Source organism: Atractosteus spatula, chromosome 9, assembly GCF_055471065.1.
Source record: "Atractosteus spatula isolate fAtrSpa1 chromosome 9, fAtrSpa1.hap1, whole genome shotgun sequence".
Classification (NCBI taxonomy): domain Eukaryota; kingdom Metazoa; phylum Chordata; class Actinopteri; order Semionotiformes; family Lepisosteidae; genus Atractosteus; species Atractosteus spatula.
In genome coordinates, this window is record NC_142714.1 from 22,798,405 (window position 1) to 22,908,108 (window position 109,704).

Genomic DNA, 109,704 nt, shown 5'->3' on the forward strand with positions numbered 1-109,704 from the left:
GATACTCACAAGACTTTGAGTTACAGTAGGTATGAACTGAGAGAGGTATTTAAAGGTTTGTGTTAAACCTTACCTGCTGAACACACAAGCAAATTGGCTTAAACAGCAGTATATACAATGCAATATACAGTATGCAGTGTATATATTACGGGTCCCAGAAAATACAAAAGTGGGATCACCATAACTGTAATAAAGAATATTAAGAGGAGACGGCTAGTCTTAGTGCTTTCATTATCTTTATTTATTTAAAATGAGAACGCGACCTGCCAAAATATACACAGTGTATAGTTAAAATAAACTGAAAAAGATCCTTTCAACAGAATAATGCGAAGGCCATCAGATCAACTTTTTTTTGTTTTTTTCCAGATTTCATTTTTGTGACTCTTTCATATGACATGCAGGATTGGTTCCTGCCCATGCTCACATGACTGATATTGTGCCAGACCCTGTGTCCTAACAGTGTATATCCCATGATCAGTGGAAAACCATGCCTGTGATGCTGGAGGATATGTTGTTCACTGCAATCATAAACTGAGCTGGCTGTACGGGACAATTCTGATCAAGCCCCTCGTGACATTGCATCGCAGTGGTTTCTTCATTTTTAACCCCTATCTGTGCTTCATTTCCATTTCTGGCATTGTTACATACCAGTGTGTGGTCTGTGTGTTTTTGTTGTTATGTTCCACACTGCTGACCCTTGATTGTTCTCCCTCCCCCATTGGTCCACCATTACACCACTGATCAGAGTGCATCTTATTCAGCATATAACATGGAGGTTTTCTGAAGGAAGAGGCCTTTCGTTTGACTTCGGTCCTGTTTGGTTTTGCTTTGCTTCATTGCGCTTTGGTTATCGCTTTGTTTCGCTTTTGCTTCAGCTTTGTTGGTTTGTTGTTTTGCTTTGTGTGTGTGTATTTTCGAAAAGCTTCAGCTTTGTTGTTTTGTTGGTTTCTGTTAGTTTCTTTGTACTTTCGTTTGTTTGTGTGTTTATCCTTGTTTTGCCATTACCTTGCCCTAACGTATTACATGTTCAACCTTTGTGTTCTTTTGTACCCTGTTCCTTTTGATTACTCTTGTTTTCCCTTATTTGTATTCCTAGTTTACTTGTGTTTTTGTGTGAACTTTTCTGTCTAAGGTTAGTTTAGGTTGTTGGGTACATTCTACACACTTAGTTGACTTTGTATTAGTACACTAGTTTAGTAAGGGTGAGTGCCGTTTGTCTTGTATGGTTTTGGGTAGTCAGTGGAGGTTAGCTAGGGTGTTGAAGACGCCGAAGACCGTGTGTTTCGGGTTTTCTTTTGTAGTCAGGTTAGCTTTCCCTCACTTTCTTAGCCAGCTCCATTTTGTTTATTTTCTTTTCTTTGGCACCACTCTAGTTCCTTACCCCTGTGTGTTATCGTGTCTTACCAGACACTTGTTCAACTTAAAATCATCACTCTTGCATCCACCTTTGTTATCACGCTTCCTAGTCCCTCACCAGAACCCACCTGCTTCCAAAAGAATTATCCTAAATGTTACACCCCTGTACCCCTAGACACTTGGGGTCGTAACATGCATAAATACAAGCTTTGGAAGATCTTTTGTCTCCATGCTAGACCTAGCACAGTAGAGAGATTTGGCTTTTCAATACCACATACTGGATCACAACCAGAGCTCCTTAAAAGGAAATTTAAATATACATCTGCAAGTCTCATAGGTCCTCTACAAGACAACCACTAACTTCCAATTTGCTTCCCAAATACTTGTTTCTCACAAATGCATTAAACAATAATTTATTAAAGCATTAAAACAACATCAGAACAGGTAACTTCTGTGATTAATTCTGCCACAGCTATATTAATCTCTCTGGAGGCAGTTCAGTCATGTGAACAAATGCCATGGGTGCATTTTGACCTCTGTTGCTGTTGCAGGCAATCAGCTGCTGAGGAAGTATATAACACTAATTTCTCCCCCTCTGTTTGAGGTCCTTTGGTGAACTGTGAGACATCCCGCTGTCATCTTGCTTCCAGCGCCGCCAGCATTGCTCTCTTCACAGCTTGTCTCATCATCCTTCACATTTTCAGTAGATTTTCATGTTCTAAACTAAGCATGTCTCTTGGACGTGCTTTTTTGTTGCATGAAAGGTTATTAACAATTCAAAGTTCATTTGTCAGCTCAAAGGTTGTTTCAGCCTAAATATGCACCAAAACAGCTAGTTTACTCCTTTTTTGTACTTTATGGATGTGCCAGCATAACAGTATTATTGTTAAGATCTAAATTATGTTTTTGATGAATCAGCATTATTAATGCTGTTGCTGGTAAACAAGCAGATGTTTAGTATAATTGGCGATAACAGGAACTTCGTATAACAGATTTCCAACATAATTTCTTGCAAGCCTAAGTAAACAGTTACTTTAGATGTTTTTCAGAACTGGCTTACTTTTCTATTTCTGAATTCAGTACATGTCCGTGCACTGCAAAGGACATCTCTTTTACTTCAGGAATTTTAGTTTTATTTTTAGTATTTTGCAGCTGCATAATGTTCCCTGTCTACGAGCTATTTTTTTAGCTTTGATATGAGAAGTCCCATCTGCTTTGAGATCTGAGGCTTAAAATCCCCAAGGAACTATGTATCTGATGCTCAAATGCTCCTGTCTTTGCCATGCATGAATATTTCTCTCCTGTACCCTGGAACAGGTGTGTCAAAATCAGCCCTCGATGGATGTGCAGTCTTATAGTTTTAATCCAGAAAAGACTCATGTTATCACAGTTTGATTGTTGGATTGAGTGGGTAGGATTCTCGTTTATTTTCAGGACTCCAGATGTGGTAGAGATTTGCTACAAACAAATTAAGAGTACAGTAAGTATGCTTTATTAGGCAAAAAGTTAAAACTACAGCACGTGGCAACTGAAAGCAGGAAATGAAATGAAAGTGAGCCTACAACCTTTGAAATCCAGTTTCTGGGTAGAGATACTGTCATCTTTAGGCACCTCTGCTTCACTATATAACAAAGAAACGTATATGAGTACTTCATAAAATGAATGTGGCTTTTCCTCCTTATTTTTTGTATTGCTTATCTGTTCCTTATATATGCATCATTGTTACTCGGAGAGGAATCACAGGCACTCCTGCACATTTCAAAGTGCACTATCAAGTATTCTAAGTCTTCTTTGTTGATGACAATGTTTAATGTGGTTGGGTCCCATGCTCCTCATTTTTTATGCTTTTTACATTAAGTTTGTATGTTGTACATACATTTTGTACCACACAGAAGTCATCCTTGGAAATCAATCCTTTTTCCAGTTTTGCATCATAATGGATCATATCCTCCTCTTCAGATTGTAAAAACCATCCACAGTGCACAGGGCTTATCATTCCTCTACACACCCAGACTGCCTTGCCTCTTAACTGGTCTATTAATAAACCTATTCAGCGGCAGGAAAATACCAGTCTCCCCACCCACTGGACCTTTTATCTGCAGCTCTTACACTCCAGGCACCTGATAAAGTGGGACACAGTGTCTTTGCCTTACATGGCGCTCAGCTCTTCCTCAATCCCAGCAGAAGCACCAGCAGAAGCAGCAGCCTCTGAGTCCCGCCTCATGTACAGCTTAAAATGCAACACCGAGTAATACAACAAACAACAGGGAAAGCCATTCACGATCAGACACATCCCTTGATTGCTGGCTCTCAGTAAAGTGACATTGCTGTGGTCCACGCATTAATCTGTTTTCTAAGTGCTTTATCCAATACAGTGTCGAGGCCAGTTTTCCCAGAAGCCAATTAAAGGAGAACACATAGTAACTTGTAAAACCTCCACTTTACATCACAAAATAGACTAAATTTCAAGGTTAAAGAATTACCATGTTCTGCGATTCAGAACGAGGCAGCAAAACTTCCTGTGATGTGATGTGGCCCTGTGACATTGTAAAGGAGCAGGCTTGTGAATACATCTCGTTTAATCCAATGGAAATATTGCTCTCAACTTCAAGATGTTTTTGCCAACAAATAATACTAACTTGTTAACTCTGCATAAAGAACCTTGGAACGTTTTTTGCAGTGAAATGTTTGCTGCACAACCTATACCTATTCTCTCCTACATCACATTGCATTAGTCATTACAGTGACTAGTGAGCAGGAAGGGCTGCATCACATTGCAATTTGTGTGGAACTTGAACGCGAGTTTGTGACAACATGGCGTAACTTACAGTACTTTCACAAAGTTCATGATTTTGTGCTTAATTCAGAGTTTGTAAAGTTTTTCTATAATGTCAGTGATTTTATTTTGTTACTGAAATTAAATAACTGGTCTGAAAAAAATGGGACTGTAGTTCCCCCTTAACCTACTAGTACTGTAGGTCTTTGGACTGTGGGAAGAAACTGGAGCACCTGGAGGAAACCCGCACAAATGAAGGGAGAACATACAATTCCATCCAGAGTGCACCCCAGGAATTGAACTCAGGGCCCCAGCTCTGTGAACCACAGTGCCACCTCAGTGCTATAGTCACTATAATTAATGTCAAAACTAATTTGCAAATGAGCAGCCTGGGTATTGTTCACAATACCACAAGGATCCAAACAAAGCACTGTCCCAAAGCTTGGCTTTGTATATCATACAGGGCTTGATGCAGAAGGCAGATAATCTAAATCCATGCAATAATTGCTAAGGGAAAGTGACTTTGTGTTTTTGGAGGGGAGTCACTCAACAGGGAGCTGTGTTAGTGACATGATTGTTCTGATGTATGGCTGATGTCCAAACACTGAGAACATGATTGTGTATGCAATCGCACTCCCAAGCTCCATTAGGTAATGTTAAAAGAACTTTTTGAAGTTCTTCACATTTAAAATGTGTACTTGATGAAAGTGTAACACGCATATGGAGGAGTTATTCAGGATTTTCTTTCATTCAACTGTTTCCAGGCCCATTTTTTTCAGATGTTGTAGTATAGGTGAATGATGAAAGGCCTTCATAATACACAATGAAGGAATGACTTCACAGGTGTGAAGAATGAAAGACTAATTCAGCTCAGTTCTTTGGGGAGTTTCACAATGGCCCTCCTTATAGAAATGCAGGTTTGATTAAAGGTGTGAAGAAAAAGCACTCTATAATATTTGCTTTTGTAAACTTAATCATCTCAAAATATGGTTGAAGAAATGAAAGAAATTGAAGAAGGTTAAACATAATCCAAAACGTATAAGGTCAGTTTAAGTACAACCAGAATTCTAGTGTTTATGCAATGCATCTGTGGGTTGATATGAAATACGGCCGAACTTAGAGTAAACGAGGTTATCGAGAGCATATTCTGAGTACGGCTGTGGCCAGCTGTACTGTGAACTGCGAGGACCGTATCTTATCCTGAACTGGCTGTGCGAATACCGCCCTCTGCTGGCAGAAGGAATATATTACAACGGCACTGTATTGGCGATTAGTCCTATTGCTAGAATATTGAAACAACAAAGAGTCCGCGGAGTCAAGCAATGCTGACAAAACAAGTACCTGAAATTTAATATGATTTTTTGTATTGATTACAAATAGGCCAGACAGGTGTTAAATTCTCATGTACAGTGGTATTCATGGATTCTCTACACAAGCATAAATCTGTTATCTACTTAAAACTATAATTATTGAATAAATTCATGTCTTTGAAATGCTTCATTAACTGGGCAGTTTCCATGTTTGGAAATGTTTTTATTTTGATTGTTGATTGCTAGATACTGTATGTTTAATAGGCATGCTGTTAATATTTTCTACGAGAGCCAAATAAGACAGTTATACTGTAGTAAGTTATATATAAGTTATATAACATAAGTTATATTTTGTTCTGAGCTCAATTTGAATCTCATATTAAATTACTGGTGTCCTTTTATCTGAGAAACACTACAGTTCTCTCCTCACCTGATGCTTAGAAATTAGCATGCACAGTAGCGCAGCATTTAGCATTGCTAGCTCACAGTGCTGAGGCCCTGGGTACACTTCTGGACCTGGGGTGCTATCTGCATGAAGCTTGTATGTTCTCCCCATGTTTGCATGAGTTTGCTTTGAGTGCTCCAGTTTCCTCCCACAGTTCAAAGAACTACTGGTAGGTTAATTGGCTTCTGGGATAATTGGTGAATGTTTCTGTGTCTTCCCTGCAATGGACTGCCATCAAGTCCCGGGTATCTCCTGCTTATTGGTTTCTGAACCTCTGGCTCCCCCGTGACCCCCTGACCCTGAATTGGATGAAGCAGTTAGAAAATGGGTGGTTTCTGTTTTTAGTCATGCTCTGCCATATCTACAACTTAAAAAATGCAGATTCTAGGATTTAACTCAAAGAAGGAGCTCAGATCACTGTGTTGGCATCACTGTACTGGTGTCCGGTGTGTTATAGAATATATGTTAAAATCTTATTTCCTAACTTCTAGACTTTTTACCCCCATATCAGCCTGCAGGTGCACAGTGGTCTGTGGACACCCTCCTTGCTCTGTCGTAAAACAGGAAATAAAAACCAACTGGTTTTGACTTTAATGCACTGAGACTGTGGAACTCACAGAACTCTCTTGTCAGAAAGGCAGCTTCTAACAGCTTTTAAGTGAAGACTAAGGACACTTTTCTATTTTATTAAAATAGATTATATATGTTTTGTTTAAATATATGTTATACATGTTAAAATGACAGCTCGTATAAGCTTGTATTTTTACCTTTCGATCATTTTTATTATAATTGCTTTGAGTTGCTTTTACCATGATAAACAGTACAAAATATGAGGTGTTGAAGTCGTCTAAAGTTTAAAGCGCTTTATGACGTAAAGTGTGATGACAGTCCTTGGCGGTCTATGTAACAATTCTTCTTGAAGTAGGTCATCGGGCCAACAGTTTATAAACACTTAATGACAGTTTATAAACATTACAGCTCAAGTGCTTTTATATCTGAACGCTTTTAGGTAAGTAATTTAGCAGCTGCAGTATTAATAATGATTTTAATGGCAAATTCAATTGCAGGTAAAATAAAAATAGCGGATAACTTTCTTTCTAGCTTCGTGAAGCGGTCGCGCCATATTATACATATATACCATAATAGAAAACATAATATGTACAGTAGAATTTTTCACTTTAAGCTGGCATTATCCAGAACCGGGTCAGGGCCCGGACCCGGACCGTGCAGTGTGGTCCGTCGGCCTTCTAAAGATGTTTAGGAGATCGAAGCGCCCTTGGATTTGATTAGAAACTTGCATCATTTCTTAACTTAACCCCATTAGCTTAAAAAAAAAACGGCCAGGCCAAGACCAAAACATGAAGGCTGCGAGGATCGGGGGACTCTCATTTATGGTCACAGCTTACAGTAGTAGATTAGTAACCTCTGTTTATCGTAATAACCTTTAATTATTTTCCACTACTTTTTTAAATGATAAAACACATTGTCTCGTCAGTTTTGCTAAAGATACGGTTTTAGTGTTTACGCATAAATTTGTAAGCCGTAGGCTTAATTCTCGTGTTCTTATTTTCTGCATTTTCATCGTAAGGGAAGGCGCTCGTTAGCGATTTACGCGCTGAACATTGTAAGCAGTAGAGTCTTAAGGCACAGCCTCGCCTTAACACCATCGTTTGCGTTGGCATTGTCATCCAGAAAAGCAGTCGTAAGAAAGTGAGTCTGTGGAGGCTCCGAACACTAAAAAAACTACGTCTAGACTGCAAATACATCCCAATCTTACTATCAACACGTTTTAAGAGCCCTCTCCTTTCCACCGGTATACAAGCTGAGAGAGGAATATTGGAAATCCCATCTAAAGTAGCCCTCGTCTCACCTTGGGAGCCGTGAGCGATGGGGATAATAATCAAAAGGGGTACAGTTACTTTGAAAATGTGTATGTGATACTTCAATTTAAATAAAATAAAAAGAGAAATTATATAACACAGACTGTGGAACTCACAGTGCTATCTACGTCCATGTGTTTAAGACGTATGAATCGGTTTTAAAACAGGCACACCCCTTTACTTCTCACAAATCCAACTGGAGTCTCAGTCCGTCGCCGCGATGAAATAGGAGCTCAGATGTAGGCTAAGTGATTGCAATTTACTTATTTAAAAGAACCACTTCAAATCAAAAGGGAGACATGCTGTAATGGTAGTTATCGTATTATAGAGTGTATGTAATTGTAGATATACAGTACATAAAGAGTGTGAATAGGTGTGAGCTTATATATTTAATATTTTATCTGCCCCACTTGTAGATACCGCCTACTCAGATTTAGTTAAGTGGTCTGCCACCATAAGGACAGAAAAATATAATGACATCCTGTTACATTAACTGTAAAATAAACGCCGTAACTGCGGCCATATTAAATTTTGCATAAAGATTATACAAATATCCTAAGGAGCTCTATGACATATGAGCGTCGTAATAATGGTTGGTGACCTGACGTAACAGTGCTCCCTGAATTACGTGATCTGTATATACCCAAATACAGATATATCATATAGGGAGATGCAGTCAAACATTGCATGGCTATCGTCGTGGTGAACTATTTCTCCGCTGTTTAAAACTTTTTTGGTAAGTGTCAACAAATATGCTTGTCAATTCGTAGCGTAATCGATATATCATAATCCTTCAGCTATCTATAACGTAGTGAAACGGCTAATTAATATATTGATAAATTCCATAATTCACAGTGACTTTTGCTCAAACCCCTGTTGCAGAATGGGTTAATTATATATATAAAAAACATTTATATCATAGATATAATACAAGCTTTGAAATGAAATAGTACATTTCCAGGTTTCAGTTAAACATTTTAAAAAAAGCACATGACTTTAAGCATTCTGAACATTGAGAATGTTATTTGGGAAACAAGTGTTTATTATAATGTTTATGTTTAGGATCTGTCTCCTCCTGAGTCAGCATGCAGCATTCAACACCATTAGGTTTAATATTAAAAAGTTTTGTCTTTCCTGAATTGTTTTTTATTCATTTCTATTAGACCATACTAGACTGTGCAGGATATCATTTATTTGCCATTTTTGCCTTTTCCAGATACCTGGGAAACAAAGCTCACATCTCATTTGCCAATGGAGCCCAGTCCTAAGCCTGGTGCTCTGTCCCCCTCCCCGAAGGACACAGACTCTAATCGACCTGCGCCCTTAAGGCGACAGGATCTGATCTCCACGTACTGCCCGCCTCCCAAGATACAGCTTCTGAAGGACACCTTCCAAGAGAAACTGATGGAAGAAAAGGAGAAAAAAATGATCGCCATCTACAATCGGCAGCAGGAGGCAGCTCTACAGAAGATGAGAAACTCTTTCCAATATGCCAAATATGCCTCAGAGAAGAAGACGGGGAACAGCTATCGCTTCCAAGCCCAGCAGGGCTCCGAGAAGAACATTGTGGGGTATGATCGGTCTTACCCACTGAAGCCTATAGGTAATAGAAAAGTCTCCGGCCCTGGTGAGGTTCGGGCTGTGGAGCGCCCGGAAGTACAAAGAGATTCCTTGTTTGTCCCCACCCCGCCTCAGGATGGTTGTGAGAGGCCCTGCGAGAGGCCGGGCAGGAGGGGCTCAAGAGTACGCAAACCTAAGGACAGAACTGTCGTCCCCATGGTGGCGACCCCTCCAGGGGAATGCCCTTCTCATGCCAATGGGAAGGAGCACTTTCGGTTGCAAGAGGAGCAACGAAAAGTGGCCGAGGCGGAGGCCGCACTGAAGGAGGAGCATCGCCGGAGGGAGGCCAGCCTGCGGGATGAGATGCGCCGGAAGGAGGCCACGATGCAGGCGAAGCTCTTCAGAGCTCAGGAGGAGCTGAGGAGGGTTCAGAGAGAGATGGAAGACTCCAGAGAGGTGGCCAGAAGGGAAAATAGAGGACTCCTGACCCGAAGGAAGACACTCCAGGCGAGGCAGAGCGAGCTTCGCCCCAGAGGACTGTGGGCCAACCACCGCTCTAAGGCCGTGCCTCTTCTGACCTGCAAAATGGAGAAGCAAAAAGTCTTCGCTCAAAGGAAAGCCCTTCCTTCCAGAGAAGACAACCTTGATTATGCTTCTCCAATGGAAGACGGCAGATGCGCAGAATCGCACTTTCCTTCTGCGCTTTCCCATCAGGAGAGATGTCAAGTGAGCCCTTGCAGCCGTGGGCTAGAAGACGTCCCCTGTGGAAGGAAAAAGTATCTCAAGAAAGCAAGGCTCCCTGAAAGCGACGTGTCAGCGGCACAGGCCACGCAGGCCCACTTCAGAAATAACACCGCATGTCTGGATGAACAAACTCTGTCAGTGAAAAACGGATATTTGTCCCCTACAAGTCTGATGTGCCCTACCGCTAAGCAATTTCCATATGAGAATAGCCAGAGTGGAAACCCTCAGCTGGTGCCCTGTGAACTGTGTCACAGGAAGTTTGCTGTAGAGAGGTTGGAGAAACACAGCAAGATCTGCGAGAAGCTTCAGAATTCAAAGAGGAAGGTTTTTGACTCTTGCAAGCACAGGGCCAAGGGAACAGAACTGGAGACATACATCCATAAGAAGAAGGTTAAACCACCAATCGTGGTAAGGGCTATCCTTAAACTCTTTCCAAGCTTCCCTTGTTTTCTCCTAGAGTCAGACTCAGCTTATAAATCAATGTAAACAATAAATAAGTGTTTAATGAAGTACTCTTCTGAAAAACAAACTGCTGCAAAGGCACATTTGCCAGACAGAATAAATGGATCTTAGTGATTTCTGAATTCTGTTGTTAAAATCTACATGAGATATCAAGCAAATAGCACTCACAGGAAACAAAACCATAACTAAATTGTACTCTCTACCCAATGACCTGAAAGGTAGCCCCAGTAAGCTAAGTTATTGCTGTAATGATATTTTCTTGCCTTGTGAATGGTTTGTGACCAGACTGTGTACGCAGTGCTAGTCTGGACTTTTTCCGGAAGTTGTTTTATTGGTTTCATTTCCTGTTCCCAGCTGAGAAAGAACAACTGGAGGCAGAAGCACGAGGATTTCATTCGGAGCATCAAACAGGCCAGGGAGGTGCAGCAGGTGATCACGCAAGGAGGGAAGGTTGTGAACCTGCCCCAGCCCCCCGCGAATCCAAACCCAGACTACGTGCCCTGCCCTCACTGCGGCCGGCGCTTTGCCCCCAGGCCGGCACAGAGGCACATCCCCAAGTGTCAGCACATCAGGAGCCGCCCTCCTCCTCCTCCTCCTCCTCGCGGATGAAAACTGATGTGAAGAAGAGCAAAAGAGTCGTGATCGTGACTCAAAATAGTCCTGCCTTTTTCTTTTTAGAAATATATTTAGCACAGTTCATCCGTATGATGATAAAAAAAATGTTACCTTGTTTTAATAAAATGATTTTTTTTTTGGTGGACTGGTGTTTGCGTAACTGTGGTTATTTCAGTTTTTTTCCCTTGTGATAAATGTGTGTCAACCGTGAAAAGAAATTTCAAGCTGTTCTTATCATTCATACACCTTGACCTCCTAAAAATAATTTTTCAACCTGGAATGTACAATTAGCAGGCAATAGAACAGGTCACATTGGCCTTGGAACCATCAAAAAGTAGTAGTCACACATGCTCGGCATCAATTTTCCTTAAAAACAACTGCAAAAGCAAGGTAAAGAGTGATTGAATAATTTTTTTAATGAAAGTTATTTGATTTAATTTATTTAATTTTCATAATATTTGAGTCACATTAATTCCAACATATTTTTTTAAAATATTGGAGTCTTTTTTCACACAAACCTTGAAATAAACAGCTCTACTGTGTTCCCTTAAGTTCCCTTAAATCCTAATAAGAGCTCAACTGATCCTTGAATGAGTTGTTGACGATCAAATGAGCCAGAACAGTCATAGGGGCTCTTTAATTCTGCAGCTTTTCTTCTTGTTGGTATACTAGTTTATTGGTATACAACCTGCAGACAGCTGGTATGTAGTGTTGTAAAACTGTGGCTTTTGATAAATGGCCAAATGACAAATTGCACAAAAAGAATTAATTACTGACATTTGGAAACTTGTCAACACTTGTTGAGTAGAGATTCAGCAGTGGGCATTATACAAGAAGACCTGAATACTGCTCGTATCTGGGAAGTATTGTGGCTGACAAAGGGAGACAGTTCTTTATATGGGGAGCTGTGGAAATCTATAATACAATTTCATGCTTTACTGTTGGAGCTGACTCTGGAGGAACCTTTCATAAAGGACTTCCAGGGATGTAGTGAATCATTAAACCAGCAATAACCAAAAACAGCCAGAGGGGCTGGAGGACCTCCCTCCTTTGTGTCTTTTTTTATAATATGTTCAATATCCATCCATCCATTTTCTGACTGCTTCTTCCAACTCAATATCACGAGAGACCCAGACTCAAAGGCCCTGGACACAGGACACTTACAGACACCAGTGCCAATTTTCCCAGAAACCAATTAACCAACCAGTATATCTTTGAACTGTTGGAGGAAACCGGAGCACCTGGAAAGCCTGGAACGCCACACAAACACAGGGAGAACATACAAACTCCACACAAATAGCACCCCAGGTCCATAATTTAACACAGGATGCCAGCGGCACCAATGCTAACCTCTGTGCCACAGTACTGCCCTTTTATCTATGTTATGTTTATTGTAATCATGATAAAGTCTGTCTTTAGGACTTTCTCAGAGTTATCCGATGCTCTCGAAAAAAATATAAAGATCCCAGTTTATGCAATTGGAGGACCTTATGATGGAAAGCTGCACTACGTGTCAAAAGGCAGTGTAATGGATCATAATTATACTGAAAACTTGTACATAGATGTGGGAATCGTAAAATGTAATGATGATTGGAGTTTCATCATGGGATGATTACAGAAGATCTTCGGTGCCAACAATCTGCTGATGATCTAATTAGGATAATTACTCTGTTGGCTAACTTCAACTTGAACAGCTGGAATGATACAAATTGCAGCATTGCATTTGAGTGGGTTGGTCTAATCTGTACAGTAAGTGCAGTTTAGTCTTCATTCTGGGTGGGAAAGCTTGCAGTAGAACAGCTAATTGGAAAAAGGATGCTGTCTGGTGAATCTGAATTTCAGTTTACAAAAACTTTCTACCTCTCAATTACCAAAATCATGTGCTTGAAGTCCATTTTGGTATTTCACCTTTCTTTAAACACCAAGTCTGTGGCCCTAAATGAACCTTGTGATGCTCTGTAGTTTCATCATAGCCAAACGGTTTTTCCAGCTTACAATTTAACAGTGCTTGAGAGATGTGTTTTTTGTGACTGCAGCATTTGTTGTGACTGTGAGTATATAGGCATGCTTTAGGCTTTTCTTTCCCTCTGTTTAAACTATGTTGAAACACAAAACTCACTGCAAGAAAGCGAGTGGGCTGTTCTTAAAGATGCCTTCATGCATCTTCATGGAATGTTGAAAGGTAAAATAAATAATTTAAAGTGAAAACAAATGTAAAGATAGCTGTTAGCCATCAGAGGGAAAACAAATATCGGAAGTACTATCGAAAATATATACAGTATTCATTACAACACATAGCTTGTAATTCTGACTATACAGAAGTTATGTTTTCATGACTGATAAACCAGTCCTTTGCATTAAAGTGAGCGTGTCAATCTGAAACTTAATTCCTCATTTGACCAACAGATGGAAGTGCTGAGAAGACACTGCATATTGTACAAAGTGAAAGAAACGCCCTGTTCCTAGGGCGTAAGACATTCTGTTCAATAGCAATAATATAAAGAATTACAGTTTTAATTGTGAAAGATTCTGGGTTTTCTGTGTGAGAAAAATGATAGGTGATATGAAAACGTGGTACAGTATATAGTAATAACAGTTAAAAAAAATTATTAGGCTACCAAATGATAAATGTCCACATTGTTAAAGTGACAATAACACGTGGTGCCTTCAGAATAGTAATTAATGCTATTTGTTATGGCTTTTGGTTACCAAGGTGATGATTTAAGTGACCCAATTATTTTAACTCTGGAGAGTTAATGCAGCACAAACGTTAATAACCACTGCTGGAGCCATTGAGAGGTGTGACAAAATGAGACGTCAAAGTGTTTTACAGTTCAGAAAGCTTGATGAAAGAGGGGAAGGATGGGAGAATAAATAGACCCTTACAGTCCTCGTGGCCCCCAACTAGAGTAAAGATCTTAAACGTATACCACACAGGGGCCCTGTGGAGCTGGATGAAACGAGCTTCGCACAATACATACAGCCTGCTCTGCGTATGTTTTGTTCTGTGTCTGACTGAAAAAAATACACGTGACAGAAAACCGCACGTCCAAACAAAAATAACAGCTTCCCCATTTTCTGGTCTTTTCCATGTTTAAACATTTACACCAAAAATTACAAAGAGAATCAAATTTTTTTTCTTAACAGATGCAAAATACTCAACACCATGTTCATGTGGGTTTCATCCGGATGCTCTGGTTTCATCCCACAGCCCAGAGACCATACTGGCTTCTGGGAAAATTGCCTGTAGGTGTCTGTTTGTCAGCCCTGTGATAGACTGTGTATCCTGTGCTGGGTGTACAATGTCTTGTGCCCATTGCTAGCCAGGATGGGCTCTGGCTCCCTTGTAACTCTGAATTGGAAAACAGCGGATAGAAAATGGATGGAGGGATGTATTTTGAAATGGCATCATGGTGCATCTTAATATAAACTAGATAAAAAAAGCACATTTTTATTTTTGGTGCAATACAAACAGGCAAGCTTTTAACTATCCACATACAGTATATTCCTGTAATACGCCGGCCTTTTTGTTAGTTCCTTGAATAACTTCCAGTTGTCTGCAGTACAGAAACTTTCCTAATTTGAAAGGCATACAAGCAATTCCCAAACGTATGTTTGAAGTATCAAAAGATTGGAACAGTCCAGATGAAACCGTTTCTCTTGTTTGTTATGTTATGGTGACGTGTAGCTGTTGTGAACGATTCTTTAAATAATTGTTCGCAATTTATTACAGACCTCTTGATTCTCCACCAAACCAAACTGGGGCTGAACCCAGCAATGTGACAGAAGAGGGAGGGAAGACTGCAACAATAGCGCTATTGAGGGTGCCTGCACACAGAAGCTGGTTGTAATTATAAGAAGGAACACCAAGAGCTTGGAAGGGTGGCTGCAAAGCTCTAATTGATTTCTTCTGTTCTTACCAAGCTGGCCACTGCAGGGAGCAGGCACAGACGTCACAATCTGGGACACCACAGTCTTCGAGTCACCCAAATCGAGTTCTAGCAGTCACCCATCTTTCCTAGCGCACTGTGTACACACAGTAGTGTCTTAAAAAGGCAGCGTTAGTCTGTCGGTCACTGTCTTAGTAGAAAAAACAAGCGGGTTTCAAGAAAACAGTCAGCAAGTCGCTTTTAATGGTGACATGGAAAATACTTAACATATTCCAATATGAGTACGTCTCTTACCCCATGTTTTTAAATGAAGACAAAATAAAAGTAGGTGCAGTGGCTTTTCCGTTAGGCTATTAGGTTCTCTATAGCTTCAGTACAATACTCAATCTGCTGCTTTTATAACCTTCACATACATTACCAGAAAGTCCAAGGATAGCACACCAGGCTGATCCAATCATATTGTAAGACGCGGCACATTTTGAAGATATTTCTAATCAAAAGACATCAGAAATTATTTCCGAATGACATGTTCTCATTTTTTTCCACTTAAAAGCTCTCCTCGAGAACCTACAGAATTATCCATAGATCTTATCCCTCAAACAGAATATTAACCTTGAAAAAAGTTCTAACCCTTCCCTTAATCCCCACAGTAAAATTGCAGGAGTTGTGGAGACTCTTCTTCCAGACAACAGAGTAGATGCACATGGTATATTTGCTATTAGCTTGGGAAACCTTGCAACAGTGGAGCAATGCTGGAACCCTGTGACCTCAGTGAGCCTCTGAGGTGTTTCTCCTGCTTCCTGTGCCAGTAAGAGATGAATCAGAGAGCTGAGGTTTAGCAGGAAACACCACTCTGCAAATAACAAATTGTCATCATCAACAATAAAGCACAAACTGCAGCTGTATAGCCCAGTGATATTGAGTCATGGCATTGTAGAGGTACCTGATGACTGTAATCAGGTTTATGCATTTTCAAGGAAGCCTAGTTAGGTTAGATTGTAGTTGTTCCTGTGTGGAAATGATCTATCAGCCAGCCCTTGCAAATCTGATCCTTTTGATCAGATTTTGTGTCATTACGTTCAGTTAAACAGGTCTAGACATTGCTGGAGCATGACAGAGGAAGATGGAGAGACACTGAGTGCTTTAATCTCTTCATGTTATAACTTTCAACCAGGCAAAATTCCTAGATTTCGTTCCATTCCTGTTTTGATAAGCCTTTTCATTGATGCAACATGACTGAAATGGGAAAAATCTGTGCTTTTTATGTGCACAGTGCACGCATCACTTTTTCATTTGCATACTCACAAGTACATTTCCCATCATGCTCGTGCCACCTGACTCCATGTCATTTCATGGTCTGGGGGTAATGAGGATTGTAAAATGGAGATGTGAGCTCTAACATGTTGTGCAGCGAAATCCCTCAAACAGATCAGCTTGGAGGGAACAATCTGTATTTAAGGCTGAAAGAACCACATTTTGAAAGTGTATCTGTACTTATTTACATTCACTCACCAGGTTCAGTAAAGTGCTGCAGGATTCTGGCACCAGTACAGCTGCACAGTGTCACACTTGGGCTGCACGCAGTCTGTTGGCCACGTGACAACGCCAGGCAGGGAAGCACTGAGGTATTCTAGTGCTGCTGCGGGTGCTGTACGAACTCTCTCTCCACGTGAGCACATGCACTGTCACACTGGGCTTCATGCAGAGCCCAGGAAGGTATGAGAAAAAGACTTCATCATCACAGTCACAATATGAGAGGGGCAGGACTATTTACACATCTTCTTAAAAAAGAGAGGAGGAGGCAGAACATCACAGGATACCTACACTGCCTCCCTTCTCCCTGTCTGTTTAGGAATAGCAAAGTGGATTAACTAGAGCAGGGCATTTTCTTCCAACGCCTTTCCATTGGTGAAGATCCTGCTGATAACCCAGCACAGACCTCCTCTGGCCCCTTTTCTCATCACTCCGTTGTCATAGAGACCACCTTCCCACAACCACCAGGGGCACTGGGTACAGACAACCCATCAGTGAAAGTTTTCTTTAATCAGCTGTGTCAGGGTTACTATATTCCCTCCTATGGCTCTCCTGTTAATACAGTCATTTTAAAGTGCTTTGAAATGCAAAATCACTCTCCTTTCAGAGCCTAGTAAGTTCCATAGACCTAAATATGTACATTACTTACAGTCTTCTACATTTTAACTGTAACAATTTTGCAAATAGAATTGTGTTTTTGCCGTTTGAACTGTTATTTATTTTTATACTGGTACACACCAAAAATAAATGTTCAGCGGCATAAAAGCTTTTTGGGGGTCTGGAGCAATCGCCCTTTAACTGTGTTCCAAAATGATGATACCACACAACTGGAAAACAGTTACAATCTTAGTCGATTTCATAACCTTACATCTATCTTAAAATACAATAAATACAAATTCAAATCTTCATCTGAACATTATGTTATCACCTAACCACGATCATTGCATATTTAATACTGCTGCTTATTGCCAACTGTTTTGGATATTATAATACTTTTAATATTATTAACTCTGATTCTGAGAATGCATGTGTACAGTACATATGTCATTTGTATAGATACTGGATATACAGTACTTGGCAGGTTGCACAAAAGCATTGTACAAAACAGTGATGGACAAATCCCCCTGTGTCAGTGATTCTGTGATTCATCAGCCAGTTAATGATCTGATATTATTGCAGTGGCCTTCATGAAAAAGATGTAATTCAAAACAGGGAGACTAGTAATGGAGCAGACAAGAAGCCTCTTACCAGCCACCCCCAAACACTGAACACAGAACAGTTGTTCTGACACACTGCCTGCTGGGAAGGGAGCCTTTGACACAGTTAACAGAGGCAGTTCCAATGATGCGAGCAGCAGTTTTGTACACCACATAGATCACAACATGTAGCAGCATTTTGTAAGCGTGACCAGACAGGAAGTTACACATAATTATAAGGTAATCAAGCAGCTTATTAACTCTGAAGAAACTTTTTCAAAGAGATTTTCTAATTGAGTTAAAAGACATGCTCTGTGACAGCTTTTTTCCATAGGTTTCTTTAGAATTGCTGCATCACATTCCAAATTGAGTTCATTATTTTTTTCTATATTATGACAGGAAGCATTGCAATTCATTTCAGGTTACTTAGCTGGTACACAATTAGAAATACTCTCAAAATACAGATGGGAAGAATATAGTAGACTATATAAGAGACAATGATTTGAGTATATTGTGTAGCAAACATGATAGCGTATCTGTAAATTCACCAAAGCTTGTGCATTTCTTTTGGCAAAGGTTGGTGTTTTCACTTCATTACCTAGTGTGAAATTCAAAAACAGACTTTTCTGAGAATACTGATGGCTTATTTATGTATCCCATGAAATCTGCTCTTCTCAGACGTTTTGTTTTGCATAGGTTACAGTCTCAATAGATCTTAGAGTCAGCTGACTCTCAGTTATATGTCTCTTATGTCTAACACATCTCTGTTCTCAATAATGTGAAAATATGTGATTCTTTCTTGTTGTGTATTCAAACTGACTCAAACAAGGCAGTAAGTATAAAATATTTTGAATCTTCAAAGGCTTCAAAATGTCTCTTTTATTCCATGGAACAAACTTAAATAGTCTTTGGCAAAATATATACTCATCTGGAACACAAGGAATGAAATGTAATATTTTCTTACACAAGGTTATATGATCTTTTACTCTAAAATAAGAAATTGTATAGGACCTTTAGAGTCATTAAATGTTCATAAGTAATATAATCATAATTTCCTTGATAAAGCTTTTTCATTTTCTTATTTTTAATATTTTGAATTATTTCTCCTAAAGTAAAAACTATTCTGAGATTTTGAAATAAACAGCTTGGCAATATAACTTTTTTTTTGTGGGTGGAGGTGGGGTAAACTATTTTGACAGCTACATTTGATTATATGTAAAAACTCTAATTTTGACCTAGTCTGAACATTTGAAATGAAACTCCTCACATGGTGTGTGTATACCACCAGTGACCTGATGAATGAAAATTGCAGCAACTTTCTTTAACAGGAGGACTCATAGGTTACTCATTTTAAATGTCTAGTTAATGTAAGTCTATGTTGCTGTAAGGGCAAAATACTATGAATAGCTAAATCATACTCCATTATAGGTAGGAATACAGACTACCAACACTTTTGATATTGTAACTACTATAACAGATCATAACCAGGTACCATGGTCTAATTTCCCTACAATCAGATTGATTTATTTCATGTGTTACAAAAATTTAAAAAAAGATTTAATTGCAGTTAGTGGTTAACTAATGTCTCAGATGTTAAACAAGTAATGCTCTGAGCTGAACTACCAATGGCAGGTCTTACATATGAAAGCTTAGTTTGCATTCTTTTCCAATTTTGATAATTTCCTGAAAGCAAACATATTCCAGTGGGATGGAGGGATAAATTAAGAATGCGGAGGAGTGTTCCAGTTCAAGAGCACCAGTGACATTGAATGTTTCATTCTATTTTCACACATAAACAGAACTAAAAATACAGTAAAACCATTATCCACAGTACTCGACGCATCCCTTTTGAGAATACAAAATTGCTGTGCAATCACCACAAAAACAGGACACCCCAGATTCTGTGGAGGTTTTTAAGAGTGGATACAGTTTGTTTTTTTTTATTTGGCTTACTGTTGTCACCAAGGCTAGATAATTTTCAAACATTTTTCGGTGATTAATTTCATGTCAAATGTAGACCTAACTCTGAGGCATGCTAAAATGTCTTCAAATCTGTACAATGAGCTGATGGGTGTGTTTGTTCACGGGGTCCAGCTCACTTTTTGAAGTAGTGAAAAATGGCTTTAGGCACTGAGGGCCTATTAAATTGTTTTTCAGGATGAACAAGAGAGAAAAAAGGACTAATTTCATGGAGGGTCAGTGCTTTCCCAAAGAACCACAAAAGACAGTCTATCAGCACTGTGCTCTTTTTGTAATAATTAATAATGTCCAACGTTCAGGGAATTTCCTGGCTGTCAACACCCAGCCTAACTGGCAGAGATGAAAATCACAAAATATGGCTCAAGAAAAATACTCACTCTAGATGACCTTGATGCTTTGACATGCTGTTTTCATATTTTTGTATCACCCAAAAAATAGATGACTAATTTCCTTAAAAAAATATTTTGTCTGCAATTCAGTTTTCTTCACTTGTTGCACTGATGCTGTTTTGGCAAAATGATTCTACCTGTGGGGTAGATCGATCGGCTTCTGGGAAAATTTTCTCTAGGTATGAATGTGTATGTGTCTGTGTTTGCCCTGTGATGGACTGGCATCCCATCCAGGGTATTCCTTGGGCCTGCTGCTGGGATAGGCTCCGGCTCCACCATGGATGTGAAGGTGAAGAAGCAGTAAGAAAATGGATGGATTCTATGTTTGATTAACCAGACACACAGAGCAGAGTCAGGGCCTGGCTGAGTAAAAACTTCTGTAATACGTATCAAGCTACACAATACTAGTTTATTTTTGTATTATTGGTTTGTTCCATGTCTGACAGGCAACACTTACTGTACGTGACATTTCTTTGTGCAAAAAATGATACCTGATTGTTCAAGAGAGATGTGGTTTTCCAACTGATATTTTTCAGATGGTACTCCTTATGTGTGGAGTCTGTATGGTTTCCCATAAGTCTCAGAGTGATCCTTTTTCCTCCCAGTATCCAAAGGCATGTATGTTGGGAAAATTAGAGTTTCTAGATTTTCTGTGTCAGTATGTGCCCTGCAGTGGGTTTGCATCATGTCTATGATATGGTCCTGCCCTGTGCCCTGTGCTTGCACGGTGCTCTCCATCTTACTATGAGCCTTGCCAGGAATAGGCAGTTTTCTGATTATTAATGGATAAACGGGTTTCCCAGCATTCCGAGGGAATTTCCCAACCGCTAATGCATCTACGGTGACAAATTTGTACAGTAAATTTCACTAATCTAATGGTTTAGACAGTAAAACCAGAAGTGTAGCCTCTGTTGCATACTCCCTTTTGGTATCTTAACACTAGCTTACAGTTACAGACTGTTTTCAGAAGAATTGGGGATTTCTAAGATTTTAATGATGGGGCTCTGGATAAATCATCACTTGTTCATTGAAGAAGAGCTAATCTCCAGAGAATTTACCACCAATACATGTAGGGGGTGGAGGATTGTGAGGGGTCAAGAAACAACATTTTCTTGTGTAAATTAAGGTAGAACAAATTCAAATGGGTCTTAATCTTTAATGCCCTATTCTAGGCAGAAGAGAGTCACCAACTGATATCTTAAATTCTCATGGGAGTATAAACTAGACCACAGGTTACATAAAAAATACCCAAGAGTGGTTAAAATAATAGGAGGCCTTGTGACCACATCCAGCTTCAATGTGGCAAAGGTACTGGCATAACTGGCATGAAATGGGGACATCTATCGTTCTTGTGTGTAATACTGACATAATTTGAGAATTCTGCATTCGGAGAAGACAGCCTTTTCAGGCATAAAAAGTTCCTAAACTGTCTTTCAGACATTATTGGTAGATGTGAATGCTTATGCTTAATATTTTTACAGTAGTTTGGGGAAGGGGGGCAGGGGAGGTGAGAACATTCCAGATTTTTGTCATTCCAGATTATGCTAAACTGAATTGGACTCTGGGAATGAATTAATCATGACACATGATTATATGCTAAAATCACTGAATAAATGAATGAAAATTGTAGAGAAAAATAATGGTCAAAGCGGTTGTGTGAGCATAATTATTCATTAAGAAAAATTCATCTGTCCATCCATTTTCTAACCACTTTATCCAATTCAGGGTTGTAGGGCAACTGGAACCTATCCTGACAAGCAACAGGCACAAGACCGGGTACACCCTGAACAGCCATCGCAGGGCACACACAGAAACAGACTTGCACACACTCACAGCAGGGCCAATTTTCCCAGAAGCCAATGTACCTACTAGTATGTCTTTGGACTGTAAGAGGAAACCAGAGCACCCTGAGGAAACCCACTCAAACATGGGGAGAACATACAAACTCCCCTCAAAGAGCAGCCAAGGAACTGAACCCAGGGCCCCAGCGCAGCAAAGCACAATGCCATACCATTGCCATACCACCACCATTGAAAAATTTGTCCTCCTGAACACTACATACAGAGTATAACTCTGTGTAAGTACATCTGAAGGAAAAATAATGTATTGGTCGACCTGTAGGTGACACTCTTCCTTCTGGAAGAATTTTGTTGGTACACTCTTGCTACAAGGAGTGCTGCGCTTTGGATGAGATGTAAACTTAGGCCTGGACTCTTGGTCATTAAAAATCATATGGACCCTTGAAAAGACTTTGGGTTTAACACTGGCATCCTAGCTAAATTTCACTCTACCCTTTAACCATAGGGCTTGCCTCAAGTTTGTCCTTAGCTTAACTGCTGAAGTCATTACTCACTTTTCCACCTGTTTTGCCATGTTTGACCCAGGTGGAACTTCACTTTATAAGTGAACGGGTTTGGGACACTTCTGGATGACAAATGCTTTATAAATACGATGATAATGAACTAAGTAAAGGTAAATATGTCTATTTTTTTAATGGGTCCCCATATGTGTTTGGCATGCACAAACAGGTTAATACTCGGATACATTGCATGGGTATTGACACCCAGATCTGAAACTGAATAGGGTAGGCCACTGCATCAGCTTGCTGACACGAAAAGAACAACACTTGATGTTGCTTTTAAAATACCAATAGCCCAATAATGCTGTGCCCATGTTGTTTAAAGAACAACAGTAGTGGGATAATAATCTCAAGACCTTGGTAGGTTCAGCAGGAAAATCAGTGTTTTAGTGTTATGCACAAAGGCCAGTAATGGATTAAGTTAGTAAAGGTGATACAGTGTTGCAGTCTCCACTCATTGTTTCCACCCATGACAGAAACATTCCCAGATCACAGCAGGGCCTCATTTCAGTGCTGGAGCTCTGGTCAGGAAGGGGAGATATAGGCCTCAGCCAGGAAGACCAAGCAATAGAAACTGGGGGAGATCAGAGACCAGGGGGAGACTCTACAGAGAGCAGAGGAAGGCTCAGAAATCATCTTCCAGGGTTGCTGGAGCATAATGGGACATATTCTTTGGGATTGGCGGAGTTGAAGGAGTTCGTGGAGTTTCTCCGGTGTGATGGAAGGATGCGGCCCATGATACTGGATGACACTTATACATGAGAGTGGGGCTCTTGGACTTTCTTTTTCACTGCTGGGACTTTTCTTTGGGTTACTGGGGTCTATGAATCTCATTTGTATTGAGTGTGAATGTATATTTCTAGCAGACGCTTCTGTGTCCATGCATTCTGTCTCTGGTCAGACAGTGATGTATTGTAAATGTTAAAAAATAAAAGGGGAAATTATACAGTTATGTAGCACTAAAAACTTGTGCTGGACTGTGGGTACAGAAGTGGTTCTGGAAGATACAAAGAACCTGTTGCTGGGGAAAAAGTGTCATGGCACCCTTAAAAGTTTTAGGTTGTGTATTTGGCTATAAATTCAATTATCCTGCATGTTGGGGTCACTACCTGTGATAAATACTCCATGCTGTTCCTTCTAATAAGTGTAGTTCCACATGAAACGGAATTATCTTTTATATCTGTTCAGGAGATTGCTCAATTCAATACACTTATTTCAGTGGTCAGTGGTGAGCCAATTTCATTGAATGCGATACACTTTATATTCTGAAGTACAGTGAAAAAAATGGAAGTACAGTTCAACTGTTTGTACAACGGTGTCTGTAAGACAAGCTCATCCTTGGGCAAATATTAATGTTAATTGTGTTACCCAATACACAGAGGATGTTTTCAGGAAACATTGCTTTAAATTCAGAAAGAAATAAGGGGATGAAGATATCCTTTGAAGGCGTTTATATTGCTTTGGCGAAATAAAAACGGGCAGAAAGCCACTCAACGTTCACATGAGCTTGGCTCATGGAGGTCCCTAAGTGTACTTTAACAGGATAAGAGTGCCACTGGTGAAAATGCCAAAATAAAAAAAAAGTTTATTTTGCAAGTCGTTTTCGTAAAACGTACGCGAGTAAAAGGTTACATGTTGTACCACTAAATCAGTTAATCACGCTGAACCATATTCTAGCGAAATAGAAATTGGGGAAATACATGGAAAATACCCCATGCACCTCCAGGTACCTTTAATTTAACAAATAGGCCCCGTTTTAACAACCCCGACATGGAGCGTTAAAAGCAACGGTAGCCATATGTTATGTCCCCAGCTGGGGGCAACAACACGTACAACCGCATGCTCTCTGTTAGCATTTGTTAATGCCCACAAAATGCACCGTCCCCACCAACCCCCTCACAATAGTGCCGAAACGGGTACAGGGCTTTGAGGCGGACTGTGTATCCAAATTTATGCGGGTCCCCCGGGCTGCATTAATTCTCCGTGATACCCGGACTGATTTAGTAATATGTGTACTGTCGCTTTAAATACCCCTGCCTGGTGCGCTCTCCATTGATCAATCCACCATTTTCCAACACTAAACAGCAGCAGCAGAGACCGTAGCGACGGAGAGATACCCCTACCTGGAGACACCAGGACCCGGGGCAGACATGGCTGCGAATATGTACCGGGTCGGAGGTAGGAGAAGATAGTTTTTGTGTCGTACACGCATATACATGTATTCTGCACGGCGTGGACTGCTTCTGCACACTCGCAGTCTTCCTCTTTTATTTCTTGTGAAGTGTGCGGCTCCAGTGAGGATGATGAGGGTGACTGAGGAGGATGAGGATGGTGGTAACTGGGACCTCCGGGTTTCTCTATTGTGAAATGTTTCACGAACGATCGACCAAACCGGAGTCCGTGTAGGTTTTTGTAAAGGCACATTCACACTCTTCTTGCGTGTAAAGTTTAGTTTGATTGTTGTTTCACGGATATCTTCTTTTTAAGCGAGGCTTACTTGTGCCATCGCATGGTTTTTAATTTTTTTCAAAAGTGAATCTCCTGTCTCGTCTCTTAGCCTGTAAGGCTTTTCGGGTGGTGCTCTCTCTTCAACAAGAAAGTCGAAGGAGAGTCATACATGGTTGAGGTTCGTGTTTTGGGACTTACTTGTGAAGGACAACACACACTATTTACTGTATTTTAAAAGTTTTTTTTTCTGCCTTCCTCTCACTTCGCTCCCAACCCCCACCCACCGCCAATAGAAATGAATGGAGGGAGAAATTGAAACATAAATATTGAATCTTTGAAAATAATCCACATATATAACACTAATCATATTGTGAAGACTTTTATTTTAATCCCATCTGCATTTTTTTCTACCTGTTAGGAGCTTCCCCGTTATGAGCTCGAATTTGTCGTTTCGTTTTCTCTTCACTGGGGGGCTTAGACTTCGGAGTTCGGGGTACTTTTTAAAATTTTCCCTTGAAATGTTTTTCACATTATTATATAGTTACTCTGCTGCAGTGAGAACCATTTGTTGTCCCGCAGAACTATTTTCTTAATGCCCTAACATCGCTATTAAATCTCACGGTGTACTTAGTGTCATTTTATTTTTGACTGAAAGTGAATTTGATTATTTTTACTCAAGCTCTGACTTTGGAGGTGCAAAACGTTAGGGTGGTTTTCAGGCTTCGGCTGTATTTTTATTTTTTGGGGGAACAGGGGGGGTCTTTATAGTGGTCCTTAAAAGACTCTGCAACCTTTCGATTTTAAATTGTACCAAAGCGTGAAAATAAATACAGTGCTCCTGGCAAGATGTTTGGGAGTGCTGCCTTCTGAGTCTGTTTTGAACCGTGCAGAAGAACTGAAAAAACTGATCAGAGTTACAAACTGACTTATTAGATACGTTTATATACCCTCCCTCTTTTTTCAACATGAGGGACTATTGATGGCCATAAAGAGTGCAACTTTGCAATTCACTACAGTACTGTAATGCTGGGCCGTCCAGTCCTGATCGTGGGTGGGCCGGTGTGTCTGCTGCTGTGCATTCCAGCTCTACTCTTGATAAGCTGTACCATCTGGTAACTGGTTTAACTGGACCATTTAACAGCTTCTTCCAGCTAAGAGACATTGAAAAACACTATGGACTATGCAGGCTTTCTGGGACCAGGACTGGACAGTCCTGCTGTATCATGCTGAACAGTAGGTCCTTTTGACAGGCTTTAATTTGACCAAAAGAAGTAAGTAATAAGTTATGAGGGTTAGTTCTGTTGTGTTTTCCTGTCCTGAAGAACAGGATGCCATGGTGAAAGACAGCTTGCTCACTTGATACTCCATTTGCATGTTATTGATTGGTTAGACTTTTTCTAGAACTCCCCCCCACCCCCCAAATCCCTTGGTTCTGCAATCCCTGCAGAATTGAGCAGTTTCAGGGCATTGTTGGACAGGTCCTGAAAACCATAAGTGATTTCAAGAAGACCGAAGTGTGTCATCCTCCAGTTGCACAGAAGTGAAGGATCACCTCATTGTGAGATCATGGTGCTTTGCTTAGGATGCTGTTGAATTCTGAAGTCTAGAGAGACTTGTGCTTGACTTGGGTGATATTACATTGGCTTTGGTGGTGCCAGCTTCCTAAGGGATGCAGTAGCTTAAATTGTAGCATTGGCTTCTGTAGCATTTTTCCTCTTGTGCCAGCAGTTCTAGCAAAGTTAATAGAGTTATCCTGAGGTTGTCCCGGCTCCTGCATGCAATCAAAAGGCAAATATGCAATCTCTCCTTGAAGGAGAGTTATGCATAGGATTACTCCAGAGTTTTGAGTATCTGATGTAATATCTGTAGGAACAAAAACTTGCTGCATTGAATTTATTCTTTCATTTGAAGATTTTGAATAATATGGGGTCACCTCATGGTCCTCTCTCTCAAAGACTAAAAAGGTTCCATTTCTTGAGCCTGCCGGTGTAGGAAGTTCCCTTAAGCCTTGGAGCGTATCTAGTTGGTCTTTTCTAGGTTGATTCCAGCGTGTCAATAGCTTTTATTGTCTAAATCCATGGTAAGGAGGTTTAAAACCATTTAACTGACCACACATAATTAAATTAAAGATACCTATTGTTCAGCAGTTTAAGAGATTTCTGGGGATGTCTGGTAAGTGTGTTACTAGTATAGGTTCATACTGTCCTCCACTCAATTATAGGTTCTGGTTCTCCTTTGGAATTGCTCTGCCTTGCTCTTAAAAATGTAGTTTTTATGTAGCTGTCTGTATGATGACCATTTGGAGAGTAAATGCTTCACTCACTGGCAGGTTAATTGGCTTTTGGGAAATTTGGTGTGAGTTGTACCCTGGGATGGACTGGCGTCCTGTCCAGGGTGTATCCTAGCTTTTGCCTTTTGCTTGCTGGGATACGCTTTAACTTCCCTGCAACCTTTCACTGGAGGACATAGTTTAGAAGATAGGTGGATGAACTTGTGAAAAGGCTCTTAAAAACCCTAAAAGCCCTATTCCTGGGGTTATGGTTATTCAAGGCAAAGTTAATTTTGGGTGTTTCACCGAAATGGATGGTTTTTGGAAGTGTAGGTCAGGTTGCTTTTTTAAATGATGTATAATAAATTGTATGAAATATGGTCACATTTCTTAATAGACTAGAGCTCGGAGTCATATAGTGTTCAAACAGATCCTGAAGTTGGTTTATTTAAAAGTTGTTTTTTAGTATTTATTAGGAAAGTGATGCCTCTGTCTGAATGAAAAACCCAGTTTCAGTGCCTCTGGTGGTTGTTGGCATCCATGAAAGAGATCTTCTGATGAAGGTTTAGATTTTATTATTACTGCATTTTCTTGTCTGAAAGGCATTAATGACCAAATATCTTTTTTTTTTCCTCTGCCTGTCATACTGAATCCATCAATGGGAGCAGTATATGGGCTTCTTCTGGCCTCGCGGTATACCTTATATTTAAAATATAGTGTCTGAAACTGCTATGCTTTGCTGCTGATCATTCATGGTGTCCATCAAAACAGAAGCGATAGAGAATAGAGTGTGTACTGCAGCTGCTTCTGACACTTTATTCAGAATAGCATTTCTCAAGGATGAGTACCCAATGACATCCTTAATATGTATTATGAGCAACATATAATGGGAGTGTCAGTGCCCAACATGTTGGCCATAAATAAGCAAAAACCGACATTCATGCACCCAGTAACTCAGTGCAGGCAAAACAATTGCTGTGGTTTAGTACCTTATAGGAATCTAGATCATTAAAAGAGCACTTTAAGCTTATTGAGGAGGCTAAGTGATATGCCCGGAAAAAAAAACAACTCCTGCTCACTGATAGCTCGAAGTGGTGTGAGAAGCACGTTGGATTCTTCTTAGCAATGTACAGAGTTTTGAAGATGAGACAGGGTTTGGTTTGTACATATTGCTCCGTACAGAACGTACATAGGGCTGGACGATATATAGAAACTTTATCGATACCCATGTTGAGAATCTCTCACCGACCTTATTTTGCCTATGTCGGTATGTTCAGTAAAAGCTTTCCCCACCGTGCGTTTTCATGAGCGGTCCCCTTAAAAAAAACGACAACACCCAGTCGTCATATCCAGTCACATGCTTCTGCCTCGTCCAACCTTCGTTCATTCAAAACACAAAGAAGCGTGCCGGGCATTAGACAACACGAGCGCTTATGCTGAACCCCCGTCTCAAGTACAAATGAAGACGAGCTAGTATCTAAAAAAGATGCAGTGTTGATCATTGGGTCATATTTTGGCTTTAGCAAACCGGATGCTGAGGAAAGAGAAGTCAGATATAAACTCTGTCAGAAAACCATTTCTGCGCCCAAAAGTGACACGAGCAACTTGTTTCATCACTTGAAACACAACCATGTCATGGAATACGAAGAGTGCATGGCCAAAAGAGAGAGACTGACAAACAGCTGTCTCTAACACAAACATTTACTAATGCCACTAAATATGCAAAAGTTTTACGCAGATGTAACAAGACAACTAACGCCATTACATGCTACATAGCGAAGGACATGGTTCCCATAGCTACAGTGGAGCATAGTGGTTTCAAAAGACTCGTTCAAGCCCTTGACAAGAGGTACGTTGTGCCCTCAAGAAAATATTTTTCTCAAACTGTGGTGCCTGACATTTACCAGGTTTAATAGTTTTGCATATTTAAAACGTTCCATTTACTGGAGGCTCTTTAAGACGATGGCCAATGCCAACCAGGAATAACCCCAGGCTGGTTTTAGTCTGTCCCATGTTTTAGTAAGGAAGACCTATTGATATTGTTGTCTGATTTCTCTTATGGACCTCAACTGAGCATGGCTTAATAGTTTTGGATCAGGATAAGGTTTGATTTCTTTAGTATTCTGTCGCTGAACAATATCCCAATCTTGTTACAGTTTTGACTTGATGGTGTCATTATGACTTATGCCATTCATTGGTCTTCCTCAGTCTTTATGCCTGTTGTTTATTAACCTTCAATAGGTCTTTGCAAGTCTTGAATATGTACAGCTAATATATAGTATGTTCAAAATAAATCCTTCTTTTTATATTATTTTTCAGTTCAAATAAAAAAAACAACAGACTCGGCTTCTGTATTTGTAAAACAAAGATATCACATTTTTGAAGGATTAAACAATATCTAAAATGTGTAGGATCACTTTTTAATTTTTACATTGTTGGTTTTTAGTCCAGTGATGACAGTAAAATTGTTCATTTTCAGGCTTAACAGGCTACAGGCTCTAGTATAAATTTTACAAAGGAAGTAGATCTTTAATATTTTAAATCATCCCACCTATCTTTATAGATATACAGGAAATTAGGCACTAAGAGTGAAATACCTGGTGCCTGGTGCTGAATTGAAGGCAGACAAGATTTTGTCCAGGTCATGAAGAGGCTCAGGCTTGTCAGACTTGGGCTGCATCTTGTTCGAACCCGGATCGCAGACTTGGCTAATGAAGTCTCTTAATTTTTCTCCGTGGCTTTTCCCAAAAATGACATGACCCTTCCTAACTTCCTTGGGAGTTAACATTAGAAAGCTTTTGGGAAACCTTCTTGCTCATTTGTTTGCTGTTGATCTTGGTGTCTCGCATAAAGGATCCCAGGAAGGAAGTCATCCTCGACAACATCCAGTTGTTGCGACGCGGTATTGAGCTGGAAAGTGTAGCGTCTGTTTGACCGGCTGAAGGTCCTTATCCACTTGCTAGGTCCTGGTGAAGGCAAGTGGATAAGTAGAGCTTTGGATGCAATGTGCATGCAGACAGAAGATGGACAAAACGGGAAGTGCAGTTTGCAGGCGAGCTGAATATGACAGGGAAGGCACGGCACAGCTGAGCAGCTCTGGTGAACAGAGAATCCACACAGTAACAATCGAGAGACTTTCTGTAAGTAGGAGTTCCATTGTACCAGTACATGTACCGGTTACATATGGCAATAAAGTTCAAGTTCATGAAGGTCTGGTTGGTTGCTGTGGAGGCGTAGCTGTAATAAGGCAGACAGGGATTGGTCTTGAAATTGGGATCGTACAGTCAGACAGATTTGGGCAGATTCCTAGTCATACTGACAGGCAGGTTAGTGCAATGAGTATTTCCCTAAATCAGTAGGAAGCTCAATGACAGAGCGTCGGACTGTGGTCAGGGCATAGTTTGAGTATATTGGCGCTGATGAGCTAATTCAGGTGGGTAGCTGCGTCAGCATGCGTAGTTTGCAAAGGGACAAGTGATGGGTTTATTCCATGCTGAAAAGAGAAGAGAGAAAACACAACGTTTCAGCTGCGAAGCCTTCTTCAGGGCTTCTTCACACCTGAAGAAGGCTTCACAGCCGAAACGTTGTCTTTTCTCTCTTCTCTTTTCAGCATGGAATAAACCTATTACTTGTTCCTGATGAGATAATTACCTGTTAAGTGAGGGAAGGTGGCATGAGCAGCCACCCCGATCGAGCTCTCGGGGCACTTACAGGTGTTTGGCTCCGTGTGCAAACGTGCAAACGTGACCGGTTGCCGTAGAGACCAAGGACTGCGAGCTCTGGCTAGCCTGGGCGTAAAACCAGTAGAATCTGCATTGGAACTCCCAAGCTGGATGCTTTTTAACGGGACTGATGCTTTCTGACACTAAATTATATGCAGAATATGAATATGGTCTGTCCCAACTATCTCCCATTTCAATGTTCCTGCCTACCTGCCTTTCCTCCCACTGTTTCCGATGAAGCCCCACTTGCTTTGTTCCCCTCATTTCTGCAACAGAAGCTCTTCCTCATACCCCGTGCTGCCGCCACACAGTTCCTGTTTTATTCCTGAGATGCATCAGATACCATTAAGAGTGTTTTCCCTGTGGATTTACTGATTTGCTGTAGGCCTGGCATACCTGCCTTGTTGAATATATGTAAACAGGCTTCTTTGTAGATGGCGACCTGTTGCAGATTCCTCGACAAAGACTCGGCAGTGTCTCCTGAAACTGGCTGACTCTGTGTAATAAAGCATGGGATGCTACACTGACCAGCTCAAGTCCATGGACGCTGCATACTCTTTGGTCTAGCTCAAGGGCATTGCATGCATTTTCTCATAGCTACTTCTCTTTCTCCTTGTGATTGCTAGGTCGATGTGTTTCTGTAATTCAAGTCTTGTGAAATCCCTCTCTGGGGGAGGTGTATTGGTCTTAATTTGATAGCTCTTCCTGTTACGATTCAGGGAGGGTGAAGCCGAATCTCTTAAGATCTCAGGTGCCGAGGAAATCTGGTCGTTGCTTTTACTTTGAAGACGGGGAAACAAAAAACCATGTTGTTACTTGGAGTGGGATTGGTGGACATGACCTTTGGGGGGCGGGGGGGAAGCCCAGCGTATTACACCAGTGTGGCAGCAGGAGGTGCTGTTCCCTGGGACAGCATGGTGGTACAGGGGTCAGCATTGCTGCCTGACGGCTCTGGGGTCCTGGATTCAATTCTGGACCCGAGGTGCTCTTTGCCCATAGTCAAAAAACATATTGGTGGGTTAATTGGCCCTGGTGTGAGTGTGTGCATATCTGTGTGTACCCTACAATGCACTGCTGGTGAATCCTGCATTGTGTCCCTTGCTTGCAGAGCTGGGTTCTGGCTCACCTGAACTGGATGAAGTGGTTGGAAAATGGATGGATGATAGCACTCTGGCTCTGTCTGCCAATCAAAATGATTAGGAGTCCTGGCTGAACTCCAGCTTGAGCTTTCTCAATCCTGTCTACCTGAATTTCTGTCTGTCTGAGCTTTAACTGGATAAGGAGCTACTTACACAACCGAGGAGGAGAAGGAGTAGTGAGCTGCTGGTGCACAATGACAGCTCTGCACCACTGCAGGCTGAGTTCCTTTTCATCTCATGCACTTGGAGATGCTTTGGTGCTGGTCATTATCATTATTGATGCAAATGCAAAAATGCAGTTCATAGTGATCTTGAGCGAAACGGTTGGCGTCAGTTCATGGCCTCAGAGCTGCAGTCTTGCTGCAATGCAAAACGGGGAAGTGATGGGACGCCCCTGTGGTTGCTGGGATGCTGGATAGCAGTCTTCTTATCTAGGCTCCTTTCTCCAGCAGCTGTGCAGGACGTCAGTCAATCGGACACACCCTCTCCTGCACTGCACATGCTGCTCCATTCGACATGCAGAAAAACACATTACTTACGTTTTAGCCATGTGTAGGGTTAATGGATAATGGAAACGCACGTAAAAAAAAGCAAAGTGCATCAACTCAAGCCTGGCTGATGGAGGTGGCATTCCAGAATATCCTGTAAAAGAGTGACTGGGTTCAGATCTGATGACGGAGAAGGTAATCGAATATCAATTACATTAGTGTCATGCTCATGCAACCACATGCTCTGTAGACCGGGGGCATTGTCAATCCTGGAAGACAGTCCAGGCAAGAAAGAAATGTTGCATCATGAGATGAAGCTGATCACTTGGTACCACTAAGTAATGATTCACATTGACCTTGCCTTCTTAGGAAATAAGTGCGCCCAAACTACCAACATTATGGAACCACCAGAACCCTTCACTATTGGAACCAAGCACTCGAGGTTCTTAACATCTTTAGTTTAGTGCCACATGTGCACTTGTCTGCTTCGCCGAGAATATACTGAAGGTCGGTTCACCTGACCATATTGTATCTCTCCACTGCTGTCAATAGTCCATTGCTTGTTTGCATCTCTAGACTTGCAAATGTGCATTGCCAAGGATACTGAGCACCGCAACCATACTATAGTAGAGATCTTAGTGGACCAGTTTTTGATTAATCTGGCTGCCCATGCCCTAGGTCAAGTCAAGTTGATCTGCAGTTTATCACCTGTTTTGCCTCGCACTTCAAATGCATGAATATCGCGACCCTTGAGTATGTGTTTATGCCCACAGTTACTCTTTGCAGGTGAAGTCTTTCCCTCAGAGTTCCTTGCCCATATTGCCTTAAACACCGTTTCTCATAAAAAAAATTGCAAGTTGAGTTATCTTGATCGCTGAAGCCCCACTCAAAAGCGTTCGAGCAGTTTCCCCTTTTTTCCAAACTCAAATGGCTGAAGTCTCCTCTTGCAGCCATGGTAGACTTCTTATAGGCAAGGTGTTTCCAACTTTTTATTGTCCACTATATTAAGCAAAGCTGGGTCTGGTTAGTACTAGAATAGATGATCTCCAGGGTCAAACAAGTTGCAGCTAGAAATGGTGTCGGGTGATCTGAGATGGTGTTCTACCTCTGTGCTATCCTGACTTGATCCTAAAATCCCTTGGCTATTTTTGAAGGAAGCGAGGTGTTGACCCTGGTGTCCTGCTTTAATTCCTCTCTGGGGTTGCACAGTCTGACCTCCCCAAAGCTCCCCTTTGACTGTACTGCTGTAGCTCTTGCTTCAGTACCAAGCTGCTGGTGCAGAATGGCTGCTGCATGTCACCCAGTCGGGAGCTGTACCTATGTGGTAGATGAAAAGTATCTTTTGAAATCTTCTGGGATGACAAGTAATGTATAAATGCAAGGGATTCTCAGTAGTGCTGTGGTTTTTGACATACCGCTACTTTTAAGAAGCATGTAAATTAATTTCATGATTTTGAAATATGCAGTAACAAAACGCTCTTGAAGATGAACAGAGAGGAAAGGTAGGCCTCTGCCCTTTTAGGGGCTTTTGCTGTTCTTATTTGCTTGTACTTTTTCCTCTGTTTTTTTGCTAAATTTGATGGCGGTGTCAAACTTTAAGCGCTGTTACTGTATAAGGAACTCAACCATGGTAGTGGCCCTTAGTACTGGCTTTACAACTGAAGTGTACTGCAGCTCAGAACTGCACTGGGACTGAAGCGAACCCCTCATCTCTTCAGCAAAGCTGAGTGCTCAAATCATCCTCAAGCAGGCAGCTCAGCTTCAGCCGTCGCTACTGGGGAAATTCCAAGAATTAGCTCACATGCAGTGCCACGTGTCTTAAATGAGACCATGCTGCTACCACCATATAACCTATGTAAGTAAAAATAACACTTCTTCTGAGGAAATGACATCACATCTCTTTCTAGAAGAATTGTACACATTAGGTATCTCTTATTGTAATTAATGATAGAGCTGGCAGGAAGAAGAAAATCTGATGACCTTAAGGTTGTGGAGTGTTCTGTTAGCAGTTAATGACACGTTGCAGGCAGTGAAACCAGATTCTGTTGCAGTTAATTCAGAATACTACTGTACAGCACAGTATTTCTGATGTAACTGCACCTGAGGGATGTGTCACAAATGGCTTTCAAAGGGAGTTTGATTTTTTTGTGTGCAAAGATCCAGTGTTATTCCACTGACTTTCTTTATAACGGCACCCAGCTCATTTCCCATTTTAAAACTGTGAAAGACCTTCAGGGGGTGCCTTTAGGAAATCCACTTGCTTGAACTATGTTTTTCTCAGAGGGGAGCTGGAAACTTTGCCAAGACGTTGGCAAAGACCATATGGAGCTTGAGCTGTGTCAGTTAACACTTCCAATTACCTGTCGCTCTGATTTGATAAACGACGTTGGGTGTTTACTTGCAAATCGAATTGGATGGTTTGGATTGAAACGCATCATTTGGTGTCTTTTCTGCTTTTTTCAGCTTTATCAGGAATAGTTTTTGTATGCACTAATCTGTTTTCTGCTGTAAGGGTCTGCTGCTGATATGGTACAGTGATGCCTCTTGTTTACGTACCTAACAGTGCGTCAAAGAAAGTGCATCTCGCACCACACCGTAGCACAGGATATGTGCTACGTCCGTGCTACATAGTCTTATCAAACTCGCGGCCTCCCTAGATAAGCAACATTAAAATCTGCTTAAAATCTCTTGGAAACTGTGTATCTTGGTGCTGCTACAAGATCTAAGTCCCAGAGGCATTTGCACGCCTCATGGCTGTAAAGCTCCAGAAGTGTGCAGTCCCCATCTCAAATGGTCAGTTTGGTTCATGGACTGTGCTCTGTTTCTGATGAGAAACAGCTGACTCAATAATGTGGAGGTGGTCACAGCACCAGAGCAAAATGGCCATGAGTGGCCTGTCCTGCCCAGTTTCTAGAACACCCATTTTGTTCTAGTTATTCCTTTTTCACTGTTAGTACACGACTCTGCAGCGCAAGGCCATGAAGTATCAAATGGCTGTAACTTAAAGACGTGTAGCACTCAATGCAGTAGACTGACTGACGTGACCTTGATTTAACAATTCACTCTTGAAGTCTTATAGTAATGTGAAGTCTTAAAAAAACTGTACTGTACAGTACGGATTGTTGTGTTGCCCAGATTGTGTACTGCAGACAATGCTGGGGTGACGCAAATATTTGCCTATATCAGGGGTCAGCAACCTTTGCAGAAACCGTAGGTAGCCGTCAAGAGATGGCTCATGCACTTGTTTTTACAGATTTGTCTGCCATTTATACTTTATATGTCAACAATTGCCCTAGTTAAATTTGATTAATACAATTTGACATTGAACTATAATAATATCTAAATAAATTAATATGCAAGTATTACCATTTAATATGCTTGCTCTTGCTTTCCCTTGTTGAGTTCTCCAATCTCAGGCTTACAGCAGAATTTGAAACTTCACTCTTTTTCCCACTGTAAGTCATCGTATTATTAAGCTCATTTTAAATCTTCGCACAAACATTTTCCTGATGAGTAATACAATGAAAATTTACCATGCAATGTTTCAGTGAAATCCACAATAACCTCTATGAATCCCGTCTGTTTTCCTGATCATAGCAGCACCATCAGAAAACATTTTCTCAATTACCTTTTTCTCAGAATGATTTAGCCATATCTTTCCCTGTAGTGGTGCCGTGCATGGGTTTTAGGCAGCGCAACTCTTCTCAAAATCCATCTGAGTCATAGTATCTCACAAGGATTGCGGATTGTGGATATAAACAACATATCACCGACTCAGACCACACAGTACAATCTTGATGTTGACTAGCCATATTCATCTCACCAGAAGGACTGAAATAAGTAAACTTTTAACTTTCCTTACTTGGATGTTCGACTTTACACATAAGTTTGAAAAGTGTTATCAGTGGCAATGAAAGCAAGCTTTCCTGTGAAAACAATAGGCTAGCCCCACTAAAATTATGCTGTAAGTAAGCCAAATGAATAGTTTTTTTTTACGCCAAAGAGCGTTTCATTGGGTTGCATGTAGTAGAGAATCACAGAACAGTTGTGGATACCTCTGTCTTCTGTGCTGTTAACTATTTATGTATTCCTGTTCCTCATTATACCACCATCACCCGTTGTATCTAAAATTACTTGTAAACATCACTGTTCCCCATATTTTTGTGGTAGATCTGTACGCTGATTTTAAAGCTGAGATGGGGCTGGTGGTTCTCTGTGTTGTGATGTTCATTGAAGGACAGTGGCTTGTTGGTGCAGATACTGTGGCAGGGTGTTTCATGGAAGTTGGATCATCGGATATTATTTCATATTTTCATTACGTCTTACGGAAATTGATCTTCCTGCTTAATGCGCATTGTAGAACAGTGACTTCTTTTGTAATACTCATGTGGTGTCCAGAAAGGCATCCATCACCTTGAACTATGGGGGTGTGTGTGTGAACATGGCTCACTGTACCCCAAAGGGCTAATCCGCAGTGCCAGATGAATCCTTTCCAGAAAATAGTGGGTTCCATTCTACAGTACAGAAATCCTTTTTGCTGTCGTGATCTTCACATACAGAATTAGCTCTGAATCCTGATACATCTACTACAGACCACGATGAATAGTGTTCAAGAATGTAGATTGAATATTGTATTTTTTTTACATTAAAAATATTTGTACTCTATACCCACATGATTTGGAGTCATTGATCGATGCAAAGCTCAACGGTCTGGCAACAACTGAGAAAATGAGATCCTGGGGTGTGCTCCTCCGACATGCCCAACTGTAACTGCATTGGTTCCTTGACCCTTTCGAAGCCTCGCAGCTCCTGATGGCACAGTTCAGTGGCACGTCTCTCTCTGCTGCTGCTGCTGCTAACTAGAGAGGCCAGGTCAGTCAGTCCCAGCCTGCCATTCACGCTAGTGCAGTCTGGAGCCGACAGCTCAGCCCGCAGTCCCACCAGCCACCCTCCCCTGTGCATTCGACTTTTTGAACAAACAAATTCCATGTCCTGGTGTGGAGCGGTTTCATTCATCCCGAGAGCCATTTAAAATGATTTTGCAGCCTGGGCCGTGTTTTTTTTGCAGAGCGTAGATCCTGGCATCCCATTCCCCGGGATGGAAAACCAAAGAGAGGGAGTCTGGTTCCGCACGTTTTCTTGACCTGAAAATGCAAGGTTTTAAAATTTCAAAAATGTCAACAATGGAACGTTTTTCCATCTGAAGGTCCTACTTTAAAGTGTGATATAAATTTCTCTTGCAGTCCTTGAGGATTAACTGGGGTTAAGGTAAAATTTGTCACCCGATATTATGGGGACAGCAGAAGAAATTTGAGGCTTCTGCCTTGCCTCTGGCACCAGTTTTCAGTAGCGCAAGCACTGGTTATCACATTAATTGTTAAACTGTGTGTTCCTTTCGTTTTTGTAAACTGCACAGAAGTACCCTTTTGGTTCCTCTTGGATTCAAAACCACGTACAGGCCTGTGCCATAACATTTATCTCCCCCAGTTCATGATGGCATACTGTAATTGTGGGGCTTTTCATAGTGAGTGATGATTGTCAGTTTTTCCACAAGACAGCGAGTTTGTGTCTTTTCTGTTAGCATTTCATACAGAATAAGTGCCTGTCCCTGTTCACATACTGTACCATTTTCTCCGTATGGCTTTCATTTAAGGGGGGAAAACAGTCTATATTAAACATAACACAGAATGATTGGCTGTATAGGAGTGTGTTAGGCAAATGAACATCTTCAGTAAATACGAACGTAGCGATTGTAGTGCCAGTGAAGGTTCGGGATTGCTGTAGCGAATGGAAATATGCGTTATGGACCCAGAGTTTGAAACAAACACAGCCGCAGGTACAAAAGTTCAGAGCAACGGTCTTCAAGGTAATACTTCAGACAGATTTAGGCAGAAACTTTAGTATTAAATGTTGAATGGTGAATGAATGGCATATGGCCATTTAATTACGTGTACTGAACTACTTTGCGCAGAAGAAAATGCTGCTCGAGAGACAGACTTCAACAGGAAGTTGGTTTCCCTGACTAGAAAAGGTACCTCGCTCTGTCATCTGAATTTTGTTTTTGTATGGTTTCAGAATTAAGGTACAAAATGGAATAAATAAAGTGGATAGATAGTGGGCTGTGTAGTGTTCCTTTTAACAAACCACGTTTTTCTGTATATTACATTGTGAAACTCTCTAAAAGTCAAAATGTCTTTTTCCATAGCAGTTTCTTTGAATCTACAGTGTGTAATTTTTTAGCACAGGCCAAAAGAGATGGTGGGTTTTTTTTGTTAGAAAGTAGGCCTTGACGTATCTAATGTTTTTGTGAAATATTTTCTTAATGTGAATTTATTTATGCATAGTTCTGTTTCCCTGTTTCTGAAATATGTCGAAATTGACATCTGGACCCACATGTCTCAAAGAGTCTCAGAGTCTAAGTGAATACTGATGTCTTAGTGACTTTCACAAAGCTTCTGAAGGGAACCCATGTGTTTGGTCAATCAAGCGGTTGTAAGGTGAGTCTATACATAAGGTTGTGGCTGGGCGATGGGGGAAAGGTGGGACGATGGAGCACTGGGTTCAATTCTGGACCTGGGGTGCTGTCTGTGTGGAGTTTGCATGTTCTCCCTATGTTCAGTGCTCTGGGTGATCTGTTTTGTTTCTCACAGTCCAAAAACATACTTGTTGATTAACTGGCTTCTGGGAAAATCGGCCCTGTTGTGGGTGTGTGCGTGTCTGTGTGTCATTCGAATGACTGGTATCCTATCTAGGGTGTACCCCACCCATTGCGATCCCTCACAACTCTGTATTGGAAGAGGCGTTTAGAAAATGGATGGAAGGGATGGGGGAATGCAGGTCTTGCATTCAGTAAAGACTTGATTTCAAATGAATCCGAGAGTTGTTTCATTTTCCGATTTCTACTGTCATGTTTAGGGTCCCGTTTTTCACCCAAGCACCAGGTAATTACAAAGCTGCCTACAACTTCTTTGGAAGTAATGCAACATGTTTTTTTCCCATCTTCAATACTGTCTTGAGTTTGAAGAAGCACAATAACGGAAAGACAATGTGGAGAAGCAATAAAAATATTAAGCAACGCTACAGTTTATAGTCAGAAGTGTAGAGTTCAGATCACGTGTTTAAATTGTATCATGCACTAGTTAGGCTTCATTTAGAATATTGTATAGAAACATTATTTCAGCCCAAGAGGTGGCATCCGCTGCCTGTGTGTTGAAGTCTGGGATTAGCTGCCTCAGGGTCTTTCTCGACTTTCGGTGCAACGGTGACTTCTGCAACCAGTCCCCCTTCAGGCTGATGTAGGCGTTAGTGAGAGATGTGCTTCTTTTCCCATGGGAGCTGGGTCCTCTAAGCGACTGAGAAACTTGAGAAGAAGACAAGTCCCGACCTGCTCGAAGGATGTGTGTCTCGCCCACCACCCCCCCCCAGCACAGGCGCCATTGCTGCGACTGCAGACGTGAGGGAAGCGTTTGGCGATGCCCGCGTGAGTGGGTGTAAAATTGAGAACCCAGAAGAAGTCCTTCAGAGGTCATTTTGGCGCAAAGTGGAAAGCAGCTGAAGTCAGCCCCACGGGCCTTTGGGAATGCATCAGCTTGAGCTGGCCGTGGCTCGCTTGGCAGGACTTCTACGAGCAGTCAGTCTGCATGTGAAATGTGGGTCTTCTTAGTAAGTTCTTCATTAACGCAGTTTATTTAATTGAGTGGATAATTGCAAACTGCGAGGAAGCAGTACATCTACTATATATGTGTGTTTATATGACCATACCGCAGTATTGCGTGGTATGATGGAGGTGATTATATATATATTTTTTTTTTCATCCCTAGGATACTCACAGCACATTACATACAGGAGGGTGCCCGTTCACTGAAATGTAGGCCCTACCTGGGTGACACACAGCAAAACCCAATATAAAGCAGAACAGGTGGAACAGAGAACTTGCTTCACTAATTTGAATTAAAGAGATTCATTAGATGATGCTTAGTGATCGGAGTTCAGTGGTGCAGCAAAATAATTCGATAATTATAATTTGGCCTTTTCACATCAAAGAAGGCCGCTTTTCTACATTTTCAAGTGTTTATGTGCACAGTATTGTAAATGTCTGCCCATTGTTTAACTTTTAACAGGACTTGAAAGCTCTTGAGAATGTACAGTATAACTACATATGTTCAAAATCATGCATATGATTTTGTTTGAATACAGAATGGTCCCGGTGTTTTTAAAACGGGGATATGAAACTTTTCGAGCAATAATGTTCCTGAATTTTTCTTTTTATGCTTTTAAATCGGTGATCATCTAAACAGATTCTTTACATTGTTGGTTTTAAGTCCAGAGATTATTTTCTCCTCTAAGTTGATGCTTTTCAGCTCGAACAGGCTGCCGGATCTTGTATGGTTTGTACAAAGGATTTGGCGATTCCATGTACTGCTCAAACCCAGTTCAGTGCTGCCACACAATGAGCTTTTGGTCCAATTCCCAGAGGTTCTTTATTTTTCTCCACACCTTTTCCCAAAATGATCTAATGCTTGTTAAAGCAATGTCCTATGCCATAGTAGAAATTAGCCTGGAAATCTGATGTATGGTTTCTGTAAAATTTAACAATTTGCATTTTGTGTTTTAATATCTTTTCATCTTTGCATAGGTATGCATTTGACAGTGTTGCATTTGGAGTAGACATCGGCGATTGTGGTGACTGCTGAAATGGTGAACCCTTTGGGGGTACCTTCAGTTTGTGAGGTTAATCTCTCTCTTTTTTTTTTTGCACTGACATGTCATTATTAATGCTAATTAAGGTTTTGGCTGTCTTAAATATACTTGTAACAAAAAGGCACAAACATCCCATGCAAGGTTATATTCTTTTCTCCCCACACCCTGTGTTTAGACCTCTATCGCAATGCTGTTAGCAAATGCTGTTTTAAACCTCTTGCAAAAATCCAAAGCTTTGGGTTCTAGAATGTTTTGCTTTGTGTTGGTGTATCTCATCATCTATACAAAAATACAAAAAAAAACCTAAATCTTTTGTGTACCTGACCTTCCACTCCTCCACTTGAGTATTTTGGCCTAAGCTTGGTCAGTATAATAAAAAGGACCCTATTGAGAGAGACAAAATCTGAGACTGATCCCTAAAGTTCTTACAGCAACTCTTAACACTTAAATGCCTACATCCCCACAGGGTAAAGTGTTATGATGAGTTTTTTGGGGGGGACTATTAACCCCTTGTATTGTAACTTTTCAGAACTGTGTAGGTATAGGTAAAGCACTTTGGGATCATTGTGATAAGTAGCACAAACTAAAAGCAAGGTATCGTGCCTTTAGAGTCGTAGTTGATACCAGGCTGGTTTTATTTCTGGTCAAGTTCTGATACTTCAGACTGACGTGTGAGGTCACAGTTCAAAGGGAACTTTTTCTTTCAAACTTGAGGTCATCTACCCGAGTATCAGAATGCTCCCTTTCTGACCTGGTTGTTGTAGAAGGAGTCAGTATTAATGGTGGTCTTCGGTTCTGTGTGTACTTTAGTCTGCTTTTCTGTGAGGTTCCTGGGAATGACATGAAGTAGAAACTCCAAAGGTCTACTTTGGCCTGCGTATGACAGGTGAGATTCATAGCACTTGAAGAGTAAACATGTGAAGTTAAGCTTCTATTTTATGGAAAAGAACTGACCAATAATGCAAACTATTGCAGTTTTGTAACCACATGAATTCATAACTGTCACATTTAACCCATTTATAATGACTGAACAGACTTTCCATATAATTTGTAATATTGTGAGCTGCTGTTATTACCCATGAAAGCATAGATGTATTTTGCTGCTTTAGTTCTTGCAGTCAGTATTTCACTTGTGCTTGATTAGCTGTGGGAATAGAAGCCTCAGTGCAGTCTGGCAGCCCAGCTGAGCCTGTGGAAAGGAGATTGTACAGGGCCTGTGGAGTGAGCTGGATCATTCAACCGAATGTGTGGTGACAACTGTACGCTGTGGGGCAGTGAAGTTTGGAACACATTGAAATGGGACCGCAGGGAAGTCCAGAGGGCCTCTTGTTACTGGCATTCACCAGATCGTCGACTACAGCAGCATGCTGCATGCCTTCTGGTCAGTAATGGTGATGGTGCCCTCTGGTGTGATCTGGTCCTTGTCCTTGGGGTACATGTTTTCATGGTTGTACGCTTTAGTGACGGGAATAGTAAAGTCAGTTGGTTTACTATGACCATTACACAAACAAAGGTGTGTGTTTAGCAGCCCAGTTCTGTCAGAGACTGAAATCCACTGGTACTGACCAGGAGGCAGTGGACACGGACTGGTAGTACTGAGGCCACGGGGTGGTGAATCCATGCGTTCCAGGCCACTGAGGACTGGGTAAGACCTGGCTGCTCTTGGCCATTCATGGCTCTGAAGGGAGAGGCTGGATGGCAGCCAGTCCTTTATAAATAACTGTCAGGGGAACATTCGTCAAGCAATTTTTCAAAAGCAGATTGAAAGTGCTTCTTGCAGTACACCACCATGTCATGGTGAAGAAGTCATAAGTGTTTATGGAGCTGCATAAACTTAGTTGGATTGTTGTCACTGTTGTACATAATTCTAACATACTGTCAAAGCTATAGGTGACTAGGAAGTGTCTCTAAGAGTTTAGAGTATGTAACGCCTGGCAGTGTAAACACTACCAGCTGCAAAGCAGAGGGGATGTTTGCTGAGACATAGGGGATATCTGATCAAAAACAAACCAAAGTAAAGTTTACTTTGGTTTACCTAGTTAATTAAGTTTTGGGTCAATGGCTGTCAGTGAGCCCTCCAGAAACATATAATATAAGATCACTGAGAGGAAGAGAAGAGGGAAGGAGAAGAGAAGGAAGGGCAGACCACAAGAGAGCGGAGTGAGGAGGGGTTGGAGCTAGAAGCTTGCGCCAGGTAAGAGCCCCGACTTCATGATCATCCAGACCAAACCTGATTGGAGCTAAGCATCTGAACCTTGCTAGAGAGAGCTTGCTTTTCTGTGCTTTTAGGGAATATGGGTTTCCTAAGTAAAAGATACCTTGGTTAAAGACCGCCTTTCCTGCCTTGTGTGTGCATTTTTAGAACAGGAAGATATGCTCCCATTTATTTTGTGGCATCTGGGTTTGCAGAAAGCAAGACTTAACTGTAGGTTGTTTTGCATTTATTTTAGAGGACAGCTTATCTCTTATTTAGGCCTCTGTAGATAGAAGTTAGGAGTTGATAGCAGTCTGGGGTGTTGTGGATGATTAGAATGTTAGGCCTCTGAAACGCCTTGTCTGTATAGACTGTAAATACAGTAACTTGTGTGTTGTATGTTTTTGTTGTGTGTAGTGTTTAACCACATGTTTGTTTAGCCAAGTGTGTCTGGATTATTACTCTTCACCAAAGTTATGCCAAAGAACAAAGAAATCACCTGCCTCTAATTGTACCAACCACTTGGGTATATTCTGCAGAAATCACTTACAAGTTGTGTGTTATGAATATTGATTTTACTTATTGACTAAACCGCTGATATTTACCATTTTCATTTGTAACAATACCATGGTGTAAATGACTTTGTCAGTGTCCTGTAGCTAGAGTTTTAGTGGCAGCAGCTCTGCATGTGGGAACTGAATTGTGATCCATTTACTTTTCTGAAATATTTAATAGCTTGGCTCTGCCAAGAGTGCAGCACTGTGATTAGCATAACTGCCTTACAGCACTGGGGCCCTGGGTTCAATTCCCGGGATACTACCTGAGTCTAGTTTGTGTGTTCTCCCCGTGTCTCCCACAGTCCCAAGACACACTATTATACATAATATTGGCTTCTTGGAAGATTGGCCCTGGTGTGAGTGTTTGTGTCCGTATGTGCCCTTTTAACGGATTGGTGTCCTGTCCAAGGTATATCCTGCTTTGTGCCCATTGCTTTCCTGGATAGGCTCTGGCTCCGCCGTGACTCTATATCAGATGAAGAGGTTTAAAAGTGAGATGGATGGTTCCGCAAGAAAGTGGATGTTTTAATCTTTTCCATCTTGCTTACCTACAGTACTATACCACTACTTTGCCGCAAACTGGCAGGGACAAAGATTACAAACATTTTTACAATAATTTATTTCAGTGACCTGTGCAAAACTATTAAATTAAGTGCAGCTTTAATATGTCTGATCTGTTCCCTGTGGACACCCTACTGTCACACCAAACAGAGCCTTATCTTTCATCTGTGTACTTAAAGTGAGTAATATGACATGCAAATTAAGTTTTGGCCAAATATAGAAGGTGAAGGGAAAATATTTGGTCGCATCAATATTTCAGTGAATCTTGTGAATTCCAATTAGTTTTAATCAGCTTGTTTACATAACATTTAGTAGCCTCTCACTGTCAACACGCAGGTATAGGAGAAAACATTATGCTCTTACATGTGTTGAATCAGTATGTGTACGAGCTTATTTGTAACGTACTAAAAGGGTCACTAGTGATTGCAAGGCTAGAAGTGTCAGTTCTGGAAAATATTCATTCTTAAATCTGGGGAAAGGAAATCCTGAAAACAGAATTGTGGAAATTCAAATTAAAAATCTTACTGGACTGTCAAAAAGATAATTTTGAGGATTCTGGACTAGTTCATTACTTTGGAGTTTTTTTTTAGATAAAATTGAGGCCGGTGTGTTGCATACCTACCTGTTCTGTCTTCATTACTAATGACAGAGCTCTTTAGCCAAGCACAGTGCACACAGATGGGGGGAGTATGAATACATTCTACTGAGAATTGTTTGACATCACAGTAGTTGGCAGGGAAAATATGGTACAATAAATAACTGCATAGTGATCATTCTTTCCTAGAAAGTCAGTGCTGTACATATTGAGGTGCACAGAACTGAGTCATAACTGAAGGAAGGGTAGCCTCTTGAACTACTTTTCCTCTCATTGGCCTAAATATTAGCACTTACAGCCAAATAGCTCATGAGACAAACAACTTGAACATGACTTGGGAAGCATTTCACGAACATGTGGAATATTTGCAGTCCCATACCAATTGCAGTCCTATATCGATTCTTCTAGCCAGATCATCTTCTTTTGAGGTCTCCGGTAGTGGTGTTTGCAACTGCAATTTGTTCCACAGGTTTTCACTAGGAATGAAACCTGGCCTTTGTTCTGACTATGAAAGTCTCGCTGAAGCTCCTCAAGACAAGTTCATATCCGTTCAATAGTCCCCATTATTTGTGCTTTGTGTTTCACATTGTTAATTTTTTTTATTCAGCCTAGGATAAATGGATATTTGTGGTTTCTTAAAACATCAGCACAGTACAGAGTGCAGATTATTACTGTTATGCATCCGGGTAGTGTATGTGTGCTTCTGAAAACGGCTGCCCATCTTCCAGTTCCTTTCTGTCACAAGGTTTTGGACAAGCCTCTGGATTATTAACCTCCCCGCAAGTCAATATACCACAGGATAGATTCCGATATCCTTTAATGAAATGGATTGGATGACTGGAGCAATTGAATTGATTATTGAATGTGCTTCCATCAAAGGGTTTTGGCCTAACAGTTGAGCACAGTGCAAATTCCTGTGATCTATTTCAAAGGGAAACACAGCAGATGAGGTGCTAATTAAGTCATTTTATTTCTGTAAAGTGTGAATCTCAAACCATCTAAACTTCAAAGCATGCTGATGGGTCTATTTGATTAGCTCATTTGAACTAGGAATTGTTACTGTCAACTGCAGTTCTCGGATAAAATTATAATAGTGTTTGCAGAGTTTAGCCTTTTCAACCTTAGCGCTCCTGCGATGAAGCAGAATAGCAGTTTTAGCGTTTCAGCTTTGCATCTTTTCTCACTGACATGAATTTAAGGAGGCATGCCTGTCATCTGACACCTGGTGTTGACATGTAAATAGAAGTGGGTGCAGCTGATGAAGATGAAATGGCTCATACTGCTGTGCAATTGGGAATCCTGTTTCTGTCTCCGGACACAGGAATGGTGACATCGGAGTACTGAAGAGTCCTCAGACTGCCCATCCTGGTGCAGAGCTTTGCTGTGAGCAATTGTAAATGACTGTATGCTCTTTATTTTAACTGTTCTCTGGGGAAGCTGACCACTTCCTAGACCCTTCTTTGTGCTTGGAATCCTTTAGAGGTCTTGGCAACTTTATGCGGATGTCCTAAATAAAAATGTTAAATACATTTAAAAGACAAATTTCCTCCCTCCCTCTTGTCTGATCTAGTTTTTTATATTTTTTTTAGATTACGTCTACTTTGAAAATTCATCGAGTAACCCCCTTTTGATAAGAAGGATAGAGGAACTTAACAAGGTAGGTGACTTATACCAGATTTCCTTCCTTCACAGACTCCTACTGTGTGTATGTCCTGTCCAGAGCCTGGTGTTCTACATTGGAAAGGATAAAGGATTAATTGAGATTGAGAGTTATTACGTGATGAAAATACAGAACGCCATCCACTCTACTTGGACAGAAACCCAAGCCACACCAGTGTCCTGGATCCTACCTCCCTGTGCAGATAAATAATTCAGTTTTACAGTAGGACACACCCTCTCCCTCCTGAAAAGGAGCATCTGCTCAGACTTACCATTTTCCTTTCTGCACATTTTGACCTAGTTTGTATTTTTCTGGGCCTTGCTTAACACGTGCAGTACTTCTGTGCGTCCTGAAGCCACTGTGCAAGCCACGCAGCCATGTAACTCTAGCTGTTTAACTTGCTTCAGGATCTAAAGATGACGGCTGTGCCAATACAGGTGAGGCAAGAAGGCACAGTCTCACTGATCATTCTTGATCAACCGTGGCACGTTTGCCGAGACATGAAACGGTGTCGAAACATAACTTGCTGCATTGGCTTTTTAGATTTGGACGGATCTTCTCCAATACACTATAACTACTACCCAGTATTTGTTCTAAAACTTCAACCTGTTCTCTAGGGTAGTGGCTGTCAAATCTCTGCACCTCATGGGCCCCTTAGTGTCAAATAGCAGTAGTCAAAACCCACACACGTGATTGATGACTTTCAATAATATGCATATTTCTATCTATGTATCGTATACAGCATATATGCTATGTATAATATATACTGTATTAGAAATAATGAACATAGTGGATGGATGGTGTAAATTATAATTCTGAAATATGCACAATTTATTAATACAAAAATATGCAAAGACAAATGAACCTTAATATCTTAATATGTTCTCATACTCTCATACAATTTATGGACTGTGGACTATTGTTCTTAATATCCTGTGATACTTTCTTCAGTTCCTCCACATTGTTTGGTTGCCTTTTGACTTTCTCAGCATCTGTGTAAACCAGTGTGGCTTTCATATTCGTATCAGGACTTGCTGCAGACCTCAACATCTGTAAATAGTGAATAGCTCAGACTGGGTTTGTCACCACAGTGTCTGTATGGGGTCGTGGTCACGTTGAAAGCCCAATGAGATACGTTCACATGGGATCAGATTCTCCGTCTACCTTTTGGCAGTCAGGGTGACTCCAGTTTCATGCTCCTGGCTGTCATTAAACCCTGCACTTGTAATGATCTTCCTCCATGCTGTACTGTGGCTGGTTTGCAGACTGTTAGTCTGCTCTCCAGTCTGCCTATGAAGAATCTGTCGTTGATTATTGCCAAACAGTTCAGTCTTGGACCTGGCAGTGAAAAGTGTTTTTTTTCCTAGATTTCTTCATTCCACTGTCTCATTTATGTTGCCCATTTCATTTGGAATTGGTTTCTAAGTTGCTTCATGCCCATTGAGGTTATTAATGTGCATTTTACTGTTCCTCAGTAGCAAGCAAGATCATGGTAATGTTAGAGCCCTTTCATTGCCTGTAACAACTGGGAGTTTCAGCGTAAATCCTTTGTTTTGTGGTGAAACACAGTCAGGCACTGCTCTGTTGATAGGGGACACTGTGAATTCCTCTGTTGTTTGAATTGTCCTTCCCAAGAACCATCATGTTTTCCACAATCATTCCTTCCATCCATTATTGGAAAGCCGTTTCATCCTGGTAAAGGTCAGATCAACCCACAGCCCATCCCACTAATGTAAGGCAGAGCGCGCCATTTCACCGCAGGGCACATACATAGACAGGGACACCAGTTAACCTAGCCAGCTTGCCTTTGGAAGTCTGGATCCGGGAAGAACATGTATGCTCCAAATAGAACATCAGGAATTGACTTCCGGAACCAGGAACTGTGAGGCCCACCCACAGAAAAAGTAAAAATTTGATGAATTCTTCAAAGATCCCAAATGCAGTTTGGTACAGGTAGAGAAGATGTCCAAGAACTGGAATGGAGTTCTAAAAACAGATCAGCAAGACTTGTATATGTGTGAGAGCTGAGATGTTTTTAAAAATTTTAATAGAAAATATCTTTAATAGGAGTAATACTATGGTGGGCTAAAGCAGGTGAGCAGGGTTCTAAGTAAAATGATTGTTTTCATTTTGTTTTAGCTAGAGGCAAACCTAACAAAAGCTTTAGGCAAACTGTAGCTGTTGCATCTTTTGCTTTCCTCCTTCTGTTGGTGGGTTTCACTGTTGTCCAAGCCTGTGGCCCTTTGCCTCATGTCCTGCGGCCCAATGGTTGAGAAGCTGTGGTCTAGAGTGCTGGTGAAACAAATCGCGAAAAGTCTTGTTCAGCGGTAGAGAGAATATCGGCTACACATCACTGGAAGCAGCATCCACTGGAAAAATTAATCAAGGGGATTGCTTCTAGACTGTAAACGTGTGTTTTACACCGTAATCCTTAGGATTTTGAGTCCTTCTTTCAGACGGCAAACGGCAATGTCGAAGCCAAGGTGGTGTGCTTCTACAGAAGGCGGGACATCTCCAGCACCCTCATCGCGCTGGCCGACAAACATGCAAGTAAGTGACAATTCCACAAGGGGCTGGGATTCCCCTCCATGTGCTCTTCCTTATTTCCGAACGGGCTGGGTTCGAGCTTGTGTACACGGATGAAGGGACCCAGCCTCAATAAATCTTAGTGATCGAAGTCCCTGTCAAGGCTGAGTGGGCGGATGCTGGGTCATTGTGTTTGACAGTGCACGTCTTGTCTTCTTGCATTAAACGTTACCCTGAGGTCAAGTGTCAACTTTCAGTCTCGTAAAACTGCACATAGGTTTAGATGTTGACAAAGTACAGAAAGAGGTATTGGATCATCTCCTCCAGTCATCTGCTAGTGATCTGGGATACCTCATTCCTCGTGCCAGTGCAGCCAGAGTGCCCTGTCCCAAAAGGCCTCTGCAGCTTTCTTTGGTCTAGTGGCAATCTCAAGTGTGCTTCTCCGCTGTACTGAGAGCATTGGGTTTAGCTCCTTTTTTAAGTGTGGCTGTTGTGGATCATTGCAAAGTTTAGACACTTGGATCTGAGAAGAATTTTCAAGTCGGGTCTGAAGGGCTTTCATATAACCAAGGCGTAAACACCTGTACATTGTAAAACATTGTGCCGCTTTATGTAAAGATGAACAAATACTCATATGTTCTCAGATATTTGAAAGTTGAGGACTTGTTTTAGGCAGAATACTGTATGTAATAATGTAGAACAGATTTTAAAAGTCCTGATAACGTGATGTTTGGATCTAAAATCTGATATCGTAAAGCAGCTTGTGAACACATTTAGAAAACTGATCTGTGAGACTTCAGTTTTTTTTTACTTTTATGCAATCTGTAGCAATCTTTCCTTTCATCCTGCTGTTAGTGTGTTTCACTGTTGTCCCGGCCTGTGGACATTTGCTTCTGTCCTGTAAGATGGAATGTAAAAATGGCCTCTGGGATCTTCAGTGCAGCAGGTGAAAAGCCTTGTTTAGACCATTCAGGTTGTCAGTGCCCATCTGCAGTGTTTGCCAGCAGGGGTGGTCCTTGGTCAGTGGAATTTGCCCTCCAGTCCAGTGGTGAGACTTGGGCAGCACTCTCAGCTGCCACTTCCTGTTCCTGTGAGGTGACGGTGACCTGGAGCATTCTTCCCTGAGCTGGAGCACTCTTCCCTGAGTGTGGACAGGAAGGAAATATAGGGTGTGTGAGGCGCAAAGCGAATACCGTAAACAAGGCCTGCTGTCCTGTCCCCTAGGTGAAGCGTCATTTTAGAGATAAAACCCAGTGACATTCGTGAATTGACAGAATATTCCAGTTAAAATAAAAGTTGGGCCATAAAGAGTTAAATTTGGGATTCAAAGCCACTGGCTGCCAACTTAAACTGAGCTGCTTCTGTGTTTTTGTTTCTTTTTTCAAAATGTTACAAAGAACACATTGCACAAACAATGACACACCACAAGAGTATCGACCGTCTCCTGTTTCTGTTGGGTAAAGTCTGCCAAGGTTAATATATGGGGAACTGGCATTATTACAAGCCTTGACTGTTTGGTGGCCTGGAGAGAAGGTTTATAATTCGATGATGAAGTGTTTGGATGCACTTGAAAAGAGTAGTAAAGGCTCCAAAGATGCCTGCATAACATTTGAAATGACCGTTCTCCAAGTGAGGACATCAGGAATTAAAAAAATGGTAGCTGGTCAAGCCCGGTAGAGGGGAATTTTAATTTTGATGAGGCTCCCTCCCCCCCTCCTCCCTGCGCTGGCTCGTTGGAGAGGGAACAGAGAGACAGACGCCGCTCCCTCCAGCAGCTGGCTGTGCCTGGGGTTCCCCGCCCGCACCCGGGCCCAGCCAGGCTGCATGGTGGTGACAGGAATCCAGTGCAATGCGCTGTGGTTGCTGGCTTAGCATCCCAAGGGGCGATGAAGCAACCACTCCTTCTTTAATGCATTTTTTTATAGGCTGCTGTAAAAGTTTTGAATCCCACGTTTAGAGATTGGGAGTGGCTCTTGTTTTTGTAGCTAAATGTACAACGGCGTAGAACAAGAATTATATGCAAATATTGGAAAGGTGTGATGGGAGTTTTGTAACTAAGCATCGGCCCCTCATGGCACCAGCAGTGCATCTCTCCCGCCTGCTGCAGGCGGCTTGGAAACAGGTCTTTGTGTTTAACACTTGTGGTGTTAAGATATTAGTTTTAGTTCACAGGGCAGGCCATGTCTAAACTAGGTCTTTGAGGCAGTGTTAGTGTGATAGTCACGGTTCCGCGCGGGGTCGTGCCCCCCGCCGCCCGTTCCGTCCCCCACACCTGGGGCGCGAACCCGGGTCTCCGGCGTAACGCAACAGGGCACCAACCGCGTGAGCTCAAGGAGACTTCCCCCAGCCCAGGCAGCCGAGGTTCCTGCTACGCGCAGTGAGGGCGCTGACGTCACCGCACTAACTCCGCTACATTAGATGGCACGTTTTTGCCTGCCGGGAGTGTTTTCCTTCTGTCCAATGGCTTGTCATTGGAGATATGACATTTTACATTTACATTTTTTAAAGACTTAGATCCCATTCCCATTCATTCAGCTGTTACCAAGATGTCTGCAGCTAAAATCCTGAAAAATCTACATTTTCATAATCAAATAGTACTACTGCATGCTTATTGTTAATAATAGTATTATTATTACATGTCTACCCGATTCTTAATTTCCAGTTGTTTTAAAACAAGACACAACTACTGTACCACTGAGACACATGGGCCTGCTCCCAAATTAAGGATCAGTAGACTATTGTAACCAGAGATCAATACAATTGATTTAAAAATTAGTGTATTGATCTTAGTGGGCTTCCTTTTTTAGTATGTTTTACAATTGATTGCTCTGTAGGCCTAATACTTGTAAAGCAGTGTGGACCAGCATTCTGGCAGCAGGATTCTGGCATTATAGCTTGAAGGTTGTGGGCTCAAATCCCATGCGACACAATGGGATTCACCCAGAATTATTCCAGTAAAAACTACCCAGGTATGGAAATGGGTGCAAATAAAAATAACTTTGGATAAAGGCATTGGAAATGATAAGAAGTTTTTAGTATTAGTCAGGGTAACTAATGTTAATTTTTATATAAGTTGCCCTGATAAGGGTGTCTGCTAAGCAAATAAACATAATCCACAGTCTAGAATCTGATGTAGGATGAATGTCTGCAGCAGTGTAGTTTCGCAAAGAGATTTTGTGAACTCACAAGAAAACTCTCTGTCCTTCAGTTTAATTTTACTTGTTTGATTTTTACAGGCAGACTGCTATCTTCAGCCTGGTGGTGCTAGCTTACAGTTAGGACAGCGATGGCTTTATTAAATAAAACTGAAAGTGTTCGTTCTTAGAGCATAGTTGTAGTTTCTAAGAACAAGGCATTCTGTTCTGTGTGTGATTGCAAGGCCTAATAGCTCATTGACTATATTTGGCAGACAGTGAGGGTACAATTAAAGTGAAAGAAACATCCCATCTAAGAAGCAGTTCCAACCAAAGGAGTAAAGGGCTAATCATGCTACTGTATATACGCCGCAGGCTTGCATTAATGTTAGTGAGAGATGTCCTCTAATCACGTGTAACTATAGTGGAGCTTGCAGTGATTCAGAAGATGAATGCTCCTGGTCAAGTGGGCGTCTGAGGAGCATGTGTGCAGGTAATTTATATTCCAGTGCTGTCCTGGACTCTTTCTTGGAAATTTGAGAATTTGCATACAATAATTTCAATTTGCATTAATTCTATAAAATCTGCACATAACCAGAATGGCGTACCTAATAAGGTACCTTAGGTTTTGTACAGTAGATTACTAGTTTGATTTTAATAAGACAGCAATCGGATGCATTGCCTTATAGCAAATAGTATAAACTGTTGTAAACAGATTAAATTGTTTATACCTTCCAAAACATGCATGACACCATAAGTCTTGCGTGGCTTGTAGCTATAGCTTTAGTATATTCAAGGTTATTTGTGAATAAAAGCTTGTGTTCTTGAAACTTAACATTTCAATATTAAGAAGAAACATTTTCACGAACTCGTTCATGGTTACTGCCATAAACGTATGAACAGTACATAAATTAATTTGTACTCCAGAGTCTTGGCTCCCTGCTTGCTCTTAGCACTGTGCCTGTTTGCCAAACTAGGAATAGTTGGACGCCACAATCCTTCATTGATGGCAAGCATGTACTGTGTGCAGAGCTAGATTTAACTGAGCTGAAGATTGTTAACCACAACTTTCAATTCAGCTGTGCGAAAAACTGGGATTGCGAGATGAATCTAGCCCGTGAGTGAGCCTCTCCCTGCTGCCTGCCCTGGAACCTGCAGTACTACCCAGCATCTGCATCGCGCTGCGCTCATTGTTTTTTCTCTTATGTATGAACACTCCCTGTTCCGTGTCAGCAATGTGGGGAATGACAGGCTGGAGACAACTCCACAGACTCCCTGGTGGTTTTGTTGCCAGTTTCATTACAGTGCGGCAGGATAATCATGGAGGCAGGGGTGGAAAGTGCATGCTGGACCAGAGGAGAGAGATTCATGTTTGTTCTGGATGATTACTACAAGTTTGTGTTTATTGTTGTTTCTTTCACTTCACCAATGTTATTTACATTCATTTAAAAGCCAGTGCATTAGAACTTAAATTATCATATAAGGGAGCATTACTTGTATCTTTTAACTATACATACAGTACTGCATACTAATGCATTGCTGTAGGGATGGATTTGGTTATATGAGAATTTGGCTATTCACAGTGGTTCTCTGCACCAAACACACACAGGTTAAACCCTACTGTACTCATTTCACTACTACTGTCATCCCTTTGTTCAACTGTATGAAGCACACTTTATTTTTACCCTTTTTAGTTTTAAACCCTCCAAAAAATGTGTCTACTAGATTATAAACCCGAAAACAAATAGAAACGTTTACTGCAGAAATTCTGAAAGGTCCAGGCTCAATACAAAGTAGAGAGTATTGTTCTTTAGTACTAACATGGTTGTTGCAACAAGGATTCTTTTACTAGTAGTCTTGTCTTGTCTTTACAAAGCATTACCTATATTCCCTAAACTGTAAAAAAGTGTTGGTCCTCAGGTGAAAGCAACAGTGGTTTTATGAAAGAGGCTGCACTCAGAATATGAGGTTTGTAAAACTTCACTACCCTTCATTTCAGTTTTGCATATTTTTATTATATGGCTGTTCTTGATGTTTCTTGTGCTCTGGTTGCATTAAAAGCACACATGTGTTCATTACAATCTAATTTATAATCTATTAATGCAATGTTTATAGAATTAATTTACTTTTTGATTTATAGATTCACTGGATTAGCACAAAAGACCAGCTTGGATTCACAGAAAATTACTCTACAGATATGCAGTTGATTTCCTGTTCTTTAGTCCATGGTTTTCTTTCTGCAGATTTATGCTCTGTGTTAATCCTAAAAATGAAGTCGGGTATCACATTTCATGGAACTTGCTTTTAGTGTCTGAAACTTTTAAATGGACCGGCTGTAGTCTCTGGCCCTCAAGCATAATGTTGGTTCTCCCTGGTAGAAATAAGGCTCTTCCCTGAAGCAGGAGCATCTGATTTCTGGTTCATGTATTAATGGGCAGCGTTTGCCTCAGCCCAGGAGAGGGGAGGGAACCTGGCTGCTTCTTCAAGAAACCTCTCGGTATGGAGCACTTTCTTCTAGCCTGACAGGAGACACTGGGCTTCCGGTGAAGGATTCTAACCGATAAGGCACTGGCCTCTGCCAAGTGTTTTCATCAATAATTAATAATTAGGTCAGACAGGTGAGATGGAAAGGCAATTTGTTAAGTGTATGGGCTGTATCTGATGCCAGGCAGCCCTGTCAGGTAATGAGAAATGAGGCCGGGTTGAGGGTGATGGGCCTGCCTCTCTGTCTGGCTCCTGGTGCCTGATATTCAAGGGCATGTTTATTATTAAAGTGAGGCCGGCAGCACAGCACAGCACAGCACAGCTCGGCTACTCGTCTCGGCTGAGCAACTTCCTGAAATCCTCATTTTGCAGCAGTGCTGTTCTTGTTTGGCAGATAACTAAAAGGCCTTCTAGAAGCTGAGGTTGCTTTTCATTTTTTAAATTAGCTACCTTAAGATAAATACCCTTCTTAGACGTTGTTTTTGGGTAATTGTATTATTTCTCTCTATTTGACTTGAATGAGCATCTGTGTCCTTATAACTGGAAAGTAATTGTTCATTTGAAGCACAAACTATAGAATAAAATGGTTAAATGCAAACCTGTTACTGTCCATGTACAACGCATGATGTCTAAAACCATAAGAAACTCAGGATTGAGTTTGTACAAATGAAGACTTGAATTGCTCCCTACAACTAGTAGAACTTAAATTGTTTTGGCTAAGGTTATATTGACACGCCTGGTCTGACAGTACCAGTGTGTTTGTAGGTGTTCTGTGCCTCCTGAAAGCAGTAGCCGGAGAGCTGGAAGAAGAATTTGTTAAATTGGTCCAGTCAAGCCATATAGCTGAAAGTTGCAGATTGCAGCCTTTTAGGACCAGGATTTGGTCAGGATTTGAGCTTCTTTATAGTCAAGTCTCTGTCATTTCTAGTATATGGACTTGTGTAGAGTTATAAAAAAAGACATTCTTGAGACTTGTCTGAACACTGAGTATTTTAGTTGACTGAAGATTTATGATGGTTGCAGCAAGAGTCTTGTTGCAAACTAGGCAGTTTCAATTCCTGACATAGTGCACGGCGCTCTTTGATAGCACGTTGTCTGTTAATAGGAACTTGTGTGAACGTAATGATCAGGCTACAAAGTTAAGACAGAAATACACAACTCACAACCACATGGGGAGAAAACAGTGCTGATAAACGAGGTTTAAATGCAGAACGTAGTGAAGCTAAACTTAATGAGTTCAATTTGCGTTCAATAAGAGGCTCAACACTGTATTCCCTGATGTGGGACGTTTCCTAACAGGTGTGAGAAACCACAAAGTTTTTAAAAAAAAAACACTGCATCTTTTAAGAAAGAGGTCAACATCATAACTGAAGTACCTGTTTTGATACTTTATCAAGCCTTTCACTACACAGATTTATTAAAGAACTCTGTATTTGAAATAATATCCAAATCGCTATCCTTTTTTGGACAGGGATAAGATTGGAAGGTTTGTTATGTGCTTGCTTATAAAAAAGTGAAAGTTATTTTTCCTTCTTACATCACAGTTTTGTTGAGTGTCTTAAAACAGTTAAATTCGCTATCTTTGGATACATGTTAGCTTTCAGAATCCACATTACAAGTGCTATTTAAATGCATAACAATTATTTTCTGTCACATTCCAACGTCTTTGAGATGCACATTGATTTGTGCAGCTGTTATTTTCACATCAGTGAGGGGAAGGTCTCTCCAAACTGGTAATTTTCACTAAGAAACTCCGCATGTGTCTATAGTGAGCTATCTAGCAATTTTTTCTCTGAATTTGAGCAACAGATTGCCGACATACGACGGTGATCAGATATTTCAAGATTCTTTTGTTTTGTACTTGATTCGAGCCTTTTTAAGTCCCTTTCATTCCATTTGAAATGAGGATCTTATCTTAGATTGGTGTTAGACTGCAGCCCTTGCTAGTGGCTGGTGTCCGTGTGTGTAGCAATTTATCAGCGCTGACAGGGCGTTGTGTCTCAGGTCGTGGGCAATGAGGGGCCAGCTAGATTGATCTGCCCGAACCTCAGAGATTTCTTAATTGCCTTTGTTGAGCTTCTTAATGAAGCTGTAAGGCACCTAGAAAGAGGGAATTTTCTCTTCTCTTTTTGCCTGAATTCCCCTCCACCATCCAGTTTTCTTTAATTCAGTAAGTGATTGTGGAAATTGATTTCCTTTCTTCTCATTCCGGATCAGCCCTGAAGCCGAGCGAGGGCTGCCTTGTCTCGGTGATACAGAAAATGCTGCAGAGCTTTTTCACGTCCAGGAAAAGGGGTCTTTCTTTGTATCGCTAGCTAGAAAGGGTTTCACCTTCTCCCGAGTGCATTCCAACCCTCCCGAGCTTTTGCATTTCTGGGGTGCTTCAGCAGAGCAGCTGCAGCTGTAGCTGTGGCTCTGCCAGGTCGTGGTCCTCCCCCATCCCCCCCTAACCCCCCTCGTGGGTCACGGCGAGCTTGCAGCAGCCCTGCTCAGTGGCGTGAGGGATCTTCCTCTCCCCGAGGATGTCCAGGAGCAGCGAGACACAACGGCGCCTCCTGATTTCATTGGTTCATCTGTGTGGGCCTTTTTTTTTTTTAATTTGCTCATAACAGTGTGTGCAAAGCTGGTGACTCATCAGTCTCTCTTAATGAAATAACCAGATGCTTCTCCCAGTATATATTTAAAGAAATTGATTTGCAGTAGTCCCTCATTCCCCTCTGACCCAAGAGCTGCATTCTTCTATATTTTGTTGGCAATGAAATACCTGATGTCGGGAACCCCCGTTAAAGTCACAATAACAAAATGTTTGTTACTACAATTGTGTTGATGGTTGATACTGTAGATCGCCTCTATAACTTGCTGGTATCAAGTAATGTGAAATCCATATTGTATGGGAACAGCCTTTACAGATATTTGCTTTTAAGGAGGTTGTGTCAGTATACAAGAAAGGACATAAGAATGCTTACAAATGTGATCCACTAATTACTAATTGATCCTAGGATCTCATCCAGCTCTTTGTTAAAAGAAGCCAAGTTATCAGTTTCAAGAACACGGCTAGGTAGCTTGTTCCATACTCCTACAGCTCTTTGGGTAAAGAAGTGTATCCATTTAGTTTCCATTTGTGGCCATTGATTTACAGTATATTTGGCCTTTCATTCTGAAAGAGCCCACTGGGTTGATTTTATCAATGCGGTTTGAGGATTTTGAATGCTTATACCGGCTTCCCTTACAGTCTTATCTTCAAGACCAAAAATGTTTAGTTGTATAATTGATTTTTCTTTTGCTTTATAATAAAAGCCTTTTAGCAACGTCTGTGCAGTTATGTATCTAACAGCTAAAATTAGCTTATAGGCTCACAATGTAAACTGTCATCTTATTGTGGTCTGTACTTTTAACACCATTACGCTGAATCCTACTGTGGTATCGTGAAGGCAGTGTGTGAAGTTGAAGCTTTAAACTACTTTCACTTTTGGAGACAGTAATTTAAAGCCAATTCAGTTTTTAAAGTCCTGCCACCACATTCACAGCTGCCTCGATTGCTTTGAATAGTGTAGTAATCATTAGTGTTTGCTAACATCAGTATTTCCTGGCAATTATAAAAGTAATTTTGAGAGATTCAGGAATTTCATATATACAGTACGTTATGTAAGCATGGACAGCAGATGACTTGGACATGGAAAGAATGCAGAAGAGAAACACCACTAAATAGTGTTATATTTGAGATTATAGAAAAAAAATGTATAGGGGAAACATTTTAAATGGAGACATTTGTCTGTAACAGTGCGTTTTATGGAGCAACGTACCAGTGCAGGATTATCTATATTCAAACTACAAACTGCTTTCAAGAAATTTTTTTTGGTAAACCCTAGCCTACTATTTTAACAAATGTATACTTATTGGACAATAATTCAGATGCATTTGGACACTGGTCACTTGTATGTTTTGTTATTGTTAAAGTCACTGTTCTCTCAATACACACGTCCCATATTAGTTTATATGGTATGTATCCCAAAACTCCCAACAAAAGATGGATTTGATTTCTATGCCAAACAGTACGAGACTGCCACAACAGAAAGAAAACCTTGGAAAGACGGGAAGTTTGAATGAATCCGTCCTGTTCTATGGGATGAATTACTAGATCACAAGAAGAACAAGATAATGAACACCTAAGGAGATGCTAAGGAATGAAGTAATAAATACTAAGAATTTATTTTGTCTTTCAGATATTTAATATATTTAGAATGGCTTTATCCAATTCTGTTGATGGTGAATCACTTGAAGAGATATTTGGAAGAATAAAGTAATTTTAGAAATGACATATTAAAATAAACGTGGTAATTTCAGACATTTATGGCCCTAAATCAAACACTGGACCCTAGTGATTGTGGGTTTTTTGGGATGGAAGTTTTTTCTGTTTATCTTTACTACCAATGAGTCATTTTAAAGAAATAGTAATTGTGATGTATTCAGAGGCCAGAGGCCAGAGGCTTTCGACTTTGTATGTGACCAAGTGACAACCTTATGGGAATTAAAAACAACTTAAAAAAAACTGGTTATCTTGCAAAATATACATGAACAGATCTGTAGCAATCAGGCAAGGGCTTAGAAGTAAGAATCTTGTTTGCTGGGTCAGGGGGCCGAGTGTGACCCTTGCAGACATTTTTGTGTTTTTTTTTCATTCTTTTACTTGGTTCCCCAGCAGAGAGAATTCTCACGTGTTCTTTCTCGTCTGCTGTGTTTCACCCCAGGGGAGATGGAGGAGGAGATGGAGAACTCAGAAATGGTGGACCTTCCTGAGAAACAGAAACACCAGCTGAGACACAGGGAACTCTTCCTCTCACGGCAGCTCGAGTCCCTGCCGGCCACACACATCAGGTAAGGCTCCCAGCCTCGCGTTAAAAATACTGTGCATGGCCCCCTGTTTCTCTTCCGTCACCTTGTGAAGAGTGTCTGTTTTCTTTCCTACTGTATGTGTACAGTAAGTGTCACACGGTGTACAGTGTAAATATTTTCACAGTCTGAGGCGTAGGGGCCTGGTTCTGTTGCAAGCATGCAAAAAATCTGGAAAAAAGCACAAAATGACTGTGGATTGAGATACAGTGAAATATGAAAACTGAGGTGGAACCTCTTGCTGACATATGTCACCCTGTCTGCTGCAGAATTCTGACTTGAGCCCCTCAAGGTAGTGTTCAACTAGTGTCTTCCTTGCTGGTGCCATGCTGTACCTAAAAATGTTTTGCATTTTTTTTATTGTTTTTTTTTTATAAACATACAGAATTATCTGAAATAAAGTTGCCAGTCATCATAAAACAAAGTATTCCAAATATAAATGAGTATATAAAGTCTGCTAATATTCTTTTCCAGTTCGACGGAAAGTGTAGTGCTAGGGAGAAAAGAGGGAGGAGAAAAAAAGAACATGAACTTCAGAAACGTAAAGTCAGTATTAATATTAGGTTGTAGAAATAATCCACTTCTCATTATATCTCTCAAAGACCTCCTTCTGGAGGCTTAACAGATAAGGAGTTATTTTGCGTTTTAATCAAACTTGGAGTTTTTGTGGCAGAAAATTGTGACGTTAGATTGTTCTTCTTTTGTAAGAATTTTGAACCTAAATGGTTTTTAGCTTTTTGTGCAAAAACAGCTTGCTTCTGTCTTCCTTAACTGGGTGGACAGAAGGATCAGGAGGATCGCACTGCAGTTTTAAAGACCTCTGAGAACAACGTTCTGGTTGTCATGGAAGGATCATTTCACTCCCCAGTTACAAATGTCTGGATAGTTTCTGGATGCCCCCTGCCAGCCAGGCAATACAGTAGCAGGGTTTTCAGAGCATGACGTTGGGCATTCTCAGTTGATACATGGGCTAATAATGTGAACCTCTTTAAGATGTCCCTAAATTCAGTTTTCAGTTACCTACATTTTTTTTGCATTGATAATCAAATTTTCTGCCACACATTAATATGTAAGCTAGGTTATGGATTAAAACACCTCATTTTAACTTGATTAACAGAAAATTGTTATTGTATTATTAAATGTGTTTGTGGCCACATTGTGAATTCTTATGAAGTAAGGGTCGCTGTTAACAGAATGTGTTCAGTAAATTCAGATTTGGAATGCAGTCCTGTATTTTCTTGTTGGCAATACTAAAAAAACTTTTCACAATTTTTTTTCATTAAATGCATTAATGTTGAGGTCCATCTTGTGTGTAAACACATGAGTTTAATTCAGGCCTAGATATCCACAATGGATAGCTGGTGTGTTTCTTTTTAAAAAATTAAACGCATTAATTGAGAATAGTCATAGGCATTGTTACTTCCTGTCGAGTTCCATCTTTTTGCATCTATGTCAAGCTGGAATACACAGCTCTTTCACTGTTTCTGGGGGCCATGGAAACCAACAGGAAAAAAAGGAAGCATTTAATTGGCAAGGGGGGAAATGAGGTAGTAGGTCACATGACCTGTTCTCACAGACTGTGCCAAAGCTGAGTGAGTCAGTCAGCATGAGGCATGCAAGTAACTCTTCCTCTGACCATCGCCCGAGACATCATGGCTGTGGTCCGAGAGCTCCCGTTAAGTTTAGCCAGATACCGTTTCTCATCTCTGCTGTTGTCACCTCAGCTCTCCCAGCAACAGATTAAGTTTCTTCCCTTCTAGTCTGGTCAGTCTGTTCTGGCTGTGATTATGAGATGAAAGTGATGTTATATACAATAACAGCACCACAAGAGCTTGGGAGACTGGTCTGAAGGTAGTAGGCAAAAGAAGTGGAAACACAATGGATTTACGACTATGCATTCCAAATTCAGACTGACATAAAATTGTTAAAAATCCAGCCTCCTTCTTTGCTGCATTATTAAAAGAGCACACTTTTTTTTAACAGTCTTAATTAATGTCTGATACTGTATTGTTTGTGCATTGATTTTTTTTTTATTCGCTCTTCTTGAACATTCCTATTTCGTATTATTCTGTTTAGATACTGTTCACAATTTTCCACTGCTTCTCAGTTTATCTACCGGTAATGAAAAAAATCTGGGGGGGATATCTTTATCCCAAAGCAAGGCAAGACTTTGTTTCAGCAGATGGCATCCTGAGGATAAAACACATTGCCATAGCTGCCAGATGAGGGATGATTCCAGCCAGCACTCACGTGTCTCGGCCTTGGGTTCTGCTGCAGGGGAACAAGACACACGCAGAGACACATGCACAGACACATCTTATGTTTCTCTCCCTGCTGCCAGTTTGCAGTGTCCTAAGGGTTTTATTTTTCCAAGACCTGCCAATCTCAAACCCCAGGCTTGTTGCTACATCGTTGAGAGGACTTGTGAAAGCTGCTAATTGAATATGGCGCAGGGCAGTTTTATCCCGGGCCCCCAACCTCTGGTCAGTCACGGATTTTTGCTTTCCTTGCACTGATGAGTGATTTGCGTTTCTCCTCTTGCCTCCCAGAGGAAAATGTTGCGTCACGCTGTTGAATGAAACCGAAGCACTGACATCTTACCTGGATCGCGAGGTAAGATCAAGCGACACCTTTCAAACATTAGAATAGCGCTGATGCTGTAAGATGTTCAAACACTTGGAGCTCCTAGATACACTCAGGTCTGCATGGAAAATGCATGTCAATCTACAGTACTCCTACATTTTGCTTTCTTTCCTCCAAATTGTCCAAGGCTCTGGTGTGATATGGCATGTTAAAGTGAAAGGTGACTTAAAGATTTAGTGACAGTTAGCACCTTATTGAATCTTATTAGACTCATCTGACTATATTAATCTCATCTGAATATAGTATGGCATTACGCGGGGGCGTGTCCAGTGTGGAGACGGAGCCCTGGTAGAAGGGCGACGCCCAGCCTTTGTAGTCCCAGCTGTTTTGGCTTCCAGCTGATGAGCCCCAGCTGGGCGGGTCCTATAAAGGTGAAAACTCCCCCCCCCCCCTTCCGGGGGTAGCCCTGCTCATCCCGTCGGAGGGTGTCCAGTGTGCTTTTATAGGACCCGCCCAGCTGGGGCTCATCAGCTGGAAGCCAAAACAGCTGGGACTACAAAGGTGGGGCGTCGCCCTTCTACCAGGGCTCCGCCTCCACACTGGACACGCCCCTGCGTTATGCCACAATAGGAAAAGAGATCTGCCCAAGTCTAGAAATGATGTTTATTGAAAAGTTAGTGATCACTCAGTTTGCAAAAACACAACAAATACACATAGCGAGTTGCTTAGGTTGGAGAATCTGGAAACACCTGATACAGTAGATAAGTCTTTACATAATCTTTTAATTCACTGTGGAATGGGGCATGGATAGAATCTACACTTTGCTGTAGATGTAACCTTATTATTGTTAATAAACAATCCACTTATTAGATAATGAATAAGACTTTGAAATGTATTGAAAATATTTTCAATATAGTTATTAACCACTATTCATGTAACCCTGATGTAATGTCTGCTGTAATATATACTGTTTTATATTCTCTGATTGAGAAGATTCAAATTCAGAACCTTAGCTTTGTCGTCAAATGATTTGTAACTCTTATTATCTGTAATGGATTTAATACATATAACTGGTTGCCTTTTGAGTGCACTCTCTTCTACTTACCTGGAAGATAATTTAGAAAGGGATGTATCTGAGTTCATAAGCTTTTAATAGGACATTATTCATCTATAGATATTATACGACTAGCATATTAACTGCACTAGATGATGATAAAGTATTAGTGTCATTCTCTACAGTTTGAAAATCAACTACATAAATACATTAATGTTCTGGCGTGGCAGCTTTTCCTGTGTGTCTTTATGAGCAAGTGATTAGATAAAACTGAAAACTCACCTGGCATTCCCCCAGTGCTCATACCGAGTCACGGGTTTTCCTTTATGTACTGGATTGAAGCATCACTTCTGTTTATTTGCTTCTGCATATCATGTCTCCCTTTCTATTGATGTATATAATCTACTTATTTGTGTTCTTCACTGGTAGATTTCAAATACAGAATTAGGATTTGAAGACTTTTTGAGAGGAGAATGTTGAGAAGCTGCAAGGTGATATACACTTGTGGTTCTTTAACTGTTAATAAATATTTTGACTTTGTCAGATCTTAATAAAAACATTTCCAAAAGGTGGTGGTTGTTATTATTTGCTTTTGCAGACACCCATATGTAGGGCAACCTGCTGTGTTTCCGTTTACTGAAGTCCAGAGGGGAGTAACATTTAGAATTTAGAATTTAGAATTTAGAATTTTTTATACATCTGCCCAAACCCCACATCCGCACTCAGAGGAGATTAAGGAGGTGCATACAGACTCCTCCAACCTGTCCACCTTTAAGACACGTGGCCTTAACATGTCCCAGGCTGTGCTGTCCCATACTGGAGGTCCTGTACTGATTGGAGGACAGGTGTGTCCCTCACTGGCATCGCTCCAAGCCTGCAAACACCAGAGAGGCCACAGGGGTTGCTCTATCCCCGAGATCTGAATGAGCCCTGGGCTACTAATCCCACCCTCCCCTAGATGGCGCTCGGTCAATTGTGTACCATCACTCAGGGAATCATGGTCACAAGTGGGTAGTCTGATGAGCCAAGCTCGAACCCACGTTCATATATCCCAAGCTGCACTCAGGTGAGCGCCTTTACCAGGCCAGTTACTCAAGGGGCCCCGAAAAAAATATTTGTTTGGGTCCCGTTACTGTCTCTTCCAGGGAAATCAGTGGTTCTGTCACTGTTGGGTAAATGCTGCACTGAAAGAAGCATTACAAAAATTAATGATGCAGTTATATTCTGCTTGTAAGTGATCATCAATTCATCATGGTTCCAATTCTGAATTGTAGGGATACCAGTGTTTCTACCTTGATATATTATCTGGGAAATTCATTCCTTGCATTACTATTGACCTATTTTAACAATTTTCTTATTCAGGTGTACATTAAAGCACATATCCAGTTATGGCCTTAGTGGTCTGGTCATTGGACCTAATTTGAAGTGCCTTTATTTAATCATATTTAATTCCCACTTTGAAGACCTCACCCAAATCAACCTTAAAAAGCCTTTCACTAAGTTCCTACAATGTGTCTTCATCTTTTTAAATTTACTCAAAGATTGGGAAGATACATACAGTATAGGAATCGACAGCAGTAGTTACAAAATGTTTTGGAAGAGGAGAGACTGGGTCATGCAGATATTACTAGTTGTATATCTATTGTTTTTATTATAACTGGCACACTATGAATTATTGAAGCTGCTGACCTAGAATGTTACAGTTGTGTTTAGTAATGAAGAAACTGGAGAACTGGGTTGCTCATGGCCAGAGTAAGAATCTGCTCTCAGAAGACTTTGCAGCTGATATCCAGTTAATTTAATCTTATTAATTTCCATGTAGAAATGATAAATATTAAAAATAATGGAGCTAATTTGTATCTTACACCCATAATAATGCTAAAGTATATAATATGTATTTAATGTTTGCCAAGTTGCATGGTAAATTAAAGCTGAGTAATAAAAAAGGGAAATAAACAGGCAGCTTTTAGTAATTAAAAACAAATCATGTAAAGGATATTAGGTGTGCTCCATTGCAAACACTTAGATTCTCATACGGTTGGAGGCAGTTCTTTGACAGCACATGGGCTGAACACGTCAAAATTCCCAACGAGGGGGTGTGTTTTCTTATGTTAAGAAAGGTCTTCCTTGGGTGTGAATGTGCATTTGCACATGGAAAGGGGCCCATATGGGAACAAATACTCACAAAAATGAAATCTAGAACCCATGTTTTTAACTTTCTCCAAATTGTCGAATGACTTCATGATTTCACAGATGAAAACCAAGGATAAAATGGAGACATTCAGAGAGATTTATAAGGGGAGCAGTGGCTAAACACTCATTTGAACGTTTTGGTTTTGTTTCCCTGTTCAGGACGCCTTTTTCTACTCTCTAGTGTATGATCCCCAGCAAAAGACCCTTCTGGCAGACAAGGGAGAAATCAGAGTGGGAAACAAGTATCAAGCCGATATTACTGACCTTTTAAAAGAAGGTAGGTTGAAGATCCTGCATTGAAGAGGAATGAGTGGTGTAAGAGAACAGTGTCAGCAGCACAGAGAAGATCATGACAGAGCATGCACACATCAGGCTATTTCTATATTAGAGAGAAAGGAGAAATGCATATATAGGACCATTTTACAGGGGGTATGGTCTTATTCATACCCGTTTTGAATAGAGTGGGGAGCTGCGTCATTACGTGAGTTTCAGAAGTAGAGGTTAATTCCAACACTGAAAAGCTAGATGACTTTGCTGTAAAGCCTCTTTCAGGTGTGTGGCACACGTGACTCTGCCTGGAGAAGAAACCGCAGGACTCGTATGATGAAATGACTAAACACTGCAGGCCCACGCAGTGGACCGCTGGGTCATCTGCAGGGCACTGGTGACTCTGGGCGCGTTGCACATCGCTGATGGCAAATTCCTTATAGTGAAACTCAAAGAAGGCTCCATGAGCCAAACTCTGTTTTTCTTTCTTTTTGCTTTTTTATGTGGGAGTTGACCTCTGCTTCTTCCTATTTATTTTAACAACTCCAGTTCTGTCGCCAAGATAAGATGGTAACAAGAAAGGGGCAGATGCTGTAATTTATGTATGATTAGATGACTTAACAGTGTTAAAGATTTCATGCAGATCGGTGAAGACTGGACTTCTTAACATCTTTGTTATTTCAGCTGGCAATAAAGTAGCTAATTAAGTAGATCTGTTTGTGGAAAAGCCAAAGTGATTTTCTAATAAGAGATTCTAAGTAGTGAAGCTGATTAGCATGTGTTTCTTTTAGAATGTTTCAAAGAATGAATAAGGTATTGGTGGTTCTGTAATTTGCAACATTAGTCATGTCATCACATTTATAGAGTTGTATATTTTTCTGTTGAGAAGTGGGGAAAGACATTTGTAATTTGATGAGACTTGATGAGTCAAATGTCCATCCCATAACAATTTACAGCTTGAGAGCTATTTAATGACTGAATGACTTGAACCCTTGAACAGTAAGAGCTGCAATTAAAACAAAATGAATTTTGTAAAGCAAAAATATTGGTGAAATCAGTAAGAGAAACAGGAATGAGATCTGAATTTGATTATTATTTGTAGATATGTAGCAGTATTTGCTTGGATAGTAAGTGTAATTGTATTATTTGGTTCATGTTACTTTCTTTCTTAATAATATCAATAATTATATTAAGTTATCCAGAGTTCTTGTGTTTGAAATTGATGCATTAATTTGTTCTCGATAGTATTGCCTTTTCGTATAACATTTTTGCATTACATTTTTTATTTCTTTGTAGTTCTTTAACTTGCTGTCTGTAAATGGTAGTGTGGTTTGTACTTATTTTTAATTCTGATAATTATTTTTAACATAATGCTTGAGATCCAGGGTATGTTTGATATCTAGATTCAAATTTTATATCCCTTGGTATTGTTTTCTTTGCAAAACAGTTTATTCTTTTTTAAAGTCAGTAGAGAATTTCTTTAGGAATAGCTAAGTGAACTTATGAATATCTTTAGTTTGTTTTCATATAGCTTAATACTAGCCTTTGGCTTCCTGTATGTCATTATTAATTGATAACTGTGTTGTAAATTATCTTGGTTAGATTTTTTTTAATGGTGCAAATATGAGTGATCAGAAATTATTGTTCAGAGAACAATGTATATTGTGCTAATACAATTTAGTAGTGAAAAATAACTTGAGTAGTACTATTGTTTTATTAAGGTAGTTTTAGTCATCAATAGTTTTAACTCTAGTTACCAATGCTTTCATTGGTTCTGAAATTTCACTTGGTCTTTGTCTTCAAGGAGCATATAATATTTTGTTAGGTTTGCAAGAATGTTCGAGAGAAGCTCTATATAGCTGAAATGTTAGTAAGAAATACTATTGGGATGGAATAAATTACAATAAATTGAAAAGTCTTCTTTCCAACTGGAGTGAGAGATGAAAATCAGAGGCATTAAGCATATTTGAACATTTTGAAATTAGATCTTGTGTTATCAACACACTACTGCTGCTGGATGGAAAGAGTTAATAGCTCTTGAAATGCGCACTCTTTATTTCAAGATTTTTTAACTTTTAACTTTTAACTTGACCTGCACATTGTACTTCTTACGTTTGTACACCAAATGATGAAAAGAAGGCAGAAAACAGCTAACAAACAAGGCTAATGAGTTTGTGGCTTTTGCTGACAAAAATCAATAGTGTGCTAATACTTTGGACAATCTCTAATAGGTTTGAGGCACCTGGATCTAATGATATTGCAATCCCTAGAGACTCCTGTATATATTGAGAAAACTGACATCTCAAAACAAAACTGTTGGGTGCAATCAGAAGGCTCATATTTATGTTACTGTCTGAAATTTTTAGAACAAATATCTTAACATGAAATACAAGGCAGTCAACTTTTTTAATTAAAATACTTGCCTACTGGCATGTAACTCCTTGCACTAGACAAATTGATGCTAATGTAATGTTTTCTGTCTAGTTAAGTGCTATCAAAGGTATTTTTGAATTTTATTTAGCCTATTACAGCTTCTATCGTAAATGACAGATTCAACTTATTGACACACGAAGTCTGAATCTGTGGTATATTTCTGCATTTTGAATTATATTTTCAGTGTGGACGTCTTCTCTTTGGCCTGCAAGATGATCAGGGGTTACGGTAGCAACAAGGCCTGCTTCCGAATTGAACATTTCCAGTTGTGCGGAGGAAGCTGAGATACGAGCCATGGTGTCGATGAGGTGCTTAAATAGTGAGGCTGTTGTAATTTTACTAGGTGAAGATGACGGAAGGGATCAGTCAAAACTGGAGACCAAGGTGTGGGATCCCAACAGCCCTCTGACGGAGAAACAGATCGATCAGTTCTTGGTGGTGGCACGGTAAGGGCATTTCTTAGCCAACTGGAATGAGAGATCAAAATCAGGAGCATTTAACATATTTAAATTAAATGTTTAGAGATTAAGCTGTGAGACCAAAGCAATATCCCCTCCTTACCATCACTTGGAATTTTGTTTTTTTCCTTGTGATGAATGGCTGTGGCTCAGGTGAGGTTGTCTTTATCTGTTTATTCCACCATTCTGTGTTAGGCTACAGACCCTGACTCACCTCTGGTCTAAATAGGGGCTCACCTGTCCATCAAGAGGAGCTTTGGGGGGAGCTGAGGGAGTTTAAACTGGTGCTCCTGGTGGAACACGGGTTCCTTTAGTTTTTGGTTAGTCTTAGTTTGACTTCAAGCTGAGTGTATGCTGTTTTGTTTTGCAGGCTAGCTTTAACTGTCAGTAGGAAGTTCCCTGAAGAAACTGCAGTTATTTTTCTTGAATGTTTTTTTTCCCTTTTGTAAATATTCTTTCTTCTTTATTTGTCCTATATTCTTATGATTTCTTTGACCACAGTTGGACGTAACTGCCAGGTGGTTTAGTCACATCCTTATTATGTAAACCCTCAATTTGGAATTGCCAACTCTTTTAAGACTCAGTTGTGTGGCAAAGACCTCTGCACCTGTTCTGGAGAGAATGAAGCACAGGTATGCCCTCCTGTCAGAGCCTTTTGCCTTTTGATACTTGTCTACATGCTCCATAACATCCAGAACGGAGAGCTAGTGTTATTTGGAGAAATGGCATATAGTTCGGGGACATCACAGCTACCCTGGTCAGTCACAGGAAATGTTCAGAAAGCCCGGTCTTACTCATAGCTGTAACAGGATGAGAAAGAAACTCCCAAAATAGTACTCTGACAACAGTGGTAGCGGGGTTTGGACCTATGGTCACAATGTTGTGGGTGGAAATCCCTAATGCAGAGACTGCTGGTATTTTACCTCAGTGCCTCAATCAGCCTTTCCTGTCTGTAGATATAGGGACCAGCATCTGTAGGGAGGGTCTCCATGCAATAGACGGGTTCTTGTACCCTTGTTTGTCACAATGCTGCTGAAACTGATCAGCTTTGGGTACACTTGAGTAAAGGAGATTCATCTCTTTCACAAGGTTGGAACAGATAAGTGGCCTGACCTTCCCTCAGGAAAACATTAAATGGCATTTAATAAAGGGTATCGCAATGGTGTTTATGAGAACCAGAACATTAATTTCAGTGATGATAGCTGCAGAGCACGTTTCAGAAGCATGTCAGTGCCTGGGATTCCTCCAGTACTTTACAGAAACCATACAGGTTTTCCCAAAATTCAAAAATGTGTTTCAACTGATAAAAGAACCTGCCTTGTTTAATGTTTAGTTTGAAGAGCATTTCCCTTGAGGGGGTTGAGGGTGCAGAGTGTGTCTGGCCCCTGCAGGGACATGTGTCACCCCTCTGCGCACAGCCCCCCCCCCCCCCCCCCCCCGGGTGTGGGGGGGTTTTGTGTTGAGCTGCCACACTGTCAGTCACAGGTGTGCTGCTCTCTCTTGTCTTTCCAGCTCCGTGGGCACGTTTGCTCGAGCCCTGGACTGCAGCAGCTCTATCCGGCAGCCCAGTTTGCACATGAGCGCCGCCGCTGCCTCCAGAGACATCACCCTGGTGAGCCGCCGCACCTTCCTTACCTGACAGACTGAGTCACGCCTGGCTCGAGTGCTTCTGCTCAGCTGCAGCCAGGTTGCCATCGCATCTAATGGAGATTGCCTTAACAGAAAGATCATTAGAATGCTGCTCTGAAGATAATGAAGAAATATTAGGATATAGGGCTAAATAAATGCTAAGTTCTTCAATGTTTTATTGAAGACTGGAACTTTTATCAACTTTGATTCTTCCTGATCAAAAACATAAAGACCAAATGTATTAAATTAATATAAATAATGTAAATTCATGTGTTTTTAAAGAACATTAGTCAGCTTATGTATCCATGTACCAGAGAAATTGTAACCTTGGGACATTTTCAGTTTATTTTAATGTAAGGTCTCTGAGACTGCTGTTTGAAATTGTATTCAGTAAGCAAGTGCAGCTTCAAAAAACACTTAATTTGTGAACAGATTTGCCTTTCGTAAAAAAAAATCCTGCTGCTTTGAGCCACGCCTTTTGTTTTTTCTTGTGAACTCGTGTCTTACATTCATTAACTGCAGATCATAATTCCCATCCATCTGTTTAATCAGAGCCAATTTCAACAAACAGCGGGCTCAAGGTGGGATGCATCCTGGACGGGATGCCAGTCCATCGCAGAGCACACACAGACTCAGACACGCACACGACTCACACCAGTTTTCCCAGAAGCCAATTAACCTGCCAGTATGTCTTTGGACTGTGGGTGGAATCTGGAGCACCCAGTGAGAAGCCACACGAACACAGGGAGAACATACAAACTCCACACAGATAGCACCCCAGATCCGGAGCTGAACCCAAGGGCCCATTGCTGTAAGGCAGCAATGCTGACCATGCTGAGCACCGTGCCACCCACAAATGATATCTGTTGTCTTTAACCGATAGCCAAGCTATCACACACACACAATACTTAATATTTATGGTCAAAACTGGTTTGAATAGCCAACTTGATTTTCTATAGGAATAGTGCTTAAAAAGGACAGCTGCAGCCTTGGGATATATGTTGAACACATCTATCTGGGGACCAGCAGGTGCTGCTTAGCAAACATATGACATGTCATTTGAAATATGTATTTTTCATGTTTTCTTCAGCTAAACTGTCTTTACTTGCATAAAAAACTGTAAGTGCTATGCAATTAATTGCTTTCGAAGAATTGTATAAATCCTTTGAAACAACTGTAGCTTGTATGGGAGAAGTGTTGTTCAGTATCTTCATCTCTAGATTAAAGCCTTCTGCTGTTGTGCAAAATATTCTCTAGATATCGGTCAACAAAACCAGAACCTCTCCTTAGTACTCAAAAATAATGTTGATTGATTCCCCCTTTACCTGATTATTTCCTCCTGCTTACTCCTTATAGATGATGCCAGTAGATGCCAGTGCTTGTTATCATTGTCTTTTCCGTTGCATGTGGAATTACAATGGAATCTGTGTGGTGACAGATGTTGAATGATGAATAGTTCATTATTAATGAACAGTTCGATTCACCCAGAATTGGAAGAAGCAGTTAGAGAATGGATGGATGTGCGTGTGGCTGACGTGCTTCTCTTTTCCTCTCTTTCTTCAGTTCCATGCCATGGACACGTTGCACAAGAACGGGTACGACATCTCCAAGGCCATCTCGGCGCTGGTGCCCCAGGGCGGCCCGGTGCTGTGCCGAGACGAGATGGAGGAGTGGTCAGCGTCGGAGGCCAACCTCTTTGAGGAGGCGCTGGAGAAGTATGGCAAGGACTTCACCGACATCCAGCAGGACTTTGTGAGTCACAGCCCCCGCTCTGTTCCTTGTGCATTTGCACAGTCTAGACAGCCCTTGGGGGTCCTCTCTTTTTTTATTCTTAACATTAAGAAATGTGGTGTTCTTGATCTTTATTGGAAAAACGAATGTGGTGTGTCATCAAAGCAAGGGATGTACAGTAACTGGACAAAACTTCTATACCTGGCTGAGAGCCATGTGGTGAGAGGCAGCCTTTGTGTTATATTGACATCTAGTGGTGGAGCACGGACAGGGCAGTGCCTCTGCTCTCTAATGAATTACTGTATTTACAAGCCTTTCAGCTCTTGAGGTCCAAAGAGTTTGAAAGGGAAAAAGCTTCACTGAGGTTCATTTCATTAGACACTTGCTTGGAGCCAAGACATTGCAGGTTTAAGCCTGGGTCATGTCGTAGGCTGACTGACGGGGAAGCCCTGTGCAGTGAACAACAATTAACTGAGCATTAACTGTCTGTGAGTGACTGAGAGCGGTCGCCCAGCGACTCGCAAGGTGAGAAATGCGCCTCTCTTCCAGTCAGCGCCAACCGGCTTCCTGCTGTGGCTACATGTCTCATTCTCTCCCCGAGCAGTGCAGGAGGCCCTGCTGGAAAGGACTTGTCTTTAAACAACTGGAAATTTCCAAAGTGGTTAAGTGTTTGATGGAAACAAATGGCAGTTTTCAAAAAATGTTTTCATAACATGTTTGACAGTCAAAAAAGCGGCACAGCTCTGGCAAGGTGAGCTTTGGCACTGGTCCCACTGCCCTCAGTAGCTCTTCTTCAGCTGCAGTTTACTGGCAGCAAACAAAATTCAAAAACTGCTCTCAGTCGCTGGGCTTGACCCTTTTCTTTTTCCTCCTCCTCCAGCTGCCGTGGAAGTCCTTAACCAGCATCATTGAGTATTACTACATGTGGAAGACAACAGACAGATACGTCCAGCAGGTAGGCCGAAATTATTCTGGACTTCAATGCAGAGAGAATGTTTAGAATCAGACTGATGTGAATTAAACTTGTGTGCTTTAATTTTTCCTTTTATATATGCAAGTGTGGGCAGCATGGTGGGGCCCTGGGTTCAATTCCGGGCTTGGGGTGCTATCTGTGTGGAGTTTGCATGTTCTTCCTGTGTTGGCGAGGCTTTTCGCCAAGTGCTCCAGATTCTTCCCACAGTCCACAGACATACTGGTAGGTTAATTGGCTTCTGGGAAAAGTGGCCCTGATATGAGTGTGTGTATTTGTGCCTGTCTGCCTTTGGTGGACTGGTATAAGGTATCCTGCCTTCTTTCCCTTTGCTTGCTGGGATAGGCTCTGGCTGCCCTGCAATCCTGAGTTGGGTTACGAGGTTAGAAAATGGATGGATATTCAAGTGTAGTTATACTGTATTTTATTTATTCATGTCCACGGCAATACTAATGCTCTGATTCTAAAGTCAGAAATGCATTTTGTGGTTTGTTCTAGGATAAAAAGTGAAAATGTCACTTTTTGAAGAGGTTTTTAATTCAGCATTTATATATGTAAAGTGGTAGGAGGTGCACAGTGGTACTTACTGTAAACAAATTTGTTTCAGCTTCTGTTTGAAAACAAAACCCAGAAAAGCTTAAGTTCTAACCTAAACCACTGAATGCCTCATGATTCTTTAGTAAATAAGCCAGTAGTATCCTTTAATACAATACAAACACACTCTAGCATGTGGCCTTTTATGTAAATGACTCATATGTTGTTTTTTTGCTGCCTGCCACCTCTAATTTGATTGTTTTCCATCCTCCTAGAAACGATTAAAAGCAGCTGAGGCAGAAAGCAAACTGAAACAGGTCTACATCCCAAACTAGTAAGTGTGATTAAAAAACAGAGCTACTGATTAAAGGTGTTACTATATACTGTTGTGTGCTGTTTTAAATGTGTTTAAAAGGCTGTTTTAAGGTGGAAGTGTGACATGTGACATGCATAATATATCAAATTATAGCTAATTCCACATATAATGTTTTCCAGTATCATTAATTAATAATTGCTTACAGTTATATAGTGCTTTTCCGGACACTCCACTCAAAGCGCTTTACAGGTAATGGGGACTTCTCCCCACCACTACCAATGTGCAGCATCCACAATTACCACAGTGTAGGAAAAAAATTCTATTCATTTTGGTTCATTTGTTTGTATTGCCCAATTTCATATTAAACATTTCATATAGTAGCAGTTCTGTGCCATTTTGCCATTATCAACAACAAAAAATGTGAGTGCAAAGAAAAATAAACAATGGCCCGGCTCCAATCCCAAGAACATTGCAACTGTACATCTATTTGTGTGATTTAAGTACTCTTTTACACAAAGCACTAAAAAACAAATGCACAATCCCCAAATGTAAAAATATTTTTTTATGAAAGAATATCTAAAAATAAATCTGATAACACCTTTCCCTACTAACACCAGATAGTCAATGATCTACTGTACAAAAGTCTGTCTTGCCTGTTGCATCCAAACACTTGGGTGAAACCTTTTTATTCCATTGCTTTAAGACTAGTTATCCTGTGTTTTGGGCAAACTCCTTTCTGTCCCTCCACAGTAACAAACCGAATCCAAACCAGCTGAGTGTGAATAACATCAAGCCGGGACTGGTGAACGGGGCTGGAACCACAGCAGGACCACAGGGGCAGAGCACTGGGCTGGGCCGAGCCTGCGAGAGCTGTTACAGTGAGTCCTGGACACGCACACACCCCACTGACTTTCAAACAACGGCTACCAACCAGGGTCATGTTGGGCGATTGTATATTGTCCTCCACCACGGAGCCAGAGCTGGGATTTCATTTGGAAAAAAAAAGCTTTGCTGATACTTTCTGAAGATATGTGGGCACCAGGCAGAAAGCTAATTTCAAGCACTCATGGGAAGACCATTATGTTTTTTTTAATTAACTTTAATGTGGGAAGAAAAAAACGGAAAAAAAAAACCTTCAATAGGAAAACCATTGGGGTTTCAAAGAGAAAAATGCCTTCTTGAAATGAAACATTTCTTTTGATTGCATTGTGTATTCTCCAGTGGTCACTGCCAGTTAATCTTGGAATCAGTGGTCAGTTAAACCAGGCTAACTGTGTCAAGATGTGCCTTGTTATTAGGGTAATGTGGAGAGTGGCTTTTTATAAGGGCCTACCCCTTCAAAGATAGACCAGATTTGTGTACTCTTCCAACAGTTACAAGGGATATTCACAAAATCCCTCTATTAAGGACAGACTTTAAATTAAAATCTTTTTTGGACACATGAACTAATCTGATGGATTCCATCTACACATGTGATCAAATCGCTGTCCAAACAAGCATTTACTATACACAGTCTGTGTTCCATAAAGCTGCGATTACTAGAAATTCCCAAGCAACTGTCACACAGGGGATTTGCAAACTTTGTTTATTTTTGGATGAGTTGCTGTTGGGTCTGTTTGCTGTTTGCGAACAAATGTCTGAAACAGATGTTCTCTGAATGTCAATTACATGGATACTTGGTGTCAGCAGTACCTTCATTCTTTAACAGCAAGAAGATGAAGCTATGGAATGCTGTCAGGAACTGAACACCTAATTCATCAAACATTTACTGCCTTAAATTTAAACCTGTTTTTTTCTGGTGTGATCAAAACACTCAGCATGTTAGTTGTAGCAAAAAACACTCAGAATGTTATTGTCACCACCTATGGAGATACTTTATTATTATGGTATTTGACTGAAACTTTTATCCAAAGAGATTTGTACAGGTTAAATTTACACCAGCTTTCCATAAAAGAAAGCATAAAGAGTACAGTACCAATGTACAGTATATACCTGTATAGGTACTACCCAGTCCTGGTCCTTGAGGGCTGGTTTGTCTGCTGGATTTCTCTAAAGGTTTCCTAAAGCAGCAGCACCTAAAGACCTCAGAAAAGCTGGTAAACTGATCGAGTTAAACCAATAACTGGTCTAGCTCATTAAGAGCTGAGTTATAATGAAAACTTACAGATATACCGGTCGTGCAGTTCCTCTATTGGACAGCCCTTCTATGCAACCTTGTGTTGCCTTTCTTATGTTCTTGAAATTTCACATGTATGAATTGACAGCACTGGAGAATTTCGCCATTAGTGAAATCAAATCACTGTGATGGATTAACGTCCTGACCAGGATGTACCCTGCCTTGCTCCCGTTGCTCCCCCGTGTCCCTGAGTTTGAAGAAGCGGTTAGAAATTGGGTGGATGAAATCAGTGTGAAGTGTGAAGTGATGTGCTCCTGATCAAGCTGATGCATCTGCCTTTTAAAGCCACCAGCTCTTACCAGTGGTACTCCTGGGGACCTCCCAACATGCAGTGCCGCCTCTGCGCCACCTGCTGGACATATTGGAAGAAATATGGAGGACTGAAGATGCCAACGCGATTGGATGGCGAGAGGCCAGGACCTAACCGCAATAACATGGTAATCTTTGATATCCTTGTCTGCCTTACAGATGGATGACAGTGCTTCGTCTAATTATGTTGAACTTTTATTTATCCTGTGAGTAGGTACAGCTTCTAGCGAATCAGGGGAATTAATATAGTAAGCTTGAGTACATATTTGGACACTTCTGTAGAAATATGTGGAGCTATGGAAACATGTGTCTAAAATAATGAAAAGATGTTGTTGACACGTACTGAAGGTGCCAAGGAGTAGACTTGGTATCTTGCTGTTTTTCAGCAGCAGTGTTAAAGAAGTGTTCTGAGCCCAGTACATTGGGACTGCCTACTGCTAAATGTGCAGGAGCACTGGTGAATCCTTCTACTTATAACCAAGTCAGTAAGCACAATGAGTACAGGAGCTCAGTGACATTCGTGATACAGAATTAAATGGATCCAAGCCATGAGATTGTACGTATGTGCCAAGTTGAATGTTTTCTGCCCATTATCGTGCTATTTCTAGGGATTTAACTAATCTCCACTTGATCTGTCCTTGTTGATCTTGCAGAGCCCCCACGGATTACCTGTGAGACACAGCGGGAGCCCAAAATTTGCCGTGAAAACACGACAGGCCTTCTACCTGCAGACTTCCAAACTCACCAGAGTTGCCCGGCGGCTGTGCCGTGATATCCTGCGGCCGAAGTACTTGGCCAGGCATCCGTATACACCAGTAAACAGCGCTGCCGTCAAAGCCGAGTGTAAGGAATCCTGCGTCGCAGTGATAACCCTATTCTGACACCGGTATGCAGAGATCTGCTGTAAGAAAACGTGCAGGCCTGGTGGAGAGAGAGGACGCAACGCAGAACCTAGCACACAACAGTGTAGATATTAACCAGTCGCAAACAGTAACTTGTACATTGAGCAGGACCCGACACAGAAGCAGGCATGAATACCATGGATGTGGAAGAGTTGTTGAAAAACAGACAGTTCCTTCGTAATTTTATAGAGGGCTGTGTAAGTCTTTGGCAGCCGTACCTTGCGTTGATCAAGTAAGGTGCTGTTAAAATCTGCTGTTAAGAGTCCTCTAGGTGATCTTTTCAGATCTGTGTCTGGAGGGCCAGATGTAGGAGATCACTGCTGGTTGACGTTGGCCTGGAGGTGATAAGTAGTTGACCTTAGAATTGCCAGGGTGGAACCGGTAGAGAGACTCTCATTTTTGGCATTCATTCAGCAGCACCTAATTTTTTTGGGTAAGATTTTGCATTCTTGCAAGTCCAGTCGTGTAACAAAAGATGAATAAGAGATGTTGCTTCTCGCATTAATGATTGCTGCATGTAGCACTGTTGGGTGTGATATGCAATGTAAGTCATAACCTTAACAATTTTCTCCCGTTTTGCTGGCAGGCTCACTCCGATTGCCAGAGGGATCCAAGAGCCCCTTGACTTTAAAACAAGCAGTCCGAAAACCTTTGGAGACAGTAGTCAGGTATTTAGGTAAGACACAGCTGTGTATTATTAGGAAAATGTCTTCTTCTCATGTTTTGAAAGACAGTCCTCCATAAAACAAACATTGACATTTAAATGTTACATAATGCCTTAAGGGCATGTGTACTTTCTGTTCTGTCATTGTTCTTTCCAAAGGAAAAAAGTAGTTGTAAAAACATGTGATTTCATATGATGGATGCTTTCAGGAAATAGAATTTGGCCAGATCACTCTTTGAAGAGTGTAGAATTAACTGTATGTACAGTGAGCAGGAGAACAAACATACCCAGAAGTGAAACCAGTTTGTATTGGTGAGTTATGTTATAGGCTAATCTCTTTTTTCCCTTGTTAAGCAATAGGTAATTAAAGACTTTTTACAAATCAAAATTAATTATGACAAGATCCATAGTATTTAAGTTTTGTGTACTTATTTTTCAGTATTCCATGTAGAAAACTTAAAGACTGCTTTAAGATTCACAAGGTACTGTGACTGAAGTGTGACTGCTTATTCATGTGATGGTCTGATATTCACGGTCTGATCTCTCCACCGTGGTCCCGGAAGAGGCCCACCCCTGTCCCAAGCCAGACCCCCCCAGGAGCGCCACCATCTCCACGGGGAGTCTGACGCCCATCAAATCCACGCCCATCCTCAACAACGGCTCGCCCACCATCCTGGGCAAGAGGAGCTACGAGCAGCACAACGGGCTGGACGGTGAGTGGCCCTCCGGGGTGCTGGTGCAGGCAGAGGGGGAGAGCCGTTCACACGCCCTACACCCTGAGGCTTTGATTGGCCAAGACTGGTAAACGAACGTGTACGTGCAAGAGACCTGTCTTAACACACTTTCTCATGGTAGGTAAAAGACGGCTCAAGGCTGGCTCTTGTTATAGGAGCCACAATAGCCTCAAATAAAAAAAAAACACATTGCACATGTGTGAGACAAGATGTAAATATATATTTTTTTCATTTCTGCAGTTTTTCAAGTTAAGATCAGTTATTTTAATTATTGATTAGGAATGGACCTGTCTTCATGTTAAATTTTAAGTTCCCATTTTGCACAGGAGTACTACTATTACTTGAATTCTTTGATTGCTTTTTTGTCATCTTTGGCATATATGTTTTAATTAATTACCGTGTTTCCCTTGATCAGCAAGAGAAATTCCAGCCCCGTGTGGCAGAAACGTGAAGTGCAGGTTTTAATCACTGCAATCAGATTTGGAATCAAGGGTTTCAAATGAGAGGTGGCCACTGGGCTCTTCCTGCTCATTCGATTCCAGCAAATTGATCCCAGAATGTCATGTATCGTTTCTGGGAGGATCCCACAAAGTCTGCTCCAGCAACATGGCGCGGTAACAAGTTGCAGCTGTGTTTCTGCAGGCCCAGCTCTGTTTCTTTACAGCTGGCCTAGAGAATGTCTGCTGTGGATCTCACACAGCTCAGGGAATTTAGCGCAGAAACCAGGTGGGTTGTTTGGCTGTTTTCTATCGGCTTAAGAGCTGGTCCTTGTGGAAAAACCTCTTTAGACTCCATAGATGCAGCAGTGTTTATCAGAACTCTGAAAGAGGGACCTTTCCTTGGACTCCAACTGTCACCTCAAGAAAGATAAGCAAATATTTTATTCAAAATCCTTATTGTATAATCTCTGCATTGACAGTGCAGTGGCCATTAAACTGTTCACCAGTTGAAAGTTTGAATGGAAGTCGTTTCCAATATTTTATAATATTTGGCGATAGTATATCTCCCTCCTCCAGACTTCACCTGTTTTGCTGTTTTCTAGACAGGTGTTGCTTTAGTTCCTTTTGTTGGCGCCTGTCCAATGAACATTATTTTGAGAGATCAATTCTACTCTTCATGAAAACAAACACAAAATCATAACTCTTTTCACTCTGGCCTGCATTTCCGAATGAGTGATCTGCATTGTAACTTTGGTTGATCCCCCATACACATACATATAGTCACCCGTACAGGCTGTGATTGTGGTGCAGTCTGGACTTGGGTCAGATCCAGGCCCATGTGTGTGAAGTCATATGGCATTGTGCAAGTCAGCTAACTATAGTGCTCATGGGTCATCATAGTTAGCTTGGTTCAGCTTGTGTTCCTCCTGCAGTCTGCAAGAATGCTAATCTAAGCAATCTGTCTCAACAAAAATCCAAAAGTTTCTTCCATGAGATAATTATTCATCAACAAAATTCATCATCCCCTGTGTTGTCAATGAATTATGACAGCTAGGAGTTTAATAGCAATTTGTAAAAAAGGATTTGTTCTTTGCAGTTTATCCTCTGCCTATGTCTGTGATTAAAAAAGCTCAGCAATGGTTTAGATTGACCTTATCTTTGCTATCTATAACTATCAGAAGAATATTGTAAATATAGGAGTACTACATATGAATATATAGGAAAATTCATGTTCTTAAGCATTTTGTAGTTTCTTGAGGCTTAATGTTTAGTTTTAGGCTTGAAAAGGCCATTTGAACTTACTGCTGCACTGGTTTTATGTACATTAATTCATAAATAAACACAAAATGCTTCTATGACAGGGGTATCAGACTCACTTTGTGGAGAATCTAGTGTATGCTAATTTTTCTTCCAATCTGAGTCATCAGTTAAGCTAATTATTCAGGCAAAGTTGTTACTTATGGTCTTTTGCTCAAAACCCTTCATTAAAGGTACGATTATTTATGTGTACAGGTGTCTATACTGTGGGTTTAGAAGGTATTGACCCCCATTGTATTTTGCCACATTTTGTTGTGTTTAAACCAGGAACCTCGATAGACTTACATATTTCTTTCCATTTTGATCCATACAACATGTACATTATCAATATGTACAAAAAAATTCCTGAAAAATAAAAACCTTCTAAATCTATATTGGAAACGTATTCACTCCCTTAGCACTAATACACTTTAATAACATCTACCTTAACTAGTTCCCTTTAGAATTTGGACAGTATATTGATTAGAATCCACCTGTGTGTAATTAAAGTGTTTAACCATTCTGAATGAGCACACCTGTCATTATAAGGATATATATTTCCTCTTTGTGTGAATTTCCCACCATTGAACATGCAAAGCAATATGAAGACAAGCTTCCATAACAACTAAGCATCAGAGTTCTGGACAGACACAAGTTAGGCACAGGATATAAAAAAAATTAAAGTATCCTGAGTATCCTACGGAGCAATCACTTATCAGAAATTGGAGGATACATAGAACTTGACAGAATCTTCAATAACCAGGTCGTCTCCCAAACCTCAGCAGCAGAGCAAGAAGGACACTGGCCAGAGAAGCAGTCAAGAGACCCACAGAGACCTACAATATCTCATAATTGACATGGGAAGTGCGTTCTCAATAGCTCACTATAGTACTCCACAAATCTGGGTTGTAGAGTGGCAGGGAGGAAGACATATTTCACATGAAATCCCATTTTGACTATGCAAAAAGGCATGTAGAGTAGGAGCACATGAGACAATGTGAAAAGACTGTGCTCTGATTAGACAGAAATTTAGTTATTTGGCCTTAATTGCCAAGCAACGCATCTTGCAAAGAAAAACAATGCTCTTCATTTGCAAAACACCATTCTTACATTGAAGCATGGGTTTGGCAGCTTCATGTTGTGGGTTTGCTTTTCCTCAACAGAGACTGGTATGCTTGTCAAAATAGAGCACAGAATGAATGGAGCAAAGTATAGGCAGATCCTGGAGCAAAACCTGGAACAACATCAATCTGATATGGAGATTCATATTTCAGCATGACAGTGACCCCAAATACAAAGCCAATGCAATCCGTCAGAGGCTTAAAAAAAAGAAGGTGTCCAGAATTACATTTCATAGAAACTCTGTGACAGGAACTGAATATTGCTGTACACCACGTCTCCCCCAGTAACCTGCAACAGCTGGAGCAACTTTTCAAGGGAGAGTGGGAGAGAATTAAACCAGCAAGATGTGAGAAGCTGGTTACAACATAACACAAAAGACTTGAGCCTGTAATTGCTGTAAAAGTGGGAACAACTTAATATATACTTAAGGTCTTAGGGGAATGAACACTTGTCTTTTTCTATTTTTCATTAAAGTTTCTTTTACAATACAAATGCTTCTACCCCATCAAAATGTTAAGTGTAGGTTAAGTATGTTTTGTTAATGGTACAAAACAATCATGTTCAAGTGTGTTGCAATTTAAGTTGTTAACAGCCTTTCTTTGTGTCCCTAAGTGCTCCAAACCTAACTGGGAATTATATGAACCAAACTGTGGTTCAGTGATAAATCATTATCCCAAGACAAATCCATCTCCACAGGTGCTGTTAAATGGTTTCTGCATCCTGTAAGTGTGCTGTCAGCAGTTGTGAACTGATAAACAGTAAAATTTTGAAAAAAAAAGTTAACTTTAAAGGCAGTGTCAATTACAAAACTATGTACTGTATGCTAGGCAAATATCAGCCAGGAAGGGGCAGTAGTGTTTGTGTTTCTGTTACATTCATGCAGAGAAGCATTTACAGTGGGTTGAGTTTGCTATTGATGCCTTCTTCTACCTCTTTCACACATACATTGTAGAACACCCAATGGGTTGCTGCTGGGATTCTATGTTGCCTTGATTCAAAGCGAATAAGAGGCTGGAATGGGAGGAAGGGGGCATTCTCTGTGTGTTTCATGGGGAGATGGTGTTGAGGCCCTGGCATCGGTCCAGAAGCTCAGTGCAGTCTCTGTGATTGATGACAGCGCGTTGAATGCCTCTGTGCCAGTGTAGTGCTCTGCCTAGGCTGCTTATGCAGTGTTCAGAAGGGCATTTTGCCAGGTTGTGTTTTACCCCAGCCTGTTCCACACACACTTGAGTTACTTCACAAACAAGAAACTGCCCCTGCTTTATATTCAGTCACCTTGCAATATTACTGCTTTCATGTGCTGGAATAACCTGAGTTTGAAATAGCTTATAGCAGTTTGCTGGCCGCTTTCATTTTGTAGATTTTTATTTTAACGGTACAAAGACATTGAAATAAGATGGTTCATTTTTGGGAATGTAAGAATATAATTCCTGTAATATGATCATATAATTCCTTAGATGAATTTCGATAGATATAAAACAGATGATGCTCCCAATTTGGAACTGGTCATAGGATCTTGTCTGTTGTTTAAAGGCGAATTGCAGTCCTCGTTTCTCAGACTGGTTACTAAATCTTGGTAACGAAATAAATTCATTCGGGATCTAGAAAAACCTCACACTTTCACATCATGAACTTTGTGAAAGTATTGTAAGTCGCCATGTTGTTGCAAACCCCTGGTCCCACGAACTGTGAAGTGATCCAGCCCTTCCTGCTCACTAGTCACTGTGATGACAAATGTAATGTGATGTACGAGTGAATTAAGTACGGGTTGTGCAGAAGAATTTCAACCACAGAAAGTTTCCAATGTGATCTGCGTGCAGAGCTAACAAGTAAGTTCCATTTATCAGCAAAACCATCTCTTGAAGTCAAGGGCAATATTTCTATTGGATTAACAGCGATGTATTCACAGGCTGGCTCCATGTCACCTCACTGGAAGTTTGGACCTCTTTAGTTACAGTACTGTCTGCCTACTGGCTAGGACTTAGCATTTGTTTTGGCCAAGTGACAATGATCAGCCTAATCTCATTTACAGTAGGCCTTCCAACACCTTCTGTTTTCATCTAGAATTAAATCTTAATACTCTACATTTTCCAAAATGATGCTTGTGTGAAAAGAGCTTTTAATTTATTTTACTCAATATCCGTTTTTGTCTAAAGTCTCATTTTGCTCTTTTAGTGATTTCAGAATCTAAAGAATATTTAAATAACTGACATTTCCACAGTTTGATAAAATGTATATTTTATCTAATATTTCGTCAGTTAGATAAAGTATCTCATAATGGACAGTTGATACATTCAGGCATAAGTGGAGGAAACTACAGAATCTCTGCTTCTTCTTTGTGGTCTGGCAACTAATATTGATTCTGCACAAAAAATCTCATTGGTCAGCTGTTTACTGAGATCTACACTCCACCAATACAATAGTATTGGTCCTCTGTTTAAAACGTAGAGATAGCTGCCCCCAGATAATTTATATTTTTATATAATTGGTATATAAAAATATTGGTTTTTAGTTTTATTAATATACTGATCCTGTTTTATTAAACATAATGAATATTATATTATACTTGCTTTACTAGAAGTGAATAAGAACATTTTCAACTTTTTTTAGAAGTAAGTTTGTTACTGACTTACTTTAGCCCATTGTTGTGTCCTGAAACTTGCATTTTTTTGGAATGATCGTATTATATTTTGTAGCCTGCCTTTGCCAGCTTCCCACTGTTTTAGCTGTTCTCACAGTATTTGAGAATAAGCTGGATAACCTGACACTGCCTCTGTCTGCTAATCTAGCAAGTACTGCAGGTTATCTGCCAGCATTCCCTTAACTGGAAGGGCCTGGGAGAAAGCGGCTCTCCCACAGTTATTCTAAAGAATTCCACCTCTGTGTGGGCTCTTTTAGACACAAATCATTTAATTTGCTGCACAAAGTGGCTGCATTGTTGCAAGGAACAACTGCTGGGATGAATTGACGTGGCGTCATTCAGTGCCAGCAACCTCCAAAGGTCTTATGACAGAAGTCAACACACAAACGCATGCCTGAGGGTGTTCAAATGACTGGGCCACGGTCTCACTTACTGTACACAGGACAACTACTGTGAGGGCCTGTTGGATTGCTGTTGTATCAACATCACATTGTCTGACCTGTGGGAAAGTTTCCTTTCTCGTTCACAAAGGCACGACTTCACACTGTGTCGAATGAAAAGGAACATTCTTGCATTCCTCCTGCAACGTCAAAGTTTTCAGTGTGGACGCCATGGTAGGCTCTAGAGGAGTCCTGTAGCACTCCTTTTCCTTTTACTGTAACTCGGAGCATCACTGGCCACTCATCACAGGCATCACAATTCCACACATTCCGAGATATCTCTAGATCCACCACAGTGATGATAAGTTTGGTATTTTCATTTGTCCTCACAGTGCGCATTTTTTAGTTTAGGGTGTTGTGATCCCAGTTCACTGTTGAAGTTTCCTTTCAGCTGAATTAGTCTCCATTTTCTCAGTTCCTCTATGACCTGCAATACATGAATTCAAGATCAAAAGCATTGCAGTCATGTTGAGCTATGATAGCTGTGCAGCACATGTTTCTAGCATTAGAGAGTATGTTCTTTTACAATTTGAAGTCAGGTTACAAGTGAAACTGTAGCTTCCATAGTCATGAATTTCTACTAGACATTTGTTGAACAAGCACCCTCTGCAAACAACATTCTTACTTGTTCTGCACAACATTTATTTGTGTAGGGAAGTGTCTCCTGTTCTTAGTCCCTGACAGACTTGTATGGAACTTATACTAACTTGCCAGTGTGCCTCCTTGTCCTAACCTATGTTACACATGTACGCTATGTCTGTGTGTTGGTCCCTTTCAAGATTTGGATAACTTCTATTTAATAAAATCATGATAAGCTGTTTTCCTCAGCATGCCACTGTCTCACATTAATTCCTTTCTGACCACTCTGATCTTGAAACAGGTGGAAACCAGAGCAGACACAAGCACAGCAGTATCCTGCAACTTGGCTTTTTGCATGACACAGGGCTGCACGCAAATACAGGTGCAGAAGGATGAAGTACTGTATACGTTGAAGCCACAGACCTGTTGTAAAAGAATGGGACGATTCAAAAGTGTTTGATCGTGGTAGCTTTAGTGTGGCCGAGCTCTTTACAGACGTATAATAAATGAAGTGCATGGATTTCTGTCCATTGGTAAAATATTGTATAAATCTTTTTGGAGATGTTGATTGTACCTTAAAAATATTCTTAGTGGCTTTGATCAAGATCAAGTACTTGTAATTTTTTTTTTAATAGGGAAAAAGCAGGGGTTGTATAAAGCCACAATCTGCGTTGTCAGACATTGAATTGTCATCTAATGCTTAAACACATACTATAACATTTAATCTGCAGGATCGTTCTTGTGAATGCTATAGCATACAGAATAAAATAATAGGGACCAGACTGTATCTTAGGTTTCCTTTTACACAGGTACTGAGATTCGTTCACAACATAAGAGAAAAGAGATAAGACAGATTAGAGTGCTATGGTCACGTATTTAGTCTTCTTCAATGTGGTACTGGTTTTGTTTTGGTTGTTTTTCTTCAATCTGGACTCACAAGATCTATTCTCTTTCATGTTGTTAGGTATACCTAACCATGGACAAACCAGACAGATGGTAAGAGAATGTTCTTCAACACTAATGGGCTGTTCTGGCGATGCTCGGTGGTGCTTTAGCAGTAGAAAGACCAGGAGGGGGCGCTACCTCTGCACAAATGCATAGCGGGGACGTCTCTGTCCAGACAAGAAGCCCTGCTGTAGACTCTTGGAGTCTTTACTGCTTCAACCCCTTTCCCTTTGAGGAAAATTGACTCAGTTCTGAAGCATCCCCACATGTGTAGTGCAATACGTATAGGGAAAAAAACTATAAAAGTTCCTTTTATCTTGTTAAATATTGCACACATTTTTGTGGCTGGTTTTAGCGCTTTGGCTCGTTTGTCTGGTTCCATCTGCAGTGGTGCGCAGGGGCAGTTGGTGTCATGGTGCAGCGAGGAGACGGCAGGTTTGAAGTCTTGCCTTTGCTGTTTTTCACAGGGCTGCAAGCGGACTGTCAGAGACGTTGTGTTCCCGATTATCTTGAGGTTTTTGAGCATTTAAGATCCCACTTGGACTACGCATTCACATGTGTATCATTACCAAATGAGGCAGTGTTCTCCAGTACCAGTTAAGTCCGTCACACTCGACTCGAAGACTTGGGGTCTTCCACTGTGCTTCACCGGGAGTGCTGTTTCATTGTCATAGTACACGGGTGTGAGCTTGCTCCAGCAGATGGCACTGTGGGGCACATTGAGTCAGCTCAAGTCTGGGAAGACTGCTCTTCTTCAGCATTGCAGGCAGGGCTATGTGGGCTCTTGCTATGTACTTTTTCTTCTCAGCAAAATGCACGATGACTCATTTCAATCAGTCGTTTTCGTCTTTGCCTAAGTAAATTCCAGCCTTTCCCAAAAGAAAACTATCATGGTAAAATTCTGTCCATGCAAGTGTACGGTTATATGTATTGTGTTGCATATTATGGGATTTTTGACTAAAATATAAAGGTACAGTAACAATAAAGGGCTACAGCTTGTGTGTGGGGCCTTGAGCACTGGTGGTTTGAATCTCCTGGTGGATAAGTGCTATATATCCCAACAACGTTTCAATTAGTTCAAGATCTAGCTACCTGTTTCAGAGTTTCTTTTTCAGAAACCTTCCTCAGGTTAGTACGAAAAACAGTGTTATTGAGTAAGGCATATGAAAGGAGTTTTTCTTTCTGCTGAGCAGTCACCTCAGTTGTGCAGACTCTCGCAACTGAAAAGCTACTCATATATACATACATGTTTAAAAAAGAAGCGAGATCCATCACCATGTGGCAGTGTAAGAGTCTAGAGGGTGATTCACAGCATGTGTCTGTGAAGGTGAGAGGACAGGTGAGGAGGCTGGGCAGTGACAGAGTGTGTTGGACATACAATGTGGGGCGTGACGTTTGTCTCCACTTGATCTTCTTGTGCCACAGTATCTTAGATGCCACAATAGCCTAGGGCTCTCAAGCTCTGGTCATCATAATCAGTTAAGGAGGAACAGGCTCAAGTAGCACTTAAAAAGTCAACCCAGAATATTTCTTCAGTGTAAACTATGTGGAAGTGCGTTTAAAACCAAGAACAGGAGGCACTTCTTTACTCAAAGTGTTGTGGGAGCGTGGAACAAGCTGCCCAGCCATGTTTGTGGATCAGGTCCTTGGATCAGTAGGCTGCTGACTAAACCAGCTGGATGGGCTGAAGGGACTCCTCTCGTCTGTATCCTTCTGTTTTTAAAAGGTTTAACGTTCTCTAGAACTAGCTTTGGTTTGAAGTGGAGAAACTTTCCAAAATGTTGTTCGTACTACTGTCCGCATTATACTGGATCCACATAAAGGTGAAAACAGACACTGTGAGAGGTGAGAGGTTTTTTACAGTCATTTTATTGCACATACTGCTGTTACACGATAACAGTAAGAAATAAGGGAAATAAGTTTTTAAAGCATCTGAGAAAGAAATGTGATAGCTAAGTCTTAACAGAACATACCACAGCATATTCTCCTTAGATGGTGTGACCTTAGTTGTGGCCTCAGTGTGAACATAGGAACTAAAGGAATCAGCAGATGAGAGGAGGCCTTTTGGCACATGTAGCTCATTTGGGTTTGGTTGAATATGAGATTAAATATGTGAAACTCACACTTTAAGAAGAAATTAAGTTAATTTATCTTGTTAATGTCCCACATTCACACAACTAGGGGGTTTCAGTGTGCAGGGAAAATTCTTAAAATATTTTACTGTTTTAGCTACATTCATTATTTTTCTTATTTATGAAATTGGGAGGCTAATGTGAATCCTGATGGAAGTATTCCTTCATGGTCTCTCCTAGACATATAACCAACTCTCTAAAGGAACAGTGAAACAAAATTCTGTTGAAAGTAGTTCTTATTTAGGAAGACATTGTGGAAATGGACTTTCCTACTTTTTTCCCCACAGTTACTTGGTAAAAATCGTGGCCCGTGGTTCCAAACGGAGATTCCTCAGATTTTAAATTTACCCCCTACTGTCAAGCACAGGAGAACAGGACACAACTTGACATAAGCCCATTTCAGTTATTTGCATGCAGCTGTCCTGTTGTTTTCATTCCATTTTAATATTTTCTTAGATTCTTTTTTTTTTTGTAGATTGATTAAATGGCAGAAAGAGTGGTAGCTCAGGAGTTTGTTTTGATTTGATTTTGCGCGCACCCATTTTCAGTTGACTTTCTCTCTCGGCCCCCGTTAGAGTGGCGGAGCCCGAGTGCTGAGCTAGCTGAGAGTGCAGGCGTCCATTAGCCTGGTGGGGATGCTCCACAGCTGAATTAATTTTCCCTTCAGCATGTAAGCTTCTGTTTTCTTTTTCCTTATAGTTTCTGTGTTCTCATTGCTCACTCACTTTGTGCAAAACATTCAGAATTTTGCAGCTCTTGTTTTCATTGGTGATTGATTTGTGTTTGCTGCTTTTTTGTCTTTGTTTTATTTATTTTTTGACAGTTAGACATTTTAGATTTAGAGAACCCTTCCTAAAACTGCAAACAATTTTTAATGTCTTCTTTGGTTTTTCATGACAACCTGAAAGAGTGAGGAATGAGACTGTTTTGAAGTGACTGGCAGGGAGGGGTTCTGAGGTTGGTGTTACCTCACTGCCTCTTCCTTTGGTTTTGTATATTGTCTATTTGCTCTTCAGTCTGTTGTGTATGCGAAATTGAACACAGTGTAGAGAGGAGTTGATTCCCAAGGTTTTTGAAAGTTGCTTTAAATGCAAGGCTTATACAATTGGAGAAGTAGATCCGCAGCCTTAACCTTATTACCACAGTGTGCTGTAATTGAAGAATGCCCAATATTTTTTTCTCATTTACTTTTTCTATTTTTCACTGGTTTCTAACGCCTGGACAGCACAGCATGGAGGGCTTCTTGTGTGCGGTTTCTCTTGCTGTTTATCACATCTAAAATGTGTTCTCAAAGTCCTGTATCCCCTGTTTCTTCTTCCTACAATGCCTCTGAAATGTGGAAAACGATAGTTTGGCATCAAATTTCCATTTGGCAACATGTTAATTAATGTAATTGTAATTGGAAATCCTGACAATGATTTTGTTCACTTTCATCTTCCTGGGACTTCCTGGATGGAGTGGCTTTGGGGATATGCACAACAACTTTACACAGCAACATTTTACTCTGCAAATCAGAAACAGAACTTTTAACAAGATGTAACTATAGAAAGAAACCTTACAGACATCTTCTGTTGAAGGTATTGAGAGTCAAAGTAAGTTGTGAAATAAGTAATGTTCTCTAATAGTCATGTCAGTAGTCAGTATTGTGTTTTTTTTAGCTGGGTTTCATTTCTACATGTAGAACGTAGTTTAAAAGTTTTATCCATTGAGTTTTTTTTTAAAGCTAACTCATGCTTTCTGATGCTGCAGAACACTGAACCACAGAGAACTTACAAGCACACGTTGAGTGCTTCCTAGTGTAAAACCGTAAGATCTAGCACAATGCTTGATTTTTTTCAACACCTTCTGATCTAACTGTAAAAAACAATGTGAAAATAAGGAACAAGTCAATCCTGAATACTGTAGCTGTTTGAGTACCCACAACACTCGCAATACATAGCCTGAGCACCAGTGGTCTCAGATCTTTCCTGCTTTGCTGGCCCTGGAGCTTTTCAGGCCAAGCGGTTATGTTCTGTATTTATTTCGGGATTTGCAGTGCCAGATTTCCCAGGGCCTATGAAATTTTTAGGGCTACGAAGGAGGGAAACACTAGTGACTTACGAAAAACGAGCTGAAACAACATGCTTGCGATGGACTCTAGGTGCTCCAAATCAGTAATCATTACGCTGTCTACTGGCTGTTGTAGAAACTAGAACTATCGAAGTGATGGTCACTCGACTTGCTCCATCAATCACGTGGTTTAGCATTAGAATAGTTTAATGTACATCATGTCAATCGACATCATTCAATTGGCATTTACCCCTCTTTTTGCACATTTCGAAGTGAAAGTGCCTGGGGCCTACGGACACCAAAATCCAGCCCTGGGGATTTGCATAATCTTCCTCCAGTGTTCTGCTCCTAGACATGCCCGCATGTGCTCTACTGCCATGGTGGGAACTCTAGCAGGAGAGCTTCCGCTGTGTCCTCATGGTTTTCACTAATACTGCTGCTCTTCCCATCCCCGCCAGGGGCCAAGCCCAAAGCTGCGCCTCAATGGGAAATCCTACCCAAGCGCACGGCTGATTCGGGGCGGCTCCCGGCCCCCCATCAAGAGGAGGACCATGAGCTGGATTGACGTCCCCGATGACCTCCTCTTCATGGCCACCAAGGAGACAAGGTGAGAGACAGAAGGACCCCTGGCATTGTTCTGATGTGTGAACAGGGGGATTGTTAAGTTAGCTGGCAGTGCATGACATAATCTTCAAACTACCTAGAAATTAAATCCGGTCTACGTGCTAATGTGATGAGAGTATCCAGCACAGGGTTATTAAATCAGTTAGTGCCCTCTGGTGTGTTCTCCACTGACCTTCTGGTGTGTGCACTAAATTTCACCTGTTGCACAGGGCAGTTTTCACAATGCAGTCACCTGAATAGGCTGAAATACCAAATCAAATATCGCAATAAATTTATAATATACCAAATATGAAATTATTTTGTAAAATATAAAAGAAATGAATGCATTAGCATATCCTAAGTGTAGTCATTTCTTCATTGATGTAGCTTCGCTGTGAGACCTGTGGGTAGATGCTTGAAAATTGTGCTGTGTTTTTTCTTGGATTGGTCCCAAATTGGTTCTAGCAGACCTCTCGTATCTGTGGGAAGTTCCTAGGTTAAAAAAGGTCAAACATAAAAAAAAAATCCATCTCGAAATAATGATAATAAAAGCAAACTGCTTTCTGGATTTTCATGTCGTCTCTGTGAATTCATGATCTGTATTACAGTAAAAAAAAAGTCCAGTTTGTCCTTGGATCGCAAGTGTCTGGTGGGGTTATAGAGTCAGCCTAAAACCTAGGATATGGTTAAAAAGCGGGAAAGAGCAGTGTTTTCCACTCATGTGGTTGAAGCCTGGATGAATGAGACCCACATATTAATAAGCTAATGATATTCATGTTACCTGGATGGCAGAGAGACCTGTTTGTAACCTTTATTATATTGTTACATGTAAAACACTAGTGTCATTTTCAAATACTGAGTTTAAGATCATTAATTTGCATCATCTGTTTTTTCCTACAGCACTACTGGCGTGAGTCTCAGTTGGTGGTGCTGATGAGATTGTTTGGGATAGTGAAATGTCATGTCTGACAGAACTCTTGATCCAGTAGACTTGGAGAAAGTGACTAGAGGGCGTACAGTAAATTACTGTAGCACAAGGATTAGAAGTGCTGGTCCAAGCAATACGTAATCCTTCAGGTCTTTTAGGTCATCATTAACTTATTCTTACATAAACTCAAGCCTCTGTATCCATCAGAGATTTAGGTCAGTTTAGCAAATTAATTTGGTCTCGCTTCATTTTCGTTACAACTCCGGAAATCATTTGATAATGTCTTGTAAATTAAATTGTTCCAGTGGTGTAGGAATTGATAAAGGGTTGATTTTCTATATAAAAGGCTGACATGGTTATGGCTCTCCAGATTCAGGATTGCCTATCCTTACACTAAACCAGGTGTAGTACTATAGACACAGCTCCTTGTCTTATCTCATTTAGCACTTTTCAGATTTTCACTTTGCTGCAGTGGAACCATAACTGCAGGAAAATTTGAATATCAAGAAGATAGGAGCATCCCATGTGATTTAACTCTACGCAGTAGTGTAAAAACCAAAGTGTAGCATCTGCTGCTGTAATCGTGCTTTCTGTCTTGCACAGGAAAATCCGAAAGCTCATTGCAACTTCAGAGACCAAGCGAGCTGCGAGGCGACCCTACGCTCCAATCGTCATCGAGCCGAGCCAGACTGGCCAATCACTGAGACCACCTGTCAATGAAGAACCAATAGTCATTGAAGACTGAACCTTGTTCTGGCCAATCACACACTGAACCTGACTGTGTTTATTATTACTGTTATTATTGTTTTTTATTTTCCAACCTTAACCCTGACAGATCAGTAATTGTGGATCAACGAAGAAACATTTTGAGTTTCGTGAAATGCTTGTATTCCCAAAGATGGGGGAAGGGACATTTACTTTGTAATATAAGCCGCGTGAGTATTTTTTAACACGTTAAAAATGATAAAAAAAAGACAGTTAACTGCAGTGACATACTGTAACTCCCTTTGTTTCTTTTTGCTTTTTTAAGCTGATAGTTTCTGTTTTGTGAACAGGCTTTGCTGTACCCTTTCTGGAACAGCCAGTTTAACTTAAAAATATCCAATGTGCCGTCTTTTGTACCTTTTTCTTAACTGACATCTGCGCTTGAATGATGTAATTAAGAATAAATCAGTTCTTTCTCTTTTGTGAATATATAAATAGAAAACAAGACAAAGGTCTGTTTTTTTAAACCAATATTTTCTTTCTGGGGTTTGAAACATGAAAGCAAGATTGTGACTGCCATGCTCAAATCCATCCTACAGTATGTATCACTCATTTATCAGCAGAAGAACAAAATTAATTTAGTCTTGTTTGTTCTGCTTGAAAAACAGGGAGCAGTTTATGCTCAAAGTACTCCACTCTCATTTTACACAGCCATGGGTTAAACACTGGTTCTAGAGCCATTTATCATATATATTTTAAAGAAGAGTAAATACACTTGAAAGGTGTGCCTTAATCAAACTGAGCTATCTCTGCAAAGACATCGTATTACTTGGGCACAACACCAAGCATTAAATTGAATTGACTTAAACACAGCATTGTGGCATTGTGACACCACATATATATATATACACAAGGTATGTACCATACATATTCCCCAGGAATAAAGTGTGTACAAAATATATACCCCCCATATGTGACAGTATAGCTTAAATATAATGTGATATTTAAGAGGTCTTTTTGCTAAAATATTTCATCATGCTGAAAATGTTTCAGTACTTCTCATATTTAAGAATACTTCTGTGAGATTAATCTAACGGACATAAGATGCCAATACAGTACACCAGATGCCAGTTTCACATTTGTCTGTTTACAGTAGTAATCTAAAGTGAATATGTTGCCATTTTGTTATACAGTAAACAATAAGAGCGGAAAGAATAGGATTATTTAGGCAAATGCACACTTTAGATACTGTACAAATGTGTTTTTAATCAATTTTAGCCACTTTCTCCAAATTGATTGCATTTTGAATTGGAAACTGGACCTAAAAAACATTTTTATGTCACTCTGAGCGAAGGAAACCACTGTTAAGTTTAACTTGGGTTTCAGTACTTGGACGTCTGTGTGTGTGGTGTCTTCTCCTGCCGAATTGCACAAATTACATTGTCTTGGTATCAAAAACAATCTCAAATTCTGGCTTGCATCAAACAAATCTGTTTTTTTTTAACTTTGCCATTAAATATTACAGCAACTAGAGCTCAGTGATGTTGTAATGAGTATTGTACAAAGATTTGCGTTTTTCTTTTACAATTTCTTTTACATTACACATCCTTTATGTGATGCGGTCTTAATTCTTGTTCAGGGCTGTTTTGCTGATGTCATAAAGTCATTTATCTCTTCCCTTTAAGGTCTCGCATTCAGGTGAGTTTGTTAACCCATCTATGGCCATGACCATTTAAAGCCTGCAGCTTTAAGCTGGGTAAACTTTGCTGTTTTGCCAAGTACAATATGTTTAAATCTTAATCTTACCCTTTCTTGAAATGATCACACTCTCTGAAAGTGCTTTACACCTACAGTAAGGTAACACTGTGAGGTGTATGACTGGGATAGGTGTAAAAAAAGTGGGGGCATGCTAAACTTAAAGAGTTCAAGTCACTTCATAAGATTTGTGGGGCTGGAGCTTGTCCTTGATTCTGTGGTATAGCTTAAACCTATAGTACAGGACTCCCTGATGGGATTTGAATTCAATTGTAGGCTGTCTTCTCCAGCATTTTTGGTATCCTTTAAAACTGCTTACTAAAGCAATTGCTGTGAAGTACCTTACTCAAGGATCCAACAGTGCAGAGATCATGGCCCTCTGGCAATGTTTCAACAACCCTGCCCACTGTCCCACGCTGCCCCTAAGAACACATTCTTAAAATTACCCCAGCCAGCAAGCCAAAATGGGATCAGTGCTTGTGCTATGTGTAAAAACATGTTTTCTTTGTGCACTGGGCCGCATCACTAAGATTAATATTGGCACAGTAAGGAGATGGCAGTGGAATTTGACTTGCATCAAGTGAAACATGATCACTCATTTATTGCTGAATTTTTTACTATTTGAAATATCCATGCAAGTACTACAGCCTGAAATTTCAAGTAGCAGGTACTACTGCCTATTGCTATCGCTGTGCCCCGAGATTATCATGTGTAGGCTAAAATATGACCAACTGCTTGTGGTTTGAACCTGGCTCTATATTACTTTTGCTGATTTAAATCACACTTCACCATCCGCAGTCACTCATTGCGGTGCTGTTTCCGGCTGCACTGTTGTTACAGGAGATTCTCAGTGACTTGCGCATATCAGCATTTTACACCATCGTTGTCCATGTCCAACTGTTTTTACTTGTCAGTTTATAAAATCTGGTATTATAATTTGCTGTGAAAAAAGCATTCCTAAAGTGAGGGTGATTTCCACTGTTCCTGTCGGTTTAAAGGCAGGATGAGGTGTGCCTTCATTTGGACTCGCATCAAGTTGGGAAAGCCTCAGGACATCAGGATCGCGGCGGACCATTGGTGGTCTAACTCCTTTAATAACAGTTTTTGTGTAGATTTCCACTGCTGTGCTACAAGCCAATGGGAATGTGTTACATTGTCCCATGTTATGCAATTACAAAATGGCACTTTTTTATACTCTTCATTCAAAACCTGAATGTTCAAGCTGGAGATTTCGAAGAGTAGAATATGTTACAATAAATGCCAGCAAAACCAAAAATATGTAGACTGCATATGTAAGTATTCAAACCCATGAACTCAATATCTGTCGCCAACTCCTTTTACAACAATTATTGCCTCGAGTCTTTTTTAGGTTTCTACCAACTTTGCATGCTGGCTTGGTGCAGTTTTCACCCTTTTTGTCTCTGGAGTTTTGTTTAAACTCTCTTAGGTTGCCAGGCGATAAGTTCTACACAACTTTCTTTCCACAGATTTTCAATAAGGTTCAAGACAGGACTTTGACTGGCCCTCTCAAGCACTCCAGTGTTGCTTTGGCCATATGCTTTGTCATTGTCATTGATTGTTGTGCTGAAAGGTGAATTTATATTCCAGTTTTGGGTCTGAAACATGTTTTCCTCTAAGATTTGCTGGAACCTTGCTCCATCTATGTTCCCATCAGTCTTGACAAGCTTCCCAGTCCTTGCTGACGGAACTAGAACATATTGCTACTACAACCGTGTTTTACAGTGGGGATGGTGTTGAGTGTTCTCTGTTGCGTACCCTATGTGGGATTTCAGATGTTTTTCCAGTTCCATTTGTGGACTGACTTGGATTTTGTGGAATGACTAAACCCTGTACAGTGACTCTTTCACCACTGGCTTCACTGTGGCATCTCTAATCGGCTTCCTCATTGCTTGGCTGCTCAGTTTGAATGGACAGCCTGATCCATGTAGTGTCAGTTTGCCCTTAGTTAATGATCAACTTCATTACCCTCAGAGAGATATTAAGGGTCTTTGAAATATTTTTATAACCTTCTGATTTATGCCTTAATAGAACTTTATTCCAGAGTTGTTTTGAAAGTTCAGAGTTTCAGAGTTGACAAAGGAAGGATTCGGTGTTGTATGAGATTTACTACCTGACTGAGGGACTGGTGCATTTATTTGTAAAGTCATGTGAACCACTTTTATTGCACACAGAGGCCATTCAACTCCTTGTGGACTGTAATTAGTAGTTAAGCCATTTTTGTGCACCTAAATTAAAAGGTTTGTTCCAAGAAAGGATTTTAATATGTACTGTATTCACTCATGATTTCAGTTTTTCATCATATTTACTTTGTTGTTCTTTGCTTTGCATGTGTGTGGTAAGTTGTAATATTAATTGTTTCTTTAAAATGTCAGAACGGCAGGCTTTATTGGGAGAACTGAAAAGGTCTGAATACTTACGCAAGGCCCTGTACAGGGAGGCATCGGACTGATGGATAGTGCTCTCTGAAAAATGAAATATGATGCCACCTCTCTGAGCCTTCATACATCTTTTGTCTTCTCAACCCGACATGTTGTTTTTCTATACATTTGTAGTCGTGTTCAGGCCTTAACTACTACTGTACTGAAATAGGTCAGTTTTGCTTTATTTTGGCCAAAGCACTTGCGTACAAGTGTTACGACCACCAAGCATTAAGTTTCAGGACCACAGGCAGATCAGGGTTTATACTGTAATGAACTCGAGTTAACAAAATGATAATCCAGGTTGCTGGGACAGCTCACGGCACAGGGACTCCATGTGTGAACACTGTGAGCATGGTGTAATGGTATGCCTGTTGGCAGGTCTTTGTGAACGTCACCAATGCCATTTAATACTACTCCAATCCTAAAGAAGAACTTTCATGACTTTATGAATTTCAGAAATAAAGAAGGTCCTGACATATTATTGATATTTAAGGCAAAGTGATGTAATAGGCATTTATAGGAACAGAATTTGATGCAAAATATTAGCTTACATCAAATTCTGTTGTCAGGGAATTTGTGACATTGAATAAAGATGAGGTTGTTGCTTTTATACTGCAGTTATTTTCAGTTTTTGTTTGCATGAGAGAGAATTCCTTACATTTCACTTGACACCATCTTTAATCTTCTAAAATGTGACATCTGCTACTAGAGTTTCTCAGCCAGCAAAGATTCATTCACTCTGAACATCAGGAACTGGTCAACTGTGAACAGTGTCCAACAGTGACAGAACTGTTCAGAATGAGTCCAAATGAGGGTTTTCTCTCAGCTAACCTTCAAACCAGATCTCCTACAGTTGGGTTCAGTGACAGCAGTGAGAGACACGCCATGCCATCAATCAGAGTTAACTCTCCTGTCAGGCGCTGTGGAGCTGTCAGCACACAGGTGGAAGGAGTCTGTCCTAACTCATTCTCCTGCGTTGTCCAGGAATCAAGAAGTGAAGAAGCGATTAGTACCACTGAATTGGGTAGGTATAACTTTAAAATACAAATAATTGCTCACAACAGTTCATGGTAGTTTGACACCTCAAACGTTTTTAAGGGGGGCTGTATGAGAGTTTTCAGCTCTGTAAATAGCTAATCACGTTTCTTTCTCATACCTCCATAGAACTGCCACTACACCACAGTCTGAAGTTGATAGTACAGATCGTTACAGAAAAAGACAGCATAAGACAACATGCTCTACAGCTTTATGTTTTTTCCAGCATTCAGGGATACTGGCGCAGACAGAATTTCTGATCCCAGGGGGGGTTAGAGAGCCACCTACTGGTCCACCAACGCCATTTCTAGCAGCAATGTGATTTTCTTTTGAATGCAAAGATTGCTGTGGGGCTCTGGGGTGATTTCATTCCAGTTCTCATATTTGTGTTCACTGGGTTGTGTTAAAATTGGTGTAGAGGATGTCATTTCCCACATTGCATTTATCTGTATTCAGACACTGCCTCACGAGTTGATAGTAATCAATTTTGCTGTTTGGAACACATCTCTTGTTCAGAATGTGATCAGTTCAATAAGCATGCTACGGGCATGTGAGCGTGCTAGGAAGTGAAGTCTTAATGGTTCTTAGATAAACTCATAAAGAATACAAATTCTGCTACTTTATCCCTAGTGTTTATTACATATTAAGCTACCACACGATAAGGTGTATCAGTCGTGACCCGTAACGTACTGTACATTTTTCAGACATAGCACCGTAATAATAAGTGTAGTTGAGTCCAAATTGCTATTGTTCAGTCTAGAGCATAATCTCTCTATATATACCTTTCTGTATATAAATATCATTGTTCATGTTACTGTTACCAAACTATTTAATTATAAAAATAATCATTGTGACGATTTTTCCTGCGAATAGAAATTCGGCTCAGAGCATTGAAAAGGCATGCATTTTGACACTGCGAAGGAGAAAATATCCAATTTACCATAATATGTAGTACGGTTTAGGACGTTGGTTGCTGTATTTATTATTGTGCTTGTTGTGTCGAAAAATCACCTCTATATCTTTCCTATTTTCGTTGATTTTTTTCCTCATCATGAAAGGTGACGGTTTCGGAACCGTGAGTGAGGTCCTTTCGCTTTTCTGACCGGGACAGAAACGGTTAAAGCGGAGCAAGGTCTGTGTTGCTAGAGAGTCTTTGAGCATGTGCTGTTACTGCAGTGAAATCCAATGTGTCAATTTTCATTCAGAGAGCGGAGCCAGAGAGCGGTTCACCGGGGATGTGAAGCGGTGCCGGGGCGTTTGGCCGTGCATCTTTTTTGTCCCAGAGACCCTGCGCTGGACTGTTTCATAGGTCAGACTTAAAAACGTATTTGTAAGGATTTTACTCACAATAGTTTGCATTATTACGGGTAAAACAGAGAAAGGGACGGTGCAAATAGAAAGAGTACCAGAATTTGGAAAATAAAGATGCATCTGGCATCTTAATCGCTTCCACGTATTTTTTTATTGTATTGTGATGGCAATCTAACGGGTTAGTAGTCATATTATTAGTCAAAACAGTGCAAAACGAACAATAAAGTGTTTGGTTACTATTTAATTGTGATTCCTGGCTCTGACCGGCATCAGCCGCCAGGTCCTGAGAATTTTGCTGGGCTTTAAATAATCGAAACCCACGTTAGCGCTTTTTCGCCTTAAGGATGTCAAATGCATTATTGTGGATGGCCTGTCGATGGAAATCTACAGTATGTATGGCATAACCTGCATTATCTCTGTGTTGATAATGTAGCTGTCCCATTTCACACCGCGTTAAAGTAGAAGGGGTGTTCGGATCTCCGTGTCAGAGTAGGCGAACTGCCTTTGGTGTTACAACAAAAATATTTTAAATAGAACCTTAATCGTGCATATGATGCCCAGATTTGGCGGAGTTGTTGTGGTAATTTTGGTTTTTATTTTGAAATAAGTAAACCATCGTTGCAAGAAAAAAACAACAGCATTGTGCATCAATATCTGGATGGTGCAGAGCGTTTATGGCTGTAGCTTAATGTACAGTAAAATGCTATAATGGAGGAGGAAGGGAATATTACGAATTGTGTGATTTTCTATTCTCAATTCCATTTATTAAACGCGTTCTGTTCAGTGTAGAAAAAAACCCGTTCTACACAGAATTGTGCTTTATACACAGTGTTGTTAAAAAGAACAGAAAGGTCGAAGAAGGAAACAGTACATCTACAGTATACGCTGAGGTGGAAAAAAATAATAAAACGGTTCTTTCAGCAGCGTTCGGGCAGCCAGACAGAACAGTGTGAAATAGCGCTAGCTCTTTCATCTCCTTGAGTGCTCCAGCCACCGGAATTCTGGTCTTGGGGCTTCCCTCATAATATTGCGCAACGGTGCCCTCCTCACCTGCTCCATGCGCACTGGAAGCTTCAGTCTCCCACACTGTGCTTAATGCACTGTGCAGGGATGCGGATTCAGACTACAGAGGCATCGTGTCTTAATACTCAGGCTTTAAGATGGGCTTGTGTCTGGACGTCTGGGCTTGTGCTAAGTTGCTGTTTATGTGGCTTTCCATGCAATGTGACTACAATAACTCATATTGGTAATGAAGTGGGCAGGGGGGTGAGATAGATCTTCCCCCGATACACTGCGCTGACAATATCAGAGTCATTGTGAAAGAGCAGAGTTTGTGATGCAAAAGCAAACTGGTGTGGTCGTTGACAAACACCATTGGTCGTGATAGGTACTTTTTTATTGAAAAAAATTATTTGAGGTCTCTGTGCTTTTGGAGGGTACCTGTTGCAATAAAAACATGTTGTAGAGTAGCGTATCATTTTCTCTGGCAGAGGGAGTGAAGTTGTATCTGGAATATACAGTACATAACATCTTTAATCTATACAGTAGTCACTAAACAAGAAGCTTGCATTTGCACAAACTGAATGGAAAACAAAATTATATCACCGAACTATTTAAATGTGGAATAAACAAATATGAAGATTTTTTGCATTCACCTTTCTTAAAGGGTGCAATTCTGTTGGAAGCAGAGAGCACCTTTAACACTCAAATGATCCCAAACAGCAGTTTGTTGCTGAACCAGACTGCTAAAATCCTTTAATCAAATCCTTCAATCTGCTGGAGTCCTAGTGATGCAGAGAGCAGCAGGCATGTGTACTGAAACAGAACTTACCTACACAGTCCACAGGGAAGACTGTAATGGTCACTTTGAATCATGGGCAAAATGCTAGCACAGCATTTATTCTAAATCAGCTACAGTGTTGCTTGTGCTGCTTGACATGGTGATAGAAACTCCCATGATTCTACTGTATATCACAGGTTGCATTGCAGCTCATGTCACTGTTGTGTCCATGCTGGACATCTGCGTTGGCCATACGCTCTACAAACCATTGTATTCGTCCGTATTTGGCCTCATCACTGACCAAGCCTATCTTTTTGTAGAGCATACAGTATGTGCAACAAAACGCACTTTAATGAAGAGTCCTGCTTAACTTTGCTGTAGTAATCTTACAGCACCAGAGTGTTAAATTGCATAGAAGGTGCAGTCAAGCAATCAGTAAGTTTATAAGATGAATTCCAAATAACGTTATTAATTCCCAGGTTGTTACAACCATTTCCAAAACTCAACCTACCTGTAGGCATATGTCTATAAGTCTATGGCAGTGTTACTGTAAATGCAGACTGCATTCTTAGAATCTGTTGTTGTCAAAGTAGTTGTTACAGCATGTCTTATCTGTTTTGTATTTGGTATTTTCAGAGTACATGGTATCAACTCATTTCACTTTACAAAAGGACATACAATACCATGCTTGGGATGCATGTTTTCTGCAAAAACACCAAAGTAAGTTTTATTAAGGAAATGTCTTACTAGTCATAACAACCTAAGATTGTCCCCTTCTCAATTTCATCTTAACCAGATCGTTTGGTTTCACCTACTGTACCTATGATTTGTGTTTCACTGTGGATTGGGAAGAAGTTCAGTTAGATGACTTTATCAGTTATCTTGAGGACTATGAATACTTGGTCACCTTGTAGTTGTTTCTATTCAAGCCTAAAAATTGTCAGTACTTTTAGCCTGTCTGAGCAGGATTTTCCTTTGAGCTTAGAAATGTACCGTATGTGGTAGCTCTTCTCTTGACTGCAGAGCAGCAATATCTTTTTTTAACATGGTGACCAAAATTGCACACATATTAGGTCATATTAACACGATACCTCTTGATTTAAATTCTATACTTCTAACACTGTTATGCTTAAGTTCTGTTTGCCTCTTTAATTGCATCCCTGCATTGTCTAGAATATATACTGTATATGTTGTCAGCACTAAAGCTTTTTAAGTAGCTTCTTCAAGCTCACCAGTTTACTGCTTGGATATATAGTGTGTTTTCACTGCCTGAATACAGAACTCCAAATTTGTCTGCATTCAATGTCATCAGCCAGGTATTTGCCCAGTCTTGAATTTTGTCTGTACTTAGGATTTCCCTTTCCTGCTTCAACAATTTTTGCTGATTCTTCATTTGGTGTCACCAAACAACATGTATGAAAACATACTTAGTTGACTATCTGTATAACAATTTAGGTCATTTTTATGACCAGAGGTCCTAATACAGGCCCCTTTGATTGTTTATTAATTATGTCAACCTAATTCAAGCATTCACTTGAACATAGCAGTTCATCTTGGAATATGAAATAAACATATAGTAAGATATTTGTTTCTCATGAACTGTCATTTATATGTTTTAATAAGTCCAATTCTGATGGAAGCAAACAGTACTTTTAACACTCTACAATGAATCCCAAACAGCTGTTTATTGTTGAACCAGACTGCTGAAATCATGCACCTTTCTGGTGGAGTCCCATGAGATAGAGAGAGCAGCAGGCACGTGTACTGAAAGAGAGCTATCTACACAGTCCATAGGGAAAACTGTAATGTTCACCAGAGGTCCTAATACAGTCCCCTTTGATAATCTATTAATTGTGTCAGCCTAACTTGAGCATTCACTGGAGTGTAGCAATCGGTACACTTCCTTTTCTTTTGTGAACTTTATCAAAAGCTTTCTGAAAATCCCAATATATCAAATCATATATTTGTATTCATTAACGCTCTTGCTTATTTAAAGAATTCTGTAAAAGTAGTTCAGTGAGACCAGCCTTTCCTAAATCCTTGTTAATTCTCCCCAAGAATCTTAGTTTCATACAGATAATCCACTACTTTAGTTGTAAGACTTCCTAGCCTACAATTACTTCAGTTTTGTCACCCTTTAACTGGTAGGTGCTATCTTTACAGTTTACTTATTTTTAATTGATGTATTAAGCCATCCCTGCCACTTCTTTCTTTTTAATTATACAGTATAATCTTGGGACAAATCTGTTCTGTACAGTGTGTCAAGCAATATATCTTTGAAGTGATCCTAACCATACTTTTCTCGTTCTGTGTTTATACAGTCCTGTTATAGGTCTCTTAAGCTTGTCTCATTTCTTCGCAGCCTGTTTTCTTGAATTGAATTTCTTTGTTCTAGCCTGCGCAGCCTTCACTAAATCAACACAGCTATTCCTTCAGTAGGTGCTCTGACGAACTGAGTAAGAAGGCAGACGTTAATTTTGCTCCCAATCTGAGTGAGGAAAATTGAAATCTACCATCATAATTACTTCCTCCTTTTCAAATAATGTATATTCATGATTAAACTGCTCCTTCCAACGCAATGATCTTTGAATATTTTGCTTTTTAAGCCTGAGCTTTATAGATTATGAGACCCTTGATTTTTTTAGGCTATGTTTCTGTACCTGAATGCTCTTTTAATGTGCAGTTTTACACCTATATTTCTCCCATTATTCTCATCTTTCCAGATTGCTTTGTATCCACTTATGTTGAATGCCTTACCATTACTCTCTGATAGCCATTTTTCTGTGATTCCAATTACATCACAGGTCTTTGTTTTGTGTATCGTACCTGATCTTGGATAAGTTCAAATAGAAATGAATCTGAATTTAAGAAAAGATTTATTTTTATATTCATGACAACTACACTTTGATGGCAACCTAAAGCTCTCCTGGAAGCACAGGGCACATGGTGGGACTGCACTCTAGGTGAGTCACTAGTCCATTGCAGGGCACAAACACACCGGGACAATTTAGAGATGCCAGTTAAACTAGCCAGCATGTATTTTGAAAGAGAGGCAAAGAAAACCCATCTGAATACAAGAACTTACCAACTCCTGTTTTGAGACTCTTTACTAGAAAGAGATTTGAGTTTTTTCATGTTGGTTAACCAGAGGAATCTCATTTAATCTCTGCACAGTCATTTATGTGCTGAATTGTTTATCCCTGCCAGGCTGAGCAATGACCTGCCTCTCCCAAGACTTTAATTGAAAGACCGGACTCCAATTGCTAGTTGTCAAGTACCTCAGAAATAAAAACCCCTGGTCAGGATAGCTTTTAAAGTGCCGCTGTGGAATTGTACTGTACTGTAGGTGTTTGCTGAAGGTCAGTAATTTTTTTTTCAGTGAAAACAAGGGTCACTTGTTGTGAGCCAGTATGTAGAACTCTAGAGGGCAAGCTAAAACATTGTTTTTCTTCCTAAAATACTTGTTTGCTTTTATGCAACGAGCACAGGATGACTGGATTGAAGTGTTTCATGAAGTTTCAACAAAGACAAAAAAATTGCTCTGATTTGATTTGTGATTTGTTGTAATGCACAAGCAGTCCCATAACCAGTACAGGATGCTGGGAAGGGAAAGGCACCGTATTCACTATTCTCAACTGTAGCTGATCTGTGGCAGCCACCCTGTGAAGCACTTTTACAAGTATCCACTTAAAATTTATAAAAATTTAACAACCAAAAAAACAATTAAGCATATTGCATATATTTTCCTATGGGTTCAGAAATAGAAGCACAGAAATGTCCCTCAGATGAAACAGCTCTTCATAGGGGGGAAACATTGAACAGCAGCAGAGACAAATGCTTCCAATATAAGCATTCTATACAAACCATCTAAGTATCCAGATAAAAGTTTAAAATCATCTACACTTGTATAATATCCTTGCTAGGGTTCGCTTCAAACAGCAATGAATGCTAATTAATAAATATCTCGCTCTTGTAGACTATACATCAGTCGCTTGTTCAAAGGCTGTTCTTTGGGCTGCAGTACTTGGATCTTTCATCTTGGGAAAGAAAGTGCTTTAAACAGTACTGCCTGGTACTGCATCTAAGTTCCTTTCCTAAGTTTGTTTTTAAGAGGTTTCAAAGTTGTAAAATGATGGACCTGGATTTCCCAGCAAACCTGGGACACTATTGGCATTGTTCTCAGCCTCAGTAGGTCAAGGGTAATCCAGGGAAGTAACACAAGCAGCTTATAAACTGAACCGGCACTCAAGCCTGTACGAACAATTGAATGTAGAGAGCAGGTTTCAGGTTGCAGTAGAGACTCAAAATCCTTTCATTGCATAATGAATAGATGGCATGATCATTCCTTTTCTAGGTAACCCTATAATGAGCAGGAATAGTGCATTCGATTGGTGTTGAACCATTGTTCTGAAGTCTTGAAGGTCATGAAGGTTCTCAGAAGAACCCCAAACTGTTCCATGTCTTGTTTACTACTTAGCAGAGCACAGCTGTGGATGGAGATGATATTCATTATGTTACCTTTTTTATCCATTTCATCGGTTTTAGTTATGAGACACTGATACCAGATGCTCTGTCAAGAAACTTACCTGCAATGAAACGGTGACAGGAAGCTGCAAGAGATCATATTTAAAATTAGATCTATTGAGTTGTGAAATAGATTGATAGAATAGATTTGCACAACTGAAGACTTTCAACTGAAGAATCTGTCATTTTATGTGTCCCAGGCTGCCTTTGTTTAGTTGGCACATACAGTATAAATGGAGGCATTCAGGGTGCAGCTTTTGGACCTGGAAGAGGTCAGTAATCTCTGTCCTCTGGACCAGGTTTAACCTTTTATAAACTATGAGGGTTAACAGCTTTTTTTGCATTTTCTTCTTTAGGGACTAGCTTTAAAGTCTATGTGGGCCTGGAACCTAGTATTATCAGCTCTGACCTGCCTAATTTTTTTTCTATTAACATTTCAATGGACTATAATTTTTGATCATTGCAGTTAGAGTGGATGACAGAAGTTTAACTTGATTTCTGAGCTAGGTTGTTGGGGCTTGTTAGGAAGGTCTTAATGTTCTTAGCGGTTACTTCACTTACCTTCAAACCTGCAATCCAGAGCTCAAGAAACTGCATGCACGTGACAGATTTCTTCAAATTTTGAGATGAGCTGTGATTCTTTTATTCAGCTCCTCTTCGTAATCATGTAATTGTAAAAGTGCATGAGTATTCTTCTCCTTTAACCTTTGCAAATTGACTTTCCACTACATTTGGGACATTAGCAAAATTCTTACTAACTTAAAGGTAACAAAAACACTAGTAGCTCGTTCAAAACCAAATATCTTAATCATTGGCTTTATCACAACTTGCATATCGAAACCCTTCACAAAAAGAATGAATGAATACATTAATGTGAAGGGGGAAGGACAAGGACCGAAATATAATTAGATTTAAGTTAGGGCAACTTCAGCATTATTGATTTGACCCTGACACTGAGGTAATAGCAATGTACATGCAAAAGGGACACAGTATTTTTACCCACACATTGGACTCTCAAAACAGGGAAACCTGCAGCACAGTATGTCACGTCCCATCCTGGATCACTGATTTGGACTTTCAGATACAGAGGAAAATGTTTCTGCACTGCAACAACACAAATCAGAATCTGCTGTAGTCTGAACAGATAGACTAGTGATGTCTATGTTGTAACTTTAGGTCTTGTATCACCGGTAAGTCCTTATAAGCAAGTGAAAGCAGTATATAGCATTTACACTTGTTCTTTCTCACCTGCAGACTCAGCATTATTGTCTTGGCTTTATGGAGGACAAATTAAATCCCCGTCTTGATTTAGCTGGAACTTTATTCATGCGTGCTAGTCTGCGGAACTGAAGCATTCTGTGTGCAGCTCAGGGATATTGCATTAATCAGTTTAAAGCAAAATAGAAGGTCTTGTCAGATGATTAATGCTTACTCCTCTGCACTGTTTTCAGAGAGCAGCAAATCAGGGGAAGTACAATGTGAGCAATGCACCATATAAAGAAAACATTTACGTGTACATGTGTGCTTTAATGTGGATTTTATATAGTGATGTTTGCTGCTCTCAAACACTGCTTTTATTTCTCAGTGTAATTGTCAACTCAGCTGACTGAGCCCATTTGTCATTCAAACCCCTTGATAACAGGTTAATAACCTAACTCTCAATGCAAAAGGGACACAATGGTAGATTTGAAAGAATCTTCATGCTGAATCCATGTCTGCAGCACAGACTTCAGATGCCAGAAGAATCGATGGGGTGTGACCAGAAAAGCCATGGATTTGCAGTGAAATCTGGAGGAGAATGTTTTGATTGCTTGAGCAGGTTGTGCTGTAAGGAAGTGGTACCCAAGTGCAGGAATTAAGTAGAAAAGATGTGAGTTGTGAGTAAAAAGTATTACATTCCAAACTACATCCCAACCAGTTCTGACAGCATGCAACCAGACAGTTGCAGATAAAAGCAGGTGTTTTTACTGTTGCAGACTTGTCTGGTGATTCTTTCTTGTACTGTTTTACTGTTAATACAGTACTATGAACCTTCTTGTGAAATTTGCCATTTTAAATTCAGACTATACACGTTCAGTCTTAACGTCGGTGCAGTCCTAGGCTTTTCAACTGATGCATTGTCCACAACAGTCGATCATGCACCAACATTGCCGGCTATTTTTCACTGTTGGCTTTATTCAGCTGGACCAACATTGCATTGTCCAGTAGAGTTGTGTGAGGCCTGTAATTAATTATCAGAAGATATTGGCCATAATCTTGGCTGTTAAGACCAGACTTTGGAACTTCTTAGGTGGAGGGGGAAATGTTTCAGCCCGTTTCTTATTCTGAACTCAGTTTTCATCACCAACTACCAGAGGAGACACACATTTTGCTGCAGAAGTGTTAATGAGGTCCAGCAACTGTTGACAAGTATCTTTTCTCTGGTCGCAATATTGCAAGCACACCTGTTTGGCAGCAACCTTTGACACATCAGAGAGTGCATGGATAATAGTATCAACTCCAAGCTCTTTTTCAAGTTTAGCAGCTACATTCAGTGATTAGGCATTATCACGTGCTCCACAGCAAAGATTGATTCTGAATTTTTCTTTCCAGTATAGCAATTACAGAAAAATTAAGGGATTGCTTAAGAAACATAAGAGACTACAAATTACAGGAGGCCATTTTGGTCCATATGGCATGTTTTACTGCTAATTAATCCAAGGATCTCATCCCGCCATTTCATAAAAGAAACAAGGGTATCAACTTTGGCAACATGGCTGGGTGTCTTGTCCCCTACTCCCTTTGTGTAAAGAGGATCCATTGGCAGCAGTTTCCGAGCACAGGGCAGGTAGGTGAGCAGCATCTGTTCTGCTGTGACATGGACAGCAATTTCCCCTGCTCTGTATTGACTCTAATTGCCACACTTCACCCAGATCTTGGCAAGCCTTGTGATTTTAAAATGCTGGAAAAACTGAGAGCACTGGGTAGTCCAGGCACCAGAGATCAGAGTACAGGGTGCTTCACAGGAAATGAGAGGAACAAGACGCTGTGTCAGATGATCTTCAAGTAGGGCCATCCGTCAGTGTTGAGCAGGTTATGACTTCTGAAACACAGACTGGAAAGGCAGACTTGACGCTTGGTAGAGAGAACTTATTTCTACATCAGAAAGTTTGTTTCTGGTTAATTCTGATAGATTGATCAGGGAGTATCTGAAGAATCATCTCGGTTTGGAGTAATTGTAATGGTACTTCAGTGGCATTATCTCCAAAGCCAGATTTTAGGATGACTTAAACAGTGTAAAAATGGAGAAATTCTCTCTGTTTTCTAAAGCTGTTTTATACACTGAACTGCAAGTCCCCAGTAAATTCATCTCTTGGGAGAGTAAAGTTGGTCTCTTTCTTCTTGAGTAAGTTGCTTGCTAGGCCTATTTTCCCGAAAATCCAGAGGTTTATTTTAAATTGTTATGCTTCTTATGACTTTCTGGTACTTGCACATACAAAATTAGAATACAAAATTAAGTTTGAATGTGTCTCATTTAAGAGGACATATTCCCTTTATTCCAACATTTTAAATTTGATTTGGGATAATAAGGTGCTGAATTTTAGGTTCATGGACTGGAAATTCAACATTGAAAAGACAAATTATGTACCTGTTACTTACAGTAACACATGATAATGAAGAGTTTGGATTCTGCTGCTTGTTTTGTAAGCCCTGATAAGAGATGCTCTGTTAAGAACATAAGAAAGGTCAGACTCACTTGATTCTCTGTTCCATAACACATCCATCAGTCAACTGCATCTTATAACAAGGGTTAGTGGGCACACTATATAATCTGAGACAGATGGAGCTCAAGTTTTGAAATAATTTAGAGTTTTCTACAATTGTGATCACCACATGACAAAATAGATTGCTGCTTTGGAATAAGTTCAACAAACTGTGACTGTGGCTACTGTAGGTACATTCCCAGGCTTAAAGGATATTCTACACTGACAGTCTAAAAGAACTGAGCCTTTTTAGTATGGAGCAGAGAAGACTATCAGCGGGCTTGTAAAAATCCTTGTAAAAAAGGCACTGACCCACTGGACATTTTCATGATCCACAGTGAAACACAAATCAAAGCACACAATTCAAACTGCCAGGAAGAACATTTTATACGGAGTCTGGATTATTTCTCCTTGGTGCTG

The 109,704-nt window shown here is 40.5% G+C and overlaps 2 protein-coding genes across 3 annotated transcripts; both read left to right on the forward strand.

The window, feature by feature from the left end:
• Positions 1–9,018: 9,018 nt before the first annotated feature.
• Positions 9,019–11,142, forward strand: LOC148828426 (uncharacterized). Its single transcript, XM_088926031.1, has 2 exons — positions 9,019–10,479; positions 10,888–11,142. The coding sequence occupies exons 1-2, from the start codon at positions 9,019–9,021 to the stop codon at positions 11,140–11,142; spliced, it is 1,716 nt and encodes a 571-aa protein (XP_088782157.1).
• Positions 11,143–24,537: 13,395 nt separating this feature from the next.
• Positions 24,538–93,197, forward strand: mta1 (metastasis associated 1). 2 transcript variants are annotated; one of them, XM_088925045.1, is made up of 20 exons: positions 24,538–24,673; positions 46,758–46,825; positions 49,285–49,378; positions 59,721–59,847; positions 62,412–62,475; positions 65,852–65,969; positions 68,736–68,838; positions 70,363–70,462; positions 72,043–72,231; positions 73,091–73,165; positions 73,990–74,048; positions 74,781–74,908; positions 76,492–76,643; positions 77,169–77,358; positions 78,004–78,093; positions 78,645–78,839; positions 82,571–82,573; positions 86,298–86,329; positions 90,918–91,066; positions 92,594–93,176. In XM_088925045.1, the coding sequence occupies exons 1-20, from the start codon at positions 24,646–24,648 to the stop codon at positions 92,733–92,735; spliced, it is 2,106 nt and encodes a 701-aa protein (XP_088781171.1). In that variant the 5' UTR covers positions 24,538–24,645; the 3' UTR covers positions 92,736–93,176. The 2 variants fall into 2 exon arrangements, with proteins under 2 accessions (XP_088781171.1, XP_088781170.1); XM_088925044.1 differs by lacking the exons at positions 82,571–82,573; positions 86,298–86,329 and having other exon boundaries at positions 78,645–78,794; positions 92,594–93,197.
• Positions 93,198–109,704: the final 16,507 nt, after the last annotated feature.

What these genes read in the sequence shown, in the direction of transcription:
- LOC148828426 (XM_088926031.1), top strand. Translation starts at nt 9,019, where the DNA reads ATGGAGCCCAGTCCTAAGCCTGGTGCTCTGTCCCCCTCCCCGAAGGAC. An exon ending in AGGTTAAACCACCAATCGTG is followed by an intron (nt 10,480 to 10,887) that starts GTAAGGGCTATC and finishes TCCTGTTCCCAG; the next exon opens with CTGAGAAAGAACAACTGGAG.
- mta1 (XM_088925045.1), top strand. Translation starts at nt 24,646, where the DNA reads ATGGCTGCGAATATGTACCGGGTCGGAG. An exon ending in GCTGGCCGACAAACATGCAA is followed by an intron (nt 49,379 to 59,720) that starts GTAAGTGACAAT and finishes GTTTCACCCCAG; the next exon opens with GGGAGATGGAGGAGGAGATG. An exon ending in GACCTAACCGCAATAACATG is followed by an intron (nt 76,644 to 77,168) that starts GTAATCTTTGAT and finishes TTGATCTTGCAG; the next exon opens with AGCCCCCACGGATTACCTGT.